This window comes from Prinia subflava, chromosome 8 (genome assembly GCF_021018805.1).
Source record: "Prinia subflava isolate CZ2003 ecotype Zambia chromosome 8, Cam_Psub_1.2, whole genome shotgun sequence".
NCBI classification, from domain to species: domain Eukaryota; kingdom Metazoa; phylum Chordata; class Aves; order Passeriformes; family Cisticolidae; genus Prinia; species Prinia subflava.
In genome coordinates, this window is record NC_086254.1 from 36,864,967 (window position 1) to 36,987,327 (window position 122,361).

Consider the following 122,361-nt stretch of genomic DNA (forward strand, 5'->3'; position numbering starts at 1 on the left):
TGTTTCATAGCCAGCTTCTTCTCATATACTCTGCCATCTCTTTAAGTGTAATTATCTATAAGACACATGTTGCTCACTTTTTCCTTGTTTTCTAGTTCTTTACGCTACTTTCTGCACTGGCTTGCTGGTTTCATCTACTGCTGTCTCATAACTTTTTAGTATTTTTCAGAGTTCCAAGAAATCTGAGTCTTGTAGAGGGCCTCCTCTGACCTGAGGATATTGTGATGCAGTTCCAGTTCTGGTCATAGAACCACTTCAACAGTTTGCTGAGTTCAAAGCATCCCTACCCTGACAGGATTTCAGAGGAAACCAGTTATTAGATGGTTCAATTAGTCTTTACCCCAAGATTCTTAAGAACCTTGTTTTAAAATTGGTGTAGGAGGTTCTCTTCCAGATAGGGCTCAGGCAGTGGCCACGCCTTAGCTCCCCTGGATGGGAATTTGCCAACAGGACCAAATGCTTTCTGCAGAAAGAATGACATACAGGCTATTTGACTTGGCAAATTTGACCTATAGGTGTGGCAGCTGAATCTGTTTTTTTCGAATGAGCTTGGAGATCATTATCCGAAAATGATTCTCCTAATACCTCATTCATTTAAAGTTTTCAGCTGTTTGCAGTTTCTGGGCTGATGGCACAGAGTTTAGTACTTGATAATTATCTAATGTCACATTTCCTGTTGATTGTGTTTATTATCTGAATAATTCCTGATTACTGTAAGTTTTAGTTGCTATGTATAACCACAGACATATATTTCATTAAAAAAATAAAAAAGGGGAATTCATTGCTTCAAGAATGTTTGAATAATACAGGATGTACACTCAAACTTTAAACAATAGATAATTCTGAATAATGCAACACATATTAGAAACTTGGAAAAAGAGTTATCAAATCTAAATTTTGGTTGAGTGACAATGACAAAGCCTAATTAATTTATTAACTTAGGGAGAAGATATGTCTGCATTTTATCATCAGCAGATTCAAAGCAGTCACCTGTTCAAAATTCCATCAGACACCAATCACCACCAAGAAATGAGGTCCAGTGAAAACAAAAATCATTGTATAGCCTCTGTGGCCAGAAGAAGAACAGAAGAGTGACTGCAAAAAGACAATGATGTGTCTCAAAATTATACAGACAATTTACAGACAATACAGACAACAAAAGCCCTATGTCAACATCATGGTATTGTATTTCCTACTAATTTTCTTCAGTTATTCCTTGTTTCAGGATTCAAGAAGACACTCAGTAATGTCAAAGATCAACATCTCCAGCTGATGGACTTTTCCCTGAGCTTCAATTATTTGGACTCTAAAGCAAGAATTATTTATCTTAATTTTCCTAAAAAGAAGCAATTGTACATAATGTAATATCTCACATGACTTTGGTGTGCCTTTGCAGTTACCAAAGGGTGAGGGTTTAATTTGTGGTGATTGAGATCATGCAGATCTTTGGGAATCTGGTTCTAATATTTCTGCATTCTGAAACCCTGTGCAGTCAAATGGAAAAAGGTTCTATATATAATTAATTACCGTATAGTGCCACAAAGTTCAAACAATCTTGTAATTCTAAATTACTTCCTTTTGTTGCAGTCCTCAAGCAAGATGCACCTGCCTCGAGTGAAAGTCTGGGCACAGGATCTAACCCCTAATAAGTGGGAAGGCCCCTGAGCTCTTGCTTGGGGTCACAGGTATGCACATGTTTCCACAGATGCTGGGGTATGGTGGATGCCTGCAAGGTGTGTTCGCCCTGACTTGCGACACCAAAAGCAGAATGTGGCCAACAGGTAACCTTCAGGACGATGATCGTCATTCAAACGATCTTTCTACAAGTAGAGAATGAGTATTCTATCCTTTTTGTTTCTAGAGTAGTGAGTGTTGACAAGTTAGACTGCCAGTTCTTTGAGCAGACTGACCATGTTTTGTTTACTGTATTAGAATTAATAACTGACTCCTTGCAAGAATGAACAGCAAGACTTGATGTTGATGCATGGATATGATTGTGAAGAATTTGATAGCATGTGCCAGAGAATCTCCCTGACCATTCTAAATCTGTGTCTGATTGAGGTTCTATCTAGTAACCATCAAATTACTAAAAGGACCTCTTGTGCTGCATTTGTTCTTCTTCCAAGGGCCCTGCAGGAGATTACAAATGCTGCCTTCCGCCTTAAAACCAAAAAGGTGAATTGTGGGAGCTGACAGTGGTCAAAGAGAATTTCTTAGGCATCTGGCAGCTTGTGAGAAAGCAAGTCAGACTTTCCCAGGCATCTGCTCTGGATCTGCTTTTGCACCTGCTGTTTTTCCAACTTGTTTACTTGCAAAGATGTTTACAAAGAGGTATCGGCCTAAATGACCAATCATACTCAATTGTACCAAAATACTGTATAAAAAGGATGTGCCTTTTAATAGACTTTCACTATATGCTCTCCAAGAAGATTAGCATTTTCTATATTGTTATTTCAGCCGTCCCAAATAATATAATGATAAAGGACGGCCATGAAGCACTGGACTGTAACCAATCATATTTCCTGAAAGGTGCATACTGAATGTGTGGACAAGACAGGGGCACCAATCAAGTAATGTGTGATCGTGTGAACAGTAGTTTTAGAATGTATAAATATAGCTTAATGTAAACAATAATGGCTTCTACTTAATCATATTGGTTGGTCATCCAGAAGTCCTGAGCTCCCACAGTGCTATGCCACCTTATTCTCACCAACAAGGACAGGCCAGTGAGGAATGTGAAGCTCAAGGGCAGGCTGGACTCTCCAACTTGAGTTTGAGATCCTTGGGGCAATGACAAGGGTGAGAAGCAAGCCCACTACACTGGACTTCAGGAGAGCAGACTTTGGGCTCACAAGGGATCTGCTTGATAGAGTCCTATGGCATAATGCCCTAGAGGCACAAGGAGCCCAAGAAATTTGGTTGACATTAAAGGATCAGCTCTTCTGAACTCAGAAGCAATGCATCCCAGCAAAGTCAGGCAGTGCCATAGTCACTAAGGCTACTACAGATGACTTGACTTTCCTGCAAAGAGTCTGAAGCTTGGAAGCTGCTTTCAACTGTAAAGTGAGAACGCCTACGGAGTCCCCTTGAGAGACTCCCCTGCCAGTCAGGGTGAGAAATGTGAGCAGCCCCATGAGGCTTTGCGAGCCCATGCAAATTCTTGTCCCCTGGTTGGTTCTTTCCTCAGTCTGTTAACCTAATCCCCAATTGCATTGGTCCCAGTTCTATAGCGGTCCTCCGAGTTCTGTATAAATTTAGCTCTCCCTGGGGTTCCTCAGACCCTGGGAGCCTTTGAATAAAGAAGACACTGAGGAGAAGAACTGACCTTGTGTGCTTTCTTCCTGCATTGCTTGACTCCCCCTGGAGTACAGCTGCCTGGGCAGCTGTTCACAAGGAGCTGAAATCACTCTTCCCCACCTGAGAGGGCCTGTGTGCCTGGTGCATAGGGTGCCTTGATAGAGGTGAGTCTGCCAGGGACTGCTACAGCACCTGAAGGCCCACTAGGCCCACTAGGCCCACCAGGCCGTGGCAAGGCAGCAACACCAGGAGGCCTGTATGGAACTGACACAGAAAGTGGCTAAAGCACAATTCATCAATTTAAGAAGTCATGGCAGTCTGGTGAAGTTTTCACTGACTAGAAAATATCCCCCATTTTTAAAAAGGGGAATGTGGAAGCCTTGGGGAACTACAGCTGCCTGACTGAGTGGCTGGCAATTCTCTCTCTGCTGTGACATCAGTTATGGGCTAACTGTTTCCAGTCAAATAGTTTCTGCTGACATGTATGCTTTGTGCGTTGAAATGGTGCAGTTTCCCAGTGCTGAGTCCCAAAAAACTGGCCTGAGACCTCTACTATAGACAACTTTGATGAAATTTCAGGCTGCTGAATAAGGTCCTGCATTGGAAGGAAGAAAGGAATAAAATGCCAGTGTCGTAGTTGTGGGGGGAGGTGAATTTTTTCCAGGGGGAGGTGAGCAGGCTAATCAGTGATCAGCTTTTCTGCTGGCACTTAGATTAGTCACTCAGAGGTTTAGACACGCCTCTGAGGACACAAAGAGTTAAAAGCAGGACTCTAAGCGGGGTTCAGCTTCTTTTTAGATTCTGGTTTCAGCAAAGAGACGTCTCAGGCTTCCTTCTCTTGCCCGGCCACGAGGCTGGGTGGGGGAGGGGAAACACGTAGTCAGGCTCAAGTAAGCTGGAGCCCCGGGGGAGAGAAAAGAGTAGACAGGACTGGAACTGAGCTGCCCCGTCCAGGATGGAAGGGTAGAAAACTGTAGAAGTGCCTTCTGTGTGTGCTCACCTCTCTCCCCCCCCCCACCCCCAACTCTAGGAAAAGGTGCCCAGCCACGTGGGAGTTGCTGAGCCTGGGAGTGCCTGAGCCTGCACTCTGCCGGAAGATAGAAACTGTTAACCCTTGCTTGGCAGAAAGAAACTTTTTTTAGACATTGATTCTCATGACTAGTAGTTTTAGAAGAGAGAGGGAAGCAGCCTGGGACTGAGATGATAAAGCACGATTGGAAAGAACCCGATGGGCAAAGAATGAGGGGAGTAGCTTTCTGAGCTAGACTTTTCTTGCATAATGTCAGCCATGGACTGAACTTAAGTCTCTTTTAAACATAAACTGCATTTTAGGTAGATACAGCTGCCCTTGCTTTTGCTACAGTGACTGGCACTTGAAGAGTAGAGCGAGCAGAGAAGAGAAGGAGAGGGTGAGGTGGCGCCCTCTGCCCTCAAGGGAGACCTGCTCCTAGAACCCCGGCCCCTGGGTAAAAAGGGGGAGAGCTCAGCATGCAAGTATCCTTAAAAGAGCCCTGTATGCAGCTTCTGCCTATAAACAGCGGTGAGAGCGCTAGACATAAGAAAAAGAGAGTGTCACCCTAGCAGACTTCTCCAGGCAGTGCCATAAGTGACATAAAAACACATAAGGGGTGGACCCGTGTTTTCTGAAGAACAGTCTGTAGTGCGAGAGAGACTCCTCTCTCCCTTGCTGAATTAAAGATTAGTTTGTTTTTGAGTGGTGATTGTGTAATCTAAACCCCAAAGGTTTGGTCTGTGAAGAGTAATGTGTGGGGGAGTAGAAACTGAGAGAAAAAATGTTCTGAGAAGTTTTTATTTCTGTCTCTGTGTGTGTTTAAGAGTTTTTTTTTCTGTCTCTGTTCTTATGTAATGTAATAAAGTTTTGGTGGTTTTTTTTTGTTTTCAAGATTTAAGCCTGCTCTGCTCTGTTCCTGATCACATCCCACAGTAGTTGTTAGAAAAAAAACATATATTCATGGGTGCATTAACATCTAGCCAGTGCCAACCCATGACAGCCAGTTTTTTAAATGGACAGTATGAGTGGCTGGGAGAAATGATCCCTCTGACAGCTGATATTCCTCTGATCTGTCCAAATAAGCATCATAAAAAAAGACAGGTACAAGATGTTCTTATAAGAAAAAAGGCTCATACTAATGAACAATCAGAGTGGGCTTGTGCTGTGTACGCATAGTAAAACCAACAAAATGTTTGATTCTAAGAGTAACTACACAGGATCATTAAGCCAAATCATATCTGATTGACAGGTTTTAAGTAGAGATTGGGATGAGCAATGAAGAGAGTGTTTCTGGGAGGCTCTGTGTCTTGGCCAGGGTGTTGGAAGCAGTCCAAATAAGTCCTCCTAGAGTAATAGATGTTGTTCTGTGAAGTAGAGATGATTCTGTAGAAAAACAAAAGGGTCCAGTGCTGGTGAGATGGGTCCTGTCTTCCTCTGAGAATTCAGTTGAAAACCAGCTGCTTTAGTGTTTGGGAGTGCAGGTTTTATGCTCATGGAAAGGCTTTGGCTCCTCCCACTGAGTGGAGCATCTCACAATGGAATGAAGTAATGTTGTCAGTCATGTGAGAGGCCTTAAATGGCCCATTCACAGGTGATGTCCCTTGGAGGAGGATGGGTGCAGGATGAAGATGGGTGCAGGAGGAGAGAAGAACAATATCTCCCAACAGGTTTCAACAGATGAAAATAGAATACACATTTTTTGTTACATTTTTCAACCCAAGACAGTGGAGCATCTCACAATGGAATGATTTCATTTTATCAGTCATGTGGTGAGCCTTAATGGCTCATTAACAGCAGATATCCCCCTGGAGGGAGGATGGGTCATGGAAGAGAAAAGGAACATTGCTCCCCCTGGTTTCAACAGCTGGCCCATTAACAGAAGGCATCCACCCCCCTCCCCCCTGGAGTTACAAGAGATAAAGGAAAAAAACATCTCCCCAGCTGGTTTCAACAGACGAAATAGAATACACTTTTTTTTTGGTTACATAACCCAAGACACTCTGTGAGGATTATTTCTGTTGTACGATTTTCTAAATTATCTGGAAACAATTAATATTTGTGGTTGACATGTGATTATTGGAAAGGAAAATACATAGTAGTATGAATAATTTAGCAAACTGAGTTCATTCATCCAAACTACAGATGAAGGAATAGGATCAGAGGCTGTATTTATGGAATGGTACCTTTATGGTCTGGCGAAGCAAAGTACCTTGGATTTGGGGTAATGTTTCCAGAATAATGGTGCAGCAAAACTAATATTGCAAGGAGGAAAATACATTTATTTCATATGTGGAATTTCTACAGTGGATGCTGATTTCCTCAAGCTTTACTTTAAAATGTCTTGTTTAAATTTTCTTCCCCTAGTTGCATACCTAACACCTGCCTTCAGTTTTGGTTTAGGTAAAGGAGACACATAAATTAGTGTGCTCCCAATGGTTTCCTAGGAGCTAATAAAGACAAATCGCATTATTTTCTAATGCTTTTTTTCTCTGTCTGCCTTCCCCCGCATGCATGTTACAGGGAAAACACTGGTCATGATTACATGATCCCTTGTCCATCCCATCAAGGGATGTCCTTGATCCCTTCTCTCTATCAATGTTTTGCTTTCCATAGATACTTTCCTCCTGCTGTTGGTAACTAACTGCATCAGGCTGCTGACTTGTCTTTGGTACCCATGGTCCCTTGGCATGCTCCTAATGGTCCATTCAGTAAACCGTACAAGTCTCTTCATCATACTTTATTTGAACAACAAAAAGTAATGTGGTGACTCATCACATTGCACAAAAGCTGAAAAGTCTTATTTTTCCTCTGACCTGGGGTTTTCCAGCACTGTCCTTATGTTATCCTACACTGTCTCCCCACTGTAGGGTGGCTGGTGCAGCTTGGGAAGTGTTGTGGTGTTGAAGCCCTGAGCTGCAGATGCTCCTGCTACCCCTTGCATGTCTTAGGCAACCAACTCTCCAGGGAAGCTGGCAAGCCTGGCTGTTGATGCCTCTGGTGACTTCTATCACCTGCTTTTCTGGGTTGTGTCAGGGAGCATGGTGACAGCCAACCCTATCTATTGTCACTAGTGCTACAGAAAGGTGAATTACTGGATCCTGCCTACACTTACCAAGACAAGAAAATATTAGCTTGGCAGAACTGGTACTTTCAGGCCATCTATTATCATAAATACCAAACAGAATACAAAATCTGAAAAACTGGGGTTACTAGGGATTAGATAAGCAAGTGAGCAGTTGCGTTTGAAGGGATGACAGTAGTAAAGTAAAATTTGAGAGTAGAAACAGGAGATATACAGGAAAACAAATTATGGATTGGGTATTATTGTACTGCTGAGCAGCCTCACACTGGATCCCTCTGTCTCAGGAGAGCACAACCATGACAATTTGTTGGTTTTCACCCCTTAACAAAAACCAGAGCCAAAATTAACTGAGTTGTTGAACTCCAATATTTACTAAAAAGTGTTTGCATACGGAGGCAATGATTTATTTTTATTCATTAATTGCAGTGGTCTAAACAGGTGTGGTTTTTTGGTTTTTGGGTGTGGGTTTTTTTTTTTTTTTGTTTGTTTGTTTTCCATTGGAAATTGCTGGTGCTGCTGTGCCTGTGTCAGCTGAAGCGCAGTGACACAGCTTCAGCAGAGAACCCAGAAGCGTCCGGGGGTCCCTGGGCTCAGAGCACTGCCTGGTTATCGGTGCTGTATTCAGTCAAGCCAAGGACACACACAGCACGGGGCATCGGCTCCTAGGAGTCTTCCATTTTAATTCTGCGACTTGGTCGTACGTCAAGAGGTTAGAAACAGTTGCTCTCAGGGTTCTTCTCTTCGTTAGAAGTTCAACGCCCTCCCTGAGTACCCGTTCCCTCAGCAAGAGCCCTCAGTGGCGTCGCCAACAGTGCGCAGGCCCCGGCCGTGGGATGACCCTAGTGCCGCGGCTCCGCCCAGCTCTACGCAAGCGTCGTCCGCCGGCGCGCGACCCCGCCTTCCTCGTGCCGCCCCACCCGGCCCCTGCCCCCCCGGCGGCGCCGCATCGCGGCGGCCATTTTGTGCGGCTGCGGTCGGTGCGCGGGGCTCTGCGCGCCGCGGGCCCGGGCGGGGCGGCTCCGTTCTAACCCTTTTTCCCGTACAGATCCCTCGGTAAGAGCGCGGCGGCGCCCGGGCGGGCTGGGCCGCCTGCTCAGCCCCGCGCTGCGGGCCCGCGGCGCGGCGGGGAGACATGGGGTGGGAGGCCGGGCGGGCGCTTCCCCGCGCACAAAGGGCCGGGCCGGGCGGCACCTCCCGCCTGCGGCCCCAGGGCGCTGAGCGGGGCCGCACCCGCCTCGCTGCGGCCCGCCTCGCTGCGGCCTGGCGCGCTGAGGCCCAGCGCGCTGAGGCCCGTGGCTCGGGCCGGCCCCAGCCGCTCCCCCGTCCCTGGCTCCCTCTCGCCGCCCGCGCCCGGCAGCCCGCGGAGCTGCGCGGGCAGGTGAGTCTGTGCGGGCCGAGCGCAGGCGCCTGAGCCCGTCCGGCGCGGGTAGCCGAGTGACCTTGCGGCGGCGCCTGAGCCCGAGCTGGGGCAAGGACCGCATGGTGGGGGCTGTGCCGGGCCCCGAGGCGGGGATTTGACGGGTCCGGAGAGGCGACCGGCGGGATGAGTGCGGCGGGGAGCTGCGCGGCCCCGTGGTCGGCGCGGGGCCCCCGCGGGTCTGGAGCCCGCGGGTGCTCGGGCGGGGCGGCTGCGCCTTGCCCGGCCCCGGGGCACGACGCGAGGCAAACACTTCGCGCTTTGCGGGGAAGCAGGTCCCCCCTCTCTGCGGCGCTGCCACCGCTCGTCGGGGGTACCCTATAAACGCCAGCGAAGCTGCTGTTCAGTAAAGTAACGCTCTCTTTTGCTAGTGAAAATCAGCTCCGCTAAAAAAACCCCACAAAAACCCAAACAGCAACAACCAAACAAATAAAATACCACTTTTCTCCCCCAAAATCCGTAAAAGGTAAAAACAACTTAAAGCCACCTTTCCCAGAAGAAAACCGAATTAGCGTTCAAATGGGTCCCGAAAATACACAGTGTGGGTTTTCTTTCGAAAAGAAACTCATGGATCTGGTTTTACACACTCTTAACTTACCTGTTATTCGTAGTGGTTTGCTTCCCCACCTTGATCTGCTGGGGTTAGGCAGGCAAATGGGCCGTTTGGTTCCTTGCTGGATTCCTCTGGTTTAATCATTTGTTGTGTATCCATTGGATGCTCGGTCTTTCTGTAAAGCTTGACAGGATGTTGTGGAGTTTCTCCGGAGAACTCCCAGAGGTGTGGTGCCAGCGTTATGTGGGAACGAACACCTGTGCTCTAGCCGGTGCTTGTCTTGTTTATGTGCTCTTTCGTGTTCCGTTGATTGGAAAGGTGGGTTTTGCCTACGGAAGGCATGGATGGTTTTCTTTAAAATTGAGAGGTTTGAGACTTGAAATGAAAAGTAGATGGTATTTGATGGAGAAGTTAAAACATAGCGGAGTGGAGTTTTGCACCTGTTCTGAATGCTGCCTGGTTTTGTGTGTGTTGCCTTAGTCTGTTGCAAATCTTCAGGTTGTGTTCAGTGTTGTGAAGAGGAACGAATGCAACACCATGGTTGCTATACTGGAAGTCCATCTAATGATTTGGGTTTTTCTTCTAAATGGGAAATTCCTTGTGCACGAAAGATTTATCTGCTGCTTGCAGCAGGTGTGATTTTGCATGAAATGGTTTTTCAGGTGATTAAATTTCTTTCTTTCTTTGTAAACTGCTGCTTGACACTGCTATACGTGAAAGTATGTAGTTGAGTCCTTCTAATATAGGATTGCATGTTTCTCTTAAAAGTCTAATAAACAAAAGTCTTATTTTTCTGAATGCATTTGCCATTTTAATATAAGTCCGTATAGTGTAGTTGTATCTTTCTCACTTGTAAGTCTGCCATTAATGTCCTGAAAGATGTGCTGAATAGCTGTTTGTTTAAATTCCCACTGTTAGGGAGTTTGTGAAGGGTTTGTTAGTACTTCTTGCTCTAAGTTCACTTTGGTAATAATTCTTGTAACTGAAACCAGCTTATTGGGGTTGTGTGAGGAGGAGGAGGCAGTTATCTGTTCTTAGTGAGATGTATTGCTCAATGGCTTTCCAAAGAATCACAGGTTTAGTGTGAGGTGGTCTGCCAAGTAAGGAAAGAGCAAAGGTTTTCCATCCCATCTTTAAATACAAAATACATGTGTTGCCACTTAAAATGCTTAGCTTTTTTGTTGAGTTGTAAGTGTGGGAAGATAATTTTTATACAGGAATGAAAAAAATGGGCATTTGATCAGGATTTGGGTAATGAAATGGCAGATTACAAATGAAAGTAGAGTGTCTTACGGGAGTTCTGGCTGTTTGCTCTGTGGAGTTGACTGCCTAGACTTGGCTGTGAAATTTCACTTAGTTTCACCAGCTTGTGTGACTCTTGAATTCTTCAGTTGCATCTCCAGGGTGGTTTTCTTAGGCATGGTGTATTCTACGTTACTTTGCTCGAGTAAGTAGATGCACAGTTGGAGGAAGGAATGTCATTATTGATGGAGGAAGGGTTTGGTAAAATTCAGGACTTTCAAGTATTTAAATCTTGTTCTTTGCCTTTAAAAGAGAGATTTGTTCACCTATTTGTGATAGGAAAATTTGAAAGACTCTTTAAATGCTTTCTGACTCTTCTGTATTTTTAGTGGAAGGCACATTTATGTCTTGAAACCATACAAAAGCTCTACAATGCAGTTGCCAGTAAGTCATATAGAGACAATGTACAGAAAACGCACCCTTATTATTCTTGTATGTTGCAGTGCCGTGTGGTGGTTGCAGGTTTGAAATTCTATGTATACAGTTCTTTGTGGACTGTTACTGCTGTTGTGTTGCTTGCATTGATTTTTGCCTCCATTTATTCTTTATTGCAGTCTAAAAGTTGGTTTTAATTGGTTGCCCACAGGATTGGCTTGGCTTCTGCTACTTGTTAAGAAAAAAAACATCTGTCTTTGCAGGTAAGAGCTTTTGAATTGAAGACTTACATATATGCATATTGAGTATATCCTAAGAAACACATGAAGCTTTTGGAATCTGTGAATTTGTGTCAGAAGACTTGGGTCAAATAATCTGTAACTTGTGTACTCACCACTGATGATGGTGGTTTTGGCAGTGTTTTCCTTGTAAACAGAATTTTCTGCCAAACTAATGTTTTGTTGTTTCATCAGCATGTGGTACTCTGGAACACTCTCCCATTTATTTTGCGCTTTTGGAAAATGCAGTTACTTTGCTGCAAGCCACAGGTCTGTGTGTTTGTAACTGTTGGAGTGTAGAAGTGTACATCAATTGGTTTTAGTTGGGTTTTGCAGCAATTTGAGTTTCAAATTGGCTCAAAGATGACTATAACAGGTTGATTTTAGCCTTAAAAAAATAAGACAAAACTGTAGTTTGCAGTTTTAACTTTTGCGAGACAGTCTCATGCTTAAAAGTCCTCCTACAGCACCAGTATTTTGCAGTTCTTACTCTTCACCCAAGAATTACCAAATGTGTGTGTGTGTGTATGTATTGTGTGGGTATTGTACTTGAATAATCCCCAGGGGTTAGGATGAATCTTCTGAACTTTTCTATTGCAAAATCCATACATCTTAAAAGGCTGGTCTGGTGTGGTTATGAATTTGTATGTATGACCCAAATAATTCTTATTTTACTAACTGGCACGTTGATGAAATAAATAATATTGTCATCTTTTACACCTTTTTTTTCCAGTGTAACATCAACATTTTTAAAGATATTACTGTCAAGACAGGTTAAAATTCATCAAATGAATTGAATGAGGTTGGTTGTCAGCAGTCTGTAAATCTCCAGCTTTGATCGTGGCTTGCTAATGGGGATGGATTGTCCATAGTACACCCCTAGGATGTTGTCTTTCCACAAATATATGAAACAAAAATCCACTTTTGCCTTGAAGTATCTTTTTGTACCAGGAGAAAAGCAGGCTGCTTGAGTACGTCTGACAGCCCAACAAAAAGCCTTCAGTGCCTTTTGAGCTGGTGTGCAGCCTGTTTTGTGTCCAAAGTTAATATTGTCTCTGCATGTGCTGGTTTTTGCAAGTGGACAGTGAAATATTTGAGCAGGCTTTGCATTTTCATTACTTGAAAAATTTGAGCAAGTGGGTTATTGTCTCCTAAGTACATTTTGGAAAAAATGTGGTATGTGAGTGTTTAGAAATTTAAAATTTGGTCCTTGAGATTTTTCTGTTATTCACAGAACTGACACTACTACTTTGTGTAAGCATCGAAATTCCGAAAAAATGAACCAGCTGTGTTACGTGTTCCTTTGTCAAAAATATTTGATTAAATTTCTTTTATTCAGACCATGTTGCAGTCAGCTCTTGTTTAATATTAAGCAAGCATTTGCTTAATACTCTGCATGGAATTAAGTACACTGAAGTCATTGCAGGTAGTTTTTCTAGTGACTATATCCCTTAGCAGGTCTTTGGATTTTTTTTGTCAAGAGTGATTTAGTGGATCTGAATAGAGTACTTAGAGCAAGACTTCAAGTATTCCCTTATCATTTATTGTGAAGATTTGAATTTGATGCAAAACGGAAAGATTTCCATTATCCCAGACGTTATGTAAATGTTCAAATGCTTGAACTCTTCTGTGACTGTCTGTTGATTTGTTTTCTGGGCTGAATTCATGAAATCATTTATAAATGCAGTTATCTAGCAGGTGTCAGTTCTGTTAAAGAACGTACGATGTTCCAAACCAGCAGATGTTAGTACACATACCTTCCCAAGTTGCCTTTGTTCAGCCAATGGTTATATCAGATTGTCATCCCTTTTGCATTAAGGAAATAGCTAAAAGTGATCTCCGAGAAACTTCAAATGTCTTTAAGTTCTGATACAAAAAAATTTCTGAAACTATTTTTAATGTATAATAGAAAAAATAGTAGATAGTAGATAGTAGAAAAAATCTAATTCTGGCAAGATTTGCTTTTAGTAGTATTCCAGTTTTAAAGGCACAGGTGTAAAGCCAGGGATACTTTTATACCGCCTGCTTGCCTCAGGATCCTCTAATTCAAAAGCAATCCTGTAGCACAACATAAACCTTAAGTTTACAATACTCTTTAAAGTAGCTTCTTTAAAAGAGGTAGAATTTTCACTTTACCTTAAATTTCAGAGATTGTCATCAATGCTAAGCCATTTTAAAATGGCTTAAAAAAACAACAGAATCATTATAAAACACTGTTTTTCAAAACAGTGCAAAAAGTCTTAGATACATTTTTAGATGTTTTGGGTAGCATAGGTAGTCCTTATTTTGAATTTTGGGTTTTTTTCCTCATGGGCGAGTTATTTTGTTATTGGAAAATGATTGGGCAATAAATTTTATATTCAGATTAAATGTAATTCCACTACAAGAGCTAAAGGCATGGATGTTGCTTCCGTTACTTCACTGTGGAGATGAGAAAGTTGCTTTCAAAAAAATTATCCCCAAAGCTTAGTATATAGTATAAGCCTTTCTGTTTCTGTCTTTCCTTGGTGGAATAGGGGTTTTCTTAGTGGTGTTTTTTCTTTTTTCTAAATCTTCTTTTGTTATGAATTGCAAGTTCTAGTCTCTCTTTCAGGATGGTGCAGTAACATATCCAATATGCATGCACAGCGACTAGAGCAGCAGAGGTGACTTGGTGCGAATGGGCTTGTTTGCTGTTTCCTTGAAGGAGAAAGGACCTCCACACTTTCTGGTGTCCAGTATTAGTTGTGAGGCAATGCCCTGTAATAACCCAGGATGTTGCTCGAGTTCATTAGTGTGTTCAAGGGTTTAGCTCTGGTGTGTTGGTCAACAGAACAAAATAATTCAGGACTCATTTTTGTAATCTGAGGTTCCATCATGCAAACAAGAGTCGTTGCTTCTTCACCCTGTAGAAGAGTTGTTACTCTTGTTTTCATTCAGTATGGAAGTCAGCCGTACCTAGTTAAAGTGGCTTTACCTAGTCATTTAAGACTTATCTTCTCTAAAGTATTTGTATGACCTGGACAAGCAAATTGAGCCAGTTTAGAGATTTGACTGTATACAGGGATATAGCTGAGTAGCTAGGAAATGGTTATTGATGGTAGTTGGTCAGAGCTTTGGTAATGGCCAGGAGTCTTTGATGGATAGCTTTGTGGCATTGCATTGGGGCATCTGATTAGACTTGATCTTTAAGGTCTTTTCCAGCCTAAACAGTTCTGTCATTCTGTGATCTGGTTCATCCTTGATTTCAAATGCTGAGTTAACACTACTGGTATGTGATTTATGGGAGCCTTGGAGATCTTCCATACAGATACTGAACTGGCTTGTACTTAAGAAGTAAGGAAGCTTCAGAGATGAAGTGGCTCAGGTGAAGCATGGTGCTATTGCTAATGGTTTAGGATGAGAGACTGGCTTCTGAACCGTTGAATTGTGCTAATATTATTTAATATGATGCTTTCAGCCTTTGCTGAAGATTTGCGTAAGTGACAAGTATCTAGTTTCCTCTTTATCTTCAACTTCTGATATGATCTCAGACTTCTGAGGTCACAAGGTAACTGTTCAGATCTAGCTGTTCAGAATTACCTTAAGCATCTATTAATGCCAGCTGTGGAGATAAAATTCATTTACTTATGTCTCAGACGTACAGGGTCATGTTAGACGGAATATCTGCAACTATTAAAAAAATCTTGTTTTTGAAAATTATGAAGGTCATATATCTAGCTAGATATGCATATATGTTAATTTAATTTAGATCTCTATTGTCATAAAATGTCTGGATCTAGTTTATAATAGCAAGCTTCAGGTCACCTGGACCTCTTGTCTTTGCTAGGAGGAAAATGTCAGGTCAGTATAATATAGATGCTGCCTGTCAGGATTTCGTGTGAGTCGCACTGTTGCTAGTTGTCCATAATGGGTTTTTGTTCTTAACCAACCCACTGTTATGTTTCTAGTTGTCTTCACCTAGCAGGAGGTAAAATCTTCCCCCAAATTAAAGGGAACTGTTTATAACCCATAGCTGTGCGGAATTTGTCAGTCACATTGTCAGATACAGTGGATATCGTATCAGTATATAGTAAATTAATTTTGTTTTGTGTGGCTAAAATACTCCTTTTGCTTACATTCCCTTAAATATTGAACTACTGATGTAATAGTTCTGTTTTTTGATATTCCTTTGGCTTTTTTAAGTAACACTTGTGGGTCTTAGTATAACAGCTATTTCAGAATTTCTAGTGCAAAATGTATACTGATTGTGTTGGTAAATGTTTAATACTTCAGTCTATATGAAGTAAACAAACCTGAATAAGGAACTTGGAATATAAACACGCTTAATCTTTTCAAGATGTTATTAGGTATCTGTAAACAAATATAGTAGATGGTGTGTGTAGGTAATTGCATGGTGTCACAAACAGTAGTCTGACATAGCCGTTGCCTTTTCTCATCTGCAGGTGTGTGTTGTTTCAGCGCAGCATGGCTGTGGTCATCCGCTTGCAAGGTCTCCCGATTGTGGCGGGGACCATGGACATTCGCCACTTCTTCTCTGGATTGACCATTCCTGATGGGGGCGTGCATATTGTAGGGGGTGAACTGGGTGAGGCTTTCATCGTTTTTGCCACTGATGAAGATGCAAGGCTTGGTATGATGCGCACAGGTGGTACAATTAAAGGGTCAAAAGTAACGTTGTTGCTGAGCAGTAAAACTGAAATGCAGAACATGATAGAACTCAGTCGTAGGCGTTTTGAAACAGCCAATCTAGATATGCCACCAGCAAATGCTAGCAGGTCGGGACCACCACCTAGTTCTGGAATGAGTGGAAGGGTTAACTTACCTACTACTGTACCTAACTTTAATAATCCTTCTCCTAGTGTAGTAACTGCTTCCACTACGGTGCATGAAAGCAATAAAACCATATCCACATTTTCTACTGCCAGTATTGGGACTGCACCTCCAAATCTTGGGAGTACCTTTGGTAGTCCAACATTTAGCTCAACTTTACCTAGCACAGCATCCCCAATGAGCACAGTACCTCCTCCACCAATCCCTCCTATCCCGGCTATGCCATCTTTGCCACCAATGCCTTCTATTCCCCCTATACCTGTTCCACCTCCTGTACCCACACTGCCTCCTGTACCTCCAGTTCCTCCAATACCCCCTGTCCCCCCTGTACCTCCAATGACGCCTCTGCCTCCCATATCAGGAATGCCTCCTATGAATCCTCCACCTGTAGCACCCTTACCCACTGGAATGAATGGGTCTGGAGCAGCAGTGAATATGAACAGCGGCTTGAATCCATTGTTTATTGGTCCCATGAATCCTGTAAATCCTATCCAGATGAATTCTCAAGGTAGTGTCAAGCCAATTCCAATCAATCCAGATGATTTGTATGTCAGCGTTCATGGAATGCCCTTTACTGCAACAGAATCTGATGTGAAAGACTTTTTCCTTGGGCTCCGTGTGGATGCAATCCATATGCTGAAGGATCATGTAGGTCGAAATAATGGAAATGGACTAGTTAAGTTTTTTTCTCCTCAAGACACGTTTGAAGCACTGAAGCGAAACAGAATGCTGATGATTCAGCGCTATGTTGAAGTTAGTCCTGCAACAGAGAGACAGTGGGTAGCTGCTGGAGGCCATATAACTTTCAAGCAAACCATGGGTCCCTCTGTGCAGGCACATCCTCCTCCCCAGGCTCATCCTAGGTCCAAGTCTCCCACTGGACAGAAAAGGTCACGGTCGAGATCTCCCCATGAGCACGGTTTTTGTGTTTATTTGAAAGGTCTTCCCTTTGAATCGGAGAACAAACATGTGATAGATTTTTTTAAAAAGCTGGATATAGTAGAGGACAGCATTTATATAGCTTATGGACCTAATGGGAAGGCAATTGGAGAGGGGTTTGTTGAGTTTAGGAATGAAGCTGATTATAAAGCAGCTTTGTGTCATCATAAGCAATACATAGGGAATCGCTTCATTCAGGTACATCCAATTACTAAAAAGGCAATGTTAGAAAAGATAGATATGATTCGTAAAAGATTGCAGAACTTCAGCTATGACCAGAGAGAAATCCTGATGAATGCTGAGGGAGAATCAGGCTTGCCAAAACTTTGTGCACATATATCTAATATTCCATACAATATAACAAAAATTGAAATACTTCAGTTTTTAGAGGGGCTGGCGGTAGAAGAAAACTCTGTACAAATTCTTGTTGATAATAATGGGCAAGGTTTAGGACAAGCACTGGTTCAGTTTAAAGCTGAAGATGATGCTCGTAAGGCAGAGCGCTTGCACCGTAAAAAACTGAATGGAAGAGATGTTAATTTGCGTTTGATAACTGTAGAAGAAATGAGAGATATTGAGAGAAACCCACCATCTCAAGGGAAAAAGATCCTGAAAATACCAATCCAGGGAAATGCGGCTGTGCCAGGAGCTCAGGGCCCTGGTGGGGATGAGCATGCCTTCTTGGGGGGAAATGCTAAAGAAGCAAATAATGGTCCTCCATTCAATTTCCCTGGTAACTTCAGCGGGTCTGGCACATTTGGTCCCCCTTTACCACCACCTGGAATAGGTGGCTTTCCTGATTCTAGACCAGGAATACCCACAGTTGCAGCTAGTGGTTTACCTGGTGCAAGTATTGAGGTACCAGGTTTTGCAGGTGGTCCTGCTAATTTGAGTGGACCAGCAGGTTTTGCAGGGGGTCCTCAGACATTTGGTAATGGTCCTGGCAATTTAAGTGGGCCTCCTGCCTTTGGTGCTGGTCCTCCAGCAATTGCTAGCAGCCTTGGACATTTAAGTGGACCGCCAGGATTTGGACCCGGACCAGGAAACATACATATTGGTGGACCCCCAGGTTTTGGAACAGGGTCTGGGAAGCCAGGGCCAACTGTCATTAAAGTGCAGAATATGCCCTTTACTGTTTCAGTGGATGAAATCTTGGATTTCTTTTATGGTTACCAAGTGATCCCTGGTTCAGTGTGCTTAAAATACAATGAAAAAGGCATGCCCACTGGAGAAGCAATGGTTGCATTTGAGTCTCGTGATGAAGCTATGGCAGCTGTTGTTGATTTAAATGACAGGCCTATAGGTTCCAGAAAAGTAAAACTTGTATTAGGGTAGCTGTTCATCAAATAGTTGTAGAATAGATATTCATAGTGCTGTGACAAATGCATCTGGATTGGTTTTTATAGTATTTGCAGGCTAGAACCTGTGGATTGTTTAAATTGTAAAACAGATTGGTTTTGATAAGACAGAGCACTGGGTTAGCCATTACATGAGAAACTGCAAGGAGAGAGGTGTGGTGGACTTTCCTCGTACAAGTATGTGGAGAAGCTGGACAGATTCTTATTCATCATAAAAGTTTGGTGAACTCCTCTGGACACAGTGCTTATTGAGAAACAGATTGGTTTGACATAGTTTTGGATAAGGGAAATAGATGAAGTCAGTGAAGCTCTTCAATGGTGTTCTTGTAAGCCATTGTAAAATAGATAGCTATTTTTAGATTTGGTTAAAAGCTGGCTGAATTCGCGTTGTTCACAGGTCAAAGCTTTGTTTAAAGTCTTGATTTTATTCTGCAACTGAATGAATTCTCAGTGTACACAGATCAATTGTTTTGTGTATGTATCTTTATTTTTTCCAAAATTCTCACTGTATGAACAGTTGAATTATGCCCTTTGCTGATGTGTCTACCAAACTAATTCCTATGAGTATGAGCAGAATCGTTCTGTAAAATTCAAGCTGTTCTTTGTGGTATAACCTTTAGTTATTTATATATTGCAATTACAACTGTGCAGAATAAGACTTTTGCCACAAGTATAGCTAACCTCAAACAAATCATAAGAGTTTTATAGTACATTCAAAATATTTTCAGTTGAAAATAATCATTACTGTTTAAGTAGCTTGATTTGTTAGGATTACACAAATCAGTTGGGAAAGGATCTTTGACACTAGTTGGATATTGGTGTTTCTCGTGTCTCTTGAACTCCTCACGTAGAATCTCTGCTAAGAGAACCAAAGTGGTGATTATTAGTAGAAGATTGGAGTCCAGATAAAGTTTTAAATTAGGTTATAATGAAAGAAACTTGTATCTTCAGCAACTCTGTTGTGAATTACTGCTATGGGTGAATTCAGAGATAAAATTTATTTTTCTCCAAAACTTGAAAATACTGAGTTTACTATATATTTTTGAAATAAAGCTGTGCTGTTGTATTCAAAGTCTGTAAAGAGTTGCCATTTTCTTTGTTGTGCAGTGAAACCTTCCATGGAAAAACAGAGAAATGGAAAGGAAGTAATTATGCAAATGAAAAGTAGATTTTTTTTTTGGTTCATCCTTGCTTGGCTTATGATAAATTTTAAGACTTGGGCATTACCTGAAAAAAATCCTGCTATTCCCTGCAAATCATTGTACTTAAACATAGTAAACTTCAAACTGTTTTTGGTTTTTTTTGACAGAGAAGAATAGTGCCTTTTGGTGTTGCATACCATGGAACACTGAAGTATATGGGCAGGCAAAATTGAGAGGTGCAAGTGGCAACAGTTTTATTCATGTGGTGTGTAGGAGAGATTTGCAAACCTGTGCAGCGCTGCGTCCTGAGAGGATTTCACAGTACAGGAATCCATGGAAGGATTGTATAAAGGTGTACTTCAATAAAGAGGCGGTTGCATTACACAGATGCTTCTGTAATTCATTAGCATAATTTTGTTTTGACAGATTACTAGGTGGTCCCAACTTTGGAAAAGTCATGTGATTTGTATATACTGTTAAAATTAAGCCTCATGTTAATAAAACTGTCTGTCTCTGAAGATTCATGTTATGCATTTCAACAGTCTTTGGGAGTAATGTTTCAACAGCAGATCTTTGTTTCTTTTTTTTCCTGAAAGTACTCTTCCTGATGTCAGAAAGATGTGTGATTAGGAGTCAAGTCAGTTTACTTTAAAATTTTGCTCTTTGTTTTTAAGCAACTTTTATTAAAGTTTCATACTATATTGGAGTTTTTTGGGTGCTTGTTTCTTCATGTTTCACATTAGAATAAAATGAATGAAAAGGAAAACGTGGCTTCATTGTTCATAGAATTGATTTAAGATATTAGCGTGTGGTGACTCACCAAAACTGGTGATAACTGCTTAAGTTCAAATGTATCACAACAGTGCTTGCCTTGTTGTGAAATGTAATTAAACTACAGGTGTCTGGAATTAGATACACAGTTCTCTGTTACTGTCTTTTGAATTCACATCGTAATCCTTTTGGTAATGGATTCAAGGCTTCTAGTGTTTGGGTTAGACACAGCATATGCCATAAAACATGCTTGTGTGCCTGTTCCTTTGGACTTGCTAAAAGTGCAAGTTTGTTTTGGAAAGCTTTTTTCTGATTCTTGATTTTTCTGTGTGGTCTAAGGATGTTTCAATGCTTATCCAGAAAAAAAGCACAAAACAGAAAGCCATGGGTGTTGGGAATGTTGACTTGGATGGAATGTTTGAATGGAAGATTTGGGGTGGGGTAGGGGTTGTTCATTTTGCCAAGCAGTTGATTCTCTTATCTTTTACCATAAATTAGTTAGCAAATATCCCCTCTTCCTTAAGAGTAGGCTCTTGGGAAAAAATTGGAAGTCATAGCATGCTTAGATTTTCTGTATGTATGACAAACAGTACATGAACTCAAATAGTTACAGTTGATCCTTTAAAACATACACAGGGAAAAGTTCATTATCAAGGGTCAGTGCAAACTGTTTACTGTAACAACGTGGTTTCATGTTAGAAGTAGCCTTAAACTGTATGTTACACTAAATTATGAGCAATACCCTTAAACTATATGTCTAGAGTTCATAAAATTGCTTACTTAGCACTTGTCTATATTCATGAACAGCCTTAAAAATAAGGAGTAGGACCTCTGAGGTCCTATCTCCAGCATGGAAGGTACGAAACTATCATTGGATGTAACACCCCAAGCTGATTGCTAGCAAGAGGTAGCAATATACAGAATCAGCTGATGGATGCAGTTCAAGTCCCCAGTTGTTTTGACCTTGATGCCTCGAGTGTCAGGAAGTTACACCTTTCTTAGCCTCATTGGAACCATACAGTCAGTGACACTGATGTCCCAATTGCTCCAAATAATGTCAAGAAGATACTTGTGTTTATATAACTGGCTAAATTGGTGTTTTTAGCAGTTCCTTATATGTGTCTAAGTACTGCTGCTGAAAAAAAGTGGTAAAATGTTACATTCACAACATGATTTATTTGATGTGTGGGGTTTTTTTCCCATTCTAAATAGAAATGAATGCAATTAGTCAATGATAAAATTGTGACTTACGTGAAAGAACCTCAGTAGTTGGGTGAAAGTGTGACTTAGTATTACCAAATTTCAAGGAGTTACCCATAAATGTCAGTCAGATTTTGTTGGGATTCTGTAATACCAGCATTAAAACCAGTTCTTTATCGATGAATTGTTGCTGTGGTCTAAATGTAGATTTATGAGAGGTTTGAGGCTTTGTAGGTTTAAAGAAACCTGAAGGATTCTTTATTTTAAGTAGCATTCCTTTCATAACATATAGTATTTTCCTTGAGTGTCTATGCTCTGAATTTGTGTTGAGTGGAGAGAAAGATCAATGCAAAAATGAGGACTGTAGTTGTGTACCAGATGACGTTGATGCCTTTTAAAAAATACATGCGCTGCTCCATTCCACATTGCTCATGCTGTCCCCAAAGTCATTACCTATACTCGGTGAAATCAGCAGCTTGTTTTGCTGAGAGTGTTTTGGAGCACTAAAGACTGTAGGCTCTACAAAAGACTATGTTTCCAGTTTTCTGCCCCAGCAGTGGTGCATTAAATTTAAATAATGATTGTGGTTTCTTTATTTCGTTTCTCCTCAGTCTTCTGCTGTGGTGGTTCCAAAGTTGCTGCGTCTTGTAGCAAATGCTGTTGGCCCTCAGCAGATTGTTCAGCAGCACTGAACTGTGTTGTCCTTCTGATCTGCAAAACTGAAACTACAATGTATTATGGACCATTTAAAACCTCTGGTTGGCCAACGGACCACTGCTGGAGAGCAATAGGTTTAGGTTCATTTTTCAGAAACATGGTTTAGACCCTGAAACAAAGGATTGTAATTCCTTGTTTAATATGGACTCCAGTGCAAGAGAACAACTAATTGCTATATTTGCTAATTGGTTGGAAAGAAACAGTTTTGAAACTGGAGATATTAGGAAACATTTAATTTGGAATTGCTGTTTTTTCTAAACTCTGCTTTGGCCTGGAGGCAGAGTTGCCAAATACATTTGGTCGTCTTTGCTCTTTTCCAGGTTTGCTGATGCTTCTTGCTGCTCTGTGGCTGTATTTTTTTTTTTTTTTTTTTTGTGGCTTTGGGAAGACTGAGCTAGAGTTTGTGTATTGAGGGAGAGGAAGGAAAGCTTTTTAATGCTTCTGCAGGAAGAGTAACCTCAAAGTGTTCTCTTTCTATCTGTTTTTGGTAGTGAGAATGTGATAGCAGTTCAAAGATTTGTTTTTTCCACAGTCTGGATTTTCCATGGAATGAAAACCTCTTGGTTGTACACACATTGATTTGTGGCTCTGTACTGAAATCCACCTCTCTTTCCCTGTCTCACGATCAGGTAGGTCTAACTATGGCTAGTTTTCTATACAGATGATGTTAGTAATTTTCTTGGAGTTTTAGCTTCGTTAGTAATTTTCTTTGTTACTGTGTGGAACATTTGAGTGTTGTTTGTGCAGGGAGCGTTTCCCACCGCCCTGACCTGGATGCTTGTTACTCCTGGCTATAAACACCAAACGGAAAAAAAGCAGCCCTAAAAGTTCCTTTTTGGTAGCTCCAGCCTGAACCTGTCAGATGGTTTGGCTGTGACTCCTTTCACTTGCTGGTATTCACTTCTGTGTTGATTCCTTTATTACCGTTCTGGGTTTGTTTGTGTATTTACAGCATGGCACCTTCAGAGAGAATTAGCCAGATTAGTTCTACCTGAGTTCCTTTACTGCTGCTGCAGAGGCAAATCTTACTCCGTTGTGGCTATCTTTGTTGTGTGTTCTCGTGTCTACAGTCTGAGATTCAAATGGTCTTACTAGTTGCTTTCCAAATATATTTAGGTAAGCTTTCAGAAACAGGAATGTGTTTTCTTTTAGCATGAGGCCGAGTTCTACAAAATCAGTTTGTAACTCTGTATTTGCTATTCTCACACCAGCTTCACCATTTTCCTCAACTTTTGAGTTCTTTCACTGTGAATCAACAGTGAATTATATCTGGTTGATCATAGATCATAGCTAGGAAAGACTTTGGGGCCTGGAGTGGAGATTGCCCTTATGGTGCACAGTACACAGGAGTGTTAATTTCCCTGTAAAGTTTAAAACCAAAAGGTAAAGACTTGTAAAGCTTGCACAGGGAAAATAGGAATTAATCCTGCCTAAAACTGTCTCAGGCATAGCTGGCATTTTGAGCTGGTCAGTACTTCAGGAAGGCTGGTGACTTTGAACTCTGTGTTGTACTTTACAGTATTGTTAAACAAGGAATCGGTTGGATTGTATGGCTCTGATTTCTGACCATCTGATGGAAGGTGGAACTTCCAGGTAGCAATTTCAGAGTTTGGAACAAATTGTTTGATGTCAACTGTTTTACATTGAATGTGAGTATGTGAATGTAGCACTGCTCTATGTGACAGTAGAAGGCTTAGAAATGCTTTCTAGTCACTTAGGCAGATTTGGGGAGGAAAACAGTGATATAGTCAGAACCTTAACTATTTCAAGAATTCCTTTTAGGTAATTTTGGTTGAGTGCCTTCTATGATGAAATTTATAGGATCTCTCAAGCCTCTGTGTAGCACCCATTTGTTTAGTGACCTTGCTGTAGTGGCATTTGCCAGAATTTGCTTCTCAATGAGCTTTTTATGAAACTTGTTTTCAGCAGTATAACTAAAGCATTGCTACTTGTTCTGGGAGGATGGATATGGATTGTGGAAAGCCCTTGCTTGTTTGAACAGGAAGCTCAACTCCGAAGTGGAAACGATAGTTGCCAATACTTTTTCATTATTGGGCAAATGTTTCAAATACAAGGGCAGAATTTATAAACCATGTGTGTTTGAGCAACACTAGTGCAACCAGCTGTAAAAGTGAAGAGGCTAATTAAAGTAACATTAGACACTGGCAGTTCACTGACTGAATGTATGGGAAACCCCGTTCCTTGAGAAGGGGAGGCAGAGTTATTAAATATCACAAATTCATCTGCCTAGGGTTCCCCCACTACATTCCAGCATTGCTGCAGAGCCAGTTTTCTGTGTTGCAGCTCCAGTCTTATATGAATACATAAGAGTGTTTTTAATAGCACTCAGAACTCTCTTCAGATATGGACTTGAGTGCTTTTGGGAGAAAGGTGTGCGGAGTGGTGGTGGTATAGTTAATTTGTCTCCCAGTAAACTGGTATACCAGTGGCAGAATGTTTTCCTCCTCACTTTGAAGGAACTTCAGCTTTATCATCGGAGATGGGGCATTAGGGGAGAAATTGAAAGGTTGAGGCCAAATTGTCATGCTTTAGCTACAGTGAAAACAATGAAGTGCTGTCCTAATCTAATGAAGAATGTACATGGGTTCAGAAACTTCAGCACTGAGTTTGTGTGAAAAGGAGCACAATAAACCAGTGACTAAATACTTACGTTCTTAAACTGATCTGAAATGTAAATTCAGCTGTTGTGATAGAATGTATGAGATAGGTAATTGATTTAAGAGTTGCTGTGAAATAGTTTAACCTGAGTGTTATGTTTTCTTAGATTGCAAATCAGAATAGTTTTTGATGGTGAGTATTTTTAAAGTTTTTCTAAAGGTAGCTGTAGTTGTTATCACTTAAGTCAGTGTGTATGTTTTAACTGGATGCATCTCTTAAAAAAGCCTTTCAAGTGTATGTGGAAAATTACATGCACAACACCATGACCTACTGCACGAATGTCCTGAATTTTTTGAAGGCCTTTTTTTGTCATCTAGACACTTAGCCCTCCCTTTGGATAACTGACACTAGTTTTAAGACAATAACTGAAAGGGCATTTCTTCTTGCAGTGCAAGCACTGTATCATGCTGCAACTTTGAATGAGTAGGCAGTTTTTGGCTACTTTAATGTCTCCAGGAACAGAAGACGTTGTAGTCTTTTCCTTCTGTGTGATAGCTTGTTTTACTTTTTATATTAAATTTTGTCATTAGTTAGGTCTGTAAAAACAGCTTCAAGCAGAAACAATAGTAAGTTTTCTGAAACCTAAAATGCTTAGTTTTAAATGAAATAATAAGTGAATGTAGTATGAATTTTAACTAATCTGCAGGTAATGTATCTATAAAATACCAGCTATTTCAGTGCAGTGACTGGAATGAATGTAACCATAGGATCACTTAATTTTTTTATGAAAGGTGAGAAGAATGCCAGTAACTGAGTTCTGTGCCAGCCACGGTGTGGCGATGTAGTATAACCTCCTCTGTCTTGTTTAGGTTTGAAGAAATAGTTTAGGTAGGAAGAACCTGTTTTTTGAATTTTTTTTAGGGCAGCTCAGAGATACTGTTTTAATCTTTCTGTGCTTTCCAAATCCCTGTGCTACTGCATTAGGTTCACATAAAAGCTCTGAATCTGTTGCGGACAAATGACTGTGATGCTGAGTCAGTCTCATGTTTGTCCTGACTGATTCTTGGTTGAGACAGGTAGTGCTCTGCAGTTTGTTTAAAGGTTCCACCTAATGGTGGTAACTCAGTCTCTCTGCTTAGAGTGAATGCAATTTATTTCATTCTTTTGTAGCTGTTAAATTTACTCTAGGTTTTTCATCAGAGAGGTTTTTGCTTGTAGAATTCTGTCTGCCTCAGTTCAGTCATGTTTCTTAAAAGTATATTGAACCTATTCGTTTCACTTTGAGAAAAGAAACAGGGTCCCTGGTGGGAGTTGTAGGGCTTTTTAGGTTCTTGGGTTGTAGAGATGTGTTTTCTCAAGGGTGTGGAACACCTTTTTAGCAAATTCAGACTTGATGACAAAGACTTCTTCAGGGTATAGAACGGAAACTATTACAGTGTGTATACTGTGGATAGCAGACGTGGAAGAGTACTTGAGGAAATAGCTATCTGCCTGCATTTGTGTAATCTCTTTGCCCTTAATGCAGGAAGATTGTATGATCATTTTGGCCCACTTGTCTCTGACGCGCAGGGAGTGGCCTGAACCCACTGTTGCAATAGGTTTGTGCTTTTATGGAGGTGCACTGGCAAGAGAATTTGGATCTGGAACCAAACAGAAAAGGGATCATGAGATCTGTTCGGTGTTTGTGGCCTTTAAATTATTCTGTTGTTAGTCTGGATGGGCTAACAGATTAGGATGGAGAAGTTAAGATGTTTGTACTATGGGTGGTAATAATTAGTGACAGAAAAGTGGTATCAGAGTGAATCTCTGTTAAAAGGAAGCATACACTCAAAAGCAGAAAGAACTGAAAGAGTGTTGGCAATTAGGCTGAACTTGGAATGAATAAGTCAAAGAAATTAATTTCCTGGGAGTACTGCAGAACTAATATTAAGGTTGGGGATTTTTTCTGGATCATAGTTCATGAGCTAGATTCAATATTTGAGTCAATAAAGAAGAAAACCTGACTTATATAATATGAAGGGGTAACATGGTTCTTAAAGTGGGAGAAATTGAAAAGTGACTTCTGCTTTATGTCCTTACTAATTTTTTAGGCAAGAGTTGCCACTGTGCCATAATAACTGCAGGGCAACTGAGAGTAGTGTTAAGAACTCCTCTGTAGTATTTCAGTCTTTTCTGGTGATGATTCAACAAGTGCAATAAAAACAAGAAGGTATGACAAGCTTTTCATTGATTAAGTAGCTGTTGGTACAATGTGGCCACCAAAGTTCTTCATGTGAATTTGATAAAATAGCAAAGATCAGTAAAATGTATTGCAGGCATATTTGTATTTAAAACAAATTTGTATTTTTTTGAACTCATTCTGTTCACACAGTACGGACTAGTCTAGATAGATGGACTTAGTGACTTTCTACCTTGAAGTCACCATGCCTAGTTTTGGAGGAATGGGTAAAATGATATTTATGTAGTATAATTACAGGATAGTAGTACTATAGTTTAGATTTCCAGAGTTTGGGAAGGGTAGACGTCATGAAGGGGAAAGCAGAATGAATGCTGAGGAATCGCTTCAAAAATTATGGGTGTATGTAAGATGTGATGTGTGGAGGTTCTTGCTGGTGAAACTGCAGTGTAGTTAAAGAATGAAAGAAGAGGTATATGGTGTAGTCTTTGAAGAGGAATATGATGTATGTAGTCTTTGACTTCAGCTTAAGGAATTTGGGTGGAAAAATGGAAGAATAAGTGATAGTCAGCTGGATTTACCTGGGGGACGGGACAGAATGCTTAGGCCTGAAGTAGAAATAGCTGGACTTTAAGGGAAAGAACAAGACCTTACTGGAGAAAGGCAGAGATGATTTGCAATGTAAAATACATGTTTGGGGTTGTTACAAAGCTCTGTGTGGTTGAGATGTTAATTATGTTTTTCAATTAAGTTGTTCTTCAGGTTTCAGTAATAAATCCTTGAGAATCCCGGTGAGGGGAAAGAAAAAGCAGCTGAATAAATATGAAAGGAATGGGAGAAAAAATCTTACTTGGTGGGAGCAGTCAGTGAACACTTTTTAGGATTGCAGTTACTACTGCAGTATAAGTCCAGTGACTGACTCCAAAGCCTCAGCCTGTGTTAAGTTAGTTTTTTGGGGAAGTAGGTTTTGATATTCTGCTATTAAATGCTATGAAGAAGTTTGAAATATGTTTTCCTTGCAGGAAGAGTTTGGTTTAGTAATAGGTTTTGTTTAAGTCCAGATGTTAATTTGAAGCACCTTGTAATTTGATATGTTCCATAGTTCTAAGTAGTTTCAGTGTTGACCTATCAGTTTCTTATTTCTCAGAAAAGTGGAGACTATATCTATAGTGAAGCCATGCATGAGCATTTCTTTGAGTTTATTGCTCATGATTAAGGGGTATATTGGTGGTGTACAAGCTAGCAGTGAACATTGTACAGACGGAAAGGTGAATTTGGAGAAGGTGCTTTTTCCCCAGAGTTGTGACTTGGCTCTTGGGTGGGGGGAAGCTGCAGTAAAGAAGGTGAACTGATTGAAGTTCTTCTTTGCATTTTCAACTGGAAATTACCAAAACCACCATCCCATTTGTGATTGTTATGCTTTGTTTCAGGTTTTTTTTATTTGTTGCTTTTTAAAAAATTGTTCTAAGGTTGTTATTTTTGTTGTTATAAATGGGAGCTTTGCTACCTCTGTCAGTTTCCAAGAGCTTTTTGGGAGGTTGGGTTGTCAGAGCTTGTACCCATTGTCTGACTTTGGACACACGACCCTTCTCACGCCCTCATTTTTGTGATGATACTGGAGCTTCAGGGTTCATGTGGAGACAACTCAGTAAATGGAGCCAGGTTGCACCTTCTTTTGTATTCAGCAGGCCCATAGGTGCCCAGTGGTCAGTAAAGTGTTTGATGAGGCCTGAAGTCCAGTTCTGAGCTCAGGGACTGGGCTGGGGGTCTTACCCTTGGTTATGGCTCAGAGTTTCAGCATTAGCACAGGCTCTGCATCACCCTGGAGGAAATATGTCTGTCCTCCCTGGGAGCTCTCATCCCTGGAATTAAGGCTGGCTGATGAACCCTGATGAACCATGGGCACTCTTTACCAGGACTGAATCAAGCTGACAGCTGTTTGTTTAGAAAGTTGTTCTTCATAGTATTCACTCATTCTTTTTCTTTTATAACAGGAGATGTCTTTTGTTTCAGGTTATATGTGAAATTTGTAATAGCAGTTAATTAACTCCTTTTATGTATGGCAACAGCTTCGAATACAGTGTGGAGAACAGTGATTTATTCCCTGCCTGTAGCAATAGTGATGCTTAATGCACTTACATCCCCACTGCAAACTGCCAGAAATAATGAAATTATAAAAAAAAATGCAGCCATTTATATTTTCTGCAGAAGATCTAGGTTTGTGGGATGAGGCTCTGTGGCTCATGGAAGAGCTGGAGTGCTGGAAAAGGCCTTTATTGACTAATAATTTGTGGAGTGTGGTCCTTCTCATTAGACTTCCTTAATCTCAGTTTAAAATAAAGATGCATTTTAGTGCATCTGGTGTTACAAACCTAGTATATGATTTCTTTTAGAGCCTGATGGTGTTCAGGAAAGAAGGATCAGATTATAACTTTTATTCTGATAACACATTCAGAAAGTCATCCTGATCTCAGCACTAGGATCAGCTTCATAATATCAAAACCCAAAATGGAACAGGCTGCTCCCTCAAAATTGAACTAATAATAAGAGAAAGCATTGCTTCTGCTGGTCTGCATATTTGAGGGTCACAGCAGAAAAAGAGAGAAGGATCTTTGAAGAAAGTTGGGTAATAACTGAAATATGTGGCATTAAACTAAGTAAGAAACAAGGGGGAGGGGACAGGTTTTTGCTAAGTGCAAGATTAATTAACAGAGATGCTCTGTTACATGTGTTGGGTTAATTTCTTGAGTTGTTGGATGGCAAAAGGCCAAGATTATGAAAATTGCAGTAGGGTCATCCTGCTGCCATTGTTGACATTTGTGCTGGGGTTGTAAGGAGACTGTAAGGCAGGAGTTATGGCCAGTCCAGTCCAGAGCAAATTCTTTAGAGATCAGCCGTCCTGGAGCATATGCATTAAAACCTCAAGTTTGAGTTAAACAAGGTGCTAAATTAATGAGTAAAATTTGGTGTACACGGAAAAAATAAGCTGGTTGGGTATTTTGTACAGTATATAATGAGAATTACTGTGATTAAATACAAAAACTTGCAGGTTTTCTTGGACTGAATCCTTGCTTATATTTCATTTTTTGCGGAGCAGCAAAACCAGGCTGACCCACAAAGGTGTATGCAGTGATGGTGCTACCATTTTCTCTCAAGAAGGTACCACCTCCATAGGCACTGCTAAAAATACCTGCTGATGGTGTTTGATGCCATGAAGTTACTAGATTTTTCTTGTCATCTGGGTGACTGGGGGTTCTATGAGCTGCCATGCTGGGGTGATCACAATGCCCCTCTTGCCCAGTGCTCACTGTCTTCAACTCATCCTCCCAGCCTGAAGAGGAGCCCCTGGCCTTCAGGCTTACTGAGGGATGGAAGTGTATAAAACAAACTATGTAATTCAATAATTTCCACCTTAGAGTGTCCAGCACTTGATCCTTAGTTGACTAAATGGTGACACTCATACAGGAGGGATAAGAGGAGTTTTTTTATGTTTCAGGCACCCATTTTGGGGAAATGCAACACCTTCCAAAGCTCTGAACTGGGACAGTTAAAGCCTTCAGTCTCTCTTGGTGTGGAGTTTTCTTCAACCATGAGTATACAGTGCTTTCTTCTCTTACAATTGACTTGCTTTAAGCTTTGGTTAAGCTCAATCACTTAGGAGGAGGAATAATAAATTTAATATTATGGACCTGTCAATGTGTTGATTTTCTTTATGTTGGAAAGTGTTCTGTTCTGTGTGGAAGGAAGTTGCTTTTTCTGCAGAAATGTGAAAACCGTTGGAAGTTCTGAAATGCTTGTGTGAAACTCTAGAAAGTAGCAGGTAGTTGCCTATTCTTCTGAGTGTGTAGCATAAATGTCCTATGTGATTTTCTTAGAAAGCAGCTTTTTATTTTACATCTTGGTTTGATTGTTTAGGACCAACTTCTTCACTGCTGTGCTTCATTTCAGTGTAGAAGAGCTCTGTTGAAAAGTTGAGATTTATCTTTTCATATGTATTGTACAACTGTTGGAGTTTATTATCATCTGTACAGGGAAAAGCTGGTATGCATAGTAAAAATGATTTTGACTTTTTAAACTGGACCTCAATTTGGTCATCTGAGCTCTTCTTAATGTGTACCTAGTATGGCGCTATTCTGTGTTTCACTTGAGCAAGTGGGAATGACATCTGGTTTGGCAGTGAAAGACTTCTCTGCAGCATGCGCAGAGAAGCGCATCTTGGGATCTTGCAGATTTCTATGGATAGTATTTTGCTCTAGTGTTGGTAGGATAACATGGGTGAAGTCCTTTTTTTTTTTTCCCTTCAAAATGTGGTGTTATATCATGTGCAATTCTAAATAAGAGCAAAAAACAGAGGTACCTGATGGATCACGTGAAGCTGTGTTGGAAACTGTTCCCTTGAGGGAATGTACAGAATTTGGCTCAAGATTAAACTTCACAGGTGATGCCTCTCACTAGTAAGATCTCCAGGTTGTGGGTGCCGTGGATAAGATATTTGTGGCTATTGTCCATATGATCGTTGATCGTGGGAGTGTAGCACAACCTCTGCTGTATTTTATAAACTATTTCAAGCAACAGTACTTACCTGGTGGCTTGCTTATGTTGCCTTTTTGTTTGAAACCACTATAATAGGATGTACCCAGTAGCTGTTTTCTGTATTTTAAAGAGTTTGAATTTATTACTGCTTTTGGAGTTCATTTTCACTTGGTAATCTGAATTTCTGTGGCTAGATTAGTTTTGAGACTTCCAGACTGTGCTGGAATGTACTAGTGGCAGTGGGAGGTTGTTAAACTGTCATTATTGCAAGCTGATGAGGATCAATGTATAATAAATTCCTTATAAATGAAATGTGATAACACTGTGGAAAGTAGTTTGCTTGAGCTGCTGGTTTTGCTTTGGAAATATCTACTGTCTTCTGTAAACCAGAAGGTTCAAATAATAGACATCAATATTAATTATCAACGGTGGTTGTTGAGGGGGAAATAGGAAAACAGTGCATTTTAAAATTTCTGAAACTGTTGGAAAAATTTGTGTTGCAACAAATGTAAATAATATTCTGTCATTATGAATACTGTCACAAGTCTAAAAACTAAGTTTATTTTGTGTGTATGAATGGATACAAATAAGTATGCTCTATGAAAATTCAGTGAAACAACATGAAATGTGGTTTTGAAGTGTCGATTCCAGTCTGCGAGCTGAATACAATTGGTGTTCTTGAATGCATGCTGAGGAAAAAAAGGAAGGCTGTTAATAAAAATAATAAAACCCCAGGTTTCTTCAGTGTAATTGCAGGAAACTGTATCCTTAGCCTGGGAGCTGAGCCTTTGTGCACTGTTTGAGCTTAGTAGCCACTAGAAGATGGTTCTCTGATCATGTGTCTATTGTACAGCACTGGTAAGTGGTGAAGTATTACTGCTCCGACAGCGTCAGCTGTGGGTAATGCTGTAGTGCCTGCCCCTTGCAGTGAGCTGGCATGTGCCAGCTGGGCAGCCTAGAGTAATGAAAAGCCAAGATGATGTTGCAGTGTTGTGTGGAAGTGCAAAACAGAGAAAGCATCATAATCTCCTGCTGAAAAAGGAACAGGATGGGGGGTTGTGTTAGGTGTGGCATGGTTCTAAGTCCAAGTTCTAATTGCTGGCATTTTGAAAACTTTTGGAATTGTCACTTCTCTCAGAGGAAAGGGACTCTTTGGAGAGAAGTGGAGATGAAAGCTGATATATCTCACATAAACTATTCACTTTTTTATGGAAAGAGAGTTGCAATCACTGCAGTTCACTATGAGAAATGAAAGTGTATTCCAGAAATCTTACTTTATGGAGGAAAAGAAAAAATTTGAGCCAATATTATCATAATGAAATCCTATTAAAAACTCAAGTTGGAGCTAGTTTTTCTAGTTGGTGAGGAACTTCACTATTTTTTCTTCCCATTTATTTATTTATTTATTTATTTTTTAAAATATGCCTGTGTTTGGGGATGAAAATATGTTAAACTTTTGATCTTTCTAAGCTTTTCAAATGCAGACAGATTTCCAGAGATTTGTGCTGCTCAAATAACTGCCTGAGCAGGGTAACTGGGCAAAGTTCCTTACCTAGGCAGGTAAGGGGGCTAAGCAGGTCTTCAGGCTTGGCTGAAATGGATCCTGTGTCTTAGCAGACCAACTACTCATTGCTCTTGCTGCTGAGATGGCTATGATCAGGATTTTCTTCTGCTGCTATTCAAGGAATGGACTGATACTGGAGAACACCATACACTGTGTTTGGGTAGCCATGAAGTAAAAAGAAGGTTGTGTAACGTCTTTGAGGACACCCATAGGCAGTAATCGATAAATAATTGCTGGCTGAGTTTCAAACTGGTGTTTTCAGGGTAATTTTTTAAAATCTGAATCTGTTAAGGAGCTCTCCCTCTTTTTTTCATAGGGATTCAGTCTGTAATTGTTAAACCTGCTTTCTTGTTATCCCCAAGTTGCTGAGGAAGGCTGTACAGCCAGTTAGGACAGTTCCTGCTCAGCCACTCCAAACAGCCGGCCTGCTTGTGCTCTATTGTGTCTTGGTGGTCATGTGCATCAGTGAGTGCTCTGTGATCTCCTGATGGAGCAAGAGGATACAGTGAGAAAGGATCCCTTGTAGTTTGTAATGCCCCCAGTGGTCTAGCAGAACATCTGGGCTGTATTTCAAGGGAAATCCCATGCCATTACTGAATTTAAAACAATTGGATGAGACAACCTTTTGGATGTTAGGGTACTGGAAGTCAAATCTTTGAAACAAAGGAGTATTTTCATAATTTCATTGTTGCTGATCTAGAGAAGAGATTCAGGTAGCAGATAAGAGGTGACTGGGTTTGAGGACTTGCATCCCTTCACCTCCTGGCTTCATTGTATGGTTTAACAGTTGCTATTTCAAATTCTTCCTTTTTGGTGTCTTTGTAACGTGGAATACATATGTATGGGCTTGTTCTGCATGCACCTTAAGATCTGCAGTAGTGGTTTCCTCCCAGAAAGGAGCCACTGCTGACTGGGGATGCTAAAGCTTATGGGGAGCTGTTTCTTTGAGGTTAACTTTACTCCTGATTTCTTTGAGCTCTAGTGGGGAAGAAAGGTGCTTCCTGTTAGTACAGAACTCTGCTGCAGCAGAGAAAACAGGCAAAATGTTGGCAAAGGAACCCAACTGGATGTCCTAATCTTGTCAAGTAGTGGGTGTCAAACAAATTTTTGCTGTTGTCTCTTTGCACAGATGTGAGTCTGTGTGAGATGAAAGCTAATCTGGTGGAATGAATATGTGTAGGTAAAGAAAAAACATGACACCTGTGACTTCCGATTTTAGGAGAAATATATTGGTTGAAGTCAGAGGTTTCTTTGTGAATCTTACTTGGAGCTGAAGGCGACTGAGTGGAAAATGGGTGGCTCCTGCCAGTAGTTTGAACAGCTGACCACCAGACTACTTCAAACAAGTTTTTAAAAATATGCTGGTGTTAAACCAAGAGATTATGGTGACCTTAGTTGAAAACTAAACTGTGCTTGCCTTTACCTAAAGCTTTGATAATTTTTACTGAGTGCTGGTTTTGTCCTGCCACCATCACTGGACCACCCGAGTGCCATGCACTGGCGTATTAAGTGACTTTGTTAATATTTGTCCAGGGTAGATCGCCAACTGGGATGTCCAAGGGATTAAATGTTGTACAATAAAAGCTAATCTCTTCGAGTTAAATGTATTCATCCTGCAAGTATGAGGAAGCTATGGGGTACTTGGGTACTAAAAAGACAAAGCAAGTATTTCCTTTTTTTCCATACTCAGAAGCTTCTCTGAAATATTCCCATTTGAAGCTCTAGTCCTCAAACTGTCCAGTCTCTGTAATATTTTGATGCTTGAAGGCTTGTCTTCTAATTAAATTTTGAGAATTATAGCTCTTCCTCAAACAGAAGCATCTGCAGTTTAATGCACAATAAAATATAGTTATCCCGTTTGCGGGATGATGGTACGGTGTTTTGGAAGCCAGTACGGTAAAGCACGGGGGCTCTGTGACTCCCGTGGGTGAGCAGGGCGGACTTTGGCAGTGCTTTCACCGCGTGGGGCGACTCTTCGGCGCGGGCTGGTGTCTGCGGCGCTGGCGGGCCGGAGGTCCCTGTCCCTGTGCGGGGCTGTGAGCGGCTGTCCCAGGGAGGGGACATCAGGCCTGTCCCTTTGTAGAAACCTGAGGCAGGCAGCAGCGCGCACCGAGGCAGAGGGAAGGGCTCCTGCGGCGGGGGGGGGGGGGGGCGGCGGGAGGAGCGGGGAGAGCCCGGTAGAAATAGGTGAATTCTCGAGCCGAGGGACGGCGGCGGGGCGAGGCGGGCCGCAGTTGGCCCCCAGCTGCGCGGAGGTACCGTGCTCCTCCGTCCCCGCCTCGCCCGAGGCAGGAGGGGTCGCGGAGCGCCGGTAGACGCGGCCCCGCCCCGCCCGCGCGTGCCTCCGCTCCGCCTCACCGGGGGCGCGCGGGGTCCGGGCCGGGCCGTCTGACGCTGTGCTCTGCCCGCAGATGGCCGCGTGCGTGTCCCGGGTGGAGCTGTCCGTGTCCTGCCGGAGCCTCCTCGACAGGGACCTGGGCTCCAGGTCGGACCCCTCTGCGTCCTGCTGCAGGACGCGGGCGGTGGCCGGTGGGCTGAGGTAAGAGCGGCTGGTAGCCGTGCGCTGCCGGTGGGTGTAAACACGCCGAGTCTCCCCCGTTCCATCCCGTAGGTTTTCCTGGCAGGTGCATGACATGCTTAATTCAGATTTACGATTGGTGGGCAGTCCCATTGGCCACGCTCAAACCTTCAGTGGTTTCTTTAATTGGGGACTTGTTTGCTCAGAGTTGCAGCAGAAGGCTCAGACCTGTAAGGGTATGACTTGCCCTAAAGCATACGCTCCATTGTTTTAGCAGTCTTTTCCCCCTAGTTTTCAGATTTTTTCCCATACAATAGTGTTTTTCAATGCCATTTCCTTTCTCAGTGAGCCATTGGTCAGCATTTATAACAGCCCTGTATTTTACTGAGCACGAGGCATGGTCCAGGGTGTGTAGCCTTTGCTGGTGCCTGTGTTCACCTGCTGCAGGTAAAAAGCTGTATGGGAGAATATGGGCTTCTTACTCATTGTCAACAGCTTTGCTCCTGTGTTTGTGCAGCTAGATTGCACGGAAAAGATCAAGAACAGCCAAGACCCTGAATTCGGCAAGAAACTGGTTGTGGACTACTACTTTGAGAAAGTGCAGAAGCTGAAATTCAGCGTGCATGATATTGATAACAAGTCCTTTGATTTAAATGATGATGACTTCCTGGGAGGGATTGAGTGCACACTGGGAAAGGTATGTATAGACGTGTTAAGTGATGTACAAAATAGCAGCGAGAGTTGGCTTTATTATGAAAAATGAAGTGAAAATCTGCTTTGTCAAAGGCTTCAACATATTCAAATTTTAAAACACTGTTAAACATGTTCATTTGTGTTACCATTGAAAGTGGTTAGAAAAATCATTATGTTGATCACAAAGCAAAGGTTAGAAATACATGCATTTTGTAATTAAGTGCTTAACATAGGAGGCACTTGTAGTACTAAAAGCAGTCTGGGAGTAAGGAAGCATGGTGCTTGGAGGGCTCTCATGGAGTTTCTTTTGCACAAAGTGACCATCAGGTGGTAAATTGGGGGAAATAAGGTTCCTTGAGAGTCTATGTTCATTTCCTGAGAAGGGGTTTGTACAGCTAGGTAGGAGAAGAAAAGTGTGATTCATATAATTAAAGAAAGACTCAATAAATTAAATAGTATTTTAAGTTTTCGTAGCTTTTTGGCTGCTTGTGATGACAATGCCTCTTGTGTTAGGCAGCAAAAATAGAAGCTAAAGTGAAGTTTGGAGACATGTTGGTGGGCACTGTTTCCTGGACAGTGAGAGAAGGTGATTTTCAGACTGTTCTGGAGCACAAACTGATGGCTGTCACTGTTGAAAACATATTTAAATCCTTTCAGAACTTCTATGAGAGTTTGAAAACTTTGCACCTGAAGAGTAACTCTTTTCTCTTTGTTTAACATGATATTTTTATTATCTGTCTTCTAACCTGTCTCCAGCTCAGTGTTCACCTGACCATTGGAATTGAAGCAGGGAAAGCCAGCAGGAGAGGGCACTATTGAGGTAGATAAGGTTTTTGTTTGAAAAAACTCACTCAATATGTTGTCTGGGATAAAGTGGCTTTTCTGGTTTCCTGTCAGTATATCTTCAAATGCTGCATGTATACAGGAGAGAGATATTTAAGCGAAGGTACAGTTTCTTTTATGGACAAAATGTAAGCAAAACCGTGATTTCTTGTTTACATTCCATGACTCCCCCCCCAATTTCCATGGCACAGATTTCAGCAGAGGAGATTAAGGGTACCAGGGTTGTGTACTTGGAAAATGAAGCCCAAAACTTGGACAAAAAGGTATTGATTTTTAAAAAAAATATATTCATGCTTCTCTAGTAGTTACATTTTGTGCCTTTTGGCCAGGAATCTGTGTTTGCAGACATTCAGCTAAGCCCATAATCCATGTGTGAGCAAACGCTCACTCTTTTTTGTGTTATTTACAGCTGAGTAAATTGGAGATACATTTGCATGTTGAACTCTACAATGTCAAGCTAGAAACTGACAGATTTAGGTTTTGAGGTATTATTTTGGCTTTGGAATGTTCTGTATATGAATACAAACCAGTTACTTAATTCTGTATTTTTTTTAAAGAAGAAAAGGTGGAAATTTAGGTGTTCAGCTCAATGTTATTTTAAGCCAAAGGCCAATACAGGGATTTAGTGACCTAACTCCCAGTTAGCAATATTATGTGATTCATCGGGACAAAAGTGGTCTGAGGAGGAGGTCTTGGAATTGGAGCTGATAAATACTGATGACTTACAGAGTGCAGCAGTTTTAAAAAGGAAAATAAAAGTGAGGAAAGAAAATGAATGTGTAGTTTGCTTGAGTTGGTTCTTTGTTTGAAGTATTGTCTACTAGTTAGTTAATTCTTTACTCATTTTGGTAAAATATAGAGGAGACTGGATATTAGGGGTTTTGTGTGCAGGATTTCTTAGGTAAATTGCATCCATTTCTGGAGTTTTACAAGCACAGCGATGCTGGAACATGGCAGCTTGTGTACAAATCAGAGGTAGAACTTCCATACAACGTTTTCCTTGAGTTGATCAGACTAAAAGTGAGACTCCCTCTCCTGGTCACGCTTTGCACCAGTTTTGCAGAGAAAGTATTCTGTAAAAAGATATTCTGTTCACTATGGTTACAGCAAATTGTTTATTTGGTGCCTAGTGACTGGATGGAGCTACCTGAATGGGGAGTCTGACCATGGACAGCAAGTGAGGAGAAAGTCTCTCTTCTTTTCAAGGGTGTTGAGCTTGGCTGTAAAATTTAACTTTACTTAAAAGCATCAAGCTTTTATTTCCTAGAGAGCTGTTGCTTGGCCAGTGATACATGCCAGGCTTGAACTGGCTGAGGCTGCTCTTAAATTGCCATGAAGGGCCCTCAAGTCGTCATTCCTAGAGTGTTGCATGCTGTATTCCTTATGTGACATTATGCTGTCATTTTTTTAAGATCATCAAGAACAACTTAAATTGATACTGTGTTCCCTTGCAAACTTTCTATGGTGGAGATTTTAATAAACCTATCAAGGTACAGCCTTTAGAAATTCTCTTTGTTGTTCAATGGAATGTCATCCATTCTTTGTTGATGCTAACTGTGAGTTATCAGGTTGTCTAGTCAAATTTAAGTTATTAGATTGCCTTTCTAGAATTGTAGCGTGGCAGATAAGTGATTATATGTCTGTTTTAAAACATTGTGAGTTGTCAAATTGAGAAGTGAGGAAATGCAAAAGTGACATAATTTCCAATGATTAGTCATAAGAAAAAATTGTAACTGTTATTTTTTTTTCACTATTCTGGTCAGGGTTTCAAGTTGAACTTTGGTGGTGGTGTCTTTTTTGGTTGGGTGGTTGGTTGTTTTGGATTTTTTTCATTGTGGCTTTCTAGTACTGTTTCTAAGTTAACTGAGAAACTTGCAGATGTTGGACAAACTTGAGTGCCTTGGGATACTGACACAGAGAGGACTTTGAGGCATCTGTCAGATTTATCCATTCATGAGACTGGAAGCTTTTCCCAAATCTTTTTCTATCTTTCAAGTAGAACTTCAGTTTTGAGTCAGAATTGCATTCCGCTGTGATCTTATATATGATAACTAATTCTCTGTGGCCCTGGCTTGAGGAGGTGTAGCAGAACAACGAAATCTTTTAATATATTTCTGCAAAAGAAAATCTGATAGCAATGTAATGTCACTGTTGAGATCACGACCCACGGAGGGAGGCAGTAGAAGTTCAGAAGGCTTCCCTTTATTATGGTGGCAGGCTGCCTTTTATACATTCCTCAACATAGTTTATACTTACTCGTTGGTTACAATACATCAACGCAGTGTTCATTGGTTCAGAGCAGTTTCTACCACTGTTTCCAGCTAGCATTCACAAAACTTTTCTAAAAATACTTTTCCAGCTGCAGGTGGTTATCTCTTCCTTCTTCTTGGTCTCCGTGTCAATGGCCTTGGTAGAAATTCTTTTCAGGGGTACACATGGATCGTATCAGCTTCTTCTTCAGCTAACTTACACCTCAGGCTCACAGACCAGCTGTCAGCCCCTTCCATAACGTAATACATTAATTTTTTTTCTAAGCAATGCATTGATAATTTAAAGGCATTTAAACACATAGATAGTTCTGTGTAAGTATAATTTCTCTCTACTTTTCTAACACCTAAATGCTTTACATTTGCAGAATTTTACTGCTTCATCCTTTCTCTGAAGAAATCTCATGCTGAAAGCTTGATATGGGAGATTTAGCAAAAAGCATGCACGCTAATGTTGGTTTTTGTGCAGTATGGCAGTTTCTAAGAATTACTGAGATTATTAACCTGAAAATAGGTGTTCAGGTGTTATCTTCCTTTAAAAGACAAGTATCTGACAAGGGAACCTTCCTGGGATGGAAATTATGACTCCCTTCCCTCCAAATTATTATAACTTTGAAATTACAGGGCTTTCAGGCAAAGATATGGGAAAAGGAATAGCAGTTCTTTACGTGTATGTGTGTAACAAAGCAAACAACAGAAAACAACAAACAGATGGAGAGACCCAGTGCCAGCCTTCCCCTGGCTGCAGGCACCTTCCCCTTTGGTGCAGTTCCGGGCACAGCCGGCAGGGGCGCTGCTGGCTCCCGGCCGGGCAGGGCGGGTGCGGTGATTCCCCCGCGGCTGCAGGGGGCGCTGTGGCCCAGCTCGGCCGCCTCTCTCCACACGGTAATGGTGACTCAGTCGTTGGGAGAGAGAGAAAAAGGGGCTTCCTTGTCATGGGAAGCAGAAGGTTCCAGTGGGTGTCTGCCACTCTGGGTGGCAAGCTGGACTGTAGCAGGAACCTTGGAACAGCAGAGGCAAGCAGACCTTGGGTGGCAGACAAAGTGTATCAAAAAAACCTGAAGCTGTGACAGGAGCAATGAGGTCCTGGCTGACCCAGGGTGTTGAGTAGCAAAAACCCTGAATACGCAGCAGAAAACAGATGGTCTTGTCAGTGGCAGCTGGGCTCCCACAAGCAGCAGCAAGGTGCTCCCTCCAGAGAGGGAGAGGGAGTCCTGGGTTTCCCCTGTTGCACCCAAGCAGTTGATGAGGGTCTCTCCCAGTGAGGTGGGGTGTTGAGAAAGTCCCAATTCAGCTGCTCTTATGAACAGAGTTTCACTCATGGTAAGGAGAAGCAGTGAAGGACAAAATTCCACAGTGGTGAATCCTCTGGGCAGCAGCAGTCCAGCACCAAAACCACAAGATCTGACCTCTGATCCCAAGAGGGAGAGTGCGAGAAAGGGCTGCACCCAGGCCCTGACCCCCAGGTATGTCTTGGTATCTCTGCACTTTGCAAGAGAAAATCTCCCCCAGCTACCAAGCTCACTCCCCAGCTAAGAGACTGCAGCCAGCTACAGCCCTTGCCCCCTCCTCCCCATCTTGGCCACATCTTTTGTCTCTCTTAAGTATTGTCACTCTCACGTCTTAGGCAACAAATAGGAGAAATATTCCCTTAGAGAAAGAAAAAAAGTAAAAATCCCAACCTCCAACAGCTGTGCTGGGCTTGTTGATAGGTGGCTGTGTTTTCAGTGGTGTTTGTGAGGTCTTATTGGTGGGGATCAACAGTCTTAGGTCAGAAATAAGTCATCTTGGTTCAAAAGTGTGCAGCAAGCATGTAGAGGAGGTGGCTAAGAGGTGCATATTGTCATTTGTTAGAACTGACATGACATGGGTTACACGTGCTGTTTTGAGGGGTTATATTTGCTATAGCCCAAAAATATTTGTGTTGTTACTTCGTTTTGTTTGTTTTCTAGATGCTTTCTGTGCTTTGGAATCCACTTCAGAGTGACCTTCTTCAAAAGGATAGCTTTTTGCTGTTAGTTCATTTTAACCAAAATTCTTGATGCATGGGCAAATAATCTGTGAAGTTTCCCAATGCAGCTGTGAAAAAGGATTAAACTGTTCTTGTCCTTAACAGGCTGGGGAAGTTAATCAGGGGAGTTTAGACTGACAGGCAGAAGTTTCACTAAAAACACTAAAGTATATAATATTGCACTACTGCTTTATTTTTCATTTGGAATTTGTTCCTTGAAATCTCTTGTTTGAGGCTTCCAAAAATGTACCTAGGAGCAATTCTGCTTGAAATACTAGTTGTCAGTGAAGGGAGAATTAAACTTTCAGCACAGCAGAAACAGCCATTTTGGTGTATCCCCTAAACAACAATTTTGCCAGCTGTGTATGAGAATTACATGCTGAATATGTGTGAACATAAATCTTTTGATCAAATGCTATCTAGTATTATGGTAATTCTTTCTTCATTGTGATGTAGAGTGACATTCTCCTTGTTCTCTGTTAAGAACAGCTCATATTTGTGACATAGCTAATCTTTGTGACAGTTTTGTGAAAAATAAGTGAAAGCAGTGGCTCACCCGCATAGTTACTTAAATGGAAATAGCAAATGTAGCAAATAGAAGTAGCAAAATAGAAATTAGTGGGTGTTGGTATTCACAGGTTTCATGGCGTATACACAAAAGCAAAATAATATTCTGTGGATTTTGAAAGTTCCTCCTGTAGATGAAAAGGGCCTTTTCCTTGTAGACTGTATTCCATGGCTTGTAGTGAGTATTGGACAGTTCATTTGCAAAGAAGTAATCAATAAATAATTCCGTACAGTGTCCTGCAGTATTGGAGGGTTTTGTCTGCAGCAATACCACTCTATGAGCTGCCTGCAGTGAATCTTGGCCAGTCTTAGAAAAAAACCTTGTAAAAAGAGGTTTGTTTTAAGCCATACCATGTTGTGAACTAATAACAAAACTGGTCCTTGGCATGGCTATGAGGGGAGTGGGAGCAGAAAGGTGGGGAGAGGTGGTGTGTGGAGATGGCAGCTGCTGGATTCTCTGCAGCTCTCCAGGTGTGCTGGCATAATGGAGACCCTTCACTGGGAGTCTGGCACCCTGGCTTCTGCACAAGAGAAGGCCTCCCTGGCATGATCCAGTTGCTTTTGGGTGATGTACAAACATCAGAATTATTGGGAGAAACCAAGTAAAGCACAGGCAGGAGGAGTGGGAGTTGCTTCATGGTGCAGTGTCTAGAAGAGAAGAGCAGAAGTGGGATGGGAAGGATGGAGGAGGATATAGGAGCTTCTGGGCTATGGCAGAGTCTGCGACAAAGTAACTCTATAAGCAAAACAGCTGTGAGAGCACATGTTGTATTGTGAGTGCAGGGGCCTTGCTTGTAGCTGCTAGGCACGGCTAAAGCAGGCCAGGAGAGAGTGGGGAAAGAGAGGGAAAAGAGGAGGTTCTGATAACCGTACAATAAATGTCTTTCCGAGTTAAATAGTCTGTGTTGGACCAAACAATCTAATACAAGATACCAATCTCACAACATTTACATACAGCCAATAGAACTGTCCCATTACCTTTGGAAAGCAGAAGGGTATTGTTTAATCAAGGGAGATTGCCCTCAGCTAGGCACATTATTGTTCACTAGCTGATGGCTTGATACTTTACATCTCAAAGCTTGCCTTCATTTCTATCTCACTTGTTGGTCTCATACTCCCAGAATCTAAACCATCATATTCACAAGGCCTCTCTACTTCATCCTTCCCAACAGGAGGAGAAGGAGAAACAGTCTCTGTGGTATCTTTCGCCATTAAGACACTGAAGAATGCCATGATGGATCCATTTAAGTGACTACATTAGGCCATAATTCACCTGGCTGTTTGTATGGGTTTTCCATTGATACCAGTGGAAGATCCCCAGTAAATCTGAATACCCTTTAAAGAACCCTGTGTCAAATTCAGATATCTAGCCATTGAATTTGACATCCTTATTGGGGTGTTACCCATGGGTTCATCTTGTCCCATTTTCCTTAGGAGAGAGCTGTCACTGTGGTTTATACTGGAGTAACATCAATTTCTTGATTACTAAAGGCAGATCTCAGAGAGTTCCTGAATGCATGAGGCATGTGAGCTTCAGAGGAGGAGAAGGCGGCTGCTTACAACTGTCCCTTAGTTGGCTGCTTCTGGAATTACTTGTGTTCTGCAGTCGTATGCACTGAACATGTTAGAAATGCTCTTCACTGGTGATTTTGTGGAGAGCTATGACACCATGTTGCTGTAAGCCGTAGTTATTAGTATATTTTTATTTGTAAATGCATTGCTCTTTTGCATGTTTTGCATCTTATCTAATTCTGAAGCCTTCATGCTGATATAAAAATGACTTTATTAATAAAGTATTTATAATTTGGTTGGTGTAAGATGCAGAAAGAGACAGATGTACCGTTCCATTGAAATTAGAATTTCCTTGTAAATTGATGCTGTTGTTGCACAGAAAAAAAGAGCATAGCTTAGATAACAAAGTTTTAACTGCTTGTTTCCATTACCCCAGTTGCATATCTTGTCCTGAATGACCTCATATTTACACATCTGGGCTGTGGGGGGTTTTAACGTTTCCTTTAAATTTTTATTTATTTATTTATTCTCTTACATTTAAACCAGGGAAAGACTTTTTTTAAAATTTTCATTATGCATACTTAAATGGGTGAGGAAGTAAACCTGTTCCTCTCCTGAAATTCACTCTGGCTGTCTCTTTGCTTCTGTGTTTCAGTTAGTGATGTGGCAAACATCTCCAATCCTGATGGCATGGGGGAGTTCACCAGCATCAATGCAGTGCTGTCAGACAGGAGATGGGGCAGTGAGCCATGGCCAAGTCTCCCTAACACAGGACGTCTGCCTATTGCCTGATTCCTTCTCCTTTCAGGTGCAATGTGCAGATCGTGACAGTGACGGCTCACATGACTTGATAGGCACTTTGGAAATGACCCTGGTGAAGATGCAGACATCTGGTGCCGGCTCTCTGGTGAGCTTCCTCAGCCCCTGCTAACTTAGTTCAGAATTCAAGCTTTCAAACCCCCTTTCTAATATTGACCTCAGACATCCACTTTTAGTTGTTGCCTCCAAACACGCATATTTTTATCTGTGTTTTTGTAATAAGCCAACATTTGGAAAGAATAAAAACTGGTATGGGAATTATATTTCTTTGTTTTCTTTGGGTTGTTACTATTCCTATTTCTGAAAATACCCTTGAGCCTGTTATCTGCTGGCCCTATTGTCTGCTGAGCTACTTTTCCCAGCAGTTCAGCTTGCTTTGGCCTCTGCTGAGTCAAGTGAAAATAGAAGTGCATGTTGGTGCTGTAACACCAACATGAGTCTAGAAGCACAACTTGTCTCAGATAATGTTTGTGCTGGAGCTAGTCACTTTCCTGAGTGCTCTGGTCACCTTGTCAGCTAACAGAGAGCAGCAGTCCTTCCAAGGGGCACTTGTCTTGGTCATCCAGTCTAGAGCAAATTGAGTCACATGCTGGTGGTTCTGTTTTTGGTTTGTTGTCTGCTGTGAAAACCCGACATCTCATTCTCCTGGAGATGTCCCACCTGAATGGAGGCAGATGTATTTGCGCACAGGACGTAACCCTGGACTACTCCAGTTGCCAGCCAGCTTGATTGGTCATAATCCAAAAGTGGGTGGAAGCTTCTTGCCTTTTTTCTAGCCCTTCTGAATTCAGAAACAATGCAAGTGAATCCAAGTGAATCCAAGCAGGGAAACACTGCCTAGGCTTTTTTGGCCTCCCCACCCTGAGATTTTTGCCTCGTCTGCCCAGTGCTGGTGGCAAAAGCACCCCATTTAGCTTGTCAGATAGCGGCCAAAGTAGTTGCAGACCTTTAAAAATTAATTTTCTTAATTCTGCTGGCTATTTTGGTAACACTGAAATTGTGGAATGTGTGACACTGTCTGTTTCAATAATTTGCTCTCCTGTAAAGGCATATATTTTGAAGTTTGCTTTCTGTAGGTGGACTATGAAAGCATTCATCTTGAGAAAAAACAAAAGAAAAACAACTACAAAAACTCTGGCATTATTATGATAAAATCTGCAAGGTAGGAAGATTTTTGTTTTTTTTTTTATTTGCTTGTATATTTTCTGATCGTAGTGAAATGACTAGTGTAACAATATCTGTCTGTTCCTCTAGATTGAGACAGAATATTCATTTCTGGACTATGTGATGGGAGGCTACCAGATTAACTTTACAGTGAGTTGTTCTCCACTGCTTGTACTGGTAGATGACAGGACAAAATCAGTGAAGTTGTGTTCACTACTTTTATTGGCAGCATGAATGACTGCAAATGCAGTGTGAATTTGCAGTGATGAAGTCTGCAAAACACTTAAGGATACTGTATTTTTGGTTTTTGTGATCAAATAGCACTTTAATGGAGCTACGGCTTCTTAAACTTCTTTTGAGAAATTAGTTCAATCTGTCAGTGGAAAGGATTGCTATGGCTTGGAAATACATGTACCCAGATGGGAAAAGGGATGCAGGCTTATGTGCATATCCCTGTGTACAGCTGCTGTGTGCCTGGGAGGAGAGGAACTGTGTGGGCCTGAGCTAACCCTGTTTCTGGATATAGTTAGTTCTTCTCATTTGTTTGTTGGCCTGATGCTGCCATCATGCTGCCTGATCAGGTGGGTGTAGACTTCACTGCCTCCAGTGGAGATCCCAAGCCACCAGATTCTTTTTACTGGATTAGCTCAGATGGGATAAATGAGTAGCTGATTGTCATCTGGAGTGTTAGAAGTGTAGTCCAGGATTATGACACGTATGTCATGATCTTGACTGATCTAGTCATCATGTCAAATATGTGTCACAGCTTGTTCTAGCCGTGCACTGTTTTAATGATTGAGGGGCTGCCTTTCCTTGGGAGATCCCTTTAGAAGCTGCTATTGTTTCCTCTTGCTTCTGTCAGTGCTAGGGAGGGCAATGGCAGCCCTTCATAATTTGGCGTATTTGCTTGGCTTGTCCCTTCTGAGTCCCTTGGTGCTTCAGCTGGGCACTGATCCCTTGTTGTAGATGATGCATTGCAATCATGAATGTCCTATTTAGTTCAGTGGGAATGGGAACATGCTTGTCTGCTTTGTCCTGTACTTAGGCTGGGATTGGTCTGGCTTTTCTCCTGCTACTTTGAAATTTCCTGAGACTCCTGTGGGGTGCTGCACTGAAAGAAATGATCTAACTCCCAAGCCCAAGCCTGAAACCATTGGATACCTGATGCCAGGCCATGGGCAGTTAGATGGTGTACCAATTCCTTATGGCAGGAATTCTCCCTTGGTCTCCAGCTACTTTTGATGAAAAAAACTGAAGAATGAGTTATTACAGAAATGTTCTTCCTCATTTTTTGATGTTGCCCACCCTTCCAGGGACAAGCTGTTTCCTGCATTTGGGTTTGGAGCTCAGGTTCCTCCTAGCTGGCAGGTAGGGCCTTCACAATGCTGGGTCCTTGCTTTGTCCACATCTGCATTCCCGAACTGTTAGTAATGTCCCATTTCCCAAGGTATCTCATGAGTTTGCTTTGAACTTCAACTTCAGCAACTCTTGTTGCCAAGGTGAGGACACCTCTTTATTAATAATGTCACTGAGTGGGAGAGATGTTTGAAATGCTGTGTTTATTTCACAACTGGTGAAAATCAAATGCAGCACCAAGACATGGGGCAAATGTAGCTTTACTCGCACCTTGATGCTGACAAAAGCAGATGTGTGTTGATGCAGATTTCTGTGCAAGCTCCATAAGCTTCAGTGAAGGGATCTAGATTTAATTGATTGTCAGTCTGTGCTAAAATTTTTATTGCTTCAACTTGGTTACTTGTGCTGGGTCACAGATGGCAGTGGATTCAGCTCAACCCTGTGCCTATGCTTTTTAAGATTCCAGAGCCACCATCTGCTGAGGCTGTTAGAAACCAGGGTTACTTCACGAGCAATGTGGATATGTTTGACCACGCTCTTCTAAAGGTTGTCTTAAAAGCTTGCTTTTTTTCATAGCCATCTTCTTCACTGGAGGTGGTTTCAGGTTATACTGGGTTTGTATGGCAAGGTTTTGGTAGTGAGGGCTACAGGAATGGTTTCTCTGACAAGCTGCCAGAGGCTTCCCCAGTGTCTAATGGAGCCGATGCCAGCTCCAAGACATATCACTGGCAAAGGCCAAGCTCATCAGTGATGGTGGGATAACAGATTTAAGAAGGAGGGAAAAAACCCTGTGTGGCAGAAATCAGAGGGAAGGAGTGTGAATATATGAGAGGATTAATATTAGAGACACCAAGGCTGATAAACAAGAAGGAGGAGGAAGTGTTCCAAGCATTCGAGCAGAGATTTCCTTGCAGGCTGTGGTGAAGACACCATGGTGTCTTAGTTTGGAAAGACAGGCGTCAGGGAAAGATGGAATTCCCTTGGAGGGGAGAATGTAAACCCCCTCCCTCCAAATTATTATGATTTTGCAATTAGGGGCTTTCAGGCAAAGATATGGAAATAGGAATAACAGTTCTTTACTAGGAATATTAAAAAATACAAATGTAGTAGTACAAAAAAACAAGTAAACAAACAAACAGCCTAGAAAACCTGACAGAGTCAGAATACAACCTGACACGCTATTGGTCAGGGTGTTGGAAGCAGTCCAAATAAATCCTCCTGGAGTAACAGATGTGGTTCTGTTGGAGTAGAGATGAACCTGTAGAAGGGTCCAGTGGTGGTGAGATGGGTCCAGTCTTCCTCTGGGAGATCTAGTGGAAACACAGGCTGCTCTGCCAGTCTGAGTCTCAGCTTTTATCCAGGTAAGAATGCTTGGCTCATTCCACTGGGTGGAGCATCTCACAATGTAATTTTATCAGTCATGTGGTGAGCCTTAATGGCCCATTACCATATCCTCCGAGGGAGAATGGGTTGTGCAAGAGGTAAGGAACACTGCCCCACCTGGTTTTAACAGCTGACCCATTAACAGAAGGCACCCGCCTCCCTCCCCACCCCCACCCCCATCCCCGGAGTTACGAGATAAAGAAAAAAAACACCTCTTCACTGATTTCAACAGATTTGGAATAGAATACATGCTTTTGGTTACATATTGCAACTCAAGACACATGGTGTCTTGAGACAGCTGTGCCTCAGCCCATAGTGTCCACGGGGGAGCAAATACCACTCTGTTCCTGAAGGAGTGTGTCTTGTGGGAGAGACCTACACAGGCAGTTCATGAAGATCTGCAGCTTGTGGGAAGGACTCACATGAGAGAAGTTTATTGAGGATTGTTTCTTGTGCGAGTGACCTATGCTGGGGCAGGGGAGCAGTGAGGAGAGACTTTCCTTTGAGTGAGGAAGGAGCAGCAGAGATGACATGTGAACTGACCACAGTTCACTGACCACCCATTCACTGTGCCAGTGAGGGAGGAGAGAGAGAATTCAGGAGTGAATTTGAGCCTCAGGAGAGGGGAGGTGAAGGGAAGATATTTTTAAAATTTAGTTTTTACTTTTCTTTGTCCTATTCTGATTTGATTGGCAACAAATTCAACTTATTTTCCCACATCAAGTCTGGTTTGACCATGACAGTGGGTGCTGAGCAATCTCCCTGCCCTTATCTTGACTCACGAGCCTTACTTTTTTTTCTCTCCCCTGTCCAGTTGAATAGTGGGGTGATAAATGGCTTTGATGGGCATCTCATATCCAGCCAGGGTCACTCTGCATACTGCTGTATTTAAGGGCTGCTCCCAGTGCTAGATCATGACCTTTGAGGGCTGAGATCTCTCTCAGCATGGTGTCACACAGAATTGTTCTTGAACAAGCATTTTTCACTTAGTTTTTCTCTCTGGTCTTTGGCCAACAAAAAGTGGAATTAGAAATTCAGTGCTAAAATCCAAGCATTTCTTAGTTCAGCCTTCTCTGCCTCACTGGGATCTGGGTCTGTGGTCTTTTTAGGGTCCTTGTGCAGCAGTTGTGAGTGATACCATGCTAAAACCTGATGGCAGACAATGTAAACAGCAGTGGCAAATGAAGCTGCATTGATACAAGCCTGGAATAGGCCAATTTAGATGGATTCATAGAAGAGTATGTACCATTGAAAATAGAACTTTTAAAAAAAGTTTGTTAACCTGAGAAAAGCTTTTTGCATTAAAAACCCCTTGAGATTGCTATTTCTGTTACAGAAATGGTTGAATCTTCAATCAAGGATTGTTTTTTAACTTCTGCACAAAGAAAATGAGAAGTTAGATGTTCCCAAGAACTTCTGACCTTGTCTAATTAGAACATAACCAATTAAAGAAGGTAAATTGACAAAGTAGACACAGTCTTCATATCTTTGCTAGATTATTTTTCCTGCAACTTCATAGAATCATAGAATGGTTTGAATTTAAAAAGACATTAAAGATCATCTAGTGTCAAACCCCTGCCATGGGCAGGGAAACTTTTTGCTAGACCAAGGTTGCTCAGAGTTCTATCCAGCATGGCCTTGAACACTTCCAAGCAAGGGGCAGCCACAAGTACTCTGGGCAACTTCTTCCAGTGCCTCACCACCCTCACAGCAAAGAATTTCCTCCTAATATCTAATCTAAACCTACTCTCAGTTTGAATCCATTCCTCTTTGTCTTGTCACTACATGCTCTTGTAAAAAGTCCTTGTCCATCTTTCTTGTAAGCCCCCTTTAGGAACTCGAAGGCTGCAATTATGTCACCCCTAAGTCTTCTCTTTCCCAGGCTAAACAAACCAAATTTTCTCAGCCTTTCCTCCTAAGAGAGATGCTCCATCCCTTTGATCAACTGGGTGGCCTCCTCTGGACTGGCTCCGCCAGGTCCATGTCTGTCTGGCGCTGAGGACTCCAGAGCTGGATGCAGCACTGCAGGTGGGACCTCACCTGAGGGGAGCAGAGGGGCAGAATCCCCTCCCTTGACCTGCTGCCCACTCTTCTTTTGATGCAGCCCAGGACATGGTTGGTTTCTGGGTGCCAGCACACACAGGGCTGCTCTCGATCTGTTCCTGCCCCAGTTGGGATCAATACAGGGATTGATACGGAACCCAGGTGCAGCACCAGCATCTGGCCTTGTTAAACCTCATGAGATTCCCATGAGCCACTTCTCAAGATTGTCCAGGTGTCTCTGTCCTTCAGGCATGTCATCTGCAAACCTGCTGAGGGTACACTTGTTCCCTTCATGTAGTATGAACATACTAAATAAATAACACTGATCCCGATATGGACCTCTCAGGGACCCCACCTGTTGCTGATGCCCATTAGGACTCTGAGCTGTTGAGCACTACTCTCTAGATGTGACTGTCCAACCACTTTCTCATCCATCTAACAGTCCATTCATCAAATCCATCTCTCTGCAATTTAGAGAGAAGGATGTTTTGGGGATCTGTTTCAAAGGCTTTACTAAGTCCAGATAAATTACATCTGTGTTCTCTCCCTTGTCTTCTGAGCTACGCCATCCTACAAAGCCACTGGGTTGGTCAGGGAGGACTTGCCCTTGGTGAAGGCATGCTGGCTGTCCTGAATCACCTCCATGTCCTTAGCAGAGCTTCTAGGAGGATCTGTTCCATGACCTTCCCAGGCACAGGGATGAGGCTGACAGGCTGGTAGTTCCCAGGGTCCTCTTCTACCCTTTTAAAAGATGGGGACAGTGTTTCCCCTTTTCCAGTCACCTGGGATTTTGCCTGACTGCAATGAGTTTTAAAATATCATGGAGAGTGGCTTGGCAATTCCATCAGCCAATTCTCTCAGGGCTCTGAAATGCATCTGTGGGTCCTATAGACTTAAATACATTCAGATACCTCAGGTGATCACACATCTGATCTTCACTTGCAGTGCGAGAGACTTTGTTCCTCCAATCCTCATCCTGCTATCTACTCAAGAGGTGTGGAAAGAGAGTTTGCCATTGAAGACTGAGGCAAAAAAGCTATTGGGTACCTCTGGCTCCTCATCTGTTGTTACTAGTTTTCCAGCATTGTTGATCAGGGGCTAACACCTTTGACTTTTCTTTTCTGGTTAATAGGCCTGTAGAAGCCCTTCCTTTTGCTCTTTGCCTACATTGCCAGGTTCAATTCCAGTTCCACCTTGGCCATCTCTACACAACCAAACTTTATACTCTTTCTGGGTGACCCACCTTAGCTTCAAATGTCTGTTTGTTTCTTTTTCTTTAGTTTGACCAGCAGTTCCCTACTCAGCTATGCTGGTTTCTTGCCTGATTTCTTGCTCCTGGGATTAACTCATGTGTTCTATGGAAGACTTCCTTAAAAATCTGCCAAGCTCGGTTCTTCTCCCTTGTCCCTGAGGGCAGTATTCTAGGAGATCCCATTAACTATCTCCCTGAAGAGCTGGAAGTCTGCTTTCCTAACCTTCAGGGGGCTAACTGTACTCTTACCTGACCCGCATTCCTCAGGACTGCCAATTCCACCAATGCATGATCACTGATGTGCAGGGTGCCTCTGATCATGATGTTCCCAGTTAGCTGCCTTGAGTTGGTGACGAAGAGATCCAGTAGTGCATCCTCTCTGGCAGGGCTGTTGATTACCTGGGTCAAGAAATTATCCTCCATGCATTCCAGGAATGTCCTGGATTGCCTACAGCTCACTGTACTACTTTCCCAGCAGATATCAGGACAGTTGAAGTCCCCCAGCAGGACAAAGAGCCTGTAAACGCAATGTCTCCTGTAGCTGGAGCAGAAAGGCTTCATCAGCAGGCTCCCCTTGATTAGCCAGTCTGTAGTAGACTCAAATCATGAAGTTCCCTTTGTTGCCTTGGTCACTGAATTTTACCCCCACAAGCTTTCTGTCTGATTTTTACCCATGTGGCCGTTCTTCAGAGACAGCTCTTCACACTCAATCCACCTCTTGGCATAGAGGGCAACCCCTCTACCTCTCCTTACTCTCCTGTTCCTTCCTCACAGCCTTTAGCCATCAATAGCTGTACTCCAGTGATGGGATTCCCATAGGTGTCCCACCAAGTTTCAATAATGGCACAAAGTTTCTAGCAGCACCAATGGCTTCCAGGTCCTCCTGTTTGTTGCCTGTGCTCTGTGCATTGGTGTAAAGCACTCAGCTGGGCTGTTGGCTCTATTGCCTTCCTGAAGGAACACTCATAATTCCTTTGAGATAATTTTCTGCTGTTTTCCTTTTGGCTTTTATTACCATAGGAGACCCTGGCTTGTCTCTGTAAGTGTGCAAGTGTGTTCTGGTGATACACACTTCAAAGTCAGCAGGGCGTAGATGTACTTCAGCTGAGCTTTTGATTTCATCCCCAGTGCTGGCATGCCAGCCCTTGGCTCATGTCTGCCAAGCCTGGTCTTATTGCTTTCCCCTTCAAACCTAGTTTGAAGCCTTCTCTATCAGCCTTGCCAGCTCAAAAGCTAGAATCCTGAGCTTTGTGATGTTAAAGACTGATGTGAAGAATTGAAGAATGGGGAAGAAATGTGCAAATCCAATGTCTGCAGCTGTCCACTGTTTTAATCTCTCTACTTCCTGTATTTCCTGTTATGCTGCTGCTTATTAGCCCTTCAGGAGTTCACAGCTGTGTGAGTTGTCTTCTGGCTATGTGGTTTAGTAATGCTTATAAAATAATGACTGGAGGAATTGTGGGCTCTTGTGGCAGCTTTCCTTCCGTGTGTTGCAGGGATCCAAGGAATAATGGATGCCTACTACCAGATTCTGCCTCAGATCTGACTCTAAGGGCCAACCAACTTCTCTCCTATTATAAACCACATGGCAAGGTTTGCAGCACACTCACTGCAACAAGGAACTGCTGCAGTGAGTGCAGGGCCTTTACTGTGGATCTTTTTTGGGTTGATGTTTCTGTTTTCTGTGTTTATGACTGAATAGAATGGAATAGTAAATTAATGTTATCTTCCTCCTTAGAATCCCAAGGTTGGTCTTACTTTGTCAGCCTACAGAGAGCATATCAATGCTCTCTTGGTACTGATAGGAACCTATACTGGGTAGACACATTAGTTTCATTGCTTAAGTGATAGTTATTTCTCTCCCAGTTTGCTGGCACTATACTTACTTTTGCATTGTACAGGGCTGCTGTGTTGGCTGTTTAGACCAATGGGACTGAGGCAACAGTGGCCTCACTCTAATCTCTCTTACCAAGCTCTGTCACCTGTAGGGCATGCACATAGAATAGAGTTTTGTGCCAAACAATTTTGCTCTTAAGAATGTTGAGAAAAAGCCTCTAAGAAACTACCAGAGGGGTTGACTACCCATCCCACCATAATGGCATGGAGTCTGAGAACTGTCAATCAGTGTGTGATTGCAGAGTATCTGTGCTTCTCTATGGTCATGGGCTTGTTTGTGTGCTGCTGTGGCCATGGTTGCTGTTAAAATTTTACTTCATTTCTTTAAACCTTATTCATTTTGCTTAAGGTTAAAGGACTTGGATGTCATGATAGCTTTTAGCCAATTTCATTTTGACAGACCAATCAGAAAGAATTTTGACATACTCTGTGCTACTTGTTTTATCACCTAGCTGTGTCAGTATTTTTGGTGCTACTTATGTTTGTGTGTATATCAAATACATTTCCCATGCTGTGAGGCACTTGGGCTAAGGAGATCCATTTCTTAGATTTCTGACCTTCCCCGCACTTTGGGGAAATCTTCCTAATTCTCATAATATGTTAAATATCTCTGCTTTTTCTTTCAGACTTAAACCTAGCTATTTCAATGAAGAACCTGTCAGCAATCAGGTACAGCAAGTTGTGTTAATTGTGCTTTGGAACTGGAAATTCAGTTTTCTCTCATTTTCATTGTGTTTGCCTCCTTTTAAGTCTGTAAACAGCTGCTGTAAAACAGCAGTGGCTCGTTTCAGAACCAGGTACTAAACTTTAGCTTCTGGAAAACAATAGAAATTTTAAACATTTTATCACATTATGGCATTGGTTTGAGGTACTCCTTTCTTTCCGGAAAAGCTCCTGTATTCTTCCTTTCCTGTTATCTCTAGAATGTCTCATGTTATTTATCACTGGTGTGTTTTGAGATTTCTAATACTTCTAATGCTTCTAATTTAAATTATTGATAACAAAAGAACCAAGGTTTTTTGTGTTATACTGCAGGGTTATTAAATATCTCTAGCCTTTCTGAATGCCAGTCAGTAACACAGCATGTATCAGTGAATTTTGTATGCAGCTGTGTTAATTTAGTAGGACTTTGTGTCTCTAGTATTTTTTGCCAATTGATGTAACTGTTCTTTATAAATTGAACTTAATCTTTTCTCTTTTTTCTAGTACAGAGAATATTGGAAGTGCACAATGAAAATCGTTAGGCATAGGAAAAATGCACATGAACATAAGTTTCTTTAATATTCTGGTTTTGTCTCAGGCACAGCAACATCTGTTTTCTTTCTTAGCATAAGGGAGTGCTCTATCTGCCTTCAGTTATGTGAGCTCTTATTGGTGTTGAAATATCTAACTGGAAGCTTTCTCATGTTTTTCAGCAATACTTTATCTTGCTGATCATCACAGATGGAGAGATCACTGATCTAGACCAAACTAGGCAAGTGATTGTAAATGCCTCTAAACTGCCCATGTCTATTATCATTATTGGTGTTGGTGAAGCCAATTTTAAAGCAATGGAGTTCCTTGATGGAGACAGCAGTGTTCTGAAATCTGTGACAGGTGAGCCAGGACATCATCCAGTTTGTGCCTTTCCGACAGTTCAAAAATATATGTTGTTTTTAAATTCAGAAGAGTCCCAGTGCCAGGATGTATGAATTCTAAAAGCGACCATGGTTTTGACAAGGCAGCAAGCTAGATGCTCAGGGGGCATGCCTGTGCTGCTTGTTCCCAGTGAGAGTTGAGATGTTGGCTTCTGTGTTCAAAGCTGTGTCTCGCTGTTTTGCAGTTTTTGAGAGCCCTTATTGTATAATTGATTTTGTATCCTATCTCTTGGCTATTGCAGGGTTAAAGGGGATGTTCTTTGTCCTGGGATGTGAACATTTAGGCGAAGAACTAAGATCATATTGTCAGTCTCTGATGTTGAGGCCCATGAGTGATTTAAGTTGAGATCAGTCTTCCCTGCTGTTGAAAGCAGTCCAGTCACTCACCAGCTCCCCGACTTTCACTATTGGCATTGGCATTCACGCACTTTGCATGGTCAATTGGGTTGAGTGATTCAAATGAAAACCCAAGATAAGAGGCATTGCTAGTGGCTAGGGCAGTTTTCCACTCAGACTAGGGCCATATAAAGGCTATGCGAGTCTGAAGTTGGGGTGAGAAAAAGCAGTTTTCATCAGCAGTGCTTACCTGGGACTGACTGGAAGTGCCCCTAAAGCTGTAGCAAGCAATTCATAAAACAGAATGAGCAAGGCAGGTGTTTTGAATTCTCTGAGAGTGTTTCACTAAGCTACCAAATCTATTCTTTGTGGTATTTCTGATTTATTCTCCCCATTCTCTTTTCAGGCTCCTCAGGAAGCACTTTCCCAGATGGTTTGGCTGAAGTGCCCAAACAGCTAGTGTCATACTATAAATGGCAGGGGTGCCCCCCCCAAACTGCCAGAAATCAAGGTGATGTAGATTCAGGCTAGCCCTGGCTACCTGTAGCACTGGGGTGAAGGAGAGCTGCCTGCAGCCACACTCTCCCTTGCACACTGTGGGTGCTCAGTGCCTTGAGATTGAACAAGTCACACCATTTCTTTCACCTGCTTGCCCTGAGTCTTTGATCTTCCCTATTTCTATTGGAAGAAATGTAAATACAGAAAAACCTCCGAGTGCTGGAAGTTTTTGTCACAGTACGATCTTTGTTGGTTTTCTACCTTGCAACAGCAACACATTGTGACACATCACACCACATATAGTTGCTTGACACAACCCATCTGTTCCTCACTATCAGGGTGGGCCTCTGAACTGAGCTACTCTAGTGCTGAGCCTGGTGAGAGAAGTGTTGCACCCATGTTTGCTGTAATGATACTTACCATGTGCTCCTTGATTGGTGTCTTCTATCAAGCTGCCTTTGAAATGGGGACCCTTCTTTTCTGGATGTGACCAAAGACTGTTGGTTGGATGCCTGAGGTAGTTCCTGTTACGCCTTCATAAAGTGCTAGCATATTTTTTTATGTTTCAGTGACCATACCTTTTAATCACATATTTCTATTAGCAAAATTTCTTTCTGTGATGAACTCTTGCTTGAAGCTATTGTTACAGTTCAAGAACATTGCACTTTGCTTATTTATGGGGGTTAAATGAGGATTAATCATTAATTAATGGGATTGGGATGAAATTAATGAGTCACATTAATGTGACTTTAAAAATTCAGCAGTTGGAAACACTGAAATGAAGATGCTTTGAGTGAATTCTTTATATCACAAAAGTTACAAAATGAAGAAGTAACTTATCTGTGGAACTTCAAGGAGGTGCTTCCTTATTCTCAGTAGTGTGAAGTGTGTATTACATGATCTTGGGACTGTTGAACAGGCACATGATAGCAAAGCACAAATGTTTTGAGGAAGATGGTTGATTTCCTAGTAGTGATAAAGAAACTTGGGCTTGTCATTGCATTACAAGTGTCATCACTTTCAGTTACATAAATAAATATTCTACTTTGACTTAGATAACATCTCTGGACTCTTATTTCCTTCCTGGACTTTTCCCTTTGTTTTCCAGCAATGTGGATGGTGGTATTTCAGTATCTGAGGGAGCCTAGGTTCAGTAAGATCCAAAAAAAGAGCAGAGCCAGTTGTTTATCACTGTTAATTTTGTTCCCCTTTAATCACTAAGACTGCTGAATCCTACAACCCTTTCCTGCAGCAAGATGAGATGTTCCTTTACTGTGAAGTTACAAAAGAATTTGTGTGTTCTACCCCATAAACAAGAAAATGGTGAGAATACACTGGGAGACTGCATCTGTGATCCAGGCCCTGAAACTGGTTAAGTTACAAGCTTGAGTGAAGGCAGAGCTTGGGATTGAATTCACATCCTCAACTATACTAATTGTTTTGGGTGAACTCTGCCACTAAACTACCACTACGCAGCTTGTGCTTGAAGGGCTATAGGCCCAGGACCACTGCTGAGCCAAGACGAATCTATTCTAGTTTTTTATTCAAACTTATATTGACCATGATATGTTGTCTCAGGTGTACTGGCTTGAAAGCAAAACCAGTAAGACTCCAAGTCAGAAATACAATTTAATAGAGAGAGAACAAACAAGAAGAAAGGTAAAAATAAAATAAGATAAATGTAATAGTACAAAGGACAACTGACAGAGTCATAATGCAAACCTGACACCCTGTTGGTCAAGGTGTTGGAAGCAGCCCAAAGTACGTCCTCTCAGAGTGCCAGTTGTGGCTCTGTTGTAGTAAAGATGATCCTCAAGAAAGGGCCCAGTCATCCTCTGGGAATCCAGTGGAAACAGGCTACCTTGGTGTTTGGGATTGCAGGTTTTATGCTGGTGGAAAGGCTTTCCTCCTCCTGCTGGGTGGAGCATCTCCCAATGGAATGAGGTGATGTTATCAGTCATGTGAGAGGCCTTAAATGTCCCATTCACAGGTGATGTCCCTTGGAGGAGGATGGGTGGAGGAAGAGATAAGGAGGCACTGCCATATCTGGTGTTATCAGGTGTCCCATTAACAGAAGAACAGAAGGCATCTGCGCGCCCGCCCCCCCCCCCCCCCCGGAGTTTCAAGAGATAAAGAACAATATCTCCCAACCTGTTTCAACAGATGCAAATAGAATACACATTTTTGGTTACATTCTTTTTCAACCCAAGACATCAGGTTACATAAACAGTAGCCAGCTTCCTCTAGAGAAAGCTGGACTGTCTTTCTTGACACCTAGCCTGTAGCACCCCATTTTCTTGCACTTCAAGACTTAGTTTTGAAGCAACCTCTCTTTTTGATTGTCTTTCTAAACTGAAATGTGTTACAGGTGTGGAAGAGAGGGAGGAAAACTGTGGAAATGCATTTTATGGAAATGGTTTGCTCTAGCTCACCCCTGGAAAATGTATGGTTTGTCCCAAGTCTGTACCCTCCCTGCAGTATCAAGTTATCTGTAACCTGATTGGCTGGAGAATGTTACCACGCCCCTTTGAACCTCGGTGTTAAGAGTGCTAACACAAGGGGTCTCGCGCTCTTTGCCCCCCTTCCCCTGGAGGCCTCCGGACGCTCCCCTTTTCTCCCTTCCCCACCCCCACTCCTGCAGGACCATGCTCCCTGCCTGTAGTGGGACTCTGAATAAACCCTCATCTCATCAGCACCCCACCGGCGTCTGAAATCTCTTTGCCTGCCAGCACGGGAACCCCACGACCCCCTAGGACCCGGGGGTCTCCCGGGGGGCACTCCCTGGGAGCCCCCCAAAATTTAAACAACAATAAATGACGCACCAACGTCAGGCAACAGCACCAATGACCCTGAGACAAGGATGGACCATGGTAACACCGTTTTGGTGTCGTCTCCGGTGGAGTGGCCGTTCCGGGCCGCTGCGGCCCGAGGCGGCCCCTCCCCCACCGCGCAGAGACCTCGTGAGCCACCACGCTGCTGTTCCAACACCGCCGACCAGCCCGGCACGGGCCTGGGTCCCAGCCCCTTGGGGCCCCGGCCCGTCTCGGCGCTGCATGGGTGGCGCAGCCCCCCCGGGCGGCACGACATGGGCGGCGCGGCTCTGCTGCGGCGAGGCTCCAGCATGAGCCGCGGCGCGGTGGGATCATTGCTGCGGCGCATGCCCGCGGCCCAGCGCGGCCCTGCCGCGCAGGCCGGCCCAGCAAGACCGGCGTGGGCCCGGGTGCCAGCGTGGCGGGGCTCTGGCGCGGCCCTGGCGGGGCACGGGGCAGTCCCGGCGTGAGCTGACATGTGGTCCCAGCCCCGCCGCAGCGCGCGCGCAGGCCCCAGCACCCGGAGAAGCCGCGTGGAGAACAGGCAGCCCTCCCCTCGCCTGGCAGCAGCGGCGAAAAGAGCCCCGCACACTGTCGATCGAGCCCGAGCAGCCAACGCCCCTGGACAGCAGCGAAAAGAAACCAAACCCCAAAGCTAAAGTGAATTTGTAATACCAGTTTTACAGCCTTGTATAATTGTTAATTCTACTTTATGATCCCCTTTCCCTGTTTCCAAACCCCTCCATTTTCTTCCCATCCCCATGAAGTAGTTTTACAATTATGCCTTTCTAGTTTTGTGTGTGTGAATATTGCAGATTCCCCTGTTTTCTGATTTAGAAAGCAGAGGCTTTTTCAGGTCACAAGGGTAGATCCAAGGGAAGAAGTTTTTGAATTGTTTTCTTGTAAGGCACGATTCAGTGGTAGACTATTGAATCAGTAATGCTTTTGGGTTTATGCTGTCCTCAGTTAGTTCTGAGGGTGATTGATAACCTAAATTGGTGTCTGAGAAAGTATTTGACGGTTTTTGTAGTTTTTTCTTTTGTTTTTCTTTTGATGACCTAAAACTGGGAGTCTTTTGTTAGGTCTCTGACACTTCTGGTGCAACTATGGACGAAGAAAATCCCCAATGGGTACATATGGACGAATGTAAACAATTGCATGCAGAGTGTAGGTCCTTTTGGTTGAACCAGTTGGAAAGTGAAAGGAGTGATTTAGCTCAGATCTGTGAGTGTCGGTGACTTGCTGTTCAAGCCTTACAGGATCCCGTGGCAGATCAGTGGCAGCTTGAGTTGATTTAAATTCCTCACTGCCCCTGCCTGGCCCCAGTGGGGGAACTGCAGCAGGCCACCTGGAGAATCTGAGGCCGTGTGTGGGGCCCGGGGAACTCCACATGTTTTCCTGTCCCTAGAGTGGGAGCAAGGTCAGCGCCACAGCCTAAACTGGGGGCTGTGGTGGGCTGAAAAGCCAGTTGGAAAAGGCTAGACACTATTAGGCCAGTCACGCTAGAAAGGCTCAAACAAATTTGCTAATTTGTTTCAAATCTTGCAATATAAACCCACACAACCTGTTTACTGCAATTACAAAGTCAGATAAACTGTTCACAGTATAACATAATCCTTACTGCAATTGTATTTGGTTTTATGCTGCAAAACTGTGTAATTACTAGTTTCATTTTTAAATTGTTAATTATCATATGTCATATGTCTCTTCTCACATTTTAAAGAAAAAAAGGGTGAATTGTGGGATTGCATTTTATGGAAATGGTTTGCTCTAGCTCACCCCTGGAAAATGTATGGTTTGTCCCAAGTCTGTACCCTCCCTGCAGTATCAAGTTATCTGATTGGCTGGAGAATGTTACCGCGCCCCTTTGAACCTCGGTGTTAAGAGTGCTAACGCAAGGGGTCTCGCGCTCTTTGCCCCCCTTCCCCTGGAGGCCTCCGGACGCTCCCCTTTTCTCCCTTCCCCTCCCTTCCCCCTCTCCCCTTCCCTTCCCCCACTCCCGCAGGACCATGCTCCCTGCCTGGAGTGGGACTCTGAATAAACCCTCATCAGCACCCCACCGGCGTCTGAAATCTCTTTGCCTGCCAGCATGGGAACCCCACGACCCCCTAGGACCCGGGGGTCTCCCGGGGGGCACTCCTCGGGAGCCCCCCAAAATTTAAACAACAATAGAAAACTGCCAAGTTGTCTCAGAAACTGTTCTTGTGGTTGAGAACATCCATTGCTTGTGTTTTCAGCTCCTTACAGCCTGTGGACAGAGCTCTCCTTCTCTGTTACGCATACAAGAAACCTAAGGCTGTTTTTTTGTGAGTGTATTTTGAAGCCCATTTTGCCTCTCCTTTTTAAACCTCTGCCAACTCCCATGCAAAAGGGAGCAAGTCCTCTGTGTCTGCCCTTTAAGGAGTGGAGTAACTGCAGCGAGCTGAGGCGTCTCCAGGTATAGGACTCATTTATGGTAGAAGAGACTTTTCCTGTTTTGGGGAGGAAGAGGCCAAGAAGTTGTAGAGGCAGGTCTGAGGAAGTTTCTTCCCCTTGTGGGAGCAGACCAGAATTTGAAGGAGATGCTCTTTACCCACAGGTAAGTGGCTGAAATGTGAGCAAGGGACACAAGTCCTGTAATTGTCACTTAGGAACAAGAGCTCATGGGTGTGGGCCCATATGAAAAAGCCATGGGAAGCTAAATTTGGAAGTTACTGACCTGGGATGGCAGAATTTTGCCTGTTCTCTGTCTTTTACTCTCCTCAGGGCTCCACGTTTTAGGGGACGTGCAGACAGCAGCTGGGCACTGTAGTGGAAGGCTGACAGGCCTGTTTCCTGCCACATGCTGCCCTAGGTGTAGATGGAATGCAGATTGATGGCATGGCTGTTGAGTTAGAGGAGAGGTCAGGTTATTTTCCTCAGGACAATGTATTGTGCATGCTCTCTGTGTCTCCCAGTCACTGGCTTGATTTATCTTCCTGGTGAGCACAGGGCACACCCCATAAGTCTTTTTAGCCTCACCAAGATTAAACAATCACCTTTATACTTGTGATCCTCAAAGGTATTTCAGCCTCAGGGCTTTGAAAAAAATCAAAAGCTGTTGCATATGGGGGCTCAGTGGGGAGAGTTCCTTTTGCTTCCTGGACACGTGGCAATAAATACTGATGACATTTAACGCCAGGCTATGCCATACTACCCAGCAGGTAGTGGGAGATAATGCCTTTTTTTCCTGGATAACTGGTTGGGCTAATGGCCGTCCTTGAGGTCTAAAATACATAGGAGACTGTTTTGCTAAAAATGAGGCACTGTCCTCAGGTGGGTGCAGTGATGAGACGGCTCCAGGTGTTTGAGGAAGCCACAGAAACTCCACAGGGAGATTCTGTCTTCTGACCAGCTTTGAGCAAGTACCGGATCCACTAAGCAGCAGCATACTTTGGTGGTCTGGATGTCTCATTAAATTACCTAAGTTGCACTTGTCTCTCCACTCTACCCATGACTGGATGTGGGGTCAGCGCATTGAGCTTTCTGTCTGTTCTAGACTGATGGGCTCACTTACTTGGGTTTACAAAAGTGGTTCCAAGTGCTGTCAAGTCTGCATCCTCCCACCACAGCATGCTTCCACTGCCCCCAGCACTACTTTTAAGGTGCTCCAGGAAGTGCTTGTGCAAAAGGGGAATAAAGGGAATATCCACAGGGCTTGCTTTGAAGCAACTGGCATTACATAGGTATGATTCACTCCTTGGTGTTTGTGGAGCTGAAGAAGCCACCCTAGCCTGCTGCAAAGCATTCTGTACAGCATATGTGGATGCAGGTGTATGGAAAATCATGCTATGAAAAGGCAGTGTCCACAGAGGAGACAGATGAGTCCTGAAACTTGATTTGAAAAAAGGGAGAGAGTCCACTTGGGCACATGCCTGCAGGGTTGCAGCCGCCTTTTATCCTGAACTCCTGGCCACATGTAGCCCTCTTCCTTTCTCCACTGGCTGAGGTACTAGGAAGGTACAGCCTTCCTGAACTACCTACTACATATTCCCCCTTGAACCTGTCATTTTACCCCAAAGTTCAGAAGTTCAGGCTTGTACGGATCCACTTGTCTGTTTCAGGAGCCAAAATCTGCGGTCTGCAACAAACCTACTGTCCAAAGTTAGTAGAGACATTAAGACCCATTTCAAAGACGTTAACACCCATACCTTCACCATCAAATTGTTTGTAAAGACACATATCTTTCCTATCACAAGTGTTTGGTGCTGGGTGCTGAGAGGGAGAACCAGACCCCCAGGAGAAAGAAATGTCCTCCAAAATCTGCTCAGCTCATGATCGATTGCTTTAATCTGGCCTGAATTTGTTCTTTGGGAGAGTTCTGGCATCTCTATCAGCTCTCATGTAGATAGGATGAGCTGGACTAGGCCTGAGGGCTGCAGCAGGGAGCACAGCTGGCTTCTGTTACCATGTGCCCCAGGTCTCCCTCTTCCCCCTCCTTGTGAGGTTGCCAGCACCATATGGAGCAGCTGAAGGTCCTGTCCTACTGCCCATGGATTTTGATGCTTGTCTCTGCCTGCAGAGGTCTGGCAGCTGCGCTGCAGCCGCTGTCCCAAAGCGGTCTGGCATCCTATCTCCAGCGAGTAGCCCCTCAGTTGCCTGTTCAGGAGGCTGCTGAGCATGTGCTGTTTCCTCGTGTCAGAAGAGCCCACTGAGCTGCCCTTTCCCACCCTCCCTTTTTTGGTTTGCAGAGTTTTAGCCACAGGACCTATGATTTTGTGCTGAGGAAGGCGTAGGGCTGTGGCTGAAAGCAGAGCCAGGCTCTGTATTTGTAGCTGGTGTCTCTCAGTTCTGAATTCAGCAGCCCATGCCCCTCCAAGCACCAGCTGAAGCATGGCCATGTGATGGGTTTACTTCTGCCATTTCCTGCGGTGCTCCCTGGGGGTCCCCCGCGGCCCAGGGCTCCCTCAGTCGTCAGAGGCGCATCCTGGGGGGCTTAGCCCAGTGCCCCTGCGTTGAGGGAGGGAGGCAGTACAGCAGGACTTCCCCCTCCTCCCTGTGTCCCTCAGCAGGGTCTGCCCTGCCTACTGGGGCACTGGGGTGTGGAGTGTCTGGCTGGACCGGCTGGGTGAGTCGGGGTTGAGTCACTCTGGGCGGTGCACGGCTGGGCGACGGGCAGCAGGGCCTGCCACTGGCTCCATGGCACTCAGCGTCGATGTCCGGCGGCTCTCCCAGCTGCCGGGCCATGGCGAGCGGCAGGTCCATCTTAGCTTCCGAGGTAGGCTCCGGCTGGCCAGGATGGTGGGGGTTTAGGGCTGGAGGCTGCCTTCCCCTGCCAGTACCTTACACCTCCTCTCTACTTCTCAAGGCTTCACCCAGAAGACGAGGAAGGTCTCCTGTGGCCCAGAGGCTGTCTTCAATCAGGTGAGGAAACTGGGATCATGTGGAACATATGGGACAGGGATGGGACAGGGTCAGTATCTTGGTCATAGAATCATAGACTGGTTTGCACTGGAAGGGACCTTGAAGATCATGTAGTTCCAACCCCTACTCCATGGGCAGGGACACCACCCACTAGACTGTTTTCTGGGAATTTCTATGCTGTCTCCTTCTTCTGCTCTGCTCAGAGGAGCAGATGAGTCCCCCACATTGTGTATGTGACCTATGTGTACAAGCTGCAGGAACTGAAATTCAACTGAAAGACACTGCATGGAAGCCTGGGCACATCATAGCTGAAGGAAAAAGCTCCCCCTGCCCTCAGCCAGATTGCCACTGCAGTCAATGCCTTGTGGGGCGGGGTGTGACTTGTGTGTTTGAGTGCATATGTGTGTGTGTGCACGGGCAGGGATGGAGGTAGCCTGGGAAGCATGTCTGCCTCTCCAGTGCCATCGCCACTGAAGCCTGTGACAGCCCACCTGTGCTGTGCCAGTTGGTGGTTCCCACCTGTCCCTTGCTCAGGTCCCAGTGCGAATGCCTGGGGAAGGGCAGTGAAGGTGGAGGGGAGCAGGAGGCACAGCCACTCTTTTGAGTGTGTGGTGAGTTGAAGCCTCAGAGTGCAGCTTTTCTATGAACCAGATGACTCCCTGCCTGGGTGATATCTTCTTCCCAAGCACCTCTGTACGTTCCTATGTTCTGTCTCACTCCACACCCTGCCAGTTCAGGGACCCCAGCAGGCACAAGCATCCTTCTTTTTCCAGAGTGGTGCTGCTCTGACTTCTTTAGTAGCTGACCTGTGACTCTGTTGCTGGAGGGGCTCTATGCCTGGCCAGCAGGAAAGTAACTTCCCATCATAGCTACTTTTCATCTCACGTCCATGGACTTGGTCACCTCACAGGGGAACCAACCAGTCATGAGACATGGGAGGGTCTGGTTGAGAATGAGTTGTCATCTATTCCTGCTCGATTTGTTTGCAGCTCTTTCGTTGGCCTCACTACGGGAAGCTTGTCATGGGTGAAATGCTGTCCATTAAAGTTTACAACTGCAGCAAGGTTTTCAGTAACAGGTGGGTCCTTTGATTGTTGGGGTGACCAGCAGAGGTGGGGAGAAGACATACTTTACATTGTCTACTGGTAATAGAAAATGTTTGTTGAAAATTTTATGGAAGGAAGAAGAGCAGAATGCCAGTTAGAGAGGAAGGATGGAACTGGTTGTTTGGGTAGGGCAGCAATGCTGTATGTATTAAGTTAAATAAGGGGAATGATTTAGTTGTGCCAGCAGTATCATGGACTACATAAGGATCTAGATTAGCCTTCAGCTGGGACAAAGTTTAAACAAAGCCCTAAAAAACAGCTAAAAAGGCAGGTCTTGCTGCAGACTGAGGGCCTGTTGTCACCCTGAACATCCTTGTGGCGACCATGACCATGCTGCACTCAAATTCAACATATCTGTTGTAGAAAAGCCCTGAATGCACTGTGTTATAGTTTAACCTTTAATAAGACAGCATTTTCAATTTAAAAGATCAGCCAGAATTTAAAATGCTTCTAGGTGGCACAGGTACAACACTGTGAACTCAGTGGCTATTCCAACAGTTGTAAAATACTGCAGGGAAACCCAAGAATAGAGATTACAGATTAAGTAGTGGAGCAAGAAAGGCAGCGGAGGTATGTCCTTCAGGATGTGAGAAACGTGAAGATGCAGGGAAAGCTGCCAAATCTGACAAGCAAATTTTAAGAACTGAAGGAAAATGCACCAGCTGACAACGCAAACCTAATAAGTTTGCATCCAGCTAAAAATGCAAACCTTTTCAAAGATGCCAGTGAGGGCATGGAGACAACAGATAAGCACAACACATGCGAGACACAGATGAAGTCAGAGCAGAAAGCGTGGCAGAATGTTGTATCACTGCTTCCTGGACACTTTTGTTATGGGAGCTGCATCAGAGGAGTTGTCTCTGACTGAAAAGTCAATAGAAACTGCCACAGGACAAAGAGATAACACAAACAGTAACAAAACAGTAGGACCTGACAGTCTGGAGCAAAGGAGTCTATTGGGAAATGAGGGGATTGACACTATATCCACACATCTCCACTGCTGTGGAGCAGCATAATTGCAGGTGACAGTACAGTTCAAAAGCAGTTGGTCTGTGCAGTGGCATGGTCAAAATTAAATAGAGAGTGTGGAAGGACAGAAGGGAAAAACTTGTTACATTGCTGTTATCTGTTTGTGGTGTCTGGACTTCTGTGTGTGTATCCTTTCTGTGGTAGCAGCATCAAACTGGCAAAGCTAGAAAGGAGGGGGATGAGCAGAGAGACTGATTCCTTGACGGTAGGAAGTTGGACAGGCTGTGTCTCAAAGAAAGTGGAGGTGAGAAGGAGTACAAGAAATCAACAGCTCACAGCTGAAACTGAGATGTGTGGGGAGCAATTCCTCTTGTCTGAATCCCGAGTGGGCAGTGAACTCTTCCAGTGGCATTTCCCAGCTGGCATTTGGGAAGCTCTGCTTCATGCAGGGCTTTGCTTGGCTGCCAGCAGAGATGCCACGAGGAGGTGGAGGCCCATGTACACATGGGTGCAGACAGTGACACACAAGCCAGGGTTTGGAGTGGCAAATGCCATCCTTCATGCCTTACTGCCACTTGCAGGGAGCCAGATGACTCTACTCCAGGGAGAAGCTGCTTTGGAGTTAGGTAAATTTTGGCTGGAGTTGCTGCAGACATTCTTGTGGTCGTAGCTTTATGTCCTATTTCTGTATTTTCTTGTGTAAAGCCTCTGTTTCCCAGTTTTATCTGGGAAGAGTCACCCCAGCTTTGCTGAGTGCTCAGACACAGACTGGCTCCTGTGAAGCCCAGCTCTGCTGAAGGGGAGATCTTCTTTGCCCTCCATGAGTCTGGATCTGCACAAGCCTTTAACCATCAATGGCAGCTCAGTTGCAAGTAGCTGCATGGGCATGACTGGGGCGACAGCAGGACCTGCTGCAGGATCAGTCTCTTGTATTCAGCTGCCAGACTCCTTATGATAAGCACTTCAGGGCAGCTCGGAGAGGCTGTGAGCAGGAGAGTGGAGGTCCCAGTACTCCCCAGAATGTAAGCACTGATGCTACATACAGTGTTGTTGCAGTCTCTCTTTTTATTCCAGTGTTAGGAAAATTAATCCATGAACACCAGAGGTTTATGTCCAAAAAGGAGATAGAGGATTCCTATAACTTTATTCGAATAAAGGGAGACATCATGGGTGTTTTCCATGGAGTCTCTCAAGTTGTTAGAGGATACAGCCTCTTTTTTATCCTAATTTCCCAGCTGCATTTCCCTCTCTCTTTCCCCATTGGCTGAGGTACTTGAAAGGTACAGACTTCCTGAAATGCCTAATTCCTAAGACTCCCTTCTAATGTATACCCCCCTGCCCCATTTCTTTTCCTTGTGTCAATCAATGGAATTTCTATGGAATGTATGGTTCTTCTTATTGTTTCTTTCATCTCTCTCTATCTAATTTTATTTATCAGCAGACCTACAGTTTGTAAAGAGAAATCACTCATTCCTTTCACTAGGCTGCTCGGTACCCTTGTCCTCAGCCTTCAGCATCTGATGACATCTGGAAGGCTAATGCTGCAGGAGTCCCTTGTGGATAAGAACAACAGAGTCACTGGTGTAAGTCTTCTGTGGACAGCCTGGTTATCAGCAGTCAGTAAGGCTTTGTGGGAAACCTCATGTGATACTCCCCAGGTGGACTGGGAGCTGAGGGGGTATCCAAAGTGCTGTTTGAGCTGTAAGCACTGTGGCATTTGTGCCAAGTCTGCACAGGGGTGCAAACACTTCACATTGCCCAAGAGATTTCTAGGAGCATCTACAAATGTATGGGGTGGGCTGGAGCTCCTGGAGACCTGCCAAGGACCTGAATGAGCAGAGGGAGGCTTCGTAAAACCTTCTCAAGTCTGGGAAATGGATGTAGGAAGTGGCATCTCATCTGGTTCATGCACTACGAAGTACATGTGTATGGGCTGCTGCAGAGATGGAGTGAGGTGGAAAGTAGTACGGTGCCTTGGGACCCCCAGCAAGATTTTGGGTTAAACATTAGCACTAAGTGGATGGCTTAACGAGTGTCTGGGACAGCATGAGTGTCTCTGACACCTGACTGTCCCTCTGCACCGCTCTGCGGGTCCTGCTCGCCTCCTGCCTTGGCATTGGGACTCAGTCGGTCCTATGTGCTTATAGAAGATGAAAACCACCGGAAAACGAGCGTTTTCCTGCCAGCTGGGTGTGAAAGCAAAGCTCAGTGAGTTCTGGACTGCCAGACCTGTTTGTCAGGGCAGCTGGCAGGGCAGAAAGAGCAGAGGCAGAGGTAGAGGCAGCAGTCCTGCAAGGTGCTGCATCTGTGCTTGCTCTTCACACAGGCAGTATGACTAAACCACATGGTGGCACACAGTATGCAGCTCTGTGGCCACCAGACCACCAGCCTGAGTGGCACAGACACAGGTTGCTGGACTCCTGGATCACAGAGTAGGTCCAAGTAGAAATTGAGCATTTCCAGCATGATTTTTTGCCTATGCAGCTCACTGGATAAACATTCATGCCAGCAAAGAGACAGGGGTTAGACTCACCTCTTGGTGCTGGTGACGGTTTGAAGGGACTCCACTGTGTAAGGTCAGAGCTACCCCGTGGCCCAGCCCTTTGCCCCTGGGTGCCTCTTCCTTGTGCAAACAGCAACACATGTGCTGATGAGCTGCTCCAACTAAAACCCAATCACATTCAGGTATGCCGGGTTAGTTTTGGATTGTGCAACCCTGGCTGCACAACAGCTGCAGGAGACAGAAATAGGGAAGACAAGACTGCCCATCCAAGAGCAGCCTCAAACCCTCTCAGCTCAGCTTGGAAGAGACATGACCCCAAGAGACAAGCTCCTCCTTTAGCAAAGTGGGAATAGAGCTGTTAGACTTCCTGCTAGTCCAAGTCCTATTCTCCTCTAGGACTTGAGTTATTTGCACCCCTTTTTCTCCTGGTGGTTTGAAGGAGTGCTTTTAGAGCCTTAGCTTTTTATCCAGCTTCTCACCATCTACCGTCTTGGGTTTCTTCACCATCCAGCCTTTGCTGCTGCCTTTCCTGATCACCATACTGCCGCTTTTTTGGCTGCATTTCTTTGCCCAGAAATGTGTGTTTTCCAGAAACTGAGCTCTGAACCCAGAGTACATCCCCTTCAGCCTACTAAGGAGTGATCTCCTCCATTCTAGTGTTTTTTGCCTCTGCTGGGAAATCATTTGCATTTGTGTTAGTTTGAGATCAGGCTGGCCACCTGCAGGTCAAGAGTGTTCAGACCTGTGCTGGCTGTGCTGATACCCAGCATGCTCTGTACTTACTACTCTGGCTATCCTTCCTTGTCTCTTGTGATGCAGACTCTCAGTGTGCTGATGGCTTCTCCAGCATTTTAATCCAAGCTGTCCTGGCTAGTGATGCTCTGCCAGCTGTCTTGTGCCTCCTCCAGAGACACTGCTCCAGGTCCTGCATGTTATTGAGCACGCCTCTCCCCTGTTCCCTTGTCAAAAATGCCTCGAGGCGACTCTCGGGGCCTCTTTATGGTAGATTTGTAAACTTGAGCCAGCTTTTATTCAATGAAACATGGAGTTCGAGAAGCTATGGAGGAGGGAGTTTTGTTATGTCTAGCTTGTTGATGGAGACAGACAAGAGAGTCTGGTATAAATATGCTTCTTGTGGGGATGTGACTACTTTTCTTTTGCTTCTTTCCACCAGCTTCTCACTTCTTTTTTTCTTCCATATCCTCCTTTCTCTTTTATTGTGACATTTCTGCCATTGTTTTGTGGCTGCCAAGCTCTCAGGCCATTTCACTTTCTGCTTGTAGATCTACATTGAGTTGGATTTGCGCTACCAGCCTCCAAATCACTCAGCAGGGAGCTGGGTTGAAGAGGATTTTGTCTATCTTAAGAAAGACAGGTATGGAAGTCCTAGGAAGAGCAAATTTCCAGGCTGTTTGTACAGCTACCTCTGTCAGTGGCAGCCTTTGGAATGCAATCCAGCCTCATTTACTCTCCGCTTCAGGCTGATGCATCTGAACTCTACAGCAGCAATATAGAAGCAGGGCTCCTGGATAGAAATACTTTCTCATCAGAACAGGCCTTTGACTGCACTGTAGGTGCTGGGAGTTCTGGGGCTCCTTGGGAGAGCCTTGAGAGCATTTCTGCAGCCTTCCTGGCTTGTGGTTGCAATGTTGCAGAAAGCATTCTGGCCTCCAGCAACTCCATGCACCCTGCATGCTGGTGGTGCCCAAAGCCAGGGGAATTGTGGGTTCCTGGGCAGACAGGATGACAGGCAGCAGCAAGGCCTGCAGAGTGTCACTTATGGAACTAGAGGGAAAACAGCAGACACATGGAGTGGACAGTGGATAAGCTTAGGAGAAAATTGCTGGTGTCCCTGCCAAGAAATAAGCAGGAGAGTGGCTGGGGCACTGTTACTTAAATGCATCAGGGAACAGCCATGGCACACTGTCTTTGCAGAAAAACATCTTTTGTTTTTACAGTTCGGAGTTAATCATCCACAATCCTGGATTTGAGCAGCTGGAGTAAGTAGCCCTTGAATGTCTTGGCTCACCCTCCTGTGTGGAGGGCAGTGCACAGCCCAGTTGTCAGGCCTGATGTATGGCTCATGGCATGGGGCGGGGCTTGCAGGACTGCTGAGTGGCTGAGAGCAAAGGAACTGGACAAGAAGGCTGGTGCACTAGGCAGGAAGCTGGCAAAAGGTCTGGAGACTGATGAAGAAGAGGAAGAGGAGGAAGATTTCTATGATACATCTGAGATTGAGGCCTCGGGCATCATCTTCAGCCCTGTGAAGAGGTATCCACGGCATGCTCTTCTTTCTTGCCCTTGCTTAGGTCCTGGGGTAGAAAGTGCCAAATCCTGGGGAATTCCTGCAGCTCACGGCAGTCTGCTATGGCAAGATGTCGGAAAACTTCCATCTCTATTGGTCCTAGACAGGGTGTGTTAGGGATTTGCTCATTCCCATTATTTGCTAGGTTTTCTGTTGCTTCCCTTGGTGAGGACTTACTCAGGTCCATGCTGACAAGGACACCTGCTCACCTGGGCTTTTTCTTCTGTGCAGCCGCTCCAGACTCTGCTCTGCACAGGATCTCTTTGCCATCCCAACGCCGCAGAGTTTCCAGGTACTGTAGCATTGGGTGCATGTCCCCAGTAGCTGCCTCTGGCCCTGCAGCCAGGCCCTTACTGCCTTCCTGCAGGCCTGGGCTTCTCCAGTTGCCACATACTCTATCAAGGTCTCTAGCATGAAGACCATCATGCTTTGTGTGACTTCCCTGGGCAACATGTAAGATTCCCTGATGGACTGAATCCATGAGTACCAGCCTCAGTATCAGTAAGCTCTTGTAGTTAGCTATGGATAAACAGGCAAAGGGAATCAGCTGCATGTGCCATTGCAAAACACTGCTTGAGCAGTGCTGGTGCCCGCCAGCTTTCCCAGGGCTTTGTCTTTCTTCCTTATGACCAGGGCTGGAGGACTCTGTGGAGGCTTGCTTGGACATGCCAGGAGGCTTTTAGGAAGCTGTGGCCCTGGCTGTTTATCTGACATCAGGCTAAACTGATTTCAGGGCAGGTCTCCCAGCCTGGCTATGGATTTAAATCCTCCCCTGGTTCTAAGTAATTGTGGACTCACATTTTGTCCTATCAGCCAAGCAGGAAGATTTTGTGAGGATTGAATTTCCTATCATCATTCTCTTGAAACAATTATTCTGTAGCTTAACAATAGCCTAATTGTACTGAGACCAAATGTGAGTACATTCTCGTGTATCTTAGACTTGTAAGCAGTTGCAGTAAATGAGACAGCTGCATTCCAATCTTTGCAATGGTGTCCATCTCAGTAGGATTCAAAAAGGCGTATTAACAGAAGATACAAAGAGCATCTTCTCCAAGTTAGCTCTGTGGACCCTGCCATGTGAGAGCAACCCCTTGGGATCAGAAACTGATGGTACAAGTGCTGCTGGGAAGACCTGCTCTTGTCAAAAGTAGTGTGGCTCTTACGCTTTATTTCCTTGCTTGTCTGAAAGAAACAAGTATCTCAGACTGCTTTAGTCTGCCCTGGCTGTAGCAGATTTCAGCAGCCATGCTTTTGCCTGGCGTCCACCTCTGCATCGAGAGTGGCCTGTACATGTGCATTGTATTGGTACTGTACTGGTACCTGTACTGGTATTGTTGAAACAATCTCAGGCAAGGAGAGTGCTGATTCAAATATGGAGAGTGCTATTTTCTCCCATATTTTTTCAGGTTGGGATTAATGTAATTGAAGCACAGAAGCTGGTGGGGGTGAACATCAACCCCTTTGTTGTAGTCAAGGTGGGAGAGGAAAAGAGGCACACAGCGACGCAGAAGTCAACAAACTGCCCCTTCTACAACGAAGTATGTGACATGGACAGAGGCTCTGTCCTTGCCCCACTGGTGTCCCAAGTGCCTGGGACCATCCTTGCCAGGGATGCCTGGAAGCCTGGGGCTCAGCTTTCTTGCTCTTCTCTTTCAGTATTTTTTGTTTGACTTCTATGAGCCAAGGGAAATTTTATTCCACAGACTCATAGAGATCTCGGTATGTATGTCTTCATCTTACACTGGTTAGTGGTACAGCCTGATGCTTCTGTGTGTAAACACTGGGAGCGATGGGCAAAGCAAGGGTATCAATACCATGGAAGTGTTCCAGCCAGAAGCACCTGCCCACAGAGAGCCACAGGGCCTTCCTGTGGCTGCACTGGGCAGAGACCTAGCCCTGCTCTGAGCCACTGCTGGGAAGTGCTGCCTTCTCACCTCCTCCAGGTAAGGGTTTTTCTTCATCCTGTGACTGAAGTAGGGCCTCTGGGGCACTTTCTTGCCTTCTGCCTTTGTTGCCCTGCTGTTTTGGCAGCAATTCCCCGCTGCCCCTTACCCTGGAGCCTCATCCTGCAGGTCCTGAAGGTGATGTGAGGGGAGCTCAGAAATTATTTGTGCTGTAGAAAAGCCCAGGCAGGCAGAGAGGTTGAAAATCCCTTGGCCCAAAGCACAAAGGCTTCCCCAAGACACAGGGATGTTCTGAAGATAGATAAATCCAGCCAGCACATCCTTTGCCAAGTGGTCTCCAGCATTTTCCCTGTGAAAGGCTTCTCATCTCTTCTGCTGGTGAGAGTTTAGCAAGCACTGAGCAAGACTTGCTTTTTGGGAGAGACACTACCCTGGTGGGGTCATGGCTTTGCCCTAACCCAGCAGGTTATGGACACAAGGACTTCCTGTGGGGAAAGGGATCTATCCTATCTCCATTGTTGGGGTGTGTTTTACCTGGGACTGCAGAAATTGAATTGGTTGCACATGATTGCCTTGGTCTGGGTTTGACTGAGGGCTATGGGCTGGTGGGCTTTGTAGGAGTGGTTGGGTAGGAATGGGTTAGTCCTAGGGCTAACACAGATGGGTCAATCTGCGTGAGGAACTTCCAACCACTGCCTCAGCTGTGCTTTAGAACAAGCACCTCTTGGCAGTCCTGTGTTCCTCAGAGATATCTGGATGTGTGACCTGGCTGCCCACAGCTCATGGTGGTCAGGGGCACTTATGCTGTCTGCAGGTTTTTCACTCAAAGAAGATACCATTTCTGGGAACTTGCATAGGAACGTTCAAGATGGATGTTGAGACAGTGTACAGCCAGCCAGGTATGAGGTACCAAACACCTGTACCTGACCCTGGCTCTGTCTGAAACTGGTGTTTCCTTCATTCTCATATGGGTCTGGTCAGGGCCCTGGCTTTAAAGCACTTATTTTGTGTGAAGACCCGAGCTTGCTTCTCCACCCAGCTGTCTGAAGGCAGGTGACACCTCCTGCACCTTCAGAGGCAGGGTCAGGGCCAGGGCAGTCTTTCTGCAGGCAGAGTTGGATGTGAAATGGTAACCTGGCTGCTCCCTAGGGGACTTCTCCTCTTCCCTCTCAGATCACAGATTTTTCCAGAAGTGGGCAGTTATCAGTGACCCCACGGACACCCGGGCAGGTGTGAAAGGCTTTGTGAAGTGCAACATCTCTGTCTCTGCTCGCGGGGATATTGTGGGCTTCCTTCCCACCTATTCCAGGAACCAAGATGAGGACATTGAAAGGTAGGTGCAGTGTGATCTTGCATGGCCCTGGGGAACACTGCCATGTCTCTCTTAACACTGCCTTTTTTGCCCCATTTCCCCCCTCTTCTGATGGGCAAAGACCCAGTAAAAAAGACCTGTGGTGAGGCAGGATGCAATTGTCCTGACAGTTAGTGAATTTCCAATCATTGTGTTCTGTGGGCTCCAGGAAAGAGGCAGAACATGAATTTGTCTTTCAGGAACTTGCTGCTGCCTAAGAGAGTCCCTGCAGAGAGACCTTGGGCCAGGGTCTGCATCAAACTGTATCGTGCTGAGGGCCTGCCTAGCATGACAGCAGGCATCATGGGTGGTATCTCCAAGATCATAGGGGAGAGAAAAGTCTTTATTGACCCATACGTGCAGGTCTCATTCTGTGGGCAGCAGGTGAGTCTGAGGGGAATCTGTGTTGGGACAGGCTAGTTCTCCCTTGGCTGTGTTGCAGCATGTGGTGGACTTGTGATGCCAGGAGCGTCCATGGGGCACAGCAATCCCACTGAAAACAGGTTGGGAAAGCCTAGGTGTCTTTTAGCAGTGGCCTGAGCTGTGTGGCCATGGTTGTGCCATGTCTGGATGAGAAGGCTGTTCTCTACTTTTGTCTCTACAGAGAGCTGCTCACAGGATAGCCCCAGCCCTGGGCATAGCTACTGGCTGAGCTACTGGCTTTGCAGGCAGAGATTCAAATCCTTAAACACAGGGACAGAGTCAAATAAATCCTGGAGCAGAAGTCCTTTTTCTGTGTCAAGCTGGGCTCAGCCTGAGACCCTTGAGAGACTTTACTGAGATAATGGCCCAGTTTTTGCACACAAGGTCAGGGTTTCTGGTCCTGTGATATCCATTCATATGAGAATCAATCCCTGGGCAGTCTTGTGGGCCTGGAGTCCTCCAGATACCTCTTGGATACCTCTTGGAGTGCTTAGATGCCTCTGAGTCTGCTGCCCGCTTGCATTCCCTTGATTGTGCAGGTCATGCCAGGGCCTTGGGACAGCCTTCCAATAATGAAACAGAGAGGATTTATGGGAATGGGGATAGGAGTAGGGATGCTGCCACCCCCAAAGCCTGCCCTGCACCGTCTGCAGGTGGTACAAGAGTACATGCCATTCCCAGACAAGCTCTGAGGCATCCCTTTCTCTGGGCACCAGTTGGGACTGTGTGGCTTTCACATCTTCTCCTTCCCAGGGGGAGACGTCAGTGGAAACCAACACCACTGAGCCTGAGTGGAATGAGCAGATCAGTTTCATTGAGATGTTCCCACCTCTGTCCAGGAAGATAAAAGTTCAGGTGCTGGATGATGCCAATGTCAGCGATGTGGCCATTGCTACACACTACATTGACCTGCAGGAGATCTCAGACCCTGACAGGAATGGTGAGACTTGGCATGGCTGCCTTGGGGCAGGATGTCCTAGGCGGCCACGTGCCACGCACTTTCTGCTTGGCATGCTGGTCTCCTGAGGGTGGGAGCAGGAGTGGCTGAAGCTAACATTCTGGTGTCCTGGGCAGTCCTCTTGGGGGAGGTCTCTCTGCAGCAGCATCCTGGAGCATAATGAAACCCTGTTCCTGTCTCTGCAGGCTTTAACCCCACATTTGGTCCAGCCTGGGTGAACCTGTATGGCTCCCCCCAGAACTCAGCTCTTTGGGACATCCACAAAGACCTCAATGAAGGCATGGGTGAGGGCATCTTCTACCGTGGGCGCATCCTCATGGCCGTCACAGTAGAGATCTTCAGCAGCCCCAGTGCAGCAGAGAGGAAGCTTGGGGATAGGACGAGTGGTGCCCTGAGAAAACTGAAGCTGAAGAAGAAAAGTAAAAAATTCAAGGAGAAAACTAAAGAACTGAGCCAGCTGCAGGGAGAGGGGGAGGCTGGGAGCTCTCAGGAGGCCGAGCAGCCCAGGGAAGTCACTGTGGAGGTGGAAGAGCTTCATCCACTCCCTGAGGTGAGTTCTCCTGTGCTGACATGGCTGATCCATGCCAGTCTTAGGCATGCACAATTGTGAAGGGAAAGAGGCAAGGCGGGAGGCAGCTGTGTTAGTGCAATAGCCATCCCTTTAGCCTACAACCTGCTCAGTGGCTTCACACAAGCATCAGCCAATCCATGGCTCTGCACCAACACCTCAGGATTTACAAGAAATATTATCCTGCTGCACTGGCAGCCCAGTGGTGATCTCAGCAGCATCCTGCTGAGGTCCTGGGGAAGGGCTGGCAGGCATCAGTTATGCCCTGGTGCTCAAGCAGTGTTTTGGCACATGAGGCTCTCAGGCTGATTTCTGTTTCCTTGCTCAGAATGTGTTGGGGAGAAAGGATGAATTCCTTCTCTTTGCTGCCTTCTTTGAAGCCACTATGATGGACTCCTCTCTCAGCTCAAAACCTGTCAGCTTTGAAGTCTCTATAGGTGGGTATTCCCTAGGGCCCCATGTGCAGAAACCATGGGAACGGTGTGAGACTCCCTCTGACAGCCAAGTTAGTTCTTGACACTGCCCTGTCAAGTCAGATCGGGAACTTGGGAAGGATGAGGAATGAGTCCAGGGAGTGTGCACAGTGTGTTACTTACCTGAAAATCCTGTATCTCTTTTATGGGATTGGAGATTTGCACCATTTGTGCGAATTACCTGTTTTGGGAAAGTTTGGGAAAACTCTTCTAGTAAGTGAAGGTACAAGGAAGTAGACAGGTTTGATAGCAAGAAAAGGAAACAAAGGACTTGACAAGAAGTGATGGGGAAACAATGGCCTGAGAGTGGGTCAAAGCCCCCACTTGCTAAGCTGGATGGGTGGAGATGCTTGACGCTGAGATACTGCTTGAGAAGTAATGCTAACCCCAGTGTAGGGATGTAGATACTAGTCATCAGGCACTTGGTGGAGCTGGCAGAACTGGAGAAAGCATATGCAAGGACCTTGCAATTGCCCAGCTCCCTCTTGGACATCCTGGTTGTCTATATGATATGCCAATGGTTGGACATAACTGCTGGTTCCCAAAGCAGTAAATACCTGTATGTCTCTTGGCAGCAAGACTGCCAAGAGTCTGGTTTTGCAAGCTAGAAAACTTCATTTCTAAAAAAACCTGAGTGATTCCACTTACCTGTTTATAATTTAATGCTCACCTTCAAGGAAACTATGGCAAATCTGAAGAGATTGTGACCAAAGGATGGCAAAAAGTGGAAAAGGGAGAAGTGAAAGAAGAAAGGCAGCCTTTACTCAATGCCAGTTCAGGTGGTGAGCTGGATGCTGAAATCTTGACTCCAGCTTTAGCAGCACTGAACAAATCTGTTACAAAGAGCCAGAGACCAGAGCCCATGGAGTATGACAAGTAAGTCTTCTATATCTTTCTATCCCACCTTCCCTGGAGCTGTCACAGCTTCCCAGGTTGGTTGTTCCAGATGTTATTAGAGGTTTGCTCAGCAATGCATTATAGGTTTTTTTTCCTTGCAACCCTGCTGCCTGCGATGGCCTAGCTGGCTGGGATTTTCCAGACACCATAATTCTATGAGCCCTACAGTGTCTGCTTGATGTGGGCAGATGGCCAAGAATGAAGTCCCAAGGAAACTGAGACCTGTCAATAACAGCCATGTCTGTTCTGCTTCACAAGCAACATTCTAAGGGCTTGTTTCCAGTGAGGAAGGAAAGGATTACTCTTGGCATGTGCTGTCTTATGCTGAGCAGGCAAGACAAATACACAAGCTCTTCTGATGATATGTTTGCTCTGGCAATGCTGCCTAGTTTGTCCCACAGGCCTGGCAAGGTCTTGGTCTTTGTGTTGCACGGCCTGTGCCTGCTACTACTTAGTCCCATAGCAGTGAGAAATCTTGGCAGCATCCCATGCTCCTGTCAGGCTCATTCATCTGAGCATGTGCTGCTGTCTCTACTAGAAACCCTGTGTGCCAGTTTGGGATAGCAAAGGGCAGATCCAGCAGCTTGCACCCATGTCCATGGTGCAGAGCCCAAAACAGCCAATCAATTCCCTGTGAAGGAGATAGAGTTCAGCCTCTGCTCCCTTGCTGGGTGTGTGAGTACATGTGTTATGATATGGCATATGCTTTCTGTAGCAGTAGCTGTAGCCATAACCTCCTCTGCCTGCTGCCCATAGGTCATACAGCTGCCTGCCCATGACACATGAAAAACCCTGTGTGTATGTATGGAGCTACTGGGAGGATCACGCCTGGAGACTCGGCATTTCCAACCGGATTGTCAAATTGGCAGAGCGCCTGGTAGCATGTTCAGGGTGTTTGTCGGTGGCATGTTCCTTCCTTGTGTGCTTTCCTTGCTGCATGTGCAGTTGCTGTGCAAGATGTTTGCTGTCCTCACAACCCATGCAAGTCCATGTCTCTCACAGGGCTTAGTCCTACCTGCCCCTTAGACAGGTTGGGTAGGCCACATCGACTCATGCTGTGCAACTGCCTGGTGGTGGTTCCTGGATGGGTGAGCGATGTGATAGGATGTCTGTGAAAACAAATTCCTCTGCTGCCAGTCCTGAGCTGTGTGAGCCCTGGGCAGATGATTTGGCAAGCAGGCTCTCAGCCTGAGGTTGTCACGAAGGGGATGCAGTCTCTCCCCAGGACCTTGCTTTTCCCCTTTGGGCTTGGAGATATTAAAGCAGAGCTTGCCACAGTGGCTGCTTAAGGACTGAGCAACAACAAAGTGTTGTTACAAATGTTAAGGTTATCCTCAGGCTCTGGAGAGTCCCTGGCCAGCATAGTGCTGATCTGCAGCACCATGAATCCCAGCTCTGCAAAAAGGCATAAGCCATTTGTGGCAAATGCATCCTTGCAAGGTTTTACTCTGACCCCTCAGCCAGGTGCAAGCTTTGTGAATATTGTGATTTCGCTGCAGGAGCAGGGGTTGGATGATGTGGAGAAGCTCTTGAGAAGACCAAAGGCTAAAGCAGAAGAGCGGCTCAGAGATGTGCTGGAGGAATTTGTAGCTGGATGCAGGTTAGCATGTCCCTGATTTCTTGACGTTTCTTGTTTTCAGGTTAGGAGGTCATATCATGTTCTGCCTGGGCTGTATGTGGCCTTCTCTCTTGTCCTTTTGAGATGGATGTGCAGAACGAAATGAGGATGACTTGAGAAAAAGATCCAGGCCACACTGTGATCTGAGAATTATAATGTCTCAGAATTAGGACCTGATCTAGTGTCTTCTCCAAGGCATGACTGGGACAGGCATGTCCAGTTTGATGTCATGAGGATGTATTTGCACATTCACAGCTAAAGCAGCAGACAGGATGGGTACTTTGTAGGCATTGAACCTGCTGCCAAATTGGCAATGGGCATGAGTTCTGCCTCTCTGATGAGGCTTGGTGGTGCTCCCCCACAGTAGACGCTCATAGCAAAACACTGCACATTTCACATGTCATATGTCATGGACTTCCCAAAGGTGTCTGAGGAGCCCACTGAGCTTTTTCTGGCTTTACTAAACCTTTTGAGATGTAGTGGCCTGAGAACCTCATTCCCTAGAAGTGGCAGCTATTTCTCACAGGATGTGCCCACTCTTGTCTGGCTGACCTCCTTCAGGCATTTTTGTAGCTCTTCAAGCTTGGAGGAGTGACATCAGTCCTGTTCTAAGAATCAGAGGGGTCAGAGATGGCAACCTCAGTGTTCCTGGGCTCCCACGTGTTTCCCAAATGTGAAGGACATTTCCTTCACTCTTTTCAATCATGCAGTCAAAAGACCAGTATTTCAATCCCCATGACTACCCTTGTGAGGGCTGATAGGCACTTCAGTCCACAGTGCAACAGTAGAAAGGAAGCCTCACATGCTGAGAATCCCCAGTGTACCTTCTGAACCAACAAGCTTGCAGAAGAGAGGACATTGCAAAAAGAAAGCCTCCTGACACATTGGTACCGGGGATTTGGAGCTTGTGTCCCTGCTGTGAGCTATGCTCAACATGCTGGGTGCAGAGGATACAGAGTCTGTGCTGCTTTTCTCATTGCAGGCAATATTCACTCAGTGCAGAGAGAAAAACAATGGCTCATCCAAATAACCTGGACAGATGTAGGACAAAATACCTTATGCGCAACATTGTAAGTTGTGGGGCTTGGTGGGGGTTGGTGGGACCCTGAGCTCTGGGGAAACTTCTGAAGGATCAGCAGGAACTGATGCTAAGAATGAAACCTGGAGCTAAGACTCACTGTATCAGTCATAGGCTTTTACTACAGCATCTCTCAACTTCTACTCAGAACAATACAATATCCAGCCCAGGGAATAGAGACAGGGTCTGGCCATGTCTGCCCCCAGTTTTGTGCAGATGCTGTGCCCTGTTGCCTTCCTTCATCTCCACTGGGGCATATGTGAGTCAGTACATGCATATTGCTGCCCAGTAGGTTGCTGGAGACCTTTTGGTGCGCCATATTCCCGAGGACAGTTTTGGGGTGGCTCACTGAGATCTGGTACTTCTGAAAACTCAGTCCCTTGGCTGGGTACATACACAGCAGATCTACAACAGCCATTCATCTGTCTGTCCTTAGAAAGGGCAACACTTGGGTACTTATCACTCTGTACGCAAGACCAGCTAGCTGAATGAGAGCACAATTACATACCCTCCATCACAGCACAGCAGATCACAGCTCACAACACAGTCATAGCCCCCATCAGATACAAAGCTTTGAAAGGCTAACCTAAATGCAATGACAGCAGCAGGAAATAAAATTTAGGCATATCTGGGTTCCAGTTGCCTTCCCTCTGCTTCCTTATGTGTCATCACTTGAGCTATGGTGAAGGTACTGGGCTAATCTGAGACACTCTGGAAGAGAGAACCCACCCAAGAGATGAGTTTTCTGGCCTTGCAAGTCCATAGTGTGTGTACACCATGAATTTCTTCTGGATTTCATTATTAGTTTTCATTAATCCCAAAGTCTCTTCTCAGATGGGTACACTATCTCTGATACGCACTAATGGTGAAAGCCAAGCCCTGTGTTGCAGTTTCCTACACCTCCATATTCCCACACTACTGTGGCCCCAAGTTGCTCCTTGGCCAAAGTCTCCTGCAGGCACTATTTGAAGCCTTAGACCACCAGCTTCTGAAACGTTTATTCGTTAGACATCTTTCTGCCCCAAATGATTTTAAAGCTCATGGACTTCCATTACCAGATGGTATTGGCTGGGCTGATGAGTGGAGTCTTCAATTCTTGGCACCCTTTGCTAAATGGCTTTTGACAGGTTCATGGAAGTTTGCTCTCAGCAACTGGGCAGTGAGCCATGGTGGAGGTCAGGGTGCAATGGGGCAGGATGGATGTGGTCAGCACACAGTAGGCTCCCTGCTGACCGCCTCATGTGGGGTGGCAGTGGGACATGGCTGGTTGTGTGACAGCTATGCTTTCTGTTCAGATCCTGTATGCAAAGCAGGGTCTCCGTGTGAGGCGGCACCTGACTCGAGACAATGTCAAGGAGAAGGCTAAAGAGACAAGGAGAATCCTGACAAAGATACGCTTCATGGCTAAAGAGGTACAATGGCTCCTAGGGAACCCTTGTTCTGAGCTGGAGAGGGTAGGCAAGGAGAGGATACTGAGCTAGCTGCTGGGGCTCTCACCAGTCTGAGCTGAAGCTTTTCCTCTGCTGTCTTTCCTCACTATATAAAATTCCAAGTTCCATCTACTGGAAGTTACCATGTTTCCTGTGATAGCTCTAATGAGGGATTAGGCCAGGCACCTTCGCAGGGCTGTTGGTGGCAGAGCAGGGGTCCAAGCAACTCTGCAGTGGGTAGGAGGCAGAGCTGGGCCAGATCCAGGCCTCCTGCGCCTCTCTGCCCCACCAGCCCAAGGCCTTGTCTGCAGCTGACAGTTTTGCCTGGGAAAACAGCCTTGCCTCAGCTGCCTACACTTCCACCAGGGACTGACCCTAGATATTTCCTGCAGATTCAAACTTGCATTGGAATAAGGTTCTCATCCATAGTAGAGACTCTCCACATTCAGAGTTTCATTGTATTTTTCAGTAACTGAAAAAAATTCGTGTGTTGCTGTAGTGTCAACCAGAATGCCATGTTTGCTGACATAAGGTGGACATATGCTGTTGAAGTTTGAAGAAGCCTTTTACTAAGTGAAGTCAAATCATTTTCACGTCTTTCGCTGTGTGGGGGTAGAGTGATGTACAATTGTAGTAATGGTGTTTGTCTTCCCAAGTCACCATTCCTGTGATGGAGCCCTGCTGTTCTGGGATGGTTGAAGACCTGCCTGTCCACAGAAAGAAGAGAATTAATTATTTGGTTTACTTTGCTTGTGTGTGTAGTTTTTCTTTCCCTATTAAACTCTTTCTGTCTCAATTCATGACTTCTTTTACTTTTTGAATCTTCTTTCCCATCACACTGAGAGATAGTGAGTGAGGGGCTACATGGGCCTGAGTTGCCAGCCAGGGTTAAACCACAACACCTTCAGAGCCATATTGCAGGGTGACTTTCAGAAGCATGTGGCCAGTGTTAGGTCCTTTATTTCTGGATCTCTAAACCGCCATTGCTCAGCAGTCCCTCCTGTGAGGAGATTAAGCTTTCACCATGTCAATGGAAGGAGGATGACGCATTCTGTTCCTCTGTTGTGATTTTCCTCCCTTCCCTCCCTCCAGCCCCAGTGCACTCTCCCTGATGTACTCATCTGGATGCTCAGCAACAACAGGCGTGTGGCATATGCCAGAATTCCTGCACAAAACATCCTCTACTCAGTAGTTGAAGAGGAGAAAGGCAAAGACTGTGCAAAGATCCAGACTGTCTTTATGAAGGTAGGGTTTATACCAAAACATTATATTCTTGCTTGCTTCATGCTGTTTCCCCCTCCTTGTTTTCAGCCCTCCTTCCAGAAATCCTGGAGTTCACAATGAAACACAGCTCTTGATCCACCACTGCCTTTTGCCTCTGCTGATGTGGTGCTCTCTCTCTCCTGCGCTCTTTGGTCAGTCCCAGGCTGATGGTGATCATTTTGGTTTGAGATGTGAAACCTGCGAAACCTTCTATCCTTTCAGGTCCCTGGCTTACACACTGGTGAGATCTTTGCCAAACTGGAAATCTATATGTGGCTTGGGGTAACCAAATATGTGAAAAACTGTTTGGCAGAGCTGCCTGAGGAGTTCCTTTCTGAAAGTGAGCAGGAGATAGCCCAAGTCTCAGCATACAGCCCTCCCAGCCGGCTCAGAAGGGATGGTAAGAGCAGATGCCAGTTCTTCACATAAGCAGGAGAGCAGGGAGTTGAGAGGTCCCGTCCATGGATTAGTGTCTGTGGTGGTGCATTCTCCCACCACAGCCCTTCACCTCCAGGCTACACTGTGATCTGAGAATTATAATGTCTCAGAATTAGGACCTGATCTAGTGTCTTCTCCAAGGCATGTCCAGTTTGATGTCATGAGGATGTATTTGCACATTCACAGCTAAAGCAGCAGACAGGATGGGTACTTTGTAGGCATTGAACCTGCTGCCAAATTGGCAATGGGCATGAGTTCTGCCTCTCTGATGAGGCTTGGTGGTGCTCCCCCGCAGTAGACGCTCATAGCAAAACACTGCACATTTCATATGTCATATGTCATGGACTTCCCAGAGGTGTCTGAGGAGCCCACTGAGCTTTTTCTGGCTTTACTAAACCTTTTGAGATGTAGTGGCCTGAGAACCTCATTCCCTAGAAGTGGCAGCTATTTCTCACAGGATGTGCCCACTCCTGTCTGGCTGACCTCCTGACACGATCCAAGCAGGAATCGTGATAGGTTTGTGTGATCTCAGAGTGTAAAAAGTACTCGAGGGGACAATAGTTTAATCATACAACAAATGCACCTTTATTGAGTGCCAGCAACACTTGCGATAGAGGGAATGAGAAAGGAAAAACAGGATAAAGAGCAAGTAAAAGGGGGCAGGGGGATATAGCTACCAACGGCAGAGACATCCTCGTGGCGTGGCGTCTGGCCAATGGATCCGTCTTCTGTCCGTGGGGAGATCTCAAAGTGTGAGTCACAGGGGGAAGCTTTTATAGTCATTTCAGAGCAGGGGGCACCTGGCCAACGCAGGGGGAGCACCCAAAAGTCACTGTGAGGAGCCCCGTTGCTCTGGGAAGCAGGTGCAACCGTTCAGACTCAGATCAGGGAGGTTTGGGACAAACAGGTCTGGCCCTGGCTGCTGGTAAGCACAGGCTGTCCAGCCATCTATTGTCTTTGTACAAGTTCCCATGGGAGCCAGCTCTGGTCCAGTGGACACACCTGCAGTTCAATTCTTGGTACACACACACACCGTGGTTTAGGCCCGAGCCCCTTGCACACAGTCCCTTCCTTGACGGGGATCCTTGACGAGGGTCATGAGGCAAAACCAAGGACCCTCGGGCCCCGACTCTCACACCTCCTTGAGGCATTTTTGTGACCTCATACAGGACTTCATTGGGGACCTCCTCTCTCCTTTTCTTACCAGACTTCAGCTATTTCCAGCTCCGAGCTCATCTGTATCAGGCTCGAGGCATCCTCCCTGCAGATGATAATGGCCTTTCAGATCCATTTGCAAGAGTGGTGTTTTCAACTCATTGCCAGACCACCAGGGTGAGATCACTTAAACTCTTGCCTCTGTCTTCTTGGGAACCTGGGGAGAGAAAAATGACCATGCCCTCATTGACATGTTTAAGGCCAGTGCTATGGCAGTTCTCCTGGGACTTTTGTCTCCAAGCACTCAGGTATCTATGCTCTGAGCAGTATGGTTATGTTCAGGGAATATTGACAGTCATTGACTATGATCTCAGAGGTTGATTAGCGTGTGCTAGTTGACCTTGAATGCTGATCCCACACTTTTACCATATCTCCTCCTGCCAGCCACCAGCTGCATGTGGCTGTGTGAGAGAGGGAATCAGCCCAGAGTTCCTCACTTTCCTGCATGTGGTTTATTTCCACTATCTGTGGAACACTTGGACCTTCTATCTCCATCTGCAGATGCTGGAGGAGACACTGAGCCCTATGTGGAATGAGCTACTTTTGTTTGACCAGCTCATTATTGATGGGAAGAAAGAAGAGTTGAAAACAGAGACTCCCATCATTATAATCAACCTTTTCAGCCACAATAAATTTGTAAGTATAGCCATGCTGCCCTCTTCCTGTTGTTTCCAGAAAAGGGAAGGCAGAGAAGCTCTGAGTGCTCCCACTTCTCTGTTTGGTTTCCATGACTCAGCTTGGTCCTGGTCCACTGGTGACAGTGAGTCGTGGGGACTGTGGCTGAGATTGAGAGTTTCTGACTCAGAGATACTCTAAACTCATCAGGGGTCGATGAATGCTCATTGGATCCAGGATCTCTTATTTTTGAAGAAACACTATGCCTGCTTCCTTGGCAGGCTTACATTGCAGGGGGCTCATAACCTGGGGGAACTGATATTGCTTTTAGGGCTGTTCCTTCCCCTATGTCCCCAGGTGTTATCAATCATTCCTCCTCAGTCCCCCCTCTTCTCTGTTTATTAGTGCTTTAAAGTCATACTGTCCCCTAGAGCCTCTTTATTATCCTAAGGCTAATGATGTAACTTGCACCAGGTCTTCCTGTGTAACTCAGCAGCTTTCCTGGGGTTCCAGTGCAAGATAAACCCTGTGATATTGGGGTGAGTCCAGAGGAGACCACCAAGATGGAGCACAGGACAGAGGAAGACAGCTGAATATATTTAGCCTACACAGGTCGAGAGAAAGCTAGTGTCTTTTTGCTGTCTGCAGCTACCAGATGAGAAAGGATAGAGAAGCTCAGTTCAGACTTCTCATGGAAAAGGCCCAATGGCAAGCAATGGGCACAACCTGGCAAAGAAGAAAATCCATCTTGATATAAGAAAGCCATTTTTACACAGAGGTAGATCACATGCTGGGCCTGTAGCTCTACAAGAGTGTACAAGCTCTACACTACAAGAGAGCTTGTAGTGTACCTAGACTTGGAGATACTCAAACCCTCTCTGGAAGAGACTCTGAAAAACTTGCTCTAGCTTTGATGTCTTCTGGTGCATGGTTCCAGGCTGTTTGCCTGAGTTCTGTATGGAGATGAACCAGGAGTTAAGTGGAGCTGCTGAAGACATGCCTTTATCTGTTCTAGCCCTGGATGGAGCAGAGAAAGTCAAAGGATGACATGGGTGGAAGAGTAGTCTTGTACTGTCCCAGATTGGCTGGAATTAGTGGTGGTCTTTGAGGTGATGAGGTACCACAGGAATGATTTGACTCATTCCCCTCTTTCTTCCAGGGCTCCCCTGAGTTCCTTGGGCAGGCCTTTGCTGTCCCACAGGTGAAGCTGGTTGATGAGCCATACACCAAACCTGCCCTGCAGTTCTTTGATTTCTACAGAGGCACCAAAGCAGCGGGAGAGCTCATTGCCACTTTTGAGCTGATCGAGCTTGATTACAGTAGCTATTTGGAGGTAACAGGCTTGTAGGAAGCTGCACATTTGTTGTCAGCTCTCTGAGCAGAGCTACATGAGTGAGGAGCTGGTTGCATGGGACCCACTAGAGGGTTCAAAGTTGGAGGCCATATCTGGCTTTCCAATGAGAGGAGGCTGCAGGGACAGCCTGTGAGCGCAAAACTAGAAGGAGGGAGTGAGGGGACTTGACATAGCATGGAATAGAAGTCACTTTCATCCCCTACTATGTCCTGGTTCCACCTGTTCAGCCATCAGTGCCTGTGGACGTGGAACCCAAGGAGCCTGACTACCTGGAAGACCCCTGTGCTGGACGGTTCATCATCCCTGAGGGCATCCGCCCAGTACTGAAGGAGTTTCGCATAGAGGTGCACCACCTTCTGCTGCAGCGGCTTTCCCCTCATGCTGCCCTTGTGTGGAGGGCATGCATGGTGGAGGGCATGCTTGGTGAGGGGGTCCAGTTTGGAGCTCAAATGTGCCTGTGAGGCCTGAGCAGATGCCAGAAATGGAGGTGCTTGACATGATGGGAAAACCTTCTGAGTAATTCAACAGACGGCTGCTGGGCAGCTAAACTGGGAGAGCAGGCTTATGTCTCTTCTGGGGACTGTGTCCTGTGGGTGGGGGCTGGCAGCAATGGGCAGTGCCATGCCTGGCATGTCTCAGACAGCAGCTTCATGTTGTGCTTCAGATCCTGTTCTGGGGCCTGAGGGACCTGAAGAGAGTGAACTTGTTTGAGGTGGATGAGCCCCAGGTGATCATTGAATGTGCTGGCAAGAAGGTGGAGTCAGAGGTGATTGTGTCCTACAAAGAGAACCCCAACTTCACTGAGCTGGTCAAATACATGGATGTGGTGAGTGGGAAAGTGAATTCTGCCATGCCAGGGTACACTGTGGCTACCCTGCACTGTGCACTGCCTCACTGCATGGGGCAATATAGAAGGAGGGGATCTGCCTCCAGGATTTTCCTCTCCCATGACCACATGGTTCAGCTGCAGAACAAAACCTTGTGAAATTGCCCACCAAGAGCCATCTTAGCCATGGCCTGTCACTGCAAGGCTTTGATTATTGCAAAGGTGCCTGCAGGCTTCTCCTTATGTGTTGGGGCTGCCATAGTTTGATAGCTCCACACAGGTTGATCACCCTTACTCCTATGAACCCCATGCATAATTATTTTGCAGAAGCTCCCAGAGCAGGTATACCTGCACCCTCCCCTCAGCATCTTTGTGGTGGAAAAGCGTGCATTTGGACGCACTGTGCTGGTGGGTAGCCATGCCGTGTCTGATGTGATGAAATTCTCTCCCAAAGAGCTGGAGGAGGAACCAGAGGATGTGCCTAAAGGTGAGCTGCTTGGAGAGGTTCTCATGGAGACAACAGGCAGGTTTTGCCAGGGGCAAAGATCCCTGGCTCTTCCACTCCCTCTTAGCCAGGCAGAAAAATCATCTCCCTGGAATCACAAGGTCATAGAATCACAGAATTGTTTGGGTTGGAAGGGAGCCTAAAGATCATCATGTTCCACCTTCTGGCATGAGTAGGGACAGCTTCCACTAGACCAGACTGCTCCAAGTTCTGTCCAATCTGGTCTTGAACATTTCCAGGAATGGGGCAGCCACAGCTTCTCTGAGCAACCTGTGCCAGGGCATCACCACTCCCTCAAGGAAGAATTTGCTCAATAAGACCTCCATCTTTAGGAAACTGGTCTACTAGGACGAAGGATTGAAAAGTTTTCAGTTCTCTCATGTTGTCATGTCAAGGTCTGTTCATGGCGTAATAGTTTAGCTAAATAGCTCTATGACAGCAACAGCCAGCACTCCTGGTCTGGAAGCATGAAGAAGAACCCAAAGATTGATCCATGTGCGGTTATTTCTGAGTAGGGAAGGTATATCTCATAATTCAAATTCCTGGGAGTCAGCAACAAGCATATTGATGATGGTGGCCAATCTCAGTACTGTAGTTGGATTTCCAGCAGGTTTTTTTCAGGGTCTGGGCTATAAAAAGCTTTTAAATCAATCAGACTAGTGTTTTAACAAGGAGAATCTTTCTGAAAGTAAGAAGTAGTGGGCAGAAATAAATGCACGGAAACATGAAGCTCTTTATTTTCATCTCAGCTTGCAACGTCTCATCTTACCATCTTCCATCTCAGACTGTGATAAACATTGGACTGGCAGCTGGTGACCCAGGTTCCAGCACTCACCCACTTAGTTTTGTGAAGGTGAGTGATGTGTTGATCCAACAAATTTTGAAGTTTGTAAAGCCAAACTGTAGATGACAAACAACTACAAGTTCAGAAGTTCAGTGTTAGGTTTCATCCACCAGGTTTTTCTCTGGACTGAAACTCCTCTCTCCTGCCTGCTCATTGGCAGTGCCATGTGCTGAGGCTCCAGCCCTGGGACACAAAGGAGACCTGCCCTGTGCCTTGAGAATGGCTTCTTTTGTAGCAAAGAATAAATATGGGGCCACAGGCAGCTTTGCACCTCCTGTGCTCTGCCTGAATGCTGAGCCTTTGCCAGAGGCTCCCAGGGCACTGGAGAAGGGTGCATGAGTGTCCTGGGTGATCATTTCTTCCCTCTGGACCCTTTTCTCTATTCTCTTAAGGCTCCTTTGAAGAAGACTCCTATCAATAAGCTTGTAAAGAAGGAAGATGAATATGAAGAGGAAAAACCAGAACTGGAAGAACTGGATTGGTGGTCCAAATACTATGCATCTCTGAAAGAGCTGTATAACCAGGTAATATTTTGTGACAGCTGCCAACAGAAGGGAAAATAGGCTGCACTGGTCTGAGGAAGATGTTTTCTACCGCACTGAGTGTCACAGGAGCTCTCCTGGCACGGATCTGCAGGAAGATGTGGACTTTAGTGTATCAAGCATACTTAAGGTAGCCAGGTATGAAGCATCTACCAGGTGGGCTGATTTCAGCAGGAGGTGGGTATTGACACATCCCTGAAGCTCAGTGCTCAAGTGGTGTGAGAATGAGGCAGTTTCTGCTGCGGGAGTCTTGAAAATGTGATGTACTGATTTTAACAGGGACTTTCATGCTGCTTGCTCTGTTACGTCCTAGTATGTGTTATGGGAGCAGGTCTGCTCCGAATTTCCTTCCTTGCATGGTCAACTTAAATTCCAATCAAAAGAAGCTAGCAGGAGGATCTGGGGAGAAGAAAAAGTCATTAAGATACTCATTCAATACCAACCCACAATGATGTTATTGCTGAATTATTTCATGCTATGTATTACTTACTCAACTGGCAGGAAAATGTCAGTGTTCTGTGCTTGGAAGGAGAAGCCTTTTCTGTCAGGATCTGAGGTGATTGTTTACGTGTGTTTCAGGCATGCAGTGATGAGGAAGATGCTGAGAATGATGACTTGAACGATGCAAGTGAGTTCTCTAGCCATACCCCACCGTTTAGTGGGGAGAACCAAGATTTTGTACCATCCCAGATGGTAGTGGGCTTGTGGGAAAGGCGTCTGTGCAGACGACAACCTTGCAACATTCAGCAACAACAACATAAAAGCGAGCAGAGAGGCTGAAGATATTGACAAGGGCTAACAGGCTATTTCGAGTTGAAAACACCAAACTTTTTTGAAAAAAAATTGGAAAATAGTCAGAAAAGTCCTGGAAAATAGTAGAGTCTTGCAAAATAGTGTTAAATCAAGTACTTTTCCTGTGTGAGAAAAATGCAGAAAAATCATCTGCAGGGATCATGGGATTGTCTGGGTGAGACTGGGAAGCAGTGGTGGGATGGAGAGAGGATGATGGACAGGCAGAACTGTCCAGGAGCTGGGCATCACTCTATGCTCATGGGATACTCACCTGGGGTACAAGTGAATCAGTAACAGAAGATAACAGAGGGTAACAGAGGTAACAGACAGTAATAACAATTGTTTTATGATCTGAGAACAGTGTTGCAGCTGTAGTTTCAGGTTTGCAAAGGTATAAACAATGACTCGTATAGCTCTGACCTGGGAAAGTGGGAAGCATAAAGATGATGTAAATACAATTTAAGGAGAGGCCTTGAGGGTACCTGCATGCCATTAGCGCTCAAGGGATCTGAAACCTTCAGAAATGGGACAAGGACACACCCACTCTGTCCTTGGTTTGGTGATGCTCCTGAGAAAGGTCTAGACACATTCTCTCCAGGCGCAGCTGGCTGTGCTGAAAGTGGCAGTGATGCTTCAGTTAGCCACCCAAACCATCACACTAGGAAATAAACACTCATCCGAAGAGGAGGATGGGCTCTTTTCTGTGCTTTCCCTGACAGCACCTGTGAGCTGGCCCAACCACCTTCCTTCATTTGGTTTCTGCCCAATTCCTGTCTGAATAGTGACCATGCAGGCAAGCAGGCAGGTAGGTCTATGCAAATTTTTGTCCCCTCACCCATCCAGCCATGCCATGCTGGGAATCCTGAGATGCCAGAAGGACACCTGGTACAAACAACAATAGCTCCAGTTGCTGTGACACAGGCCAAAGCCCTGGGTGAAAGCAGAAGCTATGGATGGGGTAATTTCACGTAGAGACACTTGACATGATGGGAGAAATCAGAGTGTTTCCTAATCTCTTATTGTAATTTCTAGATGGAGGGAATTTAAATGCATCTTCCATTGACATGGAAGCAGAGGATGAGAAAGTGATTGAAGCTGAACCTGCTCAACCCAAGAGGAAGCTCATTGCTACCCTTCAGGTGATAATTGGGGTCACCTAGTCTCTTTCAGCCCTGGCTCTTTGTCCATGTCTTCTTCAGCTTGCTGCAGTGGAGGTTATGCTAGGAGGAGAACCTGCAGTGTGTACTGAGGCCCTATCATTGCTGGACTTTAATGTAGCTAGTAAGACCTTGGAGACAAGCTGAGATGTGCATCCACATCCAAGGCTGGCCCCAGGGTTATGCAGCAAAACCATTAACACCCTGCGGTCAGTAATACAGGAGTAAAGTACGACTAGGTGAAATGCTTGAAACACAGAAAGGATGGTCTTTCTGACTCTCCTTTAAGATGACAGGAAAAGGCCCAAAATTACTTTCTATTTATTTCAGATCTACAACACTGAGCTGGAAAATGAGTTTGGTAATTTTGAAGACTGGTTGTGTATTTTCCCCCTTCATCGTGGCAAAGCAAATGAAGATGAAGATGGAAATGAGGATGAACATTATGTGGGGAAGTACAAGGTACTGTTTCATTTGGATGACATTTGTGCTGCTTGTGGAAGAAGATCCTTATGACGTTTTTTAGAGCAAGCCAACACCAGCAAAACCTTGCAGAGTGCATGGGTGTGCAGGTTGGGCTGCAGCTTGGCCAGGGTACTGTTAGTGCCTGTTGACGCAATTGTACTGTGGTCCTACTGTTGTTAGCTTATAAATCCATCCAATTCAGGTTTTTAGGTGCTACAAGGAGAAAACATGAAGCATAAAGGACTCACTCTGTTTGCAGTCTCTGGGTGTATTCAGTATACATATAAGTATTATATAAGAAAGCTTAACTGGCCTCAAAATTAGCCAAACTTATTTTAAAAAGGCATCATTCTCCCATCCAGGAGCTCTTGAAGACTCTGAAATATCAACTACAGAGGCTGTAGCTGTTCCTAGAAAACCTTTGGTGTCCTCTGTCTTTGGCAGTCCAAAGTGCCTAGAGGTGCTCAAATCTGACATTTGCAGTAGTATGTCAGCCTGCAGACAAAATTGCAAGCACATATTGCCTGGGCCATGTGGACATGATTTGACCTTTGGGAAGGACTGTCCCCATGGGCACAGGGTGTCTGTGGTCTGCATGGGGAAATGGCTCTGATTTTCTAGTTGGCAGGTGCAGCTGGTGGCTCCAGTCCTTTCTGAGATATTCCCATGTATATCCAACTGTTCCTTGAAAAGTGTTTTCTGCAGGGCTCCTTCTATGTCTACCCCACTGAGGAAGCTGTTACAGAACCCAAGGTGTCCCGGGGCATTCCTAGGAACAGACCTATCAAGGTTCTTGTAAGAGTTTATATTGTTAAGGTAAGTCCATGGTGGAGGTGGCAGTAATGCTTGGCAGTTTCTCCCCTCCTTGTGGACCTTCTGCCATTTTCTGCTTAGTAAATGTGAGCAGTGGCACTTGAGAAAAATGTGATGCTGGCTTGAAGCCTCTGCCAGTGGAAGATACTACATCATGTCCATGGAGAGTCTTCCATGCTTTATAGCTTGAGGATGGGTAGATGGGCATTTCTTAGCTCCTCACATCTGCCTTGAGATCATGAACAAGTAGGCGGGTCCACAACTAAAGACATCAATGGCTTGTAGAATGAGGATTTGTGTGGGAACAAGTGGCTGTTTCACTGCTGGGCTAGTTACTGGAGGGACCTGACCAAGCAGGCTTGGGCGATGCCAGGCCTGTGCAGTGTTTCTTGTGCAGGTTGCTCTCCACAGCTGTGTACAGCAGTATCTCTTGTATATTCCAGGCTACAAATCTGTCTCCAGCAGACCCCAATGGCAAAGCAGACCCCTATGTGGTGGTGACTGTGGGGCAGCAGCAGAAGGACACAAAGGAGCGATACATCCCAAAGCAGCTCAATCCTGTGTTTGGAGAGTATGCAGAAAGTTTTCACCTAGCAGGTTTAATAAGAACAGTGCAAATCTGGGGCTTGGAATGTGGCTCAGCATGTAAGGTCTTCTGTTTCTTTCTGATGGAGAATCTTGTGCCTTAACACAAAGCCCCTGGGTATGTCTCTTGCCTCCAGCTAACTCAGGAGCCATCATGCTTTGGGTGAGGAGACGAGTACATCCAAGGACTTGATTTACAATTGGAAGTGAGCATTGGAGAGCTTTTTCCCTAACTCCAGGCCCTCTATCTGAGCCTGGAAAAGTAATTCCTTTGTTTGAACATGGTCACTGAAAATTGCACATACTGAACTTAGAGAGAACCAAAGTTTATTGCAGGCCTTTAAGTTGTCAAATACATTTCTTAAATGTGTAGTTTATCAAAGTAGAGCATGTGTTTCATTTCCATCCTCTTTGCTAATTGCACTTTCCCTGTTTGTTTCTGTCCAGAGTTGTGGAGCTGACAGTCTCTTTCCCCATGGAATCAGAACTCACTGTGGCAGTATTTGACCATGATTTGGTTGGATCTGATGATCTGATTGGGGAAACCAAGATTGACTTAGAGAATCGATTCTACAGCAAGCACAGGGCCAACTGTGGAGTGGCTGCACAGTATGACTTGTAGGTACCAATGTGACACATTAGGGCCCTAGACATTCTTCTCACCTACCACATGTGAGTAACAGAGCTCCTGTTCTGTGAGACAGAATATGCATTTGCAGGTGCTTCACAGATTCACTACAAGTTACACAGACAACTCTATCTGTTTAGACACCTACCAGCTTCCTGTGATAGCTCTAATTCCTACTGTAAACTAACATGCCTTGCATAATATAGCAAAAAATTTTCTTTATTGCTTACATATTTGTGTTCTGTGAGAAAAGTGCTTGCTTGACTCTGAGCTCTTCCAGAAAATACAGCAGTTTCTCTGCCAGCATTTTGTAAGCAGCAACACTCAGGACATCTGATTTCCTTTGGCCTCCTTCCATATGGATTCTCCAGTGTCTTTGGCCAGTTTTCAGCGAACTTCTCTTTCTCCTATCCTGCTATTGGAAAATTAGCTGTGAGAATGGATTTGAGTACCCAGCACAGCTAATACCTCTTTCTCACTTAGGAACTGCATCTAGAATTGCTCCTGCTGTTAGCATTGCTTCTGCTGCTCAGAAGCTAATACTTCTGTGGGATGCAAGTCCAAACTCTGTCAGGACAGAGTTTGTTTAGCTTTTCAATCATTAAGATTTTTTTTTTAACCTTTTTAAGCCCAGGGTGTTCCCAGTGAAAATCTGAGCAGGGTTCTAGTGACATAACCTGTGCTTTGGGGGAAAGGCTGTTTCACAGCCTAGAGAAGAAACGTAAGCTGAAGAAGTTCTTGATATTTTCTTTTTCCATGCAGAAATGGCTACAACACATGGCGAGATGCTTTTAAACCCACACAGATCTTGGATAGTTTATGCAAGAAAAACTCAATCCCTGCTGCAGAGTACAGATGGGAGGAGATCAAAGTGGACAATAAAATATTCAAGGTCCCTCCAGAGGCTTTTCCTCAAGGTACAGGAACTGTTATTGAACTGGTCCCTTAAATAGCTGCCTGTGCTCAGCAAAGCATGTGCTGGTGGATGGTCTAGGAGCCCACAATCCTCTCTACCCTGAGGTGACCAGCTGGCCTCACTCTGTGCCCTGCATGGCCCAGTTTTTTGGGTCACTGTGAGGTGCATCCTTGGTTCAGTGCCCTCATTTCAGTGGACACTGTTCCACTGGGAGAAGATGGGATCCAGGCCATTAGGTACCAAAGTGGCTTCCCAGGCAGTGGGTGGAACAAAGTAAACCCACTTGCACAGCAGTGTTGGTCATGGAGGTTTGTTGTATGCCAGCTTGTTCTGGTGTCTGGCACTGTCACAAAGCTGTACCTTCATCTGCTTTTGATCACTATCAGCAAGAAAATGAGGTCCTGTTTGTCCTGTCTGGGGTTATGGGTATTTGGGAGGTTTTGGGGGTTTTCTTGGATTGGGTTGTTTTTTTGGTTTTTTGGGATTTTCTTTGGTCAGTTGGTTTGGGGTGTTTTGAGCTGATGATTTTTTGTTTGGATTTCTTTAATGGTTTTTTTTTGGTTGGTTGGTTGGTGTGGTTTTTTTTTTTTTTTTTTTTTTTTTTTTTTTTTTTTTAATTTTTTTTTATTTGGATGTTGTTTTGTTTTGTGTGTATTTTGGGGGTGGAGGGGAGGGGGAAGGGAGTGTTTTTTCAGTCTTCTTTCCCGTTTTACCTGGCTTTGTCCAGAAATGCTCTGTGCTTCCAGTGGCTTCAGCTGCCTTGGGTGATTCCACACTGCCCCTCTCTACTGTTTATCTCTACCTTGTGGGGTGAGAGAGCTTCTGCTTCTCATTTGCTGTTTTCTTTCCTTCTAACTGGCATTACAAACCCTGAGCCAGGGCCACAGATGTCCAACAATACACCAACTTTTCTTCATCAGCAATGAAGGAGAACTTCCCTCAGCAAAGGCCAGGCCCTGCTGCAGCCAACACCTGTGTAATTGAATCCAACATTGAGCAGATGTGTCCCACTTGTGGACAGCTGAGTACTGCAAGGCAATGCTAGGTAGCCTGTATGCAGGATGGTCCCTCGCCTTACCCACTCAGACACCTGAGGACACCTACATATCTGGCCAAGTTTACTTTCTCCTTGTGTCAATGCAACTGTTCCTCAGTTTTCTGGTGGTCTCTATGGTTTATTGTTGCAGTGCGTTTTGGGGGGTCCCCCAGAAGATGGGTTCCCCGGGGTCCCCTAGGCTGTGGGTTTGTTGGTGGCAGCAGGCAGGCAATAGGACTCTACACGGCTTCTGGGGGTGCCAGTTAGAGGAGGATTTATCTGGGGTCCCACGCCAGGAAGCAGCATGGTTTCTGAGGGAAAAAGGGAAGGGGGGAAAGGGGAAGGAAGGGGGAGGGAGGGTGCAAGGGAGCAGGAGCAAGAGGTGGAGAACCAGAGAGAGCAAGAGAGCGGTTTCTCATCTCCCCGCACAGCTTAAGAGGGAGATTCAAAATGGGCACGAAAAAGGACTTGGGCCAATGGAATTACAGATACACGATACTTCAGGGGAGGGTTACAGATTTGGATTGAACTGTACACTTCTGAGGGGTGACACAGAGCATTTCACAGAAATGCAACAGTTTATGCAAAGAAGGGTAATAGAAACTCAGGAGAGGGCAAGGAGCCTCCAGAAGCCTTTTCCCCCTTTTTTTCAGGTCACTAGATAGCCAGGGAGGGAAAAACAAGGTGCTCTCCTGGTGTTCCCTGACATCTGGCTCTGGTTCCAACACAGCTGCAGCTGGTGCCCTGTGAACCTCTGTTGTGCTTGAGCATTGCTTGGAGTGGTTTAGGTCTCAGACTGATATCCAAGGGGCAGTTGCACTAAATAAACCCAGGTCATTATGCGCTCACCTGTTGGCTCTGGCTTATCTCCCACCTGCAAGATTTGGTCTTGAACTGCCATTTGGCTTTGCTGTGCCAAAGGAGTCAATTACTAATTGTGTTTATTAACAGACAGCACAGCTGCATGTCCTGAGTGTGGTAAGTAATGCTTTCCAGTAGCACTTCTCTGGCAAAAATTCATCCATAGATCTGTTGGCACTACCACAGAGATGTGGGGACTTAAACTGCCCCAGAGGGTCACATCCTCCTCAATGTCCCTTGGATCTTTTTCCCAGGGCCAGAGTAAATTCTTTTTTGCCCTTTCCATTGCATTTCTCTTGACTTCTTTTCTTCCTGCCTGCCATTTCTCTCATCACTGCAACATATTGAACTAATTCTTCTCATCTTTTCCCTCCTGCTTCTCCCCATTTGTTTTTCTGGAGAGGTGCTTGTTTGCCCAGTCCATCATCTCCTGTTCTTCTGCTAGTGACTGATGTCCTGATATGACTCTTACTGGCCAGAAGCCTTTATTTTCTCCCTGGCTGTGTCCTGCTGCAGAGGCCTCTGTGAGGAACAAAAGAGGAGTGGCAGATGAGAACTTGTCGGTGGATGCTGAACATATGGCTTTGTACGTCCTGCAGCACTGGGAAGAGATGCCAGGGTATGGGTACAAGCTAGTACCAGAGCATGTGGAAATCCGGTCTTTGTACAATCCGGAGAATCCCGGGCTTGTGCAGGTGAGATGTGTTTCCATGCCAAACCTCAACATTGGTTTGGGGAAGCACCTTCTGGACAGCTGGTTTCCAGCCCCCTGTCTGGTCTCCTGTGAATCCTCCAAATTGTCCCCTTCCTGGGTGGGTGACTGGAGTTGTGTCTGTGGATGGCTGGCCCAGCAATGAAGTGAGGATTTTGGCTGTGGTTGTCTTTTGCTCACATTTACCCTCTGACCTTTCATGATGTTTCTGAATACCCTTTCCTCAAGGAACTTCTGTCCATTGATGTCGTGTTCACAGTGCTGGTGACCCAGCGTCCTTCCTGTCTCTGCAGGCCATTTAGCACTGCTCTGATGAGGATGCTGTGTGGGTGGCAATAGACCTGCTCTGCTTTTGAGCCCTGCCACCATGCACCCCGATGGGTGATGATATCCTTGCCTATACCTGCCTCCTCTGCATTGTCCGTTATTACTGCTGTTTTGCAAGAACCTTGCTCTGCAAGAAGCTATTGGCTTCTCCCTGGCTGGAGAAGAAACATCCATCCTTAGTTTTGTGCAATGCAGTCACCTTAATTCACCGTTTTAATGTCCTGCACTGAAATCTCCTGTTCCCTTGGGTACTGGAGGTTTGAACAAAGCAGAGTTCTGCTGTCACGCTGGCTTTGTTTGGCATTGGAAATGCACGAGGGGAGAGCAGAGTCAGACCTATCACTTCTTAGTTTTGTTGGTTTTGCTTAAGTATTGCATTACTATATGTGCCTTATTAAGACAGAGGGACATGTTTGCCTCTGTTTGAAATGGATTCAGTGTAGGTGAAGTGTTTTTTCTTGGGAGCAGAAATAAGCAAACTTTCATAGCCTTAATTTTTTCCCTGTGTAAAATCCAATCTCATGTCACTCTCAAGTTCTGGGAATGGAGAGGACCAAGCAGGGGCTTTCTGATGGAACTTTCCTTGCATCTCGAAGAGCTGGAGAGTGATCTGTCTTTTGAAGTGTCTTTGTTGTCTTATCTCATCAGGGCTCCTTGCACATGTGGATCGACATGTTTCCAAATGATGTCCCTGCACCACCACCCATCAACATCAAGCCACGACTGCCTGTCAGGTAGCACTTGTGGGGGTAGGCCTGGGGATGGGGGACTGCAGGGAGGGTCAGTATCCCTTGCCATGGCTGGTGGGATGTGCCACAAGGTCAGTGATAGTGTGGCATGTAGCCCTCTTTGCTCCAGCTCTGACTACAGGATGTTCTCTTGAGTGTATCATTGTGGGCCATAAGCGCTTCAGCTGCACAAATGTTTGAGGAAGGGTAGGTTAATGCCTCTAAGGCTGGACATAAAGGTAATAGAAACCCAGGCCAGAGCTACTTATTGGTGATTGAGAGACAGGGACGTTGCGAATTCTGATTAGAAGCCAAATTTATTGAGCATACAAGGTGTTTATATAGGGTTTTTCTTGTATGGCACTTATATAGGGTTCTATTTTTGGTAACAATTCTAATTGGTTATACATTCTTTATGACATCAATTACTTGGTAATCACTACAAAGTTTCACATGTTTCTTGGTCACTTGTACCCCAGGGAGCCTTTATCTGTGTCTGTCTCTCCCATGGTTTCTGCTCGATCAGGCCTAAGATACTAGGCTCTTTTATCAGTTCCATTGTACCCTCTGTTTCAATCCCCACACTACACATCAAACTCCAGTCTGGCTAGTGGGCAGATGTCCTTGGGAGCCTGGGGAAGTGCAGCTGAAGGAAGAAATCTACTGTTTTCAAGGTTCTAATGATACTTTCGAGATGGAGGGTCCAGATTATTCTCAGACGTGCACCTGAAAGGACAAGAGATAATGAACACAAATTGCAGCAAGGGAAACTCCACCTGAATATAGGGAAACCATTTTCCCAGTGAGAGTGAAGCTACCTTGGAATAGGGACAGATTGTCTCAGATATGCTGGGATGTCCATTGGTGATATTAAAAACTAATGCAGACAAGGCCCTGAACAATTGACCCTTTATGACGCTAGAGCAAGAGCTTGGAGCAGAGACTACAGAGATCCCTTCCTGCTAAGCTTTTCTGTGCTCCTATGTCTCAGTAGAGCAGGGTGGGTTTCCCATGTAAAACCAGGGTGGGTTTTGGTTTGCAAAAGCTACCTGTATTGATTGTGGGTGTTTGTCTTGTAGGGTTGTAGTGTCCAGAAAGGGTTTTATGCCTGGCAGTGAGACTGCTGGGCTGTGCTTGGTGGGAGGAGCAGGGGGAACCACACTGCTGGGAAGGTTCAAGTCCTGCTGCTCTGGCTTGATATTGTGCTCAGGGCTTGATATGCCCTCCCAGGCAGCAGGGACAAGGGCATGTGTCTCAGCTCTGTGTCCTTCCCACAGCTATGAGCTCCGTGTGATTATCTGGAACACGGACAGTGTGATCCTTGATGATGTCAACCCAGTAACAGGAGAGCCTTCCAGCGACATCTACGTCAAAAGGTCTGGTGAGAATGAGAGGGAGGCCAGAGCCTGGCTGCCCTGCTCTCTGCCCTGTTCCATGTGCTCACTTTCCTTCTCTGAACCTCTGCTCTTCCTTGCCTTGGAGTGAGGTGCCCATTCCAGTCCTCTGCATGGGCTGCTGTAACCCCAGAGATGTTGACCAGATGTTACTCTGGGTTGACCTTTTCTTGCTACCCCATGAGGTTTAGTGCTACCATTCTTCTGCTCTGTCTTTGAGGCTGGCTGACTAGCCAGCCCTGAGGCTAGAGAGTAACTGAGTTTCTCCTGCAGCTGGATAAAAGGTCTTGACCATGACAAGCAGGAGACAGATGTTCACTTTAACTCCTTGACTGGGGAAGGAAATTTCAACTGGAGGTTCATCTTCCACTTCAATTATCTCCCAACTGAGAAGGAGATCACCTACAAGAAAAAGGACTCTGTCTTCTCCATGGAGGAATCAGAGTTTCGTGAACCAGCTGTTCTGGTCCTTCAGGTCTGGGATTATGACAGGATTTCAGCTAATGACTTTCTAGGTATGGTGTTACCTGCTGGAAGTAGGGTGACCTGTCCCTTGCCTTGCGGGAGCATTACAGCATTTCCCTGGGGTTCAGCTCTCTGAGAAGGGGCACTAGGACCATCAGATCCCTTCAGCTCAGCAGTCCCCTGGGCTGGTTTTTCACACCTGTGTTATAGACAGAGCCTGGAGATAGGCCCCTTCCCTACACAGACATGTAGTGCTTGTATGCTTGTGCTAGGGCCTTGGTGTATTTTCTCAGGGCCTGTCACACCACAGGGCTTCCAGATTCTGCTTCCTCACAACCTTTCCAATAAACTTGCTTGTTTTCTGTGCTCTTACTTAGATATGCATATCCCAAAGTCTGCACCTAAGCATTTTTCCCACGACTTTATGTTGTAGGCATAGGGACAACTTGTAAGGGACTATTGACACTTGAGTTGCAGCATCCCATTGCTGGGGGCTCAGAGCTCCCTGGATGCTCTGGTACTTCCCGGTATTCAGACCTGCTGACCTGGACATGCAGCAAGGCCTGGTGCCAAAACAGAGCTAGTGGTGATTCCCCCACATTATGCTAGCACAAGTACTGCTGATTCTCTCCCACTTCTGCTGTCACCTCCAGCACTCTGTTCAGTTGTTCCTCCCTTCTTCAAATGTTAACCTCCCTATTAAAAAGCAGCCCCTTTCCCCTACTGTCTCCTGGGCATGTTTAAACTCTCCTTACACTTCAACCTTTCATAGTGTATTTAAGTGGCTTTACTGCATGAGGAACTTTCATTGGTTCAGCCATGAAGAACTGAGGCACTGAAGAAAGCATTAACAATTCCAATGATTTCTGGCATGTATAATCTCAGGATCTTCTAGATAGTAAGGGGCTTCTGCAGGGTTTATTGCAATCTCCTGCCCCAAGCAGGTCTAGATACACTGTAGGTCAGGTTGCTCAGGACATTTTCTGTGTGGGTTTTGATTATCTCCAAGGACAGATTCCCAGCACCCTTCTGGGACCCCTTTCCTGACTGCACCATCTTCATGATTCTCAGGTATTTTTACTTGCTGCATTTTGTCTGTTTCCTTATGTGCTTTCATCATCCATTTCAAAGAAGAGTGTAGCTCCATCTGCTCTGTAGCTTCCTTCAGGCTGTGAGGGATGCAATAAGATCTCCCTCTTAACCTCTCTTCTCTGGGCTGACCATATATGTCTCTCACCCCACTTGCTGTGGCATGTTCTACAGAATTGACTGTCTCAGCCACTAAATACTATTTAGTTGACACCTTTCTTGTATTGGTGGTCCAAAACTGGGCACTGTATCCAGATGCAGTCTCACTTGGAACTGAGCAGAGAACACTCACATCCCTTGTCTGCTTTTGCCAGTATGGACCAGGATGTGGTAAGATTGTTTTGTTGCAAGGCCTCAGTGCCAGAGTGGGACAGGAGCTCATTCCAAGTAGAACAGAGGCACAAGGCCAAACAGGGAGATGAAGTGAGGCTGTTGCAGATCTAAGATAAACTTGAAAACATTTATAATTTTAAAGCATTATCATTTTATAGTTTTAATTGACATTTCCAGGAATTAGAGAGGAAGATGAGCTTGGACATGTGAGAAGAGCAGGTGGGACATGATAAAGGGATGAAAATAACTCAAGTGAACTCACCCAACAGCCCTTATCAAAATTGAGATGAGACCTGGGGTTTCTGGCTCTTAGTCTCTAACTCCTGAGCTTGTCCTTTCTTATGCAGAATTTTTGGTTCTCCATCTGTAAATGTGCCAGGTTCTGCTAGATCATTACAGCAGCTGGGACCTAATCGTGGCAGTTGGGAGTGTGGCAGACAGCCAAATGTCATGTGGGGCTGACCTCAGGGTTTTGCCATGTGTTCTTCTCTTCCCTGTGCTTGCAGGCTCCATCGAGCTGAAGCTGCATGACATGGTGCGGGCAGCCAAGAGCTCTGAGCATTGCACCATCAAAATGGCCAAGGAGAATGCAACACCTCGATTCTCCATCTTCCGAAATAAGCGCATGAGGGGCTGGTGGCCCTTCATCAAACTCAGAGATCAAGAAGATGACAAGAGAGAGGAAAGGGAGTACAAGAATAAAAAGAAGAAGAAGAAGTGGAGCAGCTCAGTCAAACCAGAGGACATGGAATTCACAGACCCCAGTGGGAATAAGTACCTCCTGACGGTAAGGTGGGGTGCTTGCACTGTGAGCACAGCCAGTGTTTCGCCTTTGCCTTGATATGGCAGCCTGTCCTACATGCAGACAACCTACAAAGACAGCAATGACCCAGCTTTTGCAGGATCCTGAGGACCCAGGTTTTGCAGGATCCTGAGGACTTCTTCCATCTACTACCAATCTAGCACTTTGTCTACCCTGAAGAACCAGCTGCTGTGGCATGCAGGGGTGTCTTACTTCATGTATTCCCCTGAGCTTCCCATAGAGTAGTGCTCCATGAGGGAAGCTGTCTTTGTTTAGGAATGTAATGTTCCCACTGAAACACCATGTTCTCCTTGCTCACTCTTACTCCAAAGCAAGAGGCATATGGCTCCCCATCAGCCAGTCAGGACAGCAGCAGATGCCTGTCCTGGGGTGTCTGCCTGCCCAAGACAGGCAGGTGCTAACTGACCAGGGACAGACTTGCTCCTGATACCCCTGTTAACAGACCAGTATGTCCCCAAGGGTGAATTTTGCTCAGTGCCACTGTGGGAGGGTGCAGACAAATGAGGTAGTTGAGGAGTGCATTAAAATACAGTTCCTTGTTTGCAAAACAGTTAGTTTCTTACCAGGCCACATTTGCCAGTGGCTGTGAAGTAGGACTCTGTAGCCAATGGAGAAAAAAGCTCTGAGCATCTGTAGGTGGAACTGGGAGAAAAATACCTAGTTGTGGCAGGATGCGTGGTCAGCAGGCTCGTCTGTGAAGCAACACATTCAACTGTGGCTCAGACATATTGTCTCTCCAGGGTAAGGTGGAAGCGGAGTTCCAACTGCTGACTGTGGAGGAGGCTGAAAAAAGTCCTGTTGGCTTGGGCCGAAAAGGGCCCGAACCCCTGGAAAAGCCCAAGTGAGTATCTGATTATTACCTTTAGGATGGTCACACAGTGTTGTGTTCTGAGCAGCTGTTTGTATGGAAACTGGGAGTATTGGCTTGTCAGGAAGCCGAGAGCAATGACTAAATCCCTGGGCATTTGGGTCTGCAGGACCAGGACTGCCAGGGTTTCCCAGAGCTCAAGTGAATCCACAGGACTTGAGGGTGCAGCACTTGTCCCAGTGTTGGTCTCAGGAAGATACTCAAGGCAGCTGTGGCATAACATGTCTTGTACAATGGTCAGGTCTGTCTGTGTGAAGGGATCCCTTGTGGACAAGGGTGAAGGACAGCTCTGGGGACACTCTTCCAAGAGTCTTGTCTTGTTGTCTCTAGCATTTCCACAGGCAGTGCGTTTACTGTAGCCCCTGGGCTAGTCCTGCCTGGAAGCAGCAGGAAGAGTTGGTGATTCATAAGGGGTAGCAGGACACCAAAACAGAAGCGTCAACGTGATGCTCTGTGGTTTGAGCCTGTGCTTATCTATTCTTCTCTTCCTGTTCTAGTCGGCCCAAAACAACTTTCAACTGGTTTGTGAATCCCATGAAGACCTTTGTGTTTTTCATCTGGAAGCGGTACAAGAAATACATAATTGTGCTATTTATTGTCACTCTTCTGACAATCTTCCTGGTTCTTTTGGTCTACACCATGCCTGGATACATCAGTGAGAAGATCATCAATGGATAAATGCTCTTCAGCAGAGAACTACTCAAAGACAGGGGTGATTGTGGCAGGAATAAACATAGGATCAGAAAGCTTAATGAAACCCTGCAGGTGCAGAAACAGCCTAGAGATACAGAGACCTGCAGAAGCAAGCTTTGTTTTCTGTAGTGGTGTGTTAATGAGTTCTTTATCTTTTATAAGTTTTTCTAAGTTCTTTGTAAGATGGTTTGTTCCTTGTACCCCGTTTTGCCTTCCTGTTAGTTGCCCCTGGAACTCCCCCAGTAACTGTTAGATGTCAATCCTTTCCCCCTCCTCCCTGGAGCCTGCCTGTCATCTCAGAGCCCTGCCTCAGAGCTAGAAAGTTCTGTGAGGGGCTTCAAGTGATACGCTAGGTTCGGGGAAAACCCCCTCCTCTCCCTTGTGTGTGGTCCTCGTTTGTGTCAGTCACCTTCCTAGCCTCTCCTGTGTTGAAGTCGATTGGTTGTACCCCCCTCACCACGCTCTGTACCGCCCCCCCCCATAAAAGGGGGTCTGAAAAGAGCAAAATCGGCTCAGTGTGAGCAAATTCTTGGCAGATGGGTAGGATCTGCCCGACCCCTCAAATAAATCCCCTTGGATTTACTCGGCCGACTCCTCCCTTTATTCTCCACCGTCGTCTGCTCCTTGCCACCTGTGCCTCGATGTCTCGTTGGAACCAAAACCCCACTGGATTGGCTTGGCTTGCTCTGCTTGCCAGCCATACCTACTGCTGCTTGCCGCAGTGCTTGAGCTAGCCTGGGCAGGGTGGGACCACATTCTGAAAGGCACCTGTGAAAGTTTTCCTCATGAGTAAAAGCCCCTTGGCTACTATCTCTCATGCTTGAGGTTTTTGGCTGCTTTCTGAAGCTGAGCGACAACCTGTTTCTTTGTGCAGTACAGGCTGATCCCAGTTCAGCAGTCCTCCCTACTTCCTCTTTGCCCTTCCTCTTGAGTAGTACAGCAGCAAGGACTACAAAGGGACATCAGCATGGAGTCATGAGTGTGCATCCGTGTTTCGTGTCGGGCCGACGTAAACAAATGAGACTTGTTCTCAGCATGGTTTCTGGTGCACCAGGGTTCCTGTCATCTGCACAGACAAACCCTGACATGATCTGATCCCAGTTTCAACCAGGGTTTTGAGAAGATAGATTCCTTGTGAGAGGTGCAAGTGACGCTCAGTGGGACCACAGCTTTTCCAAAGAATTTAGCTGGCTGCAGTTTCAAAGCAAAAGTGCCTGCCTCATGGCCTTTTGAATGGGAATAGGAATAGAGTATGTTTTGGGGACAAAATGGTCTGGGCAGAGGCAGGCAAGTAGATGTGAAGCAGGTGAGGACTCTGGCTGGACATGAAGCCAGGAGTCAGTGTGGGACAGACATGATGTTACCTCCGTGAGTCTAGAATTCAGCCATGGGGGGGGGGGGGGGGGGGAACCCCAGAATGGCAAAGAGGGAGGCCTACCTCCCTCTAAGAGACCTTTGGACTGCAAGGTGGGGGTGAAATAGGCTGCAAAGGGCTCAGGTCATGCAGCAACTGCTGGGGGCTACAGCAAAGCCCTGAGCTGTGACACTGCTGCATCACTCCCAGTTTTTCTGGAGGGCCTATTGAGTGAGATGTTGCCTTCATAAATAGTGCCTGGTCCTCCCCAGCAGTGACTGGTCCATTCAAACCAGCTCAGTGCCCTCCAGAAAACACAGGGCACACCTCCAGAGATCCGTCTCGGCTCTTTCAGCAATGCTCAACCACATTTCCCACCACACCACCTGTTGAAACTCTGGCATTGGTCTCCTCCTCATAGCAGATGAAGCTGGTAGATTTTGGTGTCTTTCGTCTTGTTGGTTCAGCTTTTCCCAAGGTCTGGGTTCCCATGGCTCCTGCAGGTCCTGGTCAACGGTCTCCTGTCGATTATCTGATCTCAGACCAAAACGAAGCCAAACAGTTCAGGAAAAAAAAACCCCAAAAAACAACAAAACAAAACGGCAGCAACAACAAAACCACAAAAGCCCTCCAAGGATTCCTGCTGCAGTTTCTCCAATCCAGGGAAAGGGGAAAAAAGAGACCTGTTGCTTAAGCTAACAAAAAGCCCCCAAGCTAGCTGTCGTGGTGCCTGTAGGAACTATATTCCTGTCTGCCAGGCTAGCTCTGGCACCACGGCATACAGCATGTACGGCCAAGCGAGCAGCGCAGGCTGGCTGATCCTGTGGGTTCTTGATTCTTCGGATGGCAGCAGACACAGTTTGTAGAATGCAGATAGTGACGGGAGATTGAAGAGAGGAGGCAGTGGAGCAAGTTCAGAGGAGTTTACTGAAGACCAGCGAAGGGCCTCCACACCACCTAAGAGCTGCTCAGGCTGAGCCCACACGAGCTCTGTGACAGGCAGTTTTATGTGGGGGTGGAACAGGGGGTGGTGAGGAAATAACCTGTTCCAATGAGGAACAGCCTGGGTGCTAACTAGGGGGTGAGGGACAAGGGCAAGGACCATACACCAAGGAAAGGGAGGACCCCCTGCCCCCCCGAGACAACCTATCACTCAATGCTCCCTGTGGAACTTTCTAGCTCTAAGGCAGGGCCCTGAGGTGACAGGCAGGCTCCCGAGAAGGAGGGGGAATGTATTGACACATGCCTGGGGCGAGGAGACATCAGGGACGAACCATTACAGTGGGAATAACAGGGGTACACAGAACAAACCATGTTACAATGACATCATAACAGAACTTTCAAGAATCCTAACTAATACAAAGTAAAACTGCACCACTACAGCTAGCTAAGCAATGAAGTAATGTCTGATCTGCATGGCAGCCAGCACGCCCCAGAGTGAGGCTTTGAACAAAGCCCAAGGCTCCCAAGGCTCCCACACCAGCCCCCTGACCTACCTTAAAGTTACAGCAACCATTTTGAGGCATAAAGCCAAGGCACAGGCAGGCTTCCTCAAAATACTTTGGTTTATAATTGCTGGTGTGTACCTGGGATGGGCAGGTGTGTGTTGGTGTGTACAAACTGAATGGAGGGTGGAGTGGTGTTTGTTCAGGGTGTGGGTTTGCAAGGCAAGAGGTTCATCTCTGCCTTTTCTGCCAGCAGAGTGACCCCATGCCTCTGCCCCAGACCCCTCCAAGCCCAAATGTGACCATGATTCATGCCAGCAGTTCCCCTTCCTGATCAGCACCATGACTGCCCTGGTCTCAGTGTGCAGCAGATGCAAAAGGACTTCAAGTCACCCACCACCTCTGCCTTCGCCAGCCAAATGGACCACCACAAGGCAACTGAGAACAGTCTGGAGAAGAAGAGCAGGGGTGGAGGGCTGCAGAGATGCACCCTAGGGGATGGGTAGGTTCAGTAGGCCCATCACTGTGGGCCTAATGAATCTACCAGACCAGGCACCATCATGCCATTTGTCACCATGAGTATGGAGTGGTGTGAACATATTTGTGTGTCTGCAAAGCACTTAAAGCAAAGATTTGATAAAGGCATGTGACAGGTTATGGTGGCCATGTGTGTCAGGAACTGAAGATGAGTCTGAGGCACGACATATTTGGTCCACAGTTGTGCATGTCGACAATATAATGTAGAAGAAGATACTGTTGGAAGAAGAACTTATTATTAGAAGAACCTATAGGACTAACCTTCGGAAATGCAACTAAGTCTTGGTCACCTGGTGGGATTTATCCTGTGAAAGGGAAACAATACAATAAAGCTGTTGTTGGCATGGAGGTGTGATCATGGCCTGTTGTGACCTCATCTCATGCATTGGCCCTGCATGAGATTATGTTGAAACCAGCCACTCCTGAGGAGAAGATCTACAGTGTGGTCCGGGGGTGGAGAGAGGGCAACATGATGCACACTGTGTTGATCCAGGGGACACCTTGAATGTGTGCTGCCCTCCTGCCCCTCCCGCTCAGGAGCTATGCTCTATCTCCTTCTCCTGCTCAGCGGCTTCTTCAGCATCCAGGAGTCAGTATGTATTGATTGTTAATGTGACTAATAAAATTGACTTGCTTTGCTATTCTGACTGCATCTTGAGTTTTTTGTGGACAGGCATCCTCCCAAACCTTTAACACCAGGTGACAGGCACCTATCAGCTGAGGACAAGAGCAAAGGGGATATGTTCATATGGGAAGGCTGTGCCTGGTACTGATTTTGCACGATGGGTTAAAGAGAGGACGGAATGCATTGGCCAAAGAAGAATCAAATGAAAAACAGAACAAAACATTGAAGGAAGTTTTTGGGGGTGACAGAAGAGTTTCCTTGCTTATCCAGAGTCAAGCTCCGGCATACAGTGACATGGGATGTTCAGAGTGGTTTATATAGCCAGTGGGAGACCTGGCCACTGAGCACAGTATCTGATGCAAAAATAATTTGGGTTAAATGCCTTTGTTTTCTGGCTAATTGCAAAGACCAGAGGACTTCAATAAACATCATCAAGCATAGTGTGGAAGAGGAAGGGTTTGCTGTGTGTTGCCAGATGACTTAGACCTTAGCCGAAAACTATGTCCAGGCTATTGTAAACATCACACTGACCTGTTGTGGGCAAATCAAGGTCCTGATCACCACTGGAAAGTAATACCTGTGAGATGTTGCCACTGTGACATCGTTTTCTCTATGGTGGACCAGAGGGCTCCGAGCCTCTTGGTGCCTCCTCCTTGTAGGTCTGGTAAATGTGCTGCAAGCAACCAAAATATACCACCACCACATCACCTCTCTCCTTTTGTACTTTCAGCAGATGAGGGTTTTGCCAGTGCTGTGGCTACTGCACAGACCTGGGGCACTGCAGCACCTGCAGATGTGAAGCTGTGCTCCTGTAGATAATTTTGTCAGAAATGGTCACTGAGGCCATATCATCTCAGGCCTCTGGAAGCCAGGACTCACTTAGGAGTCCCTGGGCATGGGACAATTTCTGTGTTGTTATAAATGTTCAGCCAATTCCAAATTAATAAAATATTTTTATTAATTAAAGAATTAACAAAACAAAAATTTTGGACAAGCCATCAGTCGGAAGTTCAGTGTTGAGTCCCGGGATCGGCACTGGGTGAACCTTAACTACGGCCTCTAGCGCACCGTAACTCCCCTGTTCACAAATTCAGTCCTTTTAGGAGCCCCCTTACATACAATTCATTTTGCTGGTGGCAGAGTATTTCTCCATAGTTCTTTGTCCTCTGTCTTTTCCTTCATATTCATATGAGTCTCTTTTTGCCGTCTGGTCTGCTGAATGGTGCTTCCTAGGGAAAAATGAATAGTAATTCAGTTTCTTGGAAAGCATGAATGGGGAGATGAAATTGTGAATGGAGAGGTGTTTTCCCTGATACTGCGGCTAGATCCATATCACTCTTGATTGCTGGACATTTCACAGCTCCATCGCCCAGGAGGGCTGATCTGTTCTCGGCCCACCTTCTTTTTTGTTATTAATGTTGTGCTTCACAAGTTCCCGGCAAGGGTATTGTCCCTCCTGGATTCCTGGCAGTGGGTGTTGTTCATCCTAAATTTGCTGGCTTCAATCCCAACCTGCTTGTTCATTTTATTTTACAGAACATATCACATTTTATATACACTATAACATGAATTATTCTATGCCATTTGTTACATGTGTTTCTTTGTTATAGATACATATTATAAAGTTGGCTTTTTGCAAACATTAAAATGAATGCTATATGTATAGTATGGGAAGGTTTTGCTGTATTTTTTACTTATGCTATTAATGAAACTTAGAAATAAGTAGTGTGATGAATATATATATTTCTGAGGCTAAGACATGATATTAAAAACTGTTTTTTTGTAGCATCTGAACTGGCTAAACCAGGATGGAGAAAATCCCAAGCATTCCTGAATTATTTTATCCAGAGGAAGACTGCTGACAAGAGTTTCAGGAGAAGAATTTATTGAACCTCTGTTATCAGTATCTTATCCAGATGAAGACAGCAAAAAATTCCAGGAGAGGAATTTATTGAACTATCAGATAGAATGGAGCCACTTGCAGATGGATCTACAAGATAAAATGGTTGGGGAGGAGTTGAAACTGAACAGAGAAAATTCCAACTCAAGAGGAACGTTTGAATAATGCATGTGAATTTATGAATATGCAACAGGCTGGTACTTTTAAGGAGCAAGCCTTTTCATTAGCAGGTGTGCTCTTGGCTGAATGCCAAGTTACCCAGCCATATCATTAATATTTTGTTTTATTTCTGTCTCCTAGTTGTTTTTTTAGTAAACCTTTTAAAAGATTTTACCAGGAAAGTGAATCTTGTTTTTCACATTCTTAATTTTCAATTGTTAGTCTATCCTTTAGACCCACCAAAAAGCTAAAACTTCAGCCCTTTAAAACCAAGCTTCTACATCAGGAGGCTGTGCTCAGAAAGAAGTACTGCCGACCTCGTTCATGTCTGCAGAGCTCCTGGCTTGGGACTTGTATGTTGGAGTGTACATATAGCTCCAAACATATTTGTGCCATGAAAGGCAGAAATACCATTGCCTTCTGCCTTCAGCAACTTTTATTGAAGGTATAGGGAACTGTGTACTGGAGAGTCTCAGTGTCTGAAACAGCCATCTCCAGGTGCAAGCTTGTAACAGGTAGAGCTCTGGTGTGGGATAGAGCAGGAAATACAGCAGGAATCCGCCCATGAGTCTAGAGAACCCCAGGCACAGTGTGTGCTAAGCCTGGCATTGGTTATGGGGTGGGCAGCTAAGGGAAGGAATGCTGAGCTGCAGGTGAGGGGGAGGACATCAGCCATTTTTCTACTGTGAGCGATATGTTCTTAAAGTAGAAGACATGTATCTTGTCTGAGTGCAGATCAGATCTGTGCCCACAAGACCAATGAATGCAGATAGCAATGCGGGCAGGTGTTGAGGATTGGGGTTTTTCTCATTTTTTTACTTATAGACTTTTTTCCCCATAAGTTGTTAGGAAACTAGCTGCTGGATAATTATGGGTACTTAAGAAAAAACAAAAGAAGTTACTAAGGTGGGGAGAGGAGTGTAGCATCTGGTTACACTTTTTTTGTCTCTGGGAGTTTCTCTCCAAGGGGAGAGATACCACCAGATTTTGGAGGCAGGAAGAGGGCAGGGCTGCCGGCAGCTGCTTGCTCTTGGCATTGGAAAGAGGACAGTCAAGCTGTTGCCGACTGCAGGGAGAATTCACTGTCACCACCGGAGTCCAGTCCTAGAGACCTACCACCATCTGCTTTTATGTCCAGAAATTCTGAGCTTGCCTTTTCCCGCCCTGCTGGGAGCCAAGCCACTGCTGTCCTGCCCCAGCTGTTTCTTTGGCACTGCTCTGGATCTTGTGGAGCCTTGCACCGCCCTGCCCTTCTGGGATGTCCAAGCAGTTCCAGCTACCACTGTGGAGCTTCTGGTACATCTCATCCACCAGCCTGGGATTTCTACTTATTCCTGTTGTTCCAGCTTGGTGCTCCTCAGAGTCCTGCAGGGGCACCAGGATCAGACTGCCCCCAGTGTTTTGTGAAGCAAAGCATCTCCTCCATCTATTCCTGTCTTGGCTGAGAAGGCTGTCACAAGGTTCCTAGTTCTGTTTTGTTGTTAATGACATTATTATTGTTCTTTGTTTGCCTTGTTATATGTGAAAAACGTGAGATGATTAATTCATGTTCTTATGATAAACTGGAAATTATAAAGCTGTATAAATTTATATCAGGTAAAAGTCTATGTTTCAGGAGGTTTCTGCAGCAGATAGTGAAACTGACCACCCTGAAAATCAGGCGTCTCCATTCAGAAGGGAACAAAAGACTTTGCAGCCTTCTCAAGTATTGGGAGGGGACCTGTTGAGATGAGCCGGTATCAGCAACTCACACCTCGGGAGCCACTTTCACAGACCATCAAGCAATATCACCCATATCTCGAACATTCATCAACTATAAGGATCCATAAAAACTGAATATTAACACATGGACTTGGGAGGGGAGCTCTTTTTCAATCCGACCGGAGATGAATTTGGGTTTGAATAGCTAACCAAGAAACAAAGGGAAGTATGGGGAAATATTGCCAGAGGCAGAATAAAGAGTATAAAAACCAAGCCTCGAACATGGCAAATTTGTGAACCCAGCTAGAGACACCGACTGCCAGGTTCTGTGTTTCTGGGGTCACCCTTGGCTCAACTTTTCCCGGGAGAAATTCTGTCAAGTAAGTGTCGCTGTTTGTGGGGTTCGTATTGTTTTGTTTTTATTGTTTAAAATTGTTATAATTTGATTCCAAATTTTGTGATTTGAATTTTAATAAACCAAATTATTGAATTTGGCAATAAATTTGTCCTGGCGTTTATAACATTATACATACTAGTAAAGAACTGTTATTCCTACCCTCTTCTCTTTGCCTGAGAGCCTTTCCATTTCAAAATTATAATAATTCGAGGGGAAGCAGTTTACATTCTCCATTCCAAGAGAGGCTCCTGCCTTCCCTAGCAGACACCTGTCTTTCAAACCAAGACAGCAGGTAAGGGAGTGTCTTGGCTTGAAAGACAGATGTCTGCTTGGGAAAGCAAGAACCTCCCTCGAAATGGAAAATATGACCCCCTTCTGTCCAAACTATTATAACTTTGAAATTAAGGGCCTTTCAGGAAAAGATATGAGAAAAGGAATAACATTTTTTTACTAGTGTGTGTATGTATAACAGGGCAACAAACAACAACAATGGTAACAACAATAACAAAAGGACAGAAAACTCAATAAACAGTCTTCCCACTCTTTCAGTGTTTTCCCCTTTGGTGCAGTTCCGGGCACAGCCGGCAGGGGTGCTGCTGGCTCCCGGCTGGGCAGGGCGGGTGCGGTGATTCCCCCGCGGCTGCAGGGGGCGATGTGGCCCAGCTGGGCCACCCCACACCGTAATGGCGGCTGGACTGGCAGAAGGGATGGAGAAGGGGCTTCCTTTCTGAACTCCCAAGGGCAGTGCCCCTCTGGATAATGAAAGGAGGTGTAGCAGGAACCTTGGAGTAGCAAGTTGAGAAGGCAGGGATGAGCAAAAGTCCCAGAGAGATGTATCAGAAACCCAGCAGCTGTGGCTAAAACCACGGGAAAGGCAGGACCTGCAGAGTGTCCCAGCAGGAAGGGATGTGGGGCTACATGTAGCAAAAACTTGGAGAAGTAGCAAAAGAATGGCAGGGGTAGCCCTCCTTCTCCCCAGCAGCTGCCTCAGGCAGCTGGGGAAATGTGCCCTCTGGGAGGGGGCTGGGAATTGGGGTCTGTCTTGGGTTATGTAAACAAAAAAAAGTTTATTCTATTTTTCCATCTGCTGAAACCGGTTGGGGAGATGTTTTCGTTATCTCTTGTATAACCCATTCCTCATAACCCCATGGGGGAGGGGGCGGGTGCCTTCTGATAATGGGCCAGCTGTTAAAACCAGGTGGGACAGTGTTCCTTATCTCTTCCACAACCCGTGCTCCCTCGGGGGATATCTGCTGTTAATGGGCCATTGAGGCTTACCACCTGACTGATAAAATTACATCATCCCATTGTGAGATGCTCCACCCAGTGGGAGGAGCCAACTGGTCCTACCTAGATAAAAACTGAGACTCAGGAACACCAGGCAGTCTGGTTTTCCACTGGATTCCAGAGGAAGACCGGACCCATCTCACCACCACTGGACCCTTTCTACAGGATCATCTCTACTCCAACAGAATGACAGCTGTTTCTCCAGGAGGATTTATTTGGACTGCTTCCAACATCCCAACCAACAGGGTGTCAGGTTGTATTCCTAACTCCATCAGGGTTTCTAGGATGTTTGTTTGCTTGTAGGTTTTGGGGTTTTTTTTGTACTACTACATTTGTATTTTTAATATTCCTAGTAAAGAATGGCTATTCCTATTCCCAAATCTTTGCCTGAAAGCCTTTAATTGCAAAATTATAATAATTTGGAGGGAGAGGGGTTTACATTCTCCATTCCAAGGGAGACTCCAGTGTTCCCTGGCAGACACCTGTCTTCTCAAACCAAGACATAATCTCAGTGTTTTCCCCTGAGGCACCTGAACAGATGGCAAGGGTCCTTTTTTTGTGATGTAGGGTGTCAATAATGTCTAGTTCAGTGGCTGGTCTCACGAGCAGAGGCTCACCTCACGGCAGAAGAAATAGGACTGTACTGGGCTATGGTGGCAGCAGTGAATTCTGTCCTTTAAGCGGCAACTCTGACGGTCCTCCTCTGAAGCCAGGAGATAGAGAGCTAGTAGCTGCCTCAGCCCCTTCTTTTACCAGCCCAAAGTTTGAGGTATCTATGCTCCCTTTCTGTCCCTCCACACCCCTCCTCCACCTCTAGATACCTCAAATACAAGAAGTGCAGCCAGATGCCCTCCTCCTCTGAGCTTGCCTACTTCTTTTGTCTCTCTGAAGTACCCAGTCATTATTGTTTCCTAGCCACGTATACCACAAAATTCTGTGAGGAAATAAAACAAAAGGAAAGATCCTAATCCCCAACTGGGAGCTTTGGGTTTCTTGTATTAATTCTTGCCTTGTGGTCAGCCACTGCACTCTCACACATCACAATCCTGGGTGGGAGTGCTGCTTCTGGAACCTATGTTCACTGGATGGGGAGAGCCTGGGATAGGTCAGGATCTCAGTGGCAGTGAGGTGCAAATTTTTCCCTTCAAGTGCCATGCACAAGGGCAGGTGGTAAATGGAAGAAGTCAATTCCAACTCTGGCTAAAAATCCAGGGTGAAGGGATGCCTTAGCTTAGTGAGATGAATCCCACATGCAATGGCTTAGATAACTGCAGGATCAGCTTAGTCAGCAGGCTGTGCCTGCCTCATGGCAGCATTTACAATAGCCATAGGTGTTAGTCCTGAAAGTCCTGAATTAACCTGAAGTTGTGGAGGTCCAGAGGCCTGCAACCAGGATAGTTATGGGGGGATCTTAACCCTGGAGGGACCCATGCAAACAGGGAAAAACATCCCTCTTGATTATGGTGAGAAAAGCCTCCCTTCCATGGGCCTTTGCAGCCACAGGATAATACCTTTTAAGTCCTGTTACATTACTGGTTAGTTGATGTCACCCCTATTCAGCCCCCGTCTACCATTTATGTACCCTTTCCACAATCTTCTTCCCTCCCTTAGCCCCCACTGGCCTAATTTTGCTGCAGTACTCCACCCCTGTTATCCTATTGGTTCCCCTTGGTTCCTAGCCACTCCCCTGCACCACTTCATTTATCCCTATTGGCCCTTGACCCTCAGATGCACCTCTTTTGTCTCCTATATAACCCTGTACCCTCAGCCCAATCCTGTTCTCATCCCTGAACCTATTCAAAGCTACTCTTATCCTTGTCCATCACTGTTCCGTGTTTATGTTCCTGAATAGATAGTCTTCAGATATCCAACTGAGAAACTATCCTTTTGCTTTGTCATCCGTGACATTCCAGCAGTGTGCTCTGGGCTCAGAGATGCAGGTTGCTCCCTAGGACCATGTTGCAGTGCATGTGCAGAGACATAAAGTCATTTTTTGAATATATGGGTATGAGTATTCAACAGCTTTGCCAAAGGACAATGATCAGATGCTTCAGGTGTTCTATCCCACAGCTGCCTTTCTAACCTTGGTTTAAGCATATCTCTTCAAATCATAATACCAGATTGCCTACATTTGCAGTGCATAGTGTGAGCTGGCTGCAAGGGCCTATTTTAAAAATGCTTATGATAGCAACCCGCACACCCAAGGTTCCCAGCTGTAGGGTCTTATAAGTGACAGTTCCCTTTTTTTGGGCACAGATACACATGGAGTACAATAACACCCCAGGATAATCATACTATGAGTTTCCCCAGATTTGCAATGCATGGGTTGAATATAGTCCTCCTAGCCACAGGACTCTGTTTAATGTCATGGATGGAAAACCTCAGTGTCAAACTGGACTGGACAAAAAGGTGCAGGTACTAAGAGTCATGGGTGGCAACTCTTGCTTGGGGAGCAGAATGTTTGACAGCACATCAGATCAATCTGGAAATGTCTTTTTCTAGCTTGGTAATTTACAAGATGGGAGGCTTTCTGCTGACTCTTCCCTGAAGGGAAGGGAGGGAATCCTCTGTGACTCAGAACAGCTTTGCTTCTATCGCTCAAGGACCGATGCAGGGGTGCAGTGCTAGCAGCATGATCTCTCTCTTTTCCACTGGTACAGTTTGGACTACAACATTAACTTTTCCTTGGAGTCATTAATAAAGGCGGACAGGAAAGAGTTTTAAGGAGTAAGCAGGGGTTGAAAGGCCTGCACAGAGGTAGGGCTGGTAAGGCAGTGGCTGGAGACAGAGTGGGTACGAACTGTGACAAATGTTAAGGTTTGGTACTGCTGCATACATATCTGTGAGATGCAGGTATGTGTGATGTCTGTTTCGGGCAAGCATGTACTATGAGGGGACCTGTAATGGTGAATGCACTTGTCTGCTCTACACTTAGGAGGTTAAGGACCTTCTGTGGGGGTGATACTCCTATGGATAGCCAATGTCCTGGGTCTGCAAGTGTGACCCAGAAAGAAAGCAGTATACTGAGGATGAGGAAGACTCTATCCTGGTCATAGTTATTAAGTAGTGCCTTTGGCGCTCTCTAGATGTTCAAGAAGCCCTTTGAGAAGGCCTGCAAAGGCTGTGAAAACAAATTGTAAGCATCTAGGCTCCTTGCCCCTGAAATCTGTGCTTTGAGGCTGGTTTTTGTTGGCTTTCATCAACCTGCACTCAGAAGGTGCCTTTTCATGCATCTCTTCTCTTTTCTTGAGCACCAAAATCCAGAAGGAGCAGCGTGAGCTGGCAAAGCAGCATGGCATGGTGTGGAGCAACGTGAGTGGTGGGGAGATCACCAAGGAGATGGAGGAGCGCTGGACCTTTTAATTGAGCATGTGTAAAGTAAGAACTGGGACCAGCCTGTACTGCACAAAGCAGTGTTAAGAGTCACTGAATTAGGATCCAAGGGATGCAGTTCCTTTCCATTGGAGCACAGCCACTCTGCCTTCGTGCTACATCTGCAGCAGAGCCCAGTCTGGAGTGGGCCGACATCAGCCTTGAGTCTCATGTTGGTGTCTCACCCTTGCCCTCTGAACTGGGATTGTTTCAAAGCAGCTTTTTAGTCTGAATCCACACTGATTTTTTTTTTTTTAAATTTATTTAATTAATTCATGGCCATTTTCTGTCCCTGGTCAGTGAGTGATTCTTGTGTCTAAGGTATTGCAGGTCCCTTCCTGCCTTTCTGTGATGCTGAAGGCCCCCAGGCCCTTGTACACCAGTGGCCTCTGACCGCTCCTTCTGCTTATGCTCTGGTGAAGAGCACCAAGGTGGGCTGCAGATTCCAAGGGACCTTTGCTCAGCATATCATCTCTGTTTTGCCAGTGGGACACTGGGCATGTTCCATCAGCTGGACAGCTCTATGGGTTGTGGCAGGGTCAAGCCAACCTAGGGATTGATCAAGGAGCTTAGCCGTATCTTTAGTCTATATCAACCTGACAGTAAAAACAGCTGTCCTAGTGTAACTCAAAATGTTATTGTATTCCATATTTTTCTGTGCCTAAAAATTCTTATTGTTTCTTTAAGGCCGTGCTGGTGGAACACTTGGGGAGGCAGAGTGTTATTGCTGGTGCTTTTAAAATTGATGGTCTCAGGAAACTTCTTCCCTTTGCCCATGTGGTATTTGTTAATAAACAGGCAAAAAATGAGGCTGGTGACTTTTTTAAAAAAAGGAGCCTGATTATTAGAAACATAGAACAACTGGGGTTAAGACCGCAAGATAAGCTTAAGGCCTATGCCGCAAGTCGGAGTAACAGTAACAAACACTGTGCTACACATGGTAGTTCTTTGGACACAAGTTCCGCAAAAGGACCCAGGTGTTGGGCACCCGGGGGTTTTAAAGTCTCTAGTTCTGCTGGATTGGTGCATTTTTGAATCCTCCTGCTGATTGGTCTCTTTTCTGGCCACTGGTAGGTGCAATCTTGACCAATCATTCTGGAATGCTTCGATCTTACTGATAGACTTGTTCTCCAGTCACAATCCAGGCCAATGTCATCACTCTATGAGGCAACATTCTAGAAAGTTCCTTCTATTAAGCTCACTAAACTCTCACCACTCCCCCTAGTGATTACACACTTGTATCACAGTACATTTAACTTGACAACCCATTACCCTATACCCCACAACATCAATTACACATAACAATTCATTATACTAGCTAACAATTCACATCAGCTTCTCATATTGATGACCCTAACAATTCATAACCCCACCTATGAAAGCAAACTTGTTTATAACAGTATTTGCTTCACTGGCTATTTGGTCTTTGCTTGAGAAGAAGTTTCCTCTTTTTTTTCTTGGAGTTTTCTTTTACTTTTTCCCCCCTTGTGCAGAGACTGCAGTTAGCAGTTTCCTTAGGTCGAATTCCACAGGTGCCTGCCTCTGACTGCAAACAGTCCGGCTCCAGTGAGCCAGCATAGATCGATTGGCCCCTGTTCCAGGAGACAAGACTAGGGGAGCAGTCTCTCTGTTCGGTGGCAGCTTTGGGTTTGCAAATGTAGCCACTTGTGAACACTACATTTCCCAACTAGAAACTGTTTCAAAGTGAACTTTGCAAATTCTGCCAGCAGTGGAAACCGCAAGTGAGTTCCTGGGGTGGGGCCACTCCATGCCAGTCCTGAACATGTCCTTTGCTCCCCTCACCTCACAGCCACCGAGCAGAGCACAGCAGCAGCACTGAGCCAGTGAACAGCAGGAGGAAGGAGCAGCTTGCCACATGAGGCCAGTTTTGATCTGCCTCTAGAATTGTTCTATAGCTCCTGCCTTCCCAGGAGGGGCTGCTTCCATATTGTCTCTTTGTTCCTGGGGACACGTGGTTGGTGGGAGGGCACCTTCTTGTAAGGGAAGGGTGTGACACCCTCTTCCTTTTGTTCGTCAGCCATATGGCCGCCTATGGTGGGCACCATTTTGGAAATGAGAACTTCCAGCACTTTGGATCTCTCTTTGTTCTTGTGGGATTTGTGAGTTTTAGCCATTTGGTGTTTTGGTTTGAAAAAACAGGTGTCTGCTAAGGAAAGCAGGAGCCTCTCTTGGAATGGAGAATGTAAACCCCCTTGCTCTGAATTATTATAATTTTGAAATCAAGGAGCTCTCAGGCAAAGATATAGGAATAGGAATAACAGTTCTTTACTAGGAAAATTAAAATTAAAATGTAGTAGTACAAAAAAGCAAACAAACAAAAAAGAAAACACTGACAGTCAGAATATAACCTGACACCCTGTTGGTCAGAGTGTTGGTAGCCGTTAAAACAGCTTCTCCTGGAGTGACAGATGTGGTTCTGTTGAAAGAAATGATTCTGCAGAAGGGTGTAGTTTTCCTCTGGAGGTCCAGCGGTGGTGAGATGGGTCCAGTCTTCCTCTGGGAATCCAGTGGAAATGGGCTGTCCTGGTGTTCTGAATCTCAGATTTTTATCCAGGTAGGAATTCTGGGGTCCTCCCCCTGAGTGTAGCATCTCATAATGGATTGATTTTATCAGTCATGCAGTGAGACTCAATGGCCAATTAACAGGAGAAATCTCCCCTGGGCAGAGCATGGGTTGTGGAAGAGATAAAACTGCCCCACCTGATTTTAACAGCTGGCCCGTTAACAGAAGACACACCCCCCCAAGTTATGAGGGGTGGGTCATGGAAGGGACAAAGAACACTGCCCTACCTGGCCTTAACAGACAGTAATAGAATTCATACCTCTGGTTACACCTTACATTGCAACCCAAGACATTTGGCATCTAGCAGTTAATGTACTGTTTTGGTTTTTATTTCCTTACCTTTTGCTTTTCTTTTTGTTAGTCAATTTTTATTTTTTCACTTTTATCTACTTGTATTTAATTCCTTATTGGTGGAAAGGGTTTGGTTTGAAATAAGGGGAGGTTTACATATTACAGAGTGTCCATCTCTTTAAACTGTCTTAAACCAAGAGAGTAACAACTTGGGAAAAATCTTGCTAAGTCTTTAGATCCAAGCTTCTTCCTGTTACAGATGGCTAATATGATGATTGGCTCTCACAATTAAGGGATGAATATTGTGTGTATGTTAAAAAAGCTTTATTAATATATGGTTATGTTATTGTAGTTCGTTTTTTGGACACTCCCTGTTCTCTCCACAGTCCTCTTTCCCCCCTCTCTGTTTTGTTGCCACTAGACAGCCTTGGTTTTCAGGGTTGTCAGGGACATGTGGAGGGAGGGCATGTACATGTGCCCCTTGCATGGGGCAGTTGGGAATAGAGAAAGCTTGTTTTAAGAGATGATTGAGAGAGATGCAGAGACAACAGGTGGCTTTTTACAAAAATGCTGTTTATTGCAGCAGTCCTGGGTCGTGGGTATACAGACCCCAGCCTAAAAGCTGTCAGTTACAGCTTATAGGCAAGTCTGAAGCCACCTTGGTTCTGGTTACAATGCATTATATATGGTTTTCTTTGCCAAGCATCTTAATACATAAAAACCAATCAGTATCATAAACAATACCTTTACATTTACCTATAGCCTATCATAACTACTAATATTACCATATTATTATTATCATATTATTATACTACCATAATATTATCATATTATGTTATAGTATAAATTGTTTTTCTGTTTTCTTGCAGTGGAAAATTCTTAGACTTTGTTTCTACCTGGTAAAAACATGGGTTTTGTTTGCTTATAGTATCTTTTACTTTTCTAAGACCTATTTCTGCTTCGACCACAAACATCTTCTTTGTTTGTGGTCGATATATCCTTTGCTCTAGCCATAAAACCTCTTTCCTACTCAACTTAACCTTTGCTTTCTTAGTTGTCCAGTAACAACTGGCTCAGCAATTCTTACTTTAGGCATCCTTTATTCTTCTCTACCAAAACTTGCTTCCATCTCTATTCTGTTCTCAGGTTCCACATTTCGAGAGCCTTCTACACCCACACATCAATGAAACTTTCTGGTCAAACTTTCACCTTTCCCAATAGCTTATTGCTAGGGAGGCGTGGCATGACAACACCTCACCTCTAATCAAGTTGCAAGAAAGTAGTGTCCACCAACGGACGCCAAAGAAGAGCTGAGTGACAGACTTTAGGAGGGGCCAGGGTTGTCTGATGCAACACCCAGGGCTATAAAGGGCAGAGCAGCCGTTTTGTTTACTAGCTTGAGGCAGCCATTCACACTTCCAGTGTGTTCCTTATTCAGTGCTTTGTTGTATTTGTTAAGGTTTAATAAACTCTTGAAAATTTTAAAGTGAGTGGTCATTTCTCACATTCCCAGTAGCTCATGGTGGGTCCTACGGTCCCTGCATTCTCTTAGTCCCACCAGAGCCTGGCCTCTACTTGTTGCAGCCCACACAGCCCTGTTTACCTGCAAGCATGATTTCCTGCTCCCACTGCCATGTGTCAGAAGCAACAGTGTGAGTAAGTGTGAAAGATACTAAAAGGAGTTAAACAAGGAATTTTGTATTTTTGCCTAGTTTGGTAGTTTGTTTTTATTTGTTTTTGTAGCGATGTCCAAAAGATGGGCTGGAAATAAATCCCCACAGACTGATGTCTATAGAGCAGATATTTGTTTATTGTAGTGTTGGTGATGAGGGAGATATCTCCACCTAACTCACCCACCTTTGTCAAGTGCTATGGTATATTTATACAGTAAGTATTGCTTAAAATCACTATGTCACTACATCATCACATATGCTCCGGAACTAATTTACATAGTATGATTTCATGGTTATTAGAGAGTTCTTCTGCACTGTGCCTGTGTCTCCCCAATTCAGGGGTCATTGGGGTCTTTGATGAGGGGCTTCCAAGGTCTTTTTCACAACTGAACTTTTCAACTTTGTCCTCAAAGCATGTGCAGTTATAGTCTTCCTTGGTCTGTCTGGTCATCGGTCTAAATTCTTTTTTTTGTGGCTAATTGGCTTTGCACTTGCCAATTTTTCATTAGTACTATAGTTATCTATCTCCAAAGCTATCCACCTGGTGATTTTGTTCTTTTTTTTGTCTTTTCAGCATTAAACAATTAGTTAATCATATACTAGCCAATACATTGTATAAAAAGTTATTTATATCAGGTTGAATACGTACAAAAGTTATGCTTGAGGTTATATAGATATCAGAAAATATAGATATAGAAAAAGTAATGATTTAGGTTATATTGATATCAGGTTATATAGATATATCAGGTTATATTTATATCTTATAACTCAAGCTATATAAGCACCTTGTAACTTTGATCAAGTTAATAGGCATCTGTACTTTGCCTAAAGTACTGATTTGCCTCATTTTCATTTTATAATTTAGCTTTATTTACTTGATTTTGCTTAAATTTTTTAACTTTCAATCTACAGTTTAATTTTACCATATAACTGACATTTGTAGCTTAATTTTAATTGCTATTTAGACTATTAGCTCATAGTAGAACATTGATAACAAGGGACTGAGAAGATGAGCAAACCTCACCAGTTGTG

General features: G+C 45.0%; 3 protein-coding genes across 9 annotated transcripts; all 3 read left to right on the forward strand.

Moving 5' to 3' along the window:
• The first annotated feature begins 8,357 nt into the window (after window positions 1-8,357).
• Window positions 8,358-20,273, forward strand: RBM12 (RNA binding motif protein 12). 2 transcript variants are annotated; one of them, XM_063404805.1, is made up of 3 exons: window positions 8,358-8,444; window positions 11,250-11,301; window positions 15,741-20,273. In XM_063404805.1, exon 3 carries the CDS (start codon window positions 15,763-15,765, stop codon window positions 18,400-18,402), a length of 2,640 nt encoding a protein of 879 aa, XP_063260875.1. In that variant the 5' UTR covers window positions 8,358-8,444; window positions 11,250-11,301; window positions 15,741-15,762; the 3' UTR covers window positions 18,403-20,273. The 2 variants fall into 2 exon arrangements, with proteins under 2 accessions (XP_063260875.1, XP_063260874.1); XM_063404804.1 differs by having other exon boundaries at window positions 8,395-8,444; window positions 11,218-11,301.
• On the forward strand, window positions 8,387-56,996 carry CPNE1 (copine 1). The gene is given in 21 exon segments (XM_063404806.1): window positions 8,387-8,444; window positions 11,218-11,301; window positions 35,559-35,640; window positions 35,643-35,686; window positions 36,183-36,364; window positions 37,106-37,178; window positions 37,393-37,464; window positions 38,093-38,176; window positions 38,614-38,691; window positions 44,367-44,465; window positions 45,454-45,534; window positions 45,605-45,691; window positions 46,123-46,256; window positions 46,855-46,909; window positions 46,989-47,040; window positions 53,072-53,205; window positions 54,887-55,074; window positions 55,076-55,115; window positions 55,851-55,875; window positions 55,878-55,935; window positions 55,937-56,996. Coding segments are annotated over 19 exon segments (1,596 nt in total). The 5' UTR covers window positions 8,387-8,444; window positions 11,218-11,301; the 3' UTR covers window positions 55,965-56,996.
• Window positions 56,997-63,831: 6,835 nt separating this feature from the next.
• On the forward strand, window positions 63,832-104,587 carry LOC134554272 (fer-1-like protein 4). Of its 6 annotated transcripts, none has more exons than XM_063404808.1 (45): window positions 63,832-63,988; window positions 64,079-64,134; window positions 65,124-65,212; window positions 67,693-67,792; window positions 69,996-70,087; window positions 70,671-70,712; window positions 70,819-70,983; window positions 71,249-71,309; window positions 72,424-72,555; window positions 72,674-72,736; window positions 73,736-73,820; window positions 74,095-74,254; window positions 74,473-74,656; window positions 75,449-75,635; window positions 75,839-76,203; window positions 76,550-76,658; window positions 77,372-77,570; window positions 78,348-78,468; window positions 79,091-79,191; window positions 80,192-80,279; window positions 81,583-81,699; window positions 82,810-82,962; window positions 83,203-83,380; window positions 84,626-84,750; window positions 85,135-85,269; window positions 86,408-86,581; window positions 86,830-86,946; window positions 87,267-87,428; window positions 87,756-87,915; window positions 88,683-88,786; window positions 89,170-89,301; window positions 89,899-89,947; window positions 91,144-91,250; window positions 91,599-91,730; window positions 92,427-92,549; window positions 92,990-93,117; window positions 93,579-93,749; window positions 94,522-94,676; window positions 97,089-97,267; window positions 98,260-98,345; window positions 99,617-99,715; window positions 100,007-100,248; window positions 102,127-102,407; window positions 103,184-103,284; window positions 103,809-104,587. In XM_063404808.1, the coding sequence occupies exons 1-45, from the start codon at window positions 63,910-63,912 to the stop codon at window positions 103,987-103,989; spliced, it is 6,069 nt and encodes a 2,022-aa protein (XP_063260878.1). In that variant the 5' UTR covers window positions 63,832-63,909; the 3' UTR covers window positions 103,990-104,587. The 6 variants fall into 6 exon arrangements, with proteins under 6 accessions (XP_063260878.1, XP_063260879.1, XP_063260880.1 ...); XM_063404809.1 differs by having other exon boundaries at window positions 92,439-92,549; XM_063404810.1 differs by lacking the exon at window positions 86,830-86,946.
• The last annotated feature ends 17,774 nt before the right edge of the window (window positions 104,588-122,361 follow it).

Bases quoted from the DNA above. Each gene is read 5' to 3' on its own strand.
- LOC134554272 (XM_063404808.1), top strand. From the start codon at position 63,910: ATGGCACTCAGCGTCGATGTCCGGCGGCTCTCCCAGCTGCCGGGCCAT. The intron at 70,713-70,818 runs GTAAGTAGCCCT...CGGGGCTTGCAG, and splicing joins CCTGGATTTGAGCAGCTGGA to GACTGCTGAGTGGCTGAGAG. The intron at 94,677-97,088 runs GTACAGGAACTG...GTCCTGCTGCAG, and splicing joins TCCAGAGGCTTTTCCTCAAG to AGGCCTCTGTGAGGAACAAA.
- RBM12 (XM_063404805.1), top strand. From the start codon at position 15,763: ATGGCTGTGGTCATCCGCTTGCAAGGTCTCCCGATTGTGGCGGGGACC.